This window comes from Dendronephthya gigantea, unplaced genomic scaffold (genome assembly GCF_004324835.1).
Source record: "Dendronephthya gigantea isolate DGI-Jeju-01 unplaced genomic scaffold, DenGig_1.0 000042F, whole genome shotgun sequence".
Classification (NCBI taxonomy): domain Eukaryota; kingdom Metazoa; phylum Cnidaria; class Anthozoa; order Malacalcyonacea; family Nephtheidae; genus Dendronephthya; species Dendronephthya gigantea.
Genome location: NW_021163052.1, coordinates 658,552 through 764,372, shown reverse-complemented (window position 1 = coordinate 764,372; position 105,821 = coordinate 658,552). Strand labels below are relative to the sequence as shown.

At 37.5% G+C, this 105,821-nt stretch overlaps 10 protein-coding genes across 10 annotated transcripts; 6 read left to right on the top strand and 4 right to left on the bottom strand.

The window, feature by feature from the left end:
• Nucleotides 1–25,063: 25,063 nt before the first annotated feature.
• LOC114527025 (smoothened homolog) lies at nt 25,064–39,054 on the bottom strand. The gene is made up of 10 exons (XM_028548594.1): nt 38,519–39,054; nt 29,701–29,895; nt 29,200–29,372; nt 28,499–28,718; nt 27,852–27,975; nt 27,399–27,491; nt 27,174–27,282; nt 26,546–26,719; nt 26,196–26,273; nt 25,064–26,099 (listed from the first exon to the last, which is right to left on the bottom strand). The coding sequence occupies exons 1-10, from the start codon at nt 38,948–38,950 to the stop codon at nt 25,886–25,888; spliced, it is 1,812 nt and encodes a 603-aa protein (XP_028404395.1). The 5' UTR covers nt 38,951–39,054; the 3' UTR covers nt 25,064–25,885.
• LOC114527026 lies at nt 31,895–33,688 on the top strand. Its single transcript, XM_028548595.1, has 3 exons — nt 31,895–32,319; nt 32,409–32,882; nt 32,971–33,688. Exons 1-3 carry the CDS (start codon nt 32,191–32,193, stop codon nt 33,520–33,522), a joined length of 1,155 nt encoding a protein of 384 aa, XP_028404396.1. The 5' UTR covers nt 31,895–32,190; the 3' UTR covers nt 33,523–33,688.
• LOC114527024 lies at nt 33,717–37,723 on the bottom strand. The gene is made up of 3 exons (XM_028548593.1): nt 37,430–37,723; nt 35,947–36,892; nt 33,717–35,501 (listed from the first exon to the last, which is right to left on the bottom strand). The coding sequence occupies exons 1-3, from the start codon at nt 37,659–37,661 to the stop codon at nt 33,995–33,997; spliced, it is 2,685 nt and encodes an 894-aa protein (XP_028404394.1). The 5' UTR covers nt 37,662–37,723; the 3' UTR covers nt 33,717–33,994.
• Nucleotides 39,055–39,171: 117 nt separating the features above from the next.
• On the top strand, nt 39,172–59,130 carry LOC114527022 (structural maintenance of chromosomes flexible hinge domain-containing protein 1-like). Its single transcript, XM_028548592.1, has 55 exons — nt 39,172–39,408; nt 39,541–39,619; nt 40,886–41,047; nt 41,137–41,219; nt 41,438–41,568; nt 41,709–41,823; nt 41,912–42,031; nt 42,502–42,665; nt 42,865–42,955; nt 43,685–43,892; nt 44,116–44,233; nt 44,313–44,372; nt 44,783–44,906; nt 45,074–45,145; nt 45,530–45,655; nt 46,046–46,159; nt 46,525–46,631; nt 46,834–46,916; nt 46,999–47,103; nt 47,385–47,465; nt 47,571–47,687; nt 47,860–47,927; nt 48,019–48,095; nt 48,174–48,273; nt 48,633–48,702; nt 48,934–49,073; nt 49,401–49,535; nt 49,706–49,871; nt 50,028–50,095; nt 50,222–50,284; nt 50,659–50,741; nt 51,029–51,155; nt 51,252–51,329; nt 51,733–51,837; nt 51,931–51,984; nt 52,130–52,255; nt 52,462–52,541; nt 52,772–52,843; nt 53,165–53,253; nt 53,331–53,449; nt 53,728–53,789; nt 53,871–53,958; nt 54,222–54,353; nt 54,447–54,723; nt 54,975–55,094; nt 55,557–55,642; nt 55,805–55,927; nt 56,011–56,112; nt 56,459–56,547; nt 56,627–56,733; nt 56,815–56,885; nt 57,000–57,063; nt 57,439–57,546; nt 57,652–57,713; nt 57,925–59,130. Exons 1-55 carry the CDS (start codon nt 39,292–39,294, stop codon nt 58,312–58,314), a joined length of 6,078 nt encoding a protein of 2,025 aa, XP_028404393.1. The 5' UTR covers nt 39,172–39,291; the 3' UTR covers nt 58,315–59,130.
• Nucleotides 59,131–59,888: 758 nt separating this feature from the next.
• LOC114527027 (splicing factor 3B subunit 6-like) lies at nt 59,889–61,267 on the bottom strand. Its single transcript, XM_028548597.1, has 5 exons — nt 61,224–61,267; nt 60,952–60,992; nt 60,780–60,857; nt 60,504–60,642; nt 59,889–60,308 (listed from the first exon to the last, which is right to left on the bottom strand). The coding sequence occupies exons 1-5, from the start codon at nt 61,251–61,253 to the stop codon at nt 60,225–60,227; spliced, it is 372 nt and encodes a 123-aa protein (XP_028404398.1). The 5' UTR covers nt 61,254–61,267; the 3' UTR covers nt 59,889–60,224.
• A 512-nt stretch (nt 61,268–61,779) lies between these two features.
• Nucleotides 61,780–66,244, top strand: LOC114526910 (tumor protein D54-like). Its single transcript, XM_028548452.1, has 6 exons — nt 61,780–61,990; nt 63,874–64,022; nt 64,247–64,306; nt 64,696–64,797; nt 65,209–65,269; nt 65,376–66,244. Exons 1-6 carry the CDS (start codon nt 61,826–61,828, stop codon nt 65,469–65,471), a joined length of 633 nt encoding a protein of 210 aa, XP_028404253.1. The 5' UTR covers nt 61,780–61,825; the 3' UTR covers nt 65,472–66,244.
• Nucleotides 66,245–66,387: 143 nt separating this feature from the next.
• Nucleotides 66,388–73,357, top strand: LOC114526897 (dolichyl-diphosphooligosaccharide--protein glycosyltransferase subunit 2-like). Its single transcript, XM_028548431.1, has 24 exons — nt 66,388–66,459; nt 67,375–67,571; nt 67,811–67,906; nt 67,985–68,093; nt 68,253–68,322; nt 68,551–68,620; nt 68,723–68,767; nt 68,848–68,937; nt 69,833–69,940; nt 70,118–70,186; nt 70,378–70,499; nt 70,636–70,695; nt 70,788–70,839; nt 70,931–71,022; nt 71,138–71,252; nt 71,353–71,442; nt 71,557–71,613; nt 71,684–71,734; nt 72,116–72,199; nt 72,461–72,556; nt 72,648–72,723; nt 72,878–72,915; nt 73,000–73,091; nt 73,188–73,357. The coding sequence occupies exons 1-24, from the start codon at nt 66,447–66,449 to the stop codon at nt 73,198–73,200; spliced, it is 1,905 nt and encodes a 634-aa protein (XP_028404232.1). The 5' UTR covers nt 66,388–66,446; the 3' UTR covers nt 73,201–73,357.
• A 313-nt stretch (nt 73,358–73,670) lies between these two features.
• On the top strand, nt 73,671–81,703 carry LOC114526945 (phosducin-like protein 3). The gene is made up of 4 exons (XM_028548492.1): nt 73,671–74,013; nt 74,391–74,534; nt 75,011–75,219; nt 81,533–81,703. The coding sequence occupies exons 1-4, from the start codon at nt 73,781–73,783 to the stop codon at nt 81,682–81,684; spliced, it is 738 nt and encodes a 245-aa protein (XP_028404293.1). The 5' UTR covers nt 73,671–73,780; the 3' UTR covers nt 81,685–81,703.
• LOC114526943 lies at nt 75,510–79,519 on the top strand. Its single transcript, XM_028548490.1, has 3 exons — nt 75,510–75,803; nt 76,344–77,289; nt 77,735–79,519. The coding sequence occupies exons 1-3, from the start codon at nt 75,572–75,574 to the stop codon at nt 79,239–79,241; spliced, it is 2,685 nt and encodes an 894-aa protein (XP_028404291.1). The 5' UTR covers nt 75,510–75,571; the 3' UTR covers nt 79,242–79,519.
• On the bottom strand, nt 79,548–81,346 carry LOC114526944. The gene is made up of 3 exons (XM_028548491.1): nt 80,917–81,346; nt 80,354–80,827; nt 79,548–80,265 (listed from the first exon to the last, which is right to left on the bottom strand). Exons 1-3 carry the CDS (start codon nt 81,043–81,045, stop codon nt 79,714–79,716), a joined length of 1,155 nt encoding a protein of 384 aa, XP_028404292.1. The 5' UTR covers nt 81,046–81,346; the 3' UTR covers nt 79,548–79,713.
• Nucleotides 81,704–105,821: the final 24,118 nt, after the last annotated feature.

Here is a 105,821-nt window from a genome sequence, read left to right as displayed (position 1 = left end):
ACGCACGTATCTAATTGCTTTAATTAAAATATTTTTTATGTGAAATTGTATCAGAAGAGCACAATTCATTCAAAATATTAGCTAAACTGTTTGTGAACCACAACAAACGAAAGCAAGGCATTGTAGAGTAAGCGTCGGCCTACATTGCCCACTAACTACTTATCGTATTCTACAAATCGCGACTTGTCCCCTCCGAATTTTATGAAATTTAGATTTCTATACGACCGTTACTGTAATAATGCATGTCAAATAGACGGCAATGATTATAAAACAGGCGATAAAAATGACATGAGCGGACAAAATTTGCCAACGAAACTTGAAGTTATTACTCGAAGTTGTCTAGTTCCGTAATATATAAATATTTCGTTCGCTTACGTTATTCCCGTTTGTCCCTCGTAAAATATATTTAAACGCACACAAAGCGCTCACAAATCCTCCGCTAATCCTCCGACATGATAATTTGCATGTATACTAATTTGCATTTAACTTTCAGCATAATGGCCTTCAACTTTTACTATAAAATACATAGAGTAAATATACAAAACTTAAAAATGCCGTTGCCTTAGACCTTGCCTACTGTTTGCCGACCTCTAGATCGGTAGAGCAGCTGTTTAGAATCGTTTCGGTGACCAAATTTTTTAGCTTGGGCATTTCTGCAATCTGCCAAATTTAAAAATATATTGCTCAAAGTTTTATCCGTGTTCTGTCAACGAACTTATAAAATCGCTCACATTGATTGGAATATCTCGATTCAGGTAGTTGATAAATTATTGACGTGTAATATACCAAAAAAAATTGTTAAAGATATTGTCTTTTTCTGTACGGCTCGGATTTTCACTGCAATCACTTGAACAAGGAACTTGAACAATACGAAGGCTATATACACATTTGTTCACAATCAGTTGGCCGAACGTAGAAATACCTAAGGTAAGTAATTCGATCATTAAAACTTTGGGAAACGGCTGTTCTATTGACCCAGAGGTCGGCAAACAGTAGGCACGGTCTAGGGCAACGGCATTTTTAGGTTTTGTATATTTACTATATGTATTTTACAGTAAAAGTTGAAGGCCATTATGCTGAAAGTTAAATGCAAATTAGTATAAATGCAAATTATCATGTCGCAAATTTCTGGTAATGAAACTTATTTTCCTCTCCAATTGCCCGTTGTTCTGCCGCTGACTATATTGGCCATGTTATCTCTAATACTCCACTTGTTTTGCTAACGGAATATCTCATTTCAAGACAGGTGTTGACAGTCATTTTACTGCGTTATATCCGTGCGTCTTTATTTCGGTTGAGACTTTCCCCGACACAGGGAGAATCTCGTATAGGGAAAACCCCGAATCATCCTGCTATGAACGCAATAAGTTACTACACTTCAGATCCAGATACACCCTTATTATCGAAAGAATTCCTCAGAAAAACACATCGCGTGGTAAGTACTCACATCGATAATATATAACTGTTTTTGTTGCATTAGTAAAGTAAATCCAGGCAAAATTCTGAGTGTATGCGTATACTTACTGAATAATTTGGAGTCCAAGAGTGTTTAAAAAAAAGGCTTCAAAACAATCAGCATTTGAAAAATATAGTATAATATCGTGTTGTCCCGACCCAACGCCAAGACATTTTCCGACCAATTGGAATTACCTGTAGAATTTGAAATTATATTTCAAATACATCTATTTTGCATGTAATGCTGTCTGTCTGGAAATGTCTCGGTTATGAAATTGTTCGAATGGCTTTTTACAGCCATAACTCATAAGACAACGTTCTGCTCTTGTGTTTAAAATATCAATACGGTTTTCGCCCGGGACGCGCGTCTGCCTCTGAAAAAAATATTGTATACACATATTTGCCTAGAATGTATGAAGTGTATTAATGTATCAACGCGAATTCTACTGTCAGTACTGAAGCCGCGAAGATACGTTATATAAAAGCCGGTCAGTAATTAGCAGCTATCTATCTACAGCGAACGTTTAAAAAACAATATGATATTGCAAGACACCTGCACAGGACGAAGGCGAAGGTTTTACAAAACTGTGAATCCGCTGGCAAAGATAACGATAGTCAACGATAAAAATTTTATTAAGTAAATTAGTTTGTAAGTACACCAGGTAAGTATTTAATACTGTAAAACGTTCGGACCGTTGACCCGGGCCTTCATCAGTGCAATAATGAAGGCCTGGGCGGGTTAACATACCGAAAGTTTTGCAGTATTAAATACTTACGTGGTGTACGGTGTACCTACAAACTAATTTACTTATTGATGTCACCATGCAAACTTAAAGAATATTAAAAATTTCATTATTTACGATTCACTGTTTGTTTTTATTATTCAGATTTTTCTGCCATCTTTCAAAGAGTATTGCCAGCAGGGTGTATCATCACAAGAATTTGATAAAAATACATGCAAATAAATTACTCCCTTTTTGAAGGCAGAAAGTTGATCACAATTAATATTATATAGATAAATAAAAAACGTCGAAGAGAAGAGTTGGCTGACGAGATGGCGACAGTAATGCAAGGTAATCTCGAAGACTTTATTCATATAATATTTTCGGTGGAAAAAAAATCGGATGAAAAGTACAAAAAGCAAAAGAAAGAGGAAATTGTTAATGCAATCTGTGCCTTGTTGAATAGCAATGGCGGAACAGTGGAAATACGTGGTGAAGAAACGGAAGGTAACTTGGTTTCCACCACGAAACTCAACTCCTTGATTCGAACGCTTGAACAGTCATTAATAAATATTTTTGGACCTGAGGAAACCGTGTGGAATATAGATTTTGAGGACAATGACGAAAAAATACTGATTACCGTCAGGAGATCTAGCTTCCTCCACATGATTAATTGCAATTTATACTTACCCACTCAAACACAAGTTGTGTGCATTTCCAAAAATCCATTAAAAATATTGAACAGGGTATTTGTTGATCAACCCGTCGAACTTGACACACACTACAAAACCTTTCTTAAAGATCAAAAATGTTGCTTAAGAGAAAATAAGGTCATTCAACTCAAGCATCTTAAATCAGATTCATCAAAGCGCGTCACACTCGCAGATCGTATGATTGGTAAAAGTAACAAATTCAGTTGTTACGTATCAGCGTTCGCTAACCACAGGGGTGGTCACATTTACTATGGTATTGATGATGATGGCGTTGTCCATGGAGAGAAGACAGAAAACATTTCGGAAGTTGAGAAGAAAGTTGAAAACGCCATCCAGAATTTGATCTGGCCTGACGTGATTGGTCGACCAAAACGAGGAGAACACTGGAAAATGTTCTTTGAACCAGTGCTGGACGAGAAGTCCAACCCTATCCCATCAACGTTTGTGATCGTGATCTTTATCGCTCCTTGTTTTGGTGGAGTGTTCACAGAAGAGCCAGAAAGCTATGAAATGGTGGAGGGAAAAGTTGAAAGAATGTCCTTCAAAACTTCGAACGAGAAACCACCGCCTGTTGCTCTGAACAAGAGAGAAAATTTTGAAGTTCCTTCCACAATCCAACGTGTTTCATTAAGTCCTGCGACAAAAAAACGGTGCCGTGAGGTTCACGAAATTTTAACCAAACTCATTAATAATGGGGAATGGGAATTATTTAAAAGTTATGCGAAACAATTTTTAAAGTATAAATATCCCAACGATCTTGATATAGAGTTAGTAGTGTTGTCCAGGAAAGTGGTGGCAAATTATCGGCTAGGCAAAGTTCGCAAAGCGTCAACCTTGCTTACTAAATTCCAAAAACGTCTTCCCAAAGCAAAGGAGTACTTGGTTTTTGAAGTGCTTTTTCTTTTTTTGAAGGCAGCCGTAGCGCGTGTGTCTGGCAAAACTGTTGAATTCAGTGATCGCTTAAGTCAAGCTTTAAACTTGGCAGACGGAATAGATCCAGGAATTTGTACTGTTTCTCTCTATTTAGTATTTGCATCAATTTGTGATAGCCTACACGACGTAATAGTATCGCCGGACATACTTTGTATCAATGCATTGGAACACCTGGAGTATGTTGAAGATGCTCCAGTGGCACGGGCTGACAAAGCCCATAATGCGCACATCACGTTGGCAACATATTATCTGGGATATAATTTGACAGGAAAGATGATAAAAAATGAAATTGATAAAGAAAGTCTTCAAAAAGCCCAGGCAAGTATAACGGCAGTAAAACAATCAGTATATCCACTAACGGAATACAGAGAAATTTGGTTCACATTGGTTCAATCATTTCTTTACATCAGACAGTCGCAACACAAACCTGAAAAGCAAACGAAATTCCTCGACGATGCATTTCAGTCCGCAAAGAAAGCTGAGAATCTCGCCAAAGATTCTGGTCTCGTGGAAATGGTTTGCTGGGCTCAGACTGCAATTGCTTCTTGTACTGAGGCATTATTGCTTGCGACGTTGCGGAAAATGAAAAACGTAAGAGTATTTAAAGTAAAGCAAAAAGTGCAGGGACAACAGGAAACAGGATATATCGCTACAGTCTAGATTACACCAGACTAGTGATACCTGGTGAATGAGTTAAACGAGTAAATTGATAATAACTACAGTATAGTTGATGCACTCAAGGGAGATAGCTAAATGTTTAGCCTAAAGCCCCTTTTACAATACGCTCAATTTATCGGCACAGCACGGCTAAAATTGGCACCCGAGCCCAATTTTTTTAACAAAGGCCGGGCACAGATGAAATGGGCACGGGTACCGATTTTAGCCGTGCTGTGCCAATAAATCGAGTGTTGTGTCGACGAGGCTTAAGAAAACAGAAATTAAAGGATAATGTTATGGGAATGATATAGGGTATATTATACTTCAAGGCCGATCCGCACCATGCGAATTCTAATTTGATTCTAATTGTATTCTTATTTCACTGATTTTAAGGGGCTTTTTACATGAGCCCGGTTACCCGAGATTCAACGAAGCGTGAGAGGACTTTGGGGTATTAAAATAAGTCTTTATGACACCAAACAAGCACATGCTATTGTTGTGGTGCCGGATTATACGACTGCGAGGATCATGTTATCTGCTCATTTTGATACCTCAAAATCATCTCACGCTTCGTTGAATCTCGTGTAACCGGGCTCATGTAAACAGCCCCTTATGAATTCGGCAAGTAAGTCACATTAACAAATGATAAAAAGAAAAAGTGGCGTCAGCAATCTTTTTCATACGTCAGGATAAGAATCGTATACAACTAATCGCATCGTGTAGATCGGCCTTTAAGGTATAAGGATAACGTATATATTTACTTTTTACATTATGTACTATTTAAAACACGAGAAGGAGTGTTCGTTTATCATACTTAAAACCTATTCTCCATTACGTCTGCGCATTTGTTTTTTAGGCCCGTCACGGTCGCATGAGCAGAATTTCAAAGGCCGCTTCACCTGCGCGGTGGAGGGACGGTATTGCAGAATCGCCTTAAAACGCGAGGGAAGCATTTGAGTTTTTTTGGTCCTCCTGTAACTTATCATCCCCCACGCTAAAGGTTCAGTCTATCGCTGAATATTTCATTTGTGATCTCCAATACTCCACATGTTTCGCTAAAAGGAAAATCCATTTCGAGACAGAGGTTAATTGTAACTTTATTGTGGAGGATTCGCCTCGTTTATTTTCCCTGCAGCGTCTTTATACAAAGTGTATCAGAAAAGTGCAAATGCTATAATTTGCATAAGTGAATACTGAAAATAGCCTTTTAATGCTAGAATGCTAGTGCAACAAAATGCTTCCGGGAAGTGAAAATATTTTTATTCCTTGTTATTCGAATGGTCGAAGAACTTCGACAACGTATTGTGTTTTGCGCATGCTTGGTATCATTTAATGGTAATATTATTATATGTAAATATCTAATTTTAAATTTGTGGTTTTTATACACAATATATGTTGGAACGGCGTTGCGTGGGTTGAGAGTCCTTATCCCGAGAACCTGGGATGAATATCGTATAGGGAAAATCCCTTTTTTTTATCACTGGTCAGTTTTATGTCGCAGTAAGTACAGCAAACACATATACCTCATATTGATGTGACACCGGACTCTGTCAAAAATCGTAAAATACATCGCGTGGTAAGTACGCACATCGAAAAATTTTAGGAGTGTGTATTCGTATTATTGACGAAGGCCTTATTTTTTAAATAGGTTTAGGAAAAATATACCGGACCAAGTTTTAGTCATTTATGTCTAAGATATCTTCTGACAAAGTGGGTGCATGGTAACACGTAAATCTTAAAAATGTATTTCGATACTGTAAAAGGTATAATAATGTTAAAATGTAATATTGTGCACTCAGATCAGCTTTTATTATAAGCTTTGTAAACAGACGTTACTTTGCAAAAACTTTTTAATGTTAATTCATTGTTTGAAGCGGTGCTTTTGGTAAAGAACTGACGCGTTCAGCTCTCGTGAATAAAATAAGGATAAATTCCGTTCTCCACAGGTGTCTGTTTCAAGCAAATATGTTTTACGCATATTTACCTATAAAGTATAATTATATAAAATGTATTATTGCAGCAAAGGGTACTTGTTTATCCATTGAGGTCAAAGACACGGTGTATGGAAGCTACATCTAGTTACTCTAGTACGAACTTTTCAAAAACAAGATATATTGCAAAGCCTCTAAGCGATTAAACCTGATGGCAAAGTCAACTGACATCAAAATTCTATATATCACTTTAGTTAATTGTCTTGTTATTTAACTATTCCTTTATTGTTTTAAAAAAAACACTCAGCAGGTGAATGAAGAAATTTATAAGTTAAACAATACTGGGGCCGGTTGTTCGAAAGGCGTTTAGCTTAAACGGTGGATAAGTCAAAGTTTAAAAATACTCTCATAGATCTTGTGAATGACTGAACCTGCATCTTATGCATTTAATATGTACTTCCATTGACAATTAAACTATTTAAATCGGAATATTTCGGCTCAGTTGTTCAATAAATAGATAATTTGGTTTTTGATCGCGTCGCGTAGCGACAGCGATCTATAGTTTCGGCTTGTTTTTTTTTTTTTGATCGCGACAGCGATATAGTTTCGGCTTGGTTTTTTTTTTTTGATCGCGACAGCGATATAGTTTCGGCTTGGTTTTTTTTTGATCGCGTCGCGTAGCGACAGCGATCTATAGTTTCGGCTTGGTTTTTTTTTTTTTATTTTCCTCTCGGGTCGACCCCCAGCGTCGCTAGCTGCAGGCCGTATCACCCTAATCGGGAACCTGCGCACAGGTAGGTTGATAGTTATATCACGTGTTGTATTCACTTTGGGCATATTTCGTTTCACCTTCGAAGCCGTAAAGTAGAATCAATAAAGCGATCAAAATGCTAGCAAGTGCTATCCTTATCTTTAAGGCTGCTTTCCACTTATGCGTTTTTTATACGCACGTACACGTACGGAAAATTTTAAACGCTTTTAAATTTTTATTATTTAACATCTAGGTCAACTAATGCATACTAAAATATGCAGAAAACTAAGTTCCTTCGACTTATTCACTTAGTTTTTTCAATGGTAACATGTATAAGGATTCAGACTTTTACGTGCGTGTACGTGCGTATGAAAAACGCGTAAGTGGAATGCAGCCTTTACGCTCATTACACATACAACTGCACACGCCGAGCAGAGTAAGCCTGCCTATAGTTCGGTATATTGTTCATTTTTATTATTAAGAACATTTATGACACAAAATTTGCATAGCTGGGCTGGCTACGCCGCTGTGAACGACGCGATCATAACGCCTAGTAGGCGTCTTGTTTTATTATTTTTTTCCTCTCGGGTCGACCCCCAGCGTCGCTAGCTGCAGGCCATATCACCCTAATCGGGAACCCGCGCACAGGTAGTTGCTAGTTATATCACGTGCTGTATTCACTTTGGGCATATTTCGTTTCACCTTCGAACTTCGAAGCAGTAAAGTAGAATCAATAAAGCGATCAAAATGCTAGCAAGTGCTATCTTTATCTTTACACTCATTACACATACAACTAACTGCACACGCCGAGCAGAGTAAGCCTGCACTAAAGGATTTCAAGCAGTTTCGAAATGGGCTGTTGTGTGTTTCTCCTGCTTTCAACATGCGACTATAGTTCGGTATATTGTTCATTTGTATTATTAACAACATTTACGACACAAAATTTGCATAGCTGGGCTGGCTACGCCGCTGTGAACGACGCGATCATATAACGCCTAGTAGGCGTCTTGTCTATTTTTAACTTATCCACCGTTTAAGCTAAACGCCTTTCGAACAACCGGCCCCTAAACATAAACAATATACAGTTCATAATCATTTAATTTAGATGCCTTGCGAACCTAAATGTTGTTCGATCGCGAAATTCAGAAGCACATCGTACTTTAAAAAGTAAAGAAGATCAATTGTTCAAAAATGTAAATAAAACCGCATGATATATTCGCTTTGTCTTACACTTTGCCTTTGGAATTCGCGCTTGTATATAGTTATATTAAATCTTCAACCCTGTGCAAACTACGACGTGTCAACGCGCCCATACACGACCACATCTTGTTAAACCACGAAATAGCAGCGATATTATTAAAATAGGACTAGAATCTACATGTATTAAATAATTTCTGACCCCAATTCAATCTAAACCTAATCAAACAGCATCAAAAGAACGGCTTATTTGTTCCTCTTGGAGGATTCGCCGTATCATGCGAGCGGAGCGAAATCAAATCGCGCATCGGAAAATTAGCCAAAGCTGTGCACCACAACTCTTGGGAGAAAAAACTGTGACGTAGACAAATACGGTCATATACACATTTCAAACACTAGTATATTTCGCGCCAAAACACACTTGCGACGACGAAAAAGAATGGGGAAAAAAAACAAAAAAACCGAGGTGAATTTTCAACTCCGTCGCTGACGCCGGAGTAATAATCCTTTCTGAATTCTCGTCTTAGGTCGCAACGATGAAGATAGCAATGCTAACGAGACGTTCTGATGATGACGATATTCACATAATATTCTCTGTGGAAAAAATATCAAAGGATAAAAAATACAGAAAGCAGAAGAAACAGGAAATTGTTAATACAATCTGTGCCTTGTTGAACAGCAATGGCGGAAAAGTGGAAATACGTGGAGAAGAAACGGAAGGTAACTTGGTTTCCACCACGATACTCGACTCCTTGACTCGAACGCTAGAACAATCATTAACATCCCGGTTTGAAGATCAAATAATCAAAATTTCAGACGACAAAAATGAGAAAATAATTGCAATTACAGTCGGTAAATCTCGTTTCCTTGTGACAATTAAATACAACATTCACCGTCCTACTCAAAAACAAGTTGAGATTATTTGCAAAGTCCATGATGCGTTAAGGGTTGTGAATAGAAGACGTGTTGATCAACCGATCCAGCTTGGCTCACACCAGAATATTTTTCTTAAAAATCAAAACTGTTTTCTCAAAGAAAATGAGGTCACTCAATTTAAGCTCCTGAAATCAGATTCATCAAAGCGCGTCACACTCGCAGATCGTATGATTGGTAAAAGTAACAAATTCAGTTGTTACGTATCAGCGTTCGCTAACCACAGGGGTGGTCACATTTACTATGGTATCGATGATGATGGCATTGTCCATGGAGAGGAAACAAAAAACATTTCCGAAATTGAGAAAAAAATTGAAAAAGTAATCCAGAAGATGATCTGGCCTGATATGATTGGTCAACCAAAACGAGGAGAACACTGGGAAATTTTCTTTGAACCAGTGCTGGACGAGAAGTCAAACCGTATCCCATCAACGTTTGTGATCGTGATCTTTATCGCTCCTTGTTGTGGTGGAGTGTTCACAGAGGAACCAGAAAGCTATGAAATGGTGGAGGGAAAAGTTGAAAGAATGTCGTTCACAACTTGGAAGGAGAAACTTCAGCCTGTTGGTCTGAACAAGAGAAAACGGCGAGAAGTTCCTTCTGCAATCAAACGAATTTCACTAAGTCCTGCGGCAAAAAAACGTTGCCGTGAGACTTATGAAGTCTTAACCGAGGCCATTAATAACGGAAAATGGGAATCATTCGCGAGTCGCGCCAGTGAACTTGAACTGAAATATCCCAACAATCATGAGGTAAAATCAGTTGTGTTGTCGAGAGGAGTGATGGTAAATTATCGACAAGGAAATTTTCCAAATGCGTCAACCTTGCTTAAAGAATTCCAAAAATTAATTCCATTGACAGAGCAACCCTTGGTTTTTGAAGCGCTTTTGTATTATTTAAAAATTGCAGTGGCGCGTGTGTCCGGGAAAATTGCAGATGAATCTCGAGATATCTCAACTGGCGCTTTAACAAAAGCGGAAAAAATTGAACCAGGAATTTGTACTGCTGCTCTCTATTTAGTCCTTGCATCAATTTATGATAATAGTCAAAACGACGCAAGATTATCGCCGGACATACTTTGTAGCAAGGCACTGGAACATCTGGAGCATGTTGAAGATGCTCCAGTGGCACGGGCAGACCTGTATCATAATGCTCATATCACGTTAGCAGCATATCATCTGGGATATAATTTGTCAGGAAAGATGATCAAAGAAGACATCGATGAAGAGAGCCTTCAAAAAGCCAAAACAAGTATAATGGCAGTAAATGAATCAGTTTGTGACGGTAATCGACTAACGGAATATAGAGAGATTTGGTTAACGTTGACCCAATCATTTCTTTACATTAGACACTCACAACTCGATCCTGGAGAGCAAACGAAATTCCTCGACAATGCATGTACTTACGCAAAAAAAGCTGAGAATCTCGCCAAAAGCTCTGGTTTCGTAGAAATGGTTAGCTGGGCTCAGAATCTCATTCGCCAAGTGGCTGTTGTACCAAAGGGAGACTGAAAAAAATATATTAAGCACTGAAACTGAAACTGTAAGAACAAAAAGAAACCAGAATATTGCATCACTGAAATAAACACTAAACTGGAGTACATTTATAACATTTTCAATCAATAGATGTGGGGTGAGACTCTCCTATTATTTTGCCATTCAGTCCTGGTTTAGCGTGATCACGTGGTTTTAGATGATTATATACATTACCGCCTTTTTTATCACTAAAATGATTAATAACTAACAGTTTCCAAAAGTTAAAAAAGGGAAAGATTTAGGGCATGTTTAGATGGAGCGAGTTATCCTAGCTAGGCGAGATAAAAACTGCATATATAATGAAAGACTAATCAGGTTAACGCCTGTATTCTAAAAGCTCACTCACACTCAAACTCATTGAGTGGGAGATTCTAATCTTCTCATCACGTTTCAATGGCGGTATTTTCAGCCGAAAAGGGGCTTGATTTTCACTGATTTACCTTATATCTTTCCATCTATTGAAAGAAAACTTTCTCATTTGCCAGAATTAACAAAATTCATATGCCACACTCGATGAGTGTGAGTGTGAGTGAGCTTTTTGAATACAGGCGTAAGCCTTTGATGATTTTGATGTGATGCGCTTTTTACCTCGCCTAATTGGGATAACTCGCTCCGTGTAAACAGGCCCATAAGTGGTGTATAGCATGGAAAAAAATAGGGAAATAGGATTTTAGCAATAATAGCCTAAACTAGATTGGGATTTTTGTATCGTTGAAGTTTCAACATAAGTTTTAAATGTCTGTATGGAAAGAGGGAATAAGGCCTGGAATAATTAAATGAAGTAACAGATTTACAGTCTTATATTTTATGATTTTTTTTGCATCCTCAAGACCTCAACAAAATACTCACTTGAATCTTTAATAGAATCAGTAGGTCAACTAAAGCCGGTTGTATCAAGCCTGTTTACCTTAAACGGTTAATAAGTCAAAATTAAATAACACTCTTAGATCCCTGTAGTTGTAAACAGTATCTTTGTATTAAGGTTAAAAACATTTAGTTCGCTTGTTGAAAAAAAAGATAGATTCGCTTTGTATTTTGAACTTATCCACCGTTTAAGCTAAACGGGCTTGATACAACCGGCCCCTAAGGTCATTCATTCGTCCGCTGAAAGATAGGAAAACGGTGTCAATTAATAAAAAAGAGTTAAGTGCGGACGCATGCGCTCCTAGAGAAATTCTGAAAATTTGCCGCATTTTAAACTGAAATTTTTCCATGAGGTGGCTGACTTAGAAGAAGTCCCCCAAATATCTGGGTCCCTGCCTCATAGATCCGTGTTTACCTGGACGAGAAGCGTCTAAGAGGCTGAGCTGGTTTATAAGCCCTTCTCACTTACGAAATACGACATAGCTAAATGATACTTCGAACTCGAAAATCGCTAAAATTTCAATCAATATTGTTGATCCTTCTATAACTTATTCTCCTCCATGCTAACGGATCAGGCTATCGCTGAATATTTGATGATCTCTAACACTCCACATGTTTCGCTAAAAGCAATATCTCAATCATTTCGAGACAGAGCCAGGTTAAATGCCACTTTATCAGTGTTGAAGCCGCCTCATTTATTTTCCACGTAGCGTATTTCTACAAGGTGTACCAGAAAAGTGCAAACACTATAATGTGCATAAGTAATTACTGGAAATAGCATTTCAATGCCAGGGCAACTGAAAATAAATTCCTTGTTACTCGAATGAGCCGACGAACTTCAACATCGCGAAGCATGAGAAATTGTGTTTTGCGCATGCTTGGGGTCATTCAGTTCTATTTGTACATAAATATCTAATTTTGAAAGAGTTTGTAGTCAATTTTTACAATGTATGTTAGAGCGTTGCCTGGGTTGAGAGTCCTTACCGAACACCTGTGAAGAATCTCGTTTAGGGAAAATCCCTATTTCATCAGTTTTATGTCGCAGTTGAATATGGCCACAACAAACATATTCTTATACAGAAGTGCCAAATTCTGTCAAAAATCGTAAAATACATCGTGTGGTAAGTACACACATCGATAAATAAATTCTCTGCTTTATAAATCCAGTAAATTCGGGGAAGTTTTGGGCCTTAATTCATTTGCACAGGTTTAAGAAAAATAGATCAATAGAATACCAAGGTTTAGTCATTTATTTAAGATATCTTTTGACCAAGTGGAATAACATGTAAAACTAAAAAATGTATTTCGATTGCAATAATTTTCGATGTAATATCGATAACTCATATCGATAACTCATATCAGCTTTAAAAGCGTTGTGAACAGTAAAACAGATGTCTTTAGTTAAGACGAAACGCCATACCTAATTTTAGTGTGCAGTGATAGATAATGGTGATTCATTGCACTGAGTGGAGTGCAGTTTGGTGTGAAATCAAACGCGTGATTACAAAATCGCACGACCGCGAAGCGGGAGTGTGATTTGTAATCAAAAGTTTGATTTCACACCAAAATTGCACGACACAAAGTGCAATTTCCACTTTATTATATTCATTTTGAAATCATACAAAAGATTAAACAAATTCAAAACGATTTATTGGCTGAAAGAACCGTAAACGGTGTAAAATGTGAGTAATTTTCATTTATTTTTGTCAATAAATTTTGTGTGGTATTTAAAATTTAAAATAATAAAATTTTGTTTCATTTTCCCCTGTAATTTGATTGGATAGTTACACTGAAATACTAAATTTGATTGGTTATTGTGGTGCAGAGCTTCAATCTTATTGGCTTATAAATTATGTGATTAATGCTCAAAAATAGTGCGATCACACTATCTTTAACCAATCAGATTGCAAGAAACACCATTTATTTCAAAATAAAAATAGTAAAATGAGAAATGTGCAGTTATAAATGGTGTTTTCTCAACAGACCACTAAGTGATTGTCCCCCCAAATGCTGGAAATGAAGTCATAGGGACTCAAAAATACTGAAAATTTTCTGCACGAGGTCCTGCAGACCCCCCTGCAATTTCCCCATCTTCAAATCATCAATTTCCAGTTAGGACCGTTTTTATCATGCCCCCCCCCCCTCTCCACTATACTATTGTGATTATGTGTGCAGTGATAAAAAATTCTTAAAATTAGCTATGCGAAACGCAACCTCGCAAGACTTTCGTTAATTTTGCTGCAGCGTGGGCCGTAGAGCGTTGACAGAAAAGCCTGGCTTGCGAGATAGAATGAAACGTTATTTTGTAATTTTTTTAACGTTAATTCATTGTTTCAAGCAATGCTTTTGGGAAAGAAACGCGTCCAGCTCTTGTGAATAAAATAAGAATAAAGTTTTCCGCCCTTCACAGGTCTCTGTTTCTAACGAAAATATTTTATGCATATTTACCTATAAAGCATAATTATATAAAATGTATTACTACCGCAATGGCTTGTTTATTCATTGAGGTCGAAGGCACGGTGTACAGCAGCTATTCAAAACCAAGATACATTGTAAGGCACCTTAGTTAATTGTTTTGTTATTTGAATATTCCTTGATTGTTTTAATAAAGATTATTGTCAGCAGGTGGTGTACGTCACAAGTATGTTATGAAGGTATTTGCGCATAAGTTATAATAATCCTTTCTGAATTTTCATCGTAGATCGCAACGATAAAACGTCATCTAAAACAGATGGCGACAGTGATGCCAGCGAATCCTTCTCTCAATGACGTAATTCGTATAATATTCTCGGTAGAAAAAATATCGGCTAAAAAATACAGAGAGCAGAAGAAACAGGAAGTTGTTATTGCAGTCTGTGCCTTGTTGAACAGCAATGGCGGAACAGTGGAAATACGCAGTGAAGAAACGGAAGGTAACTTGGTTTCTAACACGATACTCGACTCCTTGACTCGAACACTAGAACAGTCATTAATATCCCGACTTGGAGCTCAGATGATCAAAATTTCACAGCACGGAAATGAGAAAATAATAGCAATTACAGTCAGTAAAGCTCGTTTCCTTGTGACAATTAAATACAATATTCATCGTCCTACTCAAAAACAAGTGGAGGTGATTAACAAAATCCATGATGCGTTACAAATCGTTAATAGAAGATTTGTTGATCAACCGATCCAGCTTGGCTCACACCACAAAACATTTCTTAAAAATCAAAACTTCAGCCTCAAAGAAAATGAGGTCATTCAATTCAAGCTCCTGAAATCAGATTCATCAAAGCGCGTCACACTCGCAGATCGTATGATTGGTAAAAGTAACAAATTCAGTTGTTACGTATCAGCGTTCGCTAACCACAGAGGTGGTCACATTTACTATGGTATTGATGATGATGGCGTTGTTCAGGGAGAGAACACAGAAAAAATAAACATTTTCGAAATTCTGAACAAAGTTGAAAAAGCCATCCAGAAAATGATCTGGCCTGACGTGATTGGTCAACCAAAACGAGGAGAACACTGGGAAATTTTCTTTCAACCAGTGCTGGACGAGAAGTCCAACCCTATCCCATCAACGTTTGTGATCGTGATCTTTATCGCTCCTTGTTTTGGTGGAGTGTTCACAGAGGAACCAGAAAGCTATGAAATGGTGGTAGGAAAAGTCGAAAGAATGTCGTTTACAACTTGGAAGGAGAAACTACAGCCAGTTGGTCTGAACAAGAGAAAACGAGAAGTTCCTTCCTCAATGAAACGTATTTCATTAAGTCCTGCAGTAAAAAAACGTTGCCGTGAGACTTATGAAGTCTTAACCGAGGCCATTAATAACGGTGAGTGGGAATTATTCACAAGCCGCGCCCGTGAACTTGAACAGAAATATCCTGACAATCTTGAGATCTCGTTAGTAGTGTTGTCGAGGAAAATGATGGCAAATTGTCGACAAGGCAACATTCGAAGTGCGCTAACCTTGCTTAATGAATTCCAAGAATGCTTTCCCAAAGCAGAGCAACCCTTGGTTTTTGAAGTGCATTTTTATTATTTAAAAACAGCAATGGCGCGTGTATCTGGCAAAACTGATGAATCTCGAGATATCTCAACTGACGCTTTAACCAAAGCGGAAGGCGTGGGACCTGGACTCTTTACAGCTTCTCTCTATTTAGTCCTTGCATCAATTTATGATGATAGTCAAAACGACGCAAGATTATCGCCAGACATACTCTGTACCAAGGCACTGGAACACTTGAAGTATGTTGAAGATGCTCCAGTGGCACGGGCAGACCTGTATCATAATGCACACATCACGTTAGCAGCATATCATCTGGGATATAATTTGTCAGGAAAGATGATCAAAAAAGACATCGATAAAGAAAGCTTTCAAAAAGCCCAGGCAAGTATAATGGTAGTAAATCAGTCAGTGTGTGAAGGAAATCCGCTAACGGGATACGCAGAAATTTGGTTCACGTTTGCTCAATCATTTCTTTACATTAGACACTCGCAACTCGAACCAGAAAAGCAAACGAAATTCCTCAACGTAGCATTTCAGTTCGCAAAGAAAGCTGAGAATCTCGCCAAAGATTCTGGTCTCGTGGAAATGGTTTGCTGGGCTCAGACTACAATTGCTTCTTGTACTGAGGCGCTTATAGCTTGCAAAGTCTCGAAAAATGAAAAACATAAAGGTATTTAGGGCACAGCAAAAAGCGCAGTAAAGAGATACATCGCTGCAGTCTACATTTTACCAGAGTAGTGATACCTGGTGAATGAGATAAATGAGTAAATAATAATTACAGTAGTTGCACTCAAGGGAGAAAACTAAATGTATACCTTAGAAAACAGAAAATAGGGGATAATGTTATGGGAATGATAAGGTATTATACTTTAGGCCCTTTTACACTACACTCGATTTATCGGCACGGCACGGCTAAAATGAGTACCCGTGCCCATTTCATCCGTGCCCGGCCTTTGTTTTGGGAGCTTGAGCACTAATAAAATTGAGCACGGGTACCCATTTTAGCCGCGCCTATAAATTGAGTGTAGTGTAAACCGGGCTTCTAATAAATTCGTATAAAGATGTCACATTATAAAAAACTTCGTTATAAACTGATGAACTGAAAGGTTGACGTCAGCAATCTTTTTCATACGTCAAGATAAGAATCGTATACGACTAATCGCACTTTAAGCCATAAGGATAACGTATTTAGAATTCACATATTTTACTTTTTCAAGTGTTTTAAATTACTTCTAATACGCCGCATTGTGGTTTAGCAATAAACTTGCCACATGTAAACAAATGCTAATTAGGATGAAACATTATATAAAGAATACTAATGAACATGACAAAATATATAATGTGCCATCTTAATTAGCATTCACAATACTTTACCATGTATAAAGAAAGGCCACCACACGTGACTTCCTATGGTTGATTTCATAGGCTAAAATGCTTATGAATGAATTATTTTTAAAATAATAAATTATATACATCCTTATTCACATTTCTCGCTGCAGTATCCATCAGCAACTGAAGGGAGTTTTATCCAATTACGAGTTGTTTATCAAGTGTTTGTGTGGGGTTATAAAGGTTTAATTAGAGAGAGGCGTTAATACATCTTTTACAGATGTAAGTTAATTTACCCAAAAAATTGCGTGGCTACGTTTATGGCACTGGATGGGTGTATCAAAGAGAGGCATGTATTCGAGTTCAGCTTTATTAGAGAGAGCAGCATAGGAGAGATATAGGCTTAGAAGACCGGTTAGAAAGAGGGAACCATATCGTCTAGAGCAGGCGTTTTAGAAATGGCAATTTATCGAAAGAGATGGACCAATAGGGAAGGGTTTGTTGGAGAAAGTGGCTTGGAAAAAGCGTGAGTGGGGTGGTTTTTAGAGGGAAGTATTGGGATTGCGCGGAAATGGCTTCCACAGGAGGATCCGCATCGTTTATTTCCCATGTAGCGTCTTTATAAAAGGTGTACCAGAATATTGCATAATTAAATTATATTATAAAAAATATTATAAGTGATTTGCATAAGTAAATATTGGAAATAGCATTTCAATGCCAGTGCAACTAAAAATACTTCCGGGAAGTGAAAATACTTTTATTTAAAATACTTCTTGTTTTTCGAATAGCCGCAGGAATTCTAAGAGTAGGAACATCGACCTCCCCGCAGGGCCGTAACTAGAACGATAATTGGGGGGGTGTTTATTCATATATTCAGTTCTGCCCGACGTGTTTCTTTTGTAAGTGCAATAGCTTACAATAGAAATCCGTCGGGCAAAACTGAATATATGAATAAACACCCCCCCAATTATCGTTCTAGTTACGGCCCTGCCTCCCCGAGCATGAGGAATTGTGTTTTGCGCCTATACTTGGGATCATTAAGTGCTAATTACATATAAATACTTCATTTTAAAAGTGTTTTGTAGTTTTTTTATACTCAATGTATGTTAGAACGTTATACATGGGTTGGGAGTCCTTATCCCGACTCCCGAGTACCTGGGAGAAATCTCGTATAGGGAAAATCCCTTTTGAGCAGCTGTTTTAGCTATGTCGCAGTGAGTAGCTACAGCAAACACATCCTTATACAGAAGTGACAGATTCTGTCAAAAGTCGTATATACATTGTGTGGCTTGAGTGGTAAGTGCACGAATCGATAAATTAATTCTCTGCTTTATAAATCCAGAAATTCAGGGAAAAATTAGGTGTACATATTAATATTCGTATTATTAATGACTCCATGCAGGTTTAAGAAAAACAGTATTCCAAGGTTGAATAACTTATTTCTAAGACACCTTCTGACCAAGTGGATGGAATAACATGTAAAACTTAAAAATGTATTTCGATTGCAATTATTTTCAATGTAATAGCGATAACTCATACCAGCTGTATAAGTTTTGCAAACAGATGTCTTAGGTTAGAACAAAACGTTGCTTTGTTAAATTTTTAGCGTTAATTCATTGTTTGAATGCGTGGCCTTTGGTAAAGAAACGCGTTCAGCTCACGTGAATAAAATGATATATAGAGTTTTCCGCCCTTGTTTCTAGAAAAAATATTGTACGCATATTTATTTACCTACAATACATTGCACAATATTACATAAAATGTATTATTGCAGCAACGCGTACTTGTTTATCCACTGAGGTCAAAGACACAGTGTATAGCAGTTATATCTAGTTACTCTCAGTACGAACTTTTCGAAAACTAGATATATTGCAGGGCCTCTAAGCGATTAAATACGATAACAAAATCAACTTTAGATTATTGTTTTTACCGATTATTGTCAGCAGGTGCTGTTTCAGTATGTTATGAAGGTATTTGCGCATATATTATAATAATCCTTTTTGAATTTTCATCGTAGGTTGCAAAAGACAAAATGCTAACAAATCGTTCTGATGATGAAGTTATTTCCATGATATTTTCGGTGGAAAAAATATCGAAGGATAAGAAGTACAGAGAACAGAAGAAACGGGAGGTTGTTGTTGCAGTCTGTGCTTTGTTGAACAGCAATGGCGGAAAAGTTGAATTACGTGGTGAGGATAACTTGGTCTCTACCACGATACTCGACTCCCTCATTCGATCGTTTGAACAATCATTGACATCCCGATTTGGAACTCAAATGACCAAAATTTCAGGGGATGGAAAAGGTATAACAATTGGAGTCAATAAAGCTCGCTTACTCGTCACAACAAAATGCAATCTTTACCATCCAACTCAAAAACAAGTTGAGATTATTAGCAAAATCCCCGATGCGTTACAAATTATGAACAGAAGATTTGTTGATCAACCGATCCAGGTTGGTTCACACCACAAAACATTTCTTAAAGATCAAAACTGTTCCTTAAGAGAAAACGAGGTCACTCAATTCAAGCTCCTGAAATCAGATTCATCAAAGCGCGTCACACTCGCAGATCGTATGATTGGTAAAAGTAACAAATTCAGTTGTTACGTATCAGCCTTCGCTAACCACAGGGGTGGTCACATTTACTATGGTATTGATGATGATGGCATCGTCCAGGGAGAGGAAACAGGAAACATTTCAGAAATTGAAAAGAAAGTTGAAAAAGCCATCCAGAAAATGATCTGGCCTGACGTGATCGGTCAACTAAAACGAGGAGAACACTGGGAAATTTTCTTTAAACCAGTGCTGGACGAGAAGTCCAACCCTATCCCATCAACGTTTGTGATCGTCATCTTTATCGCTCCTTGTTTTGGTGGAGTGTTCACAGAGGAACCAGAAAGCTATGAAATGGTGGGGGGAAAAGTTGAAAGAATGTCGTTCACAACTTGGAAGAAGAAACTACAGCCTGTTGGTCTGAACAAGAGAAAACGAGAAATTCCTTCAACAATGAAACGTATTTCATTAAGTCCTGCGGCAAAGAAACGTTGCAGTGTGATTTATGAAGTTTTAACAAAGGCCATTAATAACGGTCAGTGGAAAGATTTCGCCAGATGCGCCACGTGCTTTGAACGGATATATCCTGACAATCTTGAGGTAAAATTAGTAGTCTCGTCGAGAAGAGTGATAGTAAATTATCGACAAGGAAATTTTTCAAATGCGTTAAACTTGCTTAATGAATTCAAAGAAAGCTTTCCACGGACAGAGCAACCCTTGGTTCTTGAAGTGCTTTTTTATTATTTAAAAACAGCAATGGCGCGTGTGTCTGGCAAAACTGATGAATCTCGAGAAATCTCAACTGACGCTTTAATGATAGCGGAAAACATTGAACCTGGACTTTTTACTGCTGCTCTCTATTTAGTCCTTGCATCAATTTACGGTATTAGTCAAAACGACGAGGGATTATCGCCGGAAATACTTTGTAACGAGGCACTGGAACACCTGGAGTATGTTGAAGATGCTCCAGTGGCACGCGCAGACTTGTATCATAATGCGCACATCACGTTAGCAGCATATCATCTTGGATATAATTTGACAGGAAAGATGATCAAAAAAGACATTGATAAAGAGAGCCTTGAAAAAGCCAAAACAAGTATAATGGCAATAACTCAATCAGTTTGTGACGGAAATCGACTAACAGGATACAGGGAGATTTCGTTCATATTGATTCAATCCATGCTTTACATTAGACATTCACAACTCGAACCTGGAAAGGAAACGGAATTCCTCAACGATGCACTTCAGTTCGCAAAGAAAGCTAAGAAAATCGCCAAACGTTCTAAACTCGTGGAAATGGTTTGCTGGGCTGAGACTGCAATTACTTCTTGTACTGAGTCATTAAAACGCGTTATTGCTTGCGATTTTTCGGAAAATGAAAAATATAAAGGTATAATTTAAAGTAAAGCAAAAAGTGCAACGACAACAGGAAACAGGATATATCACTACTGTCTAGATTATACCAGAGTTGTGGTTCCTCGCTAAAAGGAACATCTCATTTCGAGACAGAGGTTAATTACCACTTTATTGTGGAGGATTCGCCTCGTTCATTTTCTCTGTAGCGTCATTATACAAAGTGTACCAGAAAAGTGCAAACACTGTAATTTGCATAAGTAAATACTGGTAATTGTATAAGTAAATAGCATTTCATTGCCAGTGCAACTAAAAATACTTTAATGTGTTTTACGTGTGCATGGTATCATTACGTGTGCATGGTATCATTTAGTTATATAAAAATATCTAATTGTAAAAGAATTTGTATTTTTTATACATGATGTAACCTATGTTAGAACGTTCGTGGAATGAGAGTCCTTATCCCGAGACTAGGGAAAAACTTCGTATAGGGAAAACCCCTTTTTTAACTTTTGTCGCAGTCCAATTTCGCAGTCCACTGATCAGGTCGCTGTAAGTAGCTATATAATACATATATCCAATTGTGCATGTTAAAGTGGCAGATTCTGTAAAAAAATTTATATACATTACATCGTGTGGTAAGTACACACATCGATAAATAAATTTTCGCCATAAATCCAGTAGATTCAGGAAAAATTTGGGTTTATGTATATTCGTATTATTGCATGACGTGTGCCGTAATTTTTTATTTAGGTTTAAGAGAGATATATAGGGTACCAACGATTTGTCATTTATATAAGACATCTTATGACCATGCGGGTGGAATAACCTCAGTGTAAAACCTAAAAATGTATTTCGATTGCAATTGTTTTCAATTGTTTTACACAGCTGGATATTGGTATATGAAATTTATTTTTTTGTAATGTGATTTATTTTCGCATAGATATATCATATATTGCCAGCCATAAATTTTGCATACCTCTTCTGCAGCTCAGTTTTCTGAACATCAATAATGACACATTAAATTTTACGAAGTTTATTTGACACAAACAACTTCACATTTGCTGTGAATCAACGTGCACCAACATGCACAATTCGATCTGAATCAACGTGCAGAAACGTGATGTTAATTAAGTGTTTATCACAACTTTCGATGTATTAACTATCACTCATATCAGCTTTACCTAATTAAGCTTTTGCGTCTTAACGTTTATTTGTAAAAATTTTTGAACGTTAAAAATTTTTGTTAATTCATTGTTTAAATGCATGGCTTTTTTTTAAAGAAACGCGTTCAGTTCTCGTGAATAAAATAAGAGTTTTCCGCCCTCATGCACGGATCTCTATTTCTAATATTGAAATATTGTAGTATGATATATTGTACGCATATTTTACCTACATAGCATGGTTATATAAAATGTATTATTACAGCAACGCGTACTTGTTTATCCAATGAGGTCGAAGACACGGTGTATAGCAGGTATATCTAGTTACCCTATAGTACGAACTTTTGAAAAATAAAATATATTGCAAGGCCTCAAAGCAATTAAATCCGATGGCAATGTCAATAAAAATTAATTAAATCACTTAAGCTTATTGTTTCAACCGTTTAATAAAAAAGTATTGTCAGCAGGTGGTGTCTCAGTATGTTATCAAAGTATTTGCGCACAAGTTATAACAATCCTTTCTGAATTTTCATCTTAGGTCACCACGGTAAAACGTTTCAAAGACAAAATGCTAACAAATCGTTCTGATGATGAAGTTATTTCCATGATATTTTCGGCGGAAAAAATATCGAACGATAAGAAGTACAGAGAACAGAAGAAACAGGAGGTTGTTGTTGCAGTCTGTGCCTTGTTAAACAGCAATGTCGGAAGAGTTGAATTACGTGGTGAAGGAAACTTGGTCTCTACCACGTCACTCGACTCCCTCATTCGCCCGCTTGAACAATCCTTGACATCCCGCTTTGGAGCTCAGAAAACCAAAATTTCAGCGGAGGAAAAAGGGAAAATGATAGCAATTAGAGTCAAAAAAGCTCGCTTGCTCGTCACAATAAAATGCAATCTTTACCGTCCCACTCAAAAACAAGTTGAGATTATTAGCAAAGTCCCCGATGCGTTAGAAATTATAAACAGAAGATTTGTTGATCAACCGATCCAGCTTGGCTCACACCACAAAACATTTCTTAAAGATCAAAACTATTCCTTCAAAGAAAACGAGATGACTCAATTCAAGCTCCTAAAATCAGATTCATCAAAGCACGTCACACTCGCAGATCGTATGATTTGTAAAAGTAACAAATTCAGTTGTTACGTATCAGCGTTCGCTAACCACAGGGGTGGTCACATTTACTATGGTATTGATGACGATGGCGTTGTTCAGGGAGAGAAAACAGAAGACATTTCTGAAATTGAGAAGAAAGTTGAAAAAGCCATCCAGAAGATGATCTGGCCTGATGTGATTGGTCAACCAAAACGAGGAGAACACTGGGAAATTTTCTTTGAACCAGTGCTGGACGAGAAGTCCAACCTCATCCCATCAACGTTTGTGATCGTGATCTTTATCGCTCCTTGTTTTGGTGGAGTGTTCACAGAGGAACCAGAAAGCTATGAAATGGTGGAGGGAAAAGTTGAAAGAATGTCGTTCACAACTTGGAAGGAGAAACTACAACCTATTGGTCTAAACGAGAAAAAACAAGAAATTCCTTCCACCATGAATACGGCATTAATTCCTGCATTAAAAAAAAGTTGCCGTCAGACTTATGAAGTCTTAACAGAAGCCGTTAATAATAACAAAAATTGGAATTTTTTCGTTAAATGCAGCAAGGAGATTTTAAACAAATATCCCAACAATCTTGAGGTAGAATTAATAGTGTTGTCGAGAGAAGTGATGGTAAAGTATCGACAAGGCCATTTTTCAAAAGCGTTAACCTTGTTTACTAAATTTCAAGAATGCTTTCAATGGAAAAAGCAACCCTTGGTTTTTAAAGTGGTTTTTTATTATTTGAAAATAGCAATGGCGCGTGTATCCGGGAAAATTGCAGAAGAATCTCGAGATATCTCAATTGAAGCTTTACAGATAGCTGAAAACATTAAACCAGGACTTTGTACTGCTGCTCTTTATTTAGTCATTGCATCAATTTATGATGAAAGTCAAAACGACGCAAGTTTATTGCCGGACGTACTTTGTAGCAAGGCACTGGAACACTTGAAGTATGTTGAAGATGCTCCAGTGGCACGGGCAGACCTGTATCATAATGCACACATCACGTTAGCAACATATCATCTAGGGTATAATTTGTCAGGAAAGATGATCAAAAAAGTCATCGATAAAGAAAGTCTTCAAAAAGCCCAAGCAAGTATAATGGTAGTAAATCAATCACTAGTTGAAGGAAATCCACTAACGAAATACAGAGAAATTTCGTTCAAATTGGTTCAATCAATTCTTTACATTAGACACTCCCAACTTGAACGTGAAAAACAAACGAAACACCTCGAAACAGCATTTAATTTCGCCAAAGAAGCTGAGGATCTCGTCAAAGATTCTGGTCTCAAGGAAATGGTTTGCTGGGCTCAGACTGCAATTGGTTCTTGCACTGAGGCATTATTGCTTGCGAAGTTGACGAGAATGAAAAACATAAAGGTTTTTAAAGTAAAGCAAAAAGTGCAGCGACAACAGGATACATCGCTACAGTCTAGATTATACCAGAGTAGTGATACCTTACCGGTGATGAGATAAATGAGTGAATAATGCTTACAGTAATTCCACTCAGGAAAGATATAGCTAAGCGTTTAGCCTAAGAAAAAAGAAATTAGAGGATAATGGGAATAATAAGGTATTATATTTTAAGGCCGATCTACACGATATATGGCGTATGTATTCTACTAAATTCGTGTAAATATGTCACATTTTAAACTTCGTTATAAACTGATAAACAGAAAGAGTGGCGTCAGCAATCCTTTTCATACGTCAGAACATAGACTATCGAAGGGCACTGAAGAATATGATATGAAATAAGATATGGTATAAGAATATGAACCATATTTCCTAAAATACGATTCGCGCTAGCCCATATCACGTTTGCATTTGTCAGACACAGCGCTTTAAATGAGCGTTTCCAGTCCATTCCCTTCGATAGTCTATGGTCAGGATAAGAATCGTATATACGACTATATAATCGAACTTTAAGGCATAAGGATAACATATTTAGTATTCACATATTTTACTATCTTTGTCACAAGCACAAAAGCCTTTCCGCTCCTGGGAGTTTGACATAACTTTTAAAAGCAAAATTCTGCACAATAATGCATGGCAAAGAAAGTTTTTATCGACTTATATCCAGATGTAAAAAATACGTACGTACATGCAAAACACGTGTTGAAATAATAATTTGTATACATCCTTATTCACATTTCCCACTGCAGTCTCCATTATCAACTGAGGGGTTTTTTGTCCAATACAAGTTACGGATTGTTTATTAAGACAACTTGTGTTTCTGTTGGGTTACATAGGTTTAATTAGAGAGAGGCTAGGGGTATGACACTGGAGGGACGCGTTGAAGAGAGGCGTTTTTTAGAGTTCAGCTTTATTAGGGAGAGCAGCATAAGTTAAGGAAATGGGTAAGAGAGGCTCTAAAAGGGATGTAGGCTTAGACGACCGGTTAGAAAGAGAGAATCACGACATCTAAAGAGGGTAGATTTCTTAGAAATGGCAATTTATCGAAAGAGCGGGACCAATAGGGAGGGGTTTGTTAGAGAAAGTGGCTGGGAGAATTAAAAGAGAGGGGATGGTTTTTCATGAGACAAGGATTTCTCTGCGCGGTAATGGCTGTCTTTCAAACACGTCTTGTCATTAAGAAAGACATGTCACGTGGGGAGCAAAATAGTATTTCAAGAGGGGAAGGACACGGTCACTCTTGTGAGGGGCTCAACGTTGCCTTTATATTCTGGTTTCCTTTTTGCAATCTTTCATCATCAGCTTTCTGCATCATCAGTTTCTTTGGTTTGAATTCTCACAGTTTTAAGGTTTGTTTTTGGTGGTATCAACAGTCTGGGATCAGATATCACACTGATGTCGCTAATTATACTGTGAAGTTGCAACGTTTCCTCGTTCACCGGGAGGGGAGTTGTGACCTTGTTCTCGGTGATTTTTTCCGGAGTCGGTTCGACGGATGGGTGAACAGCTGCCCTAAATTGAGGAATTCCGAAAAGATTGTTATCAAAGTGTATGATATCAACGTGTTCATGAAAATGATATTGAAAAAACACTGGTCGTGCAACTCACTGCAATTTTCTCATCTCCCTCATTCTTCGAACTAAATTGTAGTGGCTCAATTCCGGATATCTTTTCTTGCCTGTTAATCTGCAAAAAAATAATTGAAAAACATTAATGAGCGGACCATATGAACAGCCACAAATAATACTCTGTTTATGCTGGATATCTCGACAGAAAAACCACCCTCTGCTAACCCAATGTTTCTTCAAAAAGAATATGCGATTCTTTTAGAATACTAGTGGGCAAATTCTTTGTCTTTCGAGAAATGATACAATGGATCTACGATTAAAGAGAGCTGTTGTTGTAAGCCAGGCCTAAAAGCTTTTTGAGAACCAAAGCGCGGAATATCTCGTATGTACCTATCCCAAGCAGTCTTCCAGCTGGACAGAATACTCGACGTCCAGGTCCATGCGCTCATTGTGATTCCTGCACCAAACAGCGAGAAAAGATGCAGTTCAATAATTCCGAGGTCTGGTCGACTGTCCGCCTCGCATTCTTGCGGTCCATTCTTGATCGTAGCGTCTGCGATGCATCTAAAGAATCATGACGCATGTTGTGAGCTATTTGGGAGTTTAGAGGTTAAATCAGGAGCCGAGGTGAAGTTAGGGGCAGGGGTGTAGCCTCCCCGAAATCAGTGGGGAATAACCGTCATAATGCAGGTGGAGGGAACCACCATACACAAACGCTATCTATGACAAGTGCAGCATGTTGCAGCTCTCAGAAGCTTTCGTCCAATTGGATAATGCTTTTCTATGCTTTCTAAAGAACGAAGCTATGCTATTGCTTGAAACAGAAATGTATTGTAAAGTTCAGCCAATGAAAATCATTCTTGCGAGGAGCTGCGACACTACCCTGACAAGTAGGGTGTGGGGGAGACGGGGGGAGGGGTGATTACATATATCTTAGACTGGGGGCGGCCCACTTAGAGGAGACCTCGCTTGTCTGTCGGTGAAGTAAGTTTATTAAATTGTGCAACAAACATCTTACTTCATGTATTCCCTGTAACCTTGTTCCCAGATTTTCTGATTTTGATAATCGTAGAGATGACACGCGAAGGTTGTGCCAACAAAAATGAAAGCAAGGAAGGCGAATATACCTGAAACATGGACACCATATTAAGACAAGCGTGCTGGAGTACTTTATAATGAAACATGCATGATTTCCTAGTACACATACAATTTTGAAAACAGTTGAGAATTGTAGGATTCATACCGATTCTAACAATAGTCTCCTTAATTCTGCTGGCGGATCTCAGACTTAGAAAATGAGGATTAGTTTTTCTTAGTTTCCATAGGATAAACAGCCCTGCAAGAAGAATGTTCAGTTTTTGTAATAATCTTAACAACAGGAGCCGGTTGTATCAAGCCCATTTAGCTTAAACGGTGGATAAGTCAAAATTAAATAACACTCTTACATCTCTTTTGCATGAGTGAACTTGAATATTATGCACTGAATATGTAGTTGTAAACAGTATCTTTGTATTAAGGTTAAAAACATTTAGTTTGCTTGTTGAGTAAAACGATAGACTTGCTTTCTATTTTGAACTTAACCATTAAGCTAAACGGGCTTGATACAACTGGCCCCAGATGAAGAAGAAACATTGCATTAATCACCACATGCAATAATCTGCCAAAGGAGATGATTCTCATAAGTCATGACACATACCTCTAGATAGAAATGTACCGCTGACCGCTAGGTTAATCCCAAGCGGAGCCAAGAGGAAATATATTCTCATTTGAATGTTTCTGTATCCGACAAAACAGATTCCACTGAGCGAATTACCATCGACCTGCAAAAGGGATTTCCTATTAAGTTCATCTCGCTGGGCGATGACTGTTTAGATCATGCAGACTACGTAGTATTTAATGCACAGTCAACTCTCATAACCCTCGTAAGAGATCAGGTCATTAAACGCCATCAAAAATTAATGGTGAAGAGATTCGAAAGTCTTTAAAAAAACAATGTAAATATTTTTCCTAATTTGGCCATCGCTTTTACAGTTTTAAAATCATCCGAAAACTCGGTTATGCCATAAATTTCGAGCAATATTGTTGAAACAACTGCTAGAAACATTGTAAAGTAACATGTTGGTGGGAACAATGTTAAATCGTGTTGAAATGCTAGCTCTTATGTATAGCTCTGCCTGACGATGCAAAATCATTATAGCTTTGTCGTTTGCACTCGTCTGATCAAGCAAAGCTTTTGTTGTCTCGTATAAGATAAGATTATTTTGATACAGATCGTGATAAGACTATATTTTGAACCAAAAATATTGCTAGTCTTTTTTGCAAGAGTTAAGCATCCGTTCATACCTGTGAAAGTGACATGACGATACAAGACAGGATAAGTGGTGGTATCCAGGACACGAGGTGAAAGTACAAGGCTTTGCTTGATAGATCATCTCTGGTTGTGCCCAGACTTTGGAAGCAGATATACCAGGCGTAAGACAGAACAGCGAACCATATCACTCCAGCCGTTGAGAAATAATAGACCAGAAAAAACGTGAAGATGCATGACACCGAATCTGCACCGCTGGAAAGAGAAGAAATGATGCTCTAGATTGTATGTGTTCATTCGTGAAAGATCGATCAGTTCTGAATGCAGTTTGTTTCTAAACTGTTCTTCATAGAGGTCCAGTAAGAATAATCTCTTATTGATCCAGTCATTCCAGTGTTACTACAGGAGGAAACCTAAACTAAACTAACTTTATTTATACTGGATAGCCCTATCAGCTCTAAACTGTTCTTCCTAGAGATCCAGTAAGGATCATCTCTTATTGATCCAGTGTTACTACAGGAGGAAACCTAAACTAAACTAACTTTATTTATACTGGATAGCTCTATCAGTTCTAAACTGTTCTTCCTAGAGGTCCAGTAAGGATCATCTCTTACTGATCGAGTTTTACTACAGGAGGAAACCTCAACTAAACTAACTTTATTTATACTGGATGGTTCTATCCGTTCTAAAGTATTCTCAACAGACAGACTCTTAGAGAGCATTAACAAATACGTACACTGGTTCCCCCAGACGCATCGTGTTGTCACCTCTGCAAAGAATCTTGCTCCTAGTTTCTCCGAAAAACTGAATCAGAAATCCCAAGTACGTGAGACAGAAACAGGCGTTCATGTAGAACAAAATAACTGAAGGATACTTGTTCTGCGCTTTCCAACCAACCAGAAACGTAAGCTAAGAAAATACAGCAAAGATAGTTAACTAGAAACTAGTTTGTTTCAACGGCTTGAATTGTTAAATGTTTGGAATAAAGGATGTCTGAAAAATAAACGCTAGCAGCGCCTTTTGTAACATCAAGATGTGTTTGCAATGTTTTTTTTTTGAAAAGGCATATCTTATATCATCATTGGTGGTCAACAACTAACTTGTTGGAGTAAATCCTGGCATGAACGATTCAGGCCGAAAATGTACAGATTCATCCCAGTGTGCATGCCCCGTATTCATCACTGAATAATCCATACCCCATGAGTAATGCACGTGCGCTTCACGAGGATCAACTCACCACAGTAAAAGCTGTACAGAGAACGGACAGCGAACCAAACGCGCCAATGAAACGATGAATTCGATCATGTTCCTCGTCTGTAAATATCGGATTATTACATTGGATACCACAGCCGTGAACACCCTCGTACCAGCTCTCCTCGTCGTCCGTGTTTACAAGAGGTGTTGGACAATTCGTCTTGTTGATTTTCAACGCCTAGAGTTATGAGCAAAATCTTAGTCTCATTTACGGTATACGCTGTCCAATTTTCTGTATTCACAATTACCATTCACAAATCCCAAGTTTTAAATATTTTGCAGAGAGTATTACGATAAAGTAACACAGTGTTTACCACTGTTTTAGTTCCTTTGAATATTTCTACCAAATACTTTAAAACTCATTCAGGATGATCTGAATTCTGGAATTCTGAGAAACGTTTTTGAAAATCGCCGCGGATTTCAGAGAAAATTTGCACTTACAGAACCGTGCAAACCCTGTGTACTTTTTAAGTTGTTAATCGATCTGTCTAGATTGTGGCTGACCTTTTATAAATCAAGATATGGTAGTTTCAACGAGGTTCAAGAACAGCACATTTTTCAGGCGCAAAACCTCCAGACACCGAAATAATCCAACTTAGATTTCACACGATCAGACGAAGTGTAACCGGCAATGTTTTGTAAATAATCTCGAGTAGGCGTCAATACACAAAATAATACAAAAAAACTTTGAACTGTCGATGCGAACATTCTTTTTTTAAAAGAGACATTTGTGTTGCAAAACTCAAGCTCAATTTCAACACATACTGTACGACACAGGAAAGGGTCTTCAAAAACTGCCTGGCTCGGAAGTAAAACGGATATGAAAGACCGACAGGTCATTTTAGGATTGTTTTTGTGTCTGTTTTATATCACGGCTTGTAATCTTCTGTATAAATGGATATTATTCTCGCTTGACAGCGGAACGGAAAGAGGTCATGAATATCCTTTAAGAAAATTGTCTCAATTCTCAAACAAATCTCTCGATGCGTGTGGTCCGTCTTGTGATTTTCCAGAATTCCTAACTGTAATGTCTGTCATGGCTGCCCGTTGTTTGGAAAGAGAGATGTTGTGTGACATTCGATAACAAATTCTTGTGAACTATTTCTAGAGGAAGCTGTTGTTTTAGCATGGATTGCCGATTGCAGTTAATTTGATGTGAATATGGCTGCTCCATAAGTTGGGGAAGGCTGCGATTGTACCCTATAACGAATCATAGTTATTGTAGTCAGTGCTTCCACAATTGATTTACCAAATTTCCTTTTGAGATGCTAAAAAATCCTTTTTTCCAAAAATATTTCCTTGCCAAAATTTCCAAATTTCCTTGCAAATTCCTTGCAAATAGCGGCCTTAATGGAACAAATTTTTCTCAGTGACAAAATAAACAATATTTTTTTAAGTGATACAGCTGAAATATATTCCATATACAAAAATACTTCCAAAATTCATCCAAAAATTTGGTCACTTTTTATTAAATTAACCACAGAAACTTTGATAGAAGTGTAAAATAGGCGTAGAGTATTTGGGGGGGGGGGGGGCTGAGGGCTAGAACCCCCCGAGAAATTTTAGGGTAAAAAATTTACTAGGTAATAATTGCATCATATAGCAATGTTGAATCTTTAAAAAGACATCCTTATATACACATGAAACAGTTTTATTAGTGAATATAATAACATATAATAATATATCAAACAACTTAGAAAAGCAATTCTGAAATACGAAGTTTAGATCCGCAGCCACTACTTTCTGTATTCCTCATTTTATACAGGGAGACTTTTAGCTGGGCTTACATGAAGTCTATACCTTGGTTAGCCAAGCTTTAAGCCCCCCTCCCGGAAGAAAACAAAACCCTACACCTATGAGTGAGGAAAATGGTTATATACTTGAAGAACCAAATCTTTGCAAACTTATTATTTTTTATTCAATTTTAAGTCTAATATAAACAATTTTCAAGATTTCCTTGCAATTTCCTTGCCCAGGCTAAAATTTCCTGTCCATTTCCTCCTCAATTTTATTTCCTTGCCTTTTTCCTTGAAAAAGCCAAAATTTCCTTTTGCAGGGAAATTTCCTTGCAAGTGGAAGCCCTGATTGTAGTGGGAGGGTTTGGAAGACCGGCAAACTTCAAAGTGACACGTGACTATTCGATACTTGAACTCGAAGAAAGACATCACGTGACAGTCAAGGTGCATACATTTTAATTTTGTAGTATAATTTTATGTTGCCGATCAGAAAATTTGGATTTTTTCGATAGTTTTACAACGATTTCATAAATATTGCATTTTTGTCGTACTTTACTTATGCGAAAGGCAACGTTTGAGACCTTTTTATGTGCTATTGGTCCAGCTGCTTCCGCTGTATATAGTATCGACGGGGTGCCAGCTATCATATTTCAAGTCACAAGTATATTTAGTGAACCTTCAGACAGCGATACTCTTCGAATAGACACAATAAAACTCAGCTTTTACGTATTGGAAACATGGATATAGATGATGAGTACGAATCCGAGTTTCCTGTTAGCCTTTGCTCCGACTTCGAGCAAACTATGGCACTTCTCGAGATGGATATTGAGGAGGTTCAGTCCGAAGTTGAACACTCGCTTGAAGAGGTAATAGAAATGGTATAGTCATACGGTAGTTACACTTCATACCGTTAGTATTACTAAAACCTTAATTGTTATTACACCTTTCCCTCCAGGTAGAAGGAAAGAAGCAGTTTCCTTGCAACTTCTGCGAGAAAGTTTGCAAATCGAAAGGTGGCTTAACGAAGCACCAGCGGAGTAAACACGTCGAACAAGTGGGTGAGAGTTCATCTTCATCTAAAATTGAGAAAAATGTGTTATCAGTGGAAAACGTGTGCTCTATTATCCGCGACATCGGTCGACATTTGGTTGACGAAAAACTTTATAAAGAGGAACAAACAGCAGAAATATTCAAGCTTTCTCCAACTGATTTATTTGTCAGCTTTGTCAATCAACTCTTACTGAAATTTAAAAGGAAGAGAAATCAAGACAAATTTCTTACAGAGTTTTATGGAAATTCATATGCCAACTGGAAAAAATTCTTTCATCCTTATGGAGAACAGAAAATAGTTTTTCTTATGTTAATCCATCTTCCCCAACGCCTGATTGGATTCCTAGAGAAAGGTCAAGATGACCAAGGAATATCAAAGGTATAGTTCTTATTTTAGATTGTTAAAATCACAAGTATTTTGCCAGTCCTGATAACCTTTTTTGATTTACTTGTTGACTAAATTTTAGGAGGAGATGTCCCTATTACCTCATGAATATGGACCATTATCTTACCTTACTGGTTATGTGATACGATCATTTTACCAAAAGAGCAAAAATTGTTCCAGAAGCAACTCCGCCCGCAACAAAGAAATTCAAGCTTTAATGTCATCAATGAGACAGGAAACAGAGAGGAATGAATATATTTCATCTTTATCAAGAGGTGGACTTTGGGCACCCCATGAATGGATTGTTAGGATTGCAGAGGTTGCTGAGTTGGCATTCAGAAAGAGTACAAATAAAGACAAGGTTACTTTTCTTCCAGTAGACATTATAGTTAATGAAGTATTAACTTCCCCTCTTGTTAAAAGCTTATGGAACAATATCATTCAAAACTGTTCTGTACAAATTTCAAAAGAATGTCAATGTTTATGTTTGGAAAATGTAGTGAAACTATATGTTACTGTCAGATCTTTTTCATTGGCTAAAGATATTGTAAATAAGTATAAACTGAGTCAACATACTCAGAAAACTAAAGCTCTACGAAAGGACCTGAAGAAAGCCAGTGAAGTATGCTTGTAATTATGTCATAAGTAATCTAGCACATTTGAGGTTAAAGGTTGAATAAATGGTGATTTGATACTCTATATAATTATTAAGTTTACAAGGTTTCTCGAAGATCATTATTGTACATTATTAGTTCATAAAAATTGCTTTCAGTACAGCTACAGTATGCAATATTTAAAAGAGGCTGTGACATCACATTACAAAAAATAGTGAACTCAATGAAGTTACTCATGAAAATAAAAGCTTCCCATATGTATTCTTATGTATATTAAAGATGCAATTTGAAAAAAACAACACTCTTTATTAGGCAGTCAGCACATTTTGCTAGTCTGTGACAGATAGTATTATTATTCTAAACCCACAGATGCCTAAAATTGAAAGTAAGACCTTAATTTGTGTTACTCATGCACTTAAATTTCAACAAAGCTCTATTTCAATAGGGAGGGGGGTGATGCAGCCTGTATATGTATTGTCTGAAATATTAGTGTCAATCAGTTAATGGTTTCTTCTTTTTTACTATTCTCTTGGGCAGCTGCTCATCGCTCACATTGCACCACTTACTTTTCTTTCCGGAATGCCGTCCTGATACATTCCCCTCAATTGATTTGGGTGCAACATCTCGCAAGGTGGCAATTCTTAGGTCATTATAGCCAAATTCTGCAGCTGATGGGTTGTCACTTCTTCGTCCTTGGGCACGCTGGTAGCCAAAGTACTCTTCAACGTCATCTTGACAAAAACGTTCAGTCAAAACAAAGTCAAACCCCTCACTCAACAAGAACTTGGTTGTTGCTATAACTGATTTGATTGACATCTTTAATCCACTGAAGGTTTGGGTACTCAAGAACATACGTCCTCTGTCATCATCAGTGAATGCTCCTTCTCTCAATTCTGTCGACAATTTCCAATTGTTTAGGTATTCCAGAAAGACATTTTGCAGCCAATTGAATCTCTCGTCATCCATACTTCTGTATGGAGCTAATAAAGCGTTGCGCTTCTTCTGGTGCTCGGTGGTGGATCGAACATTCATGCAGTCAAAAAAATCGTTCATCATCTTGCACAGTTTGGCGGTTTCCTCTGCTTCTCCCGATGAGAAATGGCGCTGTAGAGCTTGTGCAACTGTATTGCTCAACACTTGCACTGCCATGCTGACTTTCATCTTTGAATAGGACTTTAGGGCAATGTGATCTACGGTCAACTTAGGTAGCTGGTGGAGACCCGAATCAAGATCCGAGTAATATAGTTTGGCAATGTGTTCCCAGAGCAGGTACTTCTTGTTGTTCCACATGTAGCGTGTGCGCTTACCACTTCCAGAATTAAATAGGCAGTTTCTGGTAGTCTTAAGCAAATGTGGTGCATCAGAGAAGAAGTAGATTTTTCGACTTGAAGCAAAAAGATTTGGTGTGTAGTTTACCACTTCTGTACCTGGTTCGACCAAATCGGAATGCAGTTGGTAGAAGAGGCGATTAGGTGATGCTCCATCAGATACAGTGGCACAAACCCAGAGATTACACGTAAGCTCAAGTACAGATACAGCTTTCCAAAACAAAGGCATTATCTGATATGAAGTGACATCTTTAGTAAGAAAGTACGCAAGGGCATATTTAAGAACACTTGCAGCACCACGTACAAAAAATACCAGGGCATGGGTCGCAAGGTCAGACGATCCACTGCTAAGATTCAGTTCCTCTTCTCCAAGATCAACAAAGCCAATTAGTTCATTGGAGTGTTTATCAAAGACCAGCTTTGATTGGATTTTCATTTCATCAAATGAAAGGACAACATACCTCTGTATGTCAAAATACTGGCTTGTTTGATTCTTTAATCTTTCAATATTATCAGGATGAAAACCAGCCCTTGGCTTGAAGAAATTTCGGTAATCCCTGAGAGTTCTCTCACTTGGTAGTACCAAAACACCAGACTCTCGCAATTCTTTGTATGCTGCTGGAGACTTGGCATGAAGAGACAGGCAGAAACGGATGATATGAGGATGGTACCTGGCAATAATAAAAACATATTAATGACTGTATATAATAATCCATCAGGAGACTCTAATTGCCTAATGTAAAATAAAATAAGTAATATTTTTCCCAGTCTAAGGGCCAAAGGCACAAAAATGTTTTCTCACACAATCCAGGATAATAAATCTAGGGTGAACTGTTAAGAGTATTGTACAGGTTGACTATACAAAGCCACTTCTAGTTCTAGTTATTGAATTAAAGATTGGGTGCCATATACAGTCTACTTTTTCATATCTTTTCATTCAATCTTTTTTAAATGGCCTTCAGCACCCTGTCTACAATAACTTTCCTTCTGTTGTATGTCTTTTCCTATTTCAAACAACAATATTAAGGCCTACAATCATGGTGCAGTATACCTCCCAGCAGTGTGTGAAAAGTATGAATAGATAAACTATGTCATGCAAAAAACATGCTTCACTACCTTCTTCCAAATTTTGGCATAGCTAGTAGTTTCCTTTGCTGCTCCCAGAAAACTTTCATGTGGGGGGTTACATCATCACTTCTGTCAGCAAGAATTGCCAAGATATCTTTTTCCATTGTTTCGTCGATAGGGATGCTGTTGCTCTCAATTTCTTTCTCCAGTTCAGCAATTCGACCCTCAAGTTCTTTACAAACCAGCCTTTGCTGTTGAACAGTGGCAATTAACCTCTCCTTACTTGAGCCAGACAGGGGTGCATTACTTTTCAGAGGCTCTGTTCCTTTCTTGACAGCACTCTCTTTCATTTTTGTAAGGGATTTTTCCTTTTTGATACAATCAGAACAGGAGACGTTGCTGCAAAGCAACTCACAATGCTCTGACCTGATAAACACATGAGCCTGAAATGGTGGACCATCTTCTTCATAGCACTTTCGCTCAATTGGGATTGTATGTCTCATGACACTGCTGGCACCACAAGTCGGACTGGGATCTTCACATAAAGAGACAATGTGTTTCTCTTTACTTAGACCTTGACAAACTTGAGCACTTTCCAAAGTGGCCATTAGGGTAGAGATGGATGTATGCTTTAAAGATCTTTTGTGACTAACATAAATATAATGGTCATCTGGTAAAAACCAGTTGTACACAGCAACAGAAAAGGTGAGTTCAGAAACAACTGACAAGGAAAGCTTTGGTAGGGTATAAGGTGGCTGGAAAAACTCAAAAACTATACTGTCCTCTTCCCCTTTTTTGCACCATCTGTTCATCTTCAATGGTAATATCTTTTGTTGAAAGTGTTTAAAGTTTCGATAAACCACTAGGACAGGATCATCAATTTGCTGTCGCACTAGATCACGCCTTGGTGTAGCAGGAGGTGGAGGTGGTATACTCTTCACTGGCAAGTTTAAGGATGGAATTGCTCCACGAGCTAATATCTTACGAGTAGAAACTGAAAAAAAAAAGACCTACTGTTAAATATATATAATCACCCTAGCATAGCTTTTACGAGTTTCAATATGAAACACGATAGACATTGCAAAAATTACTGATAATCTTTAAAGATCAGAGGAATCATACTTTTAGAAGATATCTATTGCAAACTTTACAGCATGAGTGACTATAATCAACAAATGAACTACCTATCACAGTAACTGCATATAGACATCGTCGTAAGGACAAATTATTTACTATGAAATTTCATATGGAAATAACCCCTAAAAACGTTTGACAATTGAAATACAGTAGGCGAAATATCACCTTAAATTTGTCTTTTTTTAACAACTCCTATCTTGAGTTTTTTGGTTTACACATAGTACATTATCCACTGGGATTTTCTGACGCAAACTTGTGCCAAACAACTAATTATATGCATACAGGGGACTATTGTTTTCGACTCTGAAGGGTCGTGATCTTAAGGGCTTAAAAACCGCACCGATATGTAAATTTAGGAATAATATTATCAAATCAAAAATAAGAATATACTTACAAGTCTCATATTCTTCTTTCCTAAAATGCTTCTCACACACATACAGGTTTCCGCTATTGATTTGTCGACGCAAACCTTCGTCTACAACACGGTCCTTGGTGATAACACTTATCCAAGCTTCGCGAGTTTTCTTCGATAACTCATCTGTTTCCGAAGGGATTTTAAAAATTCCTACCCCGACGTGCTTTCGACTTGTCGCGCAACCAAATATGGAGCAATTCGCTCCTGGCATCGCGAAAAAGACGCCAAAATACAATGTTTTTGTGTCGCGCTTCCTTTAATCTATATGATTTTACGATGAAAACAACTCTGTTCGATGCACCTTGGTTCCCACGTGATTAAAGACAATAAGTTTTTTAGTCACGTGACCCGGTCTTCCAAACCCTCCCACTACAATAACTATGAACGAATGCAATTTGCGTTTTCTTGAATTTTACGCGACCCATTATTCTTCATAAGAGCATGGTAATAGTCTTCTAACTACCATGATTAGAAAGACGCACGATCTCAAATTCCTATCAATCTATCGCTCAGGTAAACGGGAAAACCGTTGTTTCAAGTGGGATTTGAAATTCGATGTTCATGTTCTGTGGTCTAGAACGCTGGTATATGTTTACAATAAATCGTCACAAAAATATTGAGTAGGTTTTCTGGGCGATTAGATTGGCTACCAAGCCTCCAAGCCCATTTGGTTCTACAGCTCAATTGGTAAAACAACAGTGTGTAGACTACCCGAGTCTGAGAGCCCTACAACGATTTATTTCCATTGTTCTTTGTGTGTGAGATTAACGTGAATTTAATATATCAAAATAGTAAACGATTATCGTCGAGTTTCTGAACAGTAAAAACCCACGTTATTTTCTGCGAAAGATTTGATAAACTCTCAGCAAAAGTCTGGTTTTAATTGGCTGCGCGATGCTGTGTATTCTTTTGGTGTTTTGTTGCTTACAAATGAGTGAAACGACTATAAATTTTGACACTTTTTATCGCTAATTAAATTACAGACACTTGTAAATGCTTGTTAAGTATTAGTTCCTCACAAATTGTGTCAAACCGACTTAACCGAGGAATAGTTTTGAAATAACCTACCGTAAGGTTGTCACAATCTTTTAAAGGGAATTTCTCGCACTCTAAAAACTCAGGCCACCCACCATATGTATGGTATTTCTCGACGACGCGACATGGCGCTCTCGTGAGCAAGCAAGCAGAACGACATGGCAACCGGGCAACCTTATCGGAATCTTTGTGGCATTCTGGCATGTAAACTCGACACAGCAAAGGTTTGAGGACCTCCCAGCAACGTGGCAAAAAACTCAGGGCTTTCCAACGTTTAAGATTTTTCTCGATTTCTTTTTGATCTTTTGAGTCGGTAGCAATGCTTGTCGTCGTGAAGTTGAACGGCAATTCAATGTCGAAACAAGTTTGCATTTCCAATTTCTCGCATTTTAACGTCTTGTTTAAAGAATTCACCTTCGCGATAAGCAAAACAAGCGTCCAGAGCATACAAGACTTCGCGTCCATCGATTCCGCACATGACAAAGCGAATTCGGTGGACTTTACGCGAATTTGCGCAAAATATTCTGTTTGGAATTTTTACTAATCCAAGAGTGGATAAACAATACGGAATGCGCAGGGATAATGTTGAACATCTCCGATGATATCTCGGTGTATCCCACCACATACCTCTTATTTCCAACTCTATCCCATGCAACCCTTCACACCTGCCATTTAAAATACAACATGGACTCCGGATTGTTCTTTTAAGGCCACAAAAGCCTCGAAACTTTCGCTTTATTTTATCACTTTTAAACCATCTATACACAAGTTTAAACCGGGATCGTGCAACGCGATAATAGAATAACATGGAGAAACTTGAAATATTCGTCTACGACAGACGGAAAGGCGATAAGCCGGAGGTCAGACTTCAACTTCCTCGAGGGCATCTAAACATCGCATCTTTCAGAGAAACGCTCCGCAAGGTATGTTTTTACGCTTCCAGTTGCCGATCTGACGATGCCGTTTATGAAATTCACTTCAGGCGATGCTATCATCGTGAATTATGCCCGTGCATCTCGTTTTTTTTTCACGAAAGCTTTTTTGTTTTGACACAGGAGTTTGACATACCCAAAGATGAGAGTTTTGTTGTTGTCAACACAAATCGAGGTGTCATTGAGTCGGATACGGCGTTGGGTGAGTCTTTGCAAGATGAATCGAAATGGATTCGTCACGTTTAGATCGTATCTCGAGTTACAGGCTTAGGAATTTAAATGACTCGTACAAAATTTAGCTGTTTAATCGACTAAATTGTTATCGCTTCGAGAGAAACAGGGCTATAAAGATGCTATAAATTACATGCACCTGTTCGACAGATGCAGCGCTTACGAATCTAACCTAAGCAAATGAAAGATAAACTCTGCTGTGAAACGGATTGAATAGAAACAAGTTAAAGCGTTGGTTTTTTCGCAATAAGATTTTGCAATCAACAAGTTTCGATCTTCTCTGAGATTGCATGAGTACAATAGACCACAGCAGGAACCAAAATCCAAAGAATTCAGCATCAATTTCAAAAGAATTCATGATTTTCTAAAAAATTATCAGTATTCATCCAGATTTTGGCAATCGAAAAGGCATTTTTTATTGTGACTCGGAAGGCTTTGTTGTCTAGAAACTAGATTTTGAGAATATATATGATATATCACTTCTGCATATGTTCTGTTGATGATGATTTAATAGTGCTTATTCATCGCTTTGTTGGGTGCTGGGGAAATGCATATATTATATGCATCCAGATCACTGACTGCAGAGTTTGTCAATGGTACACCTTAGATTGTCAAAGAACCCTGAGAATGGTCCCAATAACAATATTGGCACCTCAGTCACTTGAATTTTAGTGCATTTGTGTTGAGCTTGATACATGACAATCTCCACTTCTGCCCTCAAAACTCATCTTTTACTGCAAGTACCACTCCTTTCTTACTATTAATTAAACCTGAAGAGAAATTTCACTTGTACCTTGAGTTTACATCCTCATACTTGAAACTCATTGAAAACTTATCTCCTCAGTAGTCTAGACAAAGATCAGAAATAATACTTGAAGTGTGACAGATATAACTGTTTTTGCATTCCAAATTTTTCACATTTGCTGGAAAGATGGAAGCCATTTGTTCTTGTTTTTTGATTAAAATTGGAAGACAAACAATTTTTCATTCACAGACAAGGGACTTAGTTTGATCACTAGGCAAAAGACATGAAAGCTATAATGTAATAAAAAAGAAAGATTTTTCAGAAAGACAGCTGTCTTTAGACACCTTTCATACAAGAGATGGACATCTATCCATTCTTCATCTGTGGTCTAAACATGCATGCATCTTATCATGAAGAATTGAATTGTCTGGCATTTAAAACAGGATGACGATAGCAGTATGAACTAACGAATGATGTTATATTTATGTTCAGACAAAATTCTTCAAGAAAACAACACGCTGTACATTCTGAACTCAGTGGACCAGCAATTGAGTGCACCAACTTATGAAAGGGTTGAATACATTCCACATTACGATACCTTGGTGAAAAGTGGCATTTATGAATACTATGCGAGTGAGGGACAAAATCCACTTCGTAAGTCAACCATTTGATAATATTTTATCATTACAAAGCTCTGTTGAAAAGCATGAGTTAAACCAGTCTGTTGTCCCATTGGTGTTTAGCATTTGCCTTTGCTGAGTTAGTTGACAATGCGTTGGCTGCTACTGCTGGAAACAAAGGACTTCGAAAGATAGAGATTCAACTGGTAGGTTGAAAGATTTAGTTTATATATGTCACTCTATGTCTAAATACAAACTACTGAGTGCAATAGAAGTGAATATATCTTTATACAGATGAAATTTCTTTTGTGGTACCAGCTAGTATTCACATGAGTCACAAAACAGTCCTATGACTATGAACTATCTAATCCCCATAAACAATAATTTTGGGATATTTTTGCATAAATCAATGATATTCCCACAGATGTTTGATGATGCACTTGGCAAACCTGCGATCTCTGTCTGGGATAATGGTCAAGGAATGACATCAAGAGAGTTGAACAATTGGGCCATTTATAGACTGTCTAAGTTCAACAGGGATGAACCTTTCCGAAAGTGAGTGTCACTGCAAATATGAGTTGAAATATACCCAATATACCCAATATTTAATGTCAAAAAGATGTGTAGGGAATTTCCTTTCTGCATACAAGGGAATCCAACCTAATTTTTAATGTAATTATGACTTGCATTCTCAGGTCGCAACACTCAACTCCAGTGCAGGGAGATGTATTGAGATTTTTGAACAGTGATATCTCATGGTTTGGCGTTGGAGGGAAGCAAGCTATCTTTTTCATTGGTAGTGCAACTCGGGTAAGACTGTTTGACGTATTAATATTAGTCTTAAACAAGGTTATGTTAGAATAGACAATTAATGGGGCTCATTGTTTTATTTCACCAGATGATAACTAAGACAACTAACTGCGCTGATGTACATGAACTGTGTATCTCAAAAGAAGAGTTTGAAAGAAAAGAACAACGCAGAGAGTCAATCTACAGCGGTCAGATCTACAACAGAAGGGTAGGTTTATTTGTATCTGAGTTTGAGCAGCAGGAGGGGAATTTATATACATAATGCCTTGCCCAAATACTTTATGAGGGTCACCCTAGTACATCTCAGCTAACCCAAACATACCTGGCTCACTACACCCCACCTCACCAATTATACTTCACCCCACTATACCTCACTTGACCACACCCTGCTACACTTCATCAACCACACCTTACCCCATGACACCTTCCTCAGCCCCACCTTACCCCACTACACTTTATCAACCACACCTTACCCCAAGACACCTCACCCAGCCCCACCTTATCCCAAGACACCTCACCCAGCCCCACCTTATCCCAAGACACCTCACCCAGCCCCACCTTACCCACTTACCTCTACCCTACTGCACCTCATCCAGCAACACCTTACCCTATAATACCTCAACCACCCCCTCCCCACAATACTTCACCCCACTACACCTCTCTATATTTATCTTGTAGCCAGGGGATTGTGTTCATATATCAGAGGAAGATGAGAATGTTCGAGAGTTGATCAGATCAGAAGAAAAACACTCAAGTTTTACATCTGTTGTTGTGACTGGCATCAATTCCACTAAAGTTCTTTATCTCAGATATCACTTTGATTACTGGTGTCAACAGCTTGCGTGAGTATTGCTTTATTGACCTCAAAACTTTGCTCAAATGAACAAAAATTACGTGAAACTTGGCAAGCGAGAGTTGACTTTCATGAGCTGTTGTTGAACGAGAACAAGAGTTGCACGAGAGTTAACTAGCGAGAGTTTGTATAGAGCAGTTTTATCAACTCTTATTACGAGAAATATGACGAATGTATTTTTTTATCAGGCACATTTATCATTATTATCTTCATGGTCCACGGGGAAACGGGAAACGACAAGGAAAACCCAGCACTCCGTTCAGAAACATCGACATTCAGGTTTGTTTACGCGCCTTTTTTAGTTGAAGATTAAACAACTTTGCAGCAAATACAATAGTTGAATTGCGCGGTTTACATATATACTTAAGGTATATTTACAAGAAATACTAAACTAAATATTTACAAGAAATACTAAACTAAATATTTACCAGAAATACTAAATATACTAAATATTTACCAGAAATTCTAAATATACTAAATATTTACCAGAAATACTAAATATACGAAATATTTACCAGAAATACTAAATATACGAAATATTTACCAGAAATTCTAAATATACTAAATATTTACCAGAAATACTAAATATACGAAATATTTACCAGAAATACTAAATATTATGACAAGAAATACTAAATTTACAATTACTTTAAAAAAGGCGTGCATGCATATTATGAAAGTTTTAATCCTCAAGACTGCTTTACGAGAAAGTTGATCGCCTCTATTCCTAAATACAGTAAGCGCTTCTCTCCCATACAAAATCTGTTTAAACCTGGTTTCCAATCATCAGTCGTAAAATGTCGTGAACATGTCAAGGTGGCGGATGTGATAGAATATTTCTATGTGTGTGCGGTTAACAATGACTAATTTGAATACAGAAATAAAGACAAGCGGACTATTTCTCATCCGTCAAAATGAGTTGTTCACGACAATACAACTAAATGGAAACCTGGTTTTACAGCTTTCATATCGTGCGTGGTTTGTTTACCTTTTCTTACTTCTCTTCAGGTTGTTTTATACGAGAAAGGAAAGCAGCCTAAACGAAAAGCTTTGCGAGATATCGATGATGATTTGCAGTCGCAGTACATCAGAACCACGGCATCTGCGTTCGAGTTTCGAGCTCATTGCGAGGGAGGTGCCGTTGTTGAAGGAATGCTGAGATATCATCCTTTCCTTTACGACAGCGAGAGCTACCCACAGTTGTCGCCTAACACGAGTATGTTAAGTTATTATTACCAGGATTCGCCAAACAAGACTTATCCGGGCCACAGTCCTTTACCCACGCGTGTAGCGTGAATATGAAGTACTATCAAATATATTTTTACTATTGTTAAATGGTTTAAATTGTCTTTAATGGCTTTACTGAAAGCACTATGTTGGGCTTTAATATTTATATTTCGAATACATTTGAATAACTATGCTAATTATATTCCGATTAGAAAACACTGATGAAGATGATTTGGAGGCGTTAGTTGACAGTCGTGCTCCCAGGGGAAACAGACCAATATTTGAATGTTACTGGAATGGTAGACTTATTCCATACACATCTATCGACTGGTAATGATCTTAGGATGTATACTGAGTTTTGTGCCTCGTGAGTGTAAGGTTCTTAGGTGGTTGTCTGTTTGTTTTATAGTCTGGAGTGGTGCGCCCCGCCAAAGAAACGAACTAATATCCCAGCTGAGTGTTACAACAGGTAGATGATGTTTTATTCAGTGTTTCTCTTTCAACCTTCCTCAATGTCAGTTGATCATTGCAGTACTGCTAGTCTGACTGAGTGCTGACTGTTGCTACTAATACTAGCCTGACTAGTCTAGTACTTACTGCTTTGCAATGTTTTATTTAGTGTTTCTCTTTCAACCTTCCTCAATGTCAGTTGATCATTGCAGTACTGCTAGTCTGACTGAGTGCTGACTGTTGCTACTAATACTAGCCTGACTATAGTCTAGTACTAACTGCTTTGCAATGTTTTATTCAGTGTTTCTCTTTCAACCTTCCTCAATGTCATTTGATCATTGTAGTACTTCTAGTCTGACTGAGTGTTGACTGTTGATACTTATACCAGCCTAGTACTTACTGCTTTGCATTTTTTTTATGTCTGTTCAGATTTTCTGGAGCATTGTGGACGAATGATGCGTTTCAAGTCAGCACAAACAAACTCACGTTTCTCGACTTGGAAGTAAAACTAAAAGACAAGGCAACGTTGTTCAACAGAGTTATTCTAGGGCAGGTGCGAAAATGCTCAATTAATATACGGATAATCATTAAGCCACTGATCTTAAATCTGGCATGAAATTCGAAATCTAGATCGATTTAGCCTGATCTATCAGTAGGATGAGGGGGGTAGTCTTGAGAAGAAAATACTCAAAATAGTAAAGATATCGATTATTTTTCTAGGAGCAAAGAGCTCAGATACCCCGCGCTTTCACCGAATGGATAAAGGAATGTCACGAAGCCCACGACAAGCAAGTATGTGTTGGGGGGGGGGGTACATCGTAATCTTAATCCAAAAATTATACCATGTGGATTAAGATTGAAACTAGGATCGGGTTGAGATTAGAGTCGGGTTTAAAGTTAGTATTAGCTAGGAAGGGTTATTTTCCTGGTATTACATCAGAGGATTAGCGTTAGAAATAAGTTTAGGATCGGGTGGGGATAGAGACGGGTAAGTACTGGGATAAGAGTGGTTTTTCTTTTAATCCCCTGGGGTACATCAGAGGATTAGCGTTGGGGATTAGTTCAGGATTTGGTTTAAGATGAAGGTTTAGTGTAAAATTCAAGGTAGGTTTTTTTTCAAGATTTGGAATGTGAAATTTTCTTGTCGTCTTTGAAATCATTTCATTGTAATTGTAGGTGAAATTTTCAAACTTCAAAGGCAGTGTAAAACGAACAGAGTTAAGTCAGAAACAGCGCCAAACACCGTGGGGTGTCTTTCATAGCATCGAGTGGGATGGGAAGGTTTACAAAACCGGAATGTTGGTACGATTGCAAGCCTCTTGAATACTTCCTACATGACTGATCACAATGTTTTATTCACTGTTTCCCTTTCAACCTTCCTCAATGTCAGTTGATCATTGCAGTACTTCTAGTCTGACTGTCAGTGACTGAGTGTTGACTGTTGCTACTAATACTAGCCTGACTAGTCTAGTGCCTACTCCTTTGCAATATTGTATTCACTGTTTCTCTTTCAACCATCCTCAATGTCAGTTGATCATTGCAGTACTTCTAGTCTGACTGTCAGTGACTGAGTGTTGACTGTTGCTACTAACACTAGCCTGACTAGTCTAGTGCCTACTCCTTTGCAATATTTTATTCAGCGTTTCTCTTTCAACCATCCTCAATGTCATTCATTGTTATTTCTACATGTAGATAAAAACACAGCGGAGTATCTCCACCGTATGCGGAACAATTCAAAGGTTTTTACTGTTTGGCGATTACGAAGGCGATGTGTTTGCCACAGGAGGAGAAATGGAAATTATTCAGGTATGGTTAGTTGTGCATATAGTCTAGGGCAGGCCCCTACATTGTGGGGTGAGAAAACTGCCCCCCACCTCTCCTTGAGATACTTAAGTTTACGATGCGTGGATCAATTATCCATGACATCTTTTGTTTGATAACCTTCGCTTGTATGGCCTGTTTGTTTACACTTCCACTTTCTACAGAGATTTTCTACTGGTGATAGATGGGAACGGGGAGATAGTTATGGATGCTGTCATGCATTGTTGCCCGAACATTAATATTCCTAACTTATTCACTCGATAACATCTATCAAAAGAAGAAAATGCTACAACAAATTCCAAGTGAAGTAAAAGCCTGTACAGTAACCTTCATATACGCTTCCACTTTAGGAACCAAAGTCTCTTTACGGTGAAAAAAGAGTGTTTCCACTTGCCAAGTTGGATCGAAGTACGACCCCTGATGGGCTGAAGAAGTTTATTGCCGAAGAAGAAGCGAAGTATGTGACACGTTGTTAGTGGACGAGTTTTGATATTTTATAGGCTTGTAGGTACACCACGTTAGTATTTAATACTGCAAAGCTTTCGGTCCGTTAACCCGGGCCTTCATCAGTGAAATTGAAAGCTTTTCAGTATTAAATACTTACGTGGTGTACCTACAAACTAATTTACTTACTAACTTAGGATTGTTGTGTTTTGAAGGCTTCCAAGTAAATTGATGATCGAATGGCCGAACGGAGATGAGATAATACAGAATTCTAAAGTTCCTGCTGGTTCAACTATTGGTAAGAATCTGTCTGGCAAAATTTGCCGAATGCTGTTGTCTGTTAAGAGGGATGTTGGTAAATCGTCCAAATTTCATTTAAGGTGACATCAAGGTGGATATTTTGAATGGAAAGGGAGAGTCGATCAGTAAACTGCCTGGTGATCGAGGAAAACGACTTCTCGTTGAAATGAAATGTGTCTCGCATGGTGAGGGTTGATTGCAATTGGATGCACCATATTGCATTATGCTTTATTCTGCACCATCTTCACACCATATACTGTAACATACCATTACCATATCTTACCAGATAACATACCATTACATACCTTACCATGTAACAAACCATCACCATATCTTACCATGTAACATACCATTACCATATCTTACCAGATAACATACCATTACCTTACAAGAGCATTGGCACCATATCGCACCTCTCCTTAACCATATCCTGATTATGCTAACGTTTACTAATCTTTTCTCCCAGGTAAAGATGGAGACAAAACTATCGCAGAACATGTGTGCCAACATGGAGGGAAAAGCTGGCCGTACTGGTTCAGAAAATTTGGTAAACTCCTATAATTCCTTTATTTAAACTCTGATAACTTTCCCCATTCCCGAATTTTGTATCTTCCTTATCATAATAATATTCTATTCTCTTATTGATTCACAGCAAACATCACATACCTCGGCGTCCATTCTCTCACACTACGAGTTTTTGCCAGCGACAGCATGAACAACCTTCCTCAAACAAGCTTCCCAAAACACAAAATCAAGTTCACCGTGACAGGTACAGTATTCCATTCATAGTAATGGAAATAAATAATTATCCAAATACAGAAAGAACCTTCAACAATACTGCTGGACAAAATCAACAAAACCCTTTAAAGATAGCATGGAAAAGAGTATTCTCTGAAAAGTCCTTGTAAATTGTCCTCAAGAACACTTTATGTTGTTTGCAGAGGGTGACCCGGAAAAGTTTACTTTTGGTGTGCTTGAAAATCCTTTGCGAATTGCATCAGCTTTCCAGGTAAATAGCACCTCTGGTATATGAGGCTGGATTTACATACCGACTGTAATGCTTACGTTGAAAGATTTTAAAATGATTTCCTTTTATATAGATTCCGTTAAGTCTGGAGGATAACTATGGTAACCCTACGAAACCAGCGTGCAAATATGAAGCGGTTTTGACATGCAGGTATAGAAATATACGACGTATTTGAGTAACGTTAGTTTGGTCGACTATAGTCCGAGGTAACTCTGTATTGATTTCCAGTGGTTTAGAAATTGAGCACGAAGGAACGCAGGTTAAAGGAAACAGTTTGGTCATCAAAGGGGTCACTGTCCTCGGAAATGTTCCTTCCCATACAGGAAAGGTATTGTATAAAGTGTTTTGTAAACCTGGATATTTCAAGATTATTTTGATTATTTAAAGACGTAGGACTACAATCTGACTAAAAAAGTCTTCAATTTAGGATTACAATCCAGCTAAAAAAGTCTTCAACTAGGACTAGACCTAAAACTACAATCTAACTATAAAAAAGTCTTCAACTAGGACTAGACCTAAGACTACAATCTAACTATAAAAAAGTCTTCAACTAGGACTAGACCTAAGACTACAATCTAACTATGAAAAAGTCTTCAACTAGGACTAGATCTAAGACTGCAATCTAACTATAAAAAAGTCTTCAACTCTTAAGATTATAGTCTAACTAAAAAAATCTTCAACTTTCAGGATTTCAACTTGAAAGTGAGTCTTACTGGTTTGAATGATCAACAGAGCGTGAAAATACGAGTTTTGCCAGGTTTGTGATGTGATATAATGAAATTATTGAAATAGTTTTTTTACTGTTGTAAATTTGCGAAGAATTACTTTTATTATAAGATCGACATACGGCCATATTCAAATTGCAAATTAAAGACGTTGTTTGGATTCTTTTTATCGCAAAACAGAACGATTTTCAAGCTAGTTTAGTTGTGTTTATTTTTTTTTAAGTATAATTATGATAGCATTGGCTAATAGTATTCTGCCCTAGGTCCACCAAACTCGATTGCGACGGAACCATCTGATGAACAAATCGAGATAGAAAATGGAAACCCGCTATCGCTGTCAGTACAAGTCAGAGACAAGGCGGGAAATTTGACCGTGCAGCCAAGGCTGAATGTTGTTTGCAAGGTAAAGGCCATGTTACACGGTGCAATTTTACTTGCAACTCGCAATGCTATTCTACTTTTAAGAGATGTAAATTAGTGAAGAGTCTTCAAAATGTAAGTATAAGAAACGCTATGGAGTGTAATAAAGACAAGGTAGTTGCCAAATTTACATCTCTCAAAAGAAGAATTACATTCATTTGCAAGTTGCAAGAAAAATTGCACAGTGTAACAGGGCCTTAACACTTTGACATTATAATGTAGAAGAAAATTTCTGCATGCAAATATCAAATATCATAATATCCCCTATTGCCGCCTCCCCGAATATTCATGTTATTTCTTCTTATAATAGTTATCAGGCTCGTCTGGATTACCCACATACCTTTGCGACTGCAGTACCTCCGGTAAAGCCTCGCTCACAGGGGGTAACATCGTTATCAACAATCTCGTTAAAACCACCAAAGTAAAAGCAAAAATTGAGTTGCAGGTAAATATCTTGTAAATTCCATTGTGTTTCAATCTATGACATCATGTTTCCCAAATGACGTCATCAGTCATCATATACCTCAACAACGCCATCTTTTTATGCATGACGTAATTAGATGAAATTTTCATCCCTCTCCTTGCTTCTATAAGACTTCTTGTTTTACCTTTTAGCACTTCAAAGACATACCTGCGATCGAAAAACTCATTCTGGTCAACCCCAGTACCAGAGCGTCCGTTGTCGAGGTGCATTACACGGGACCTGGGCTGGACAGCAGTGTCAAGTTACAAAATGAGGAGGAACTCGTGTGTGTCGCTGGTGGAACCGTCAGCGGGCTTAGTAAGATAAATACGTTGAAATAATAAAGCACATTGTTGCTCCTATGATCTAACAATAACTCAACAAGCCGTCAAGTCATATGCCAAATATGTTCCAATGCGTACACCAGCATCCGTTGTATTTCTTCTAAAACTCTTCTCATTTCGTTTTTTGTAGGTTTCAAAATATTTGACGAAGGAAAAAGACAGCTGATGATTGACAATTCTTTGGCCGCTAAAGTCAAGGTTATAATTGTTAAATGGATGTACAATAGATAGCGCTTCGTGACCCCCCTGCCATTAAGCTAAAGTTAATATTGAAATTTAGCAAACCATATTCCTTATCTCTTCCGTATTCCTTATCCCTTATAGGTCAACTGGATTAATAAAGTTAGCCGTGATCTAATCAAACAAGGATTGTTACCTGATATCAAGGTAATGCTTTTAAAACGAGTCAATTTATAGAATGCCTCGATCTATGAGCCTCTTTTCCTTCCTAGGGGCTGTATACATAAGCCCGGTTACCCGAGATTCAACGAAACGTGAGATGATTTTGAGGTATTGAGATGAGCAGATAACATGATCCTGGCAGTCGTACAATCACCGGCAACAGTAGCATGTGCTTGTTTGGTGTCATAAAGACTTATTTCAATACCTCAAAATCATCTCACGCTTCGTTGAATCTCGGGTAACCGGGCTCATGTAAACAGCCCCTTAACGAGGATTCGTGATGTCTGGAGTGATGATGATGCTCCCCGGGCTAGTGTGTCGCTATCTAGTTCCTTAGTTTATACGTATTTTTTTCGCAGGCGCCCAATACTGTTAACGATACGAAATTTTGTCAAGTTTCACTCGGCGCTGCCTTGGGGGTGGAGTTTTCATTCACACTTGTGTAAGTAACGCTGATCGGCTGATCCGTCTCGTCTTGTATACTAACTAAGTAAAACACTCGATTGACAATCAAACCTTATGTCAAATTATTGGATTCCTTGTTTTTTCATATAATCTTTAAAACTAAACTTGCAACGGATTGCCTTCTGCCAGATCCGAGCTTCACAATTAATTAACACTGTCCGTATGAACGCTATTTATTGTAGTAAATAGTTCCCCAAGCTAGGGAGGTATTTTGCTGTTCAACAAATAAATTGCTGCTATACTTAATAATTCTTTTAATACCAGGCCCCAACCAGATGAACCAGCTACCATCACGTGCACTTGTCGTGACAACGTGATTCAGTTGGGGGATACTCTGAAGCATGACATCATCGCCAGCTTTAGTGATAAATTTGGCAATCATATAACGAAGGCAAGACATACACTCAAAGCGATTGCGATTACGATTCCTTCTTACTGAACTATATCGACACTGAATGAATGATTTAATGATTTTGTACTTGTTTAGCTCCCAGACAATGCTGCTCTACCAACTATCAGTGGACCAGGACTGCGTCAAGCGACAGTCAAAGTAGTTATGAATAAGGTAAACTATCAATCGCAAAAAGGAACCTTAACTAGACTGACTTTATTTATACTGGATAACTCTATCAGTTCTAAACTTTTCTTCGTAGCTAGAGGTCCAGTAAGGATCATCTCTTATTGATCTAGTGTTACTACAGGAAAAAACCTAAACTAAGCTAACTTTATTTATACTGCATAGTTCTATCAGTTCTAAACTGTTCTTCCTAGAGGTCCAGTAAGGATCATCTCTTATTGATCCAGTGTTACTACAGGAGGAAACCTAAACTAAACTAACTTTATTTATACTGGATAGCTCTATCAGTTCTAAACTGTTCTTCCTAAAGGTTCAGTAAGGGAGAACTCTCACTCACCTAATGTTACTAAAAGAGGAAACCTAAACTAAGAAATCACTTTGTGTAATTTAGGATGGAACAGTGTCAATTAAAAATATCCATTTTGATGACCGGCTTGTTGGTGTTAAAGAATTGACGATCAAGTGGCAAAATTTAACTTCTTATCAACGAATCGAGGTAAATGCTAATTATATGCTAATTATACGCTAATCATATAGTAATTTTATGCTAATCATGCTAATTATATTTAAAACAAACCTATTTTTTCAGGTCAGGAGTGGTCCACCGGCTAAACTCAGGATTTTGGGTCTCAACGTTTCCCAGGTATTTTTGTGGTTTGGTATTTATCGCAAGTGTATCGGTCACTCGTCGCAAGCTACTCAAATGCTCAACTACGTTTTGTGTTTTCGGTCTTTGTTACAAGTTATGCGTTTGTTCCCTTGTTGTAATAATCGTTTGTCTATTTCAGCCCATTGGTGTCTTCAGCAACGCGAAGTTCCCTAAACCGATAATGCTTCAATTGTGCGATTCTTTTGGCAATCCGTGCCTCGAGAGTAATATCAAAGTGGCTTTGAATAAGGACACCGGGTTGAAGGCAGGTTAAGGTTTCTTTCTAAAACCATCATTTAAAAAATACCATTCTCGGACTGTTTCTAGATTGCTTCATACGAAACAATTATTTTATATTTTCTAACCGTTTTAGGATACTCATCCAGTTCGATATTTTAGCGCAGTGGCGCCTACGTGCGCGCGCATCGCGCTCTCATTAATCGTGGTGTCATCCCGTTATTTCTCTTGCAGTTAAATCCAACACCATCCCCTCAGAAAACAGACGCGAAAGGACAAGTGTCGTTTGGTGCGTTTGAAGTCTCGGGGCAAAGGTGGGGGCGCTTAATTAAGACATTTCTTGAATACAGTATGCAACTGATCTGATAATAAACTGAATATGGCGTTATACATGCAAAAATCGAAGCCAGATTAATAAACAAATTATTTAATTCTGGTCTCGTTTTCGATGGTATACTTGCTTTATTCAGGTTGTTTTTAGATTAGTGCTGTATGCTTGTTGAAGTCAGACGTGTCATGTTTATTTTTTGCTTCATTGTTAAAGGGGTACTTACGAAATTCGAATAAAAGCTTTGATTGGACGATCATCGATTGACACGGATCCTATATCAGTCAGGTAGGACTACCTCTCGATGGCAGCTGTTACATGCATGCATGAATCCATCTGGAGCGCTTTTGTTTAAGACCCTCCTCTTGCAGATCAGCTGCCGGGCATGGATTGGAGTGCAAGCACCAACTGTATAAATATTAAAATTATGAGACGATAAGGTGCTATCGAAATTGCCAGAGCCTCAGAAGTGACTCTTCAAACATTCAAATACACCAAAACGGATTCTTATACTTTTACCATATTACCATTGAGGATAGTTCAGACACAAACTATAACAGCTTATTATAAAATCAAAAAGGGTCTTCATTTTAACGATTTGTTTTGCAGAATTGATGCTAATCCCAACAAACCAGTCAAAATGATTGTGGATCAATCAAACTTTCAAAATAACTACGTTGTTGGGAGCACATTAAAAGGTTCGGTTTTTAGAACTTCAAAATATTATACACATATTTTCTTCCCTCTACTATAATAATTTCTATCGTTTCTTTAGAATTCGCTGTCCACGTGCTTGCCGAAGATAATCACGTGATGAAGTGTAATGCAAAGGATTTTGTCCTAAAGCTTTGGTCAGCGGGAAACCACAGCTCTTCCTCGGAACCTCCCGCTACGGTATGTTTGTGTTTTTTGACACATGATCAGATCGTGGTCAGGGCATGGTCAGAGCATGGACAGATCATGGACAGATCATGGTGAGGACGTGGTCAGATTATGATCAGAGCATGGACAGATCATGATCAGGACGTGGTCAGATCATGGTCAGGACGTGATCAGATCATGATCACAGCATGGACAGATCATGATCAGAGCATGACTGATCATGGTTAGAGTATGATAGATTGTGGACTTATGATAACTATATATAGAATTTTGTCCATTTTCAATTACAGGCAATTTCATTCCAACCTGACAAAAAAACCGCGTCAGACAAAGAACATCATTACTACTTCAGGTTGGTTCAAAAGCTAGAAACATGGAAAGGAAATGTCTTGTTGAATTACTCTAATTATGAATTTGATCTTCCCCTTCTTAGAGATGTCACTCTTCCAGAACAGACTGGGTCATACTATTTGCTATTGTTCTACTGTCCTGGTGGACATGTTAAATTAAAAAACGATGTTGTAAGTTTTATACTGGCTTGAATTTATCTTGAACTGTTCTTCCTAGAGGTCTAGTAAGGATCATCTCTTATTGATCCAGTGTTACTACAGGAGGAAACCTAAACTCAACTAACTTTATTCATACCGGATATAGCTCCTATCCTATCGCTATACCGGACCTAGGTCTATCAGTCCTATTACTCTTTGACTGGGCTTGTATAAAACCGTTCTCACATGAGGCATTCTTAACTAATGCGGATTGTTTATTCTTCTCTCCGGTATAGATTCGGATCTCTCTACAGCCTGGACCACCTGTCAAACTAGTTCCAGTCGGCGCTCTGGCTACACCCACCGTGTCTAACACTCAGAGAGCCACGAGTCGCTATCTTTTAAAAAATACGAAGTTTTTACTCAAGGTAAAAGTCGAACGAGATAGCTACCTTTAAAATTTCTTCATTTTCTTGTACGACGTACATCACAACACATTGTCACGCCGTTGTGCATTTCAGGATCAATTCGACAACACTGCGGGCACAGATCTAAACGGAAAGATAGAGATCTGCATTAATAAGTCGCCACATTCAGACGAAGTGCCAATGTTGCAAGGAAATACCGACAGAACAGAAGTTCCCCTGGTCAACGGCGCCGCCACGGTTCACATTCTCTCGATAGAGCAAAACACTCCCGGACAGGACAGCCATGAATACGTTCTGAGTTTCACCGTTCGCCTCAGCGGACGACGCCAGACTATTCCTGTTTTTAACCTACCATTCTTGTTTTACAACGGTAAGATGAACTACGATCTCTATATGTAGACTGGAACGACAAATCGGGGGGGAGAGATTATTTTTTTCAGTTCTTTTTTGGAACAGATAACCGAAACTACTAAAATATACTACCCATAAAAAATGGCGATCTTTGCTTTGTTGTTTCAAAATAGTACTTTAAAAGTATTTTCATGTTCTTTGCCTTTGCTTATTCTTGAAATGTGTAATGGCATTTTTCACAATCGTCGTTTCTTTTCGTTGTAATTTTAGACGTGAGGAAACAACAGCAAAGCGCTCAGTTGACGAAGGAACGTGATCATCTGTTTGAAACGATCAAAGCGTACAAATCACTGTTTGATACGACCAGGCAACTCATGAACGAAATGAAAGGTTTGTATCTCGACTAAATTAGTTGAAACATCGATGCTTTTAGTTGTGGAATACATTTTGAACGAACATCCAACACCTCAACAGAAAAAGACATATCAGAATGAATAAAATTTATAAATTACGTTAAAAATGTTGTAAAGTTAGTCAATTAATATCTCCAAGCCCACAAATTTCATGTTTTTTAAGTATCCTACATAGAAAAAATTATAGCATATAGCATTTTTCGGACGGTAAAATGTTGCCTTTTTAATGCTGAATACAAATCCAGACAATATGTACGAACTTTGCAGCAGCATATTTTCTAAATTTTATCTTAATATCCGAATCAAACTTCTGAGTTTGCTCATTCTGATATGATATTTTTATTTGTGGCGTTTTCCCAGATTAAAAATCAGTCAACAGCTTTAATAATTCATTATCAGCTCTCAAAAAGCTTTCATATTTTTGTTTTCAACCATTCAGTTGCTGTCCAAGAGGCGTCGTTGGCAGAGGTCAAACTGCGTTCAGAACTAACAAGACAAAGCGTTCCAGCACAAAATCTTCAAACTGTAAGAATCTTATTGTGCGTTTTGATATTTCCAGAAATGTTTGTCTGGAAAGACGAGCTTAATGAAATAAACTTTAACTCGCTTATAAATGATTAATTTACCATATAGAAACATTACACAGTTGTCCAAAGTTCATTTGTAAAATTTTTTGGTTGATTTCAGATCGCCTCTGTTGATCAGTTTATTGGAGAGCTAGCAACGAAACGAAATACGTTGCAAAACACTCCCAGGCGGCAGTGTACGTTGAACCCAGGCCCGCGTGGTGAAGCTGGAGTGCTCGGAAAGGTGCGGTGAATGACGCCATGTTTCGCTTGCCATGCTCCATGATTTCGTACTCCAGGTATTTTAGAGCTCACTGTTTTCCATAGGTCGCCCATCTTGCTGAGGTGATGGACAATGATATTGCGAGAGTGTTGTCATGGCATCTATCAGGAGATATGGACTGCGTCATCACGCTAACTACAGAAAAGGTCTGGTATTTTTGTACAGATGGAAAACTCTCCTTGCTATAAAGATTTCTAGGTTTTAGTTGAAAGGAAATTTTTTCAAAACTAAATTAAATAATACCGATAATTTTCATCATTTTTCCTAAACGCCAGTTATTGATGCCTAATTTATCCCTTTAAATCTCTTCGCTTAAGCCTTGAAATTTCAATACCAAATAGTCTTTCAACAGCTGTAGTCGTTGGCATAAAGTCCAATTGAAATACGCCACTTGTTTATCTACAGTTATCACTCCGGTTGTTGTCTTGTTGATAGAGTTCAACGTTCTAAATGACATTCCTCTTACTCCCCCCCCCCCCTGTCTCGTTTTAGGCTAAGAAAGTGTACCGTGAATCAAAGGGAACGCAACAAGTCCTGCCATTAGATTCCATTTATAAACGAAGCTTACCAGAATGGAACAAGTAGGAACCATTTTGATTGTAATGTTCCTGTATAAGAAATGGTCTTATGTTAACCCACATTTTATTACCTCGCGTCTAGACTGCTGCCTCATGAACGATCCAGGTCGAATTCTCAACCAGCTGGGCATCCGATTTATGCAAGGTCTGCCCTCATCTTTCCTACGGAACAAGAAAACTGTAAAATAGGTAAGTACATTTGAAGTCAGCTTTGAAAGTACTCGCTGTAACGAGCACGTGTTAACCTTGAAATCTGCATAATTTGTTTAGTGTTTGGGATGTTACTGGGCGATACGATTATTCTGGATAATCTGGACTGCGCGAACAGCTATCGTCAAGAGGTTTGTGAATTGTTATATTTTGTGCGCCCGCAGTTTTGCTGGGCTTTGCTGTGATGTACTGCGCATGTGCTGTGCTGACCTGTATATCAAGATTTATTTTATCTGACTTGTCAGGTGGTCAAGTACACGCACTGTCCAACTATCTTGACAAGAACTGGTGATCGTATCAGAAGCAATGGTAAATCTGTTTTCCATGTCTCTGAGGTCTAAACTTGCAACTTAGATTAAGAGAAAGCCAGAAGCCCCACTTCGATCGGGACCTCTGATGTTCGTGTCCACACGCTTGTCCCATCGTTACTCGGGTTGTCTTCTTAGCCAGTCGATAACATTTCTAGCCAAAAAACCGATGTACGGGTTTGGCTGCCTTCTGGCCAGTATCTTTCATAACATTGGCATAGAAAACGAGAACACATTGCATGACTGGGCGGTCTTTCTGGTTTACTCTTCATTCAACCTATGCCAACAAGGCATAAACAAATGCTACCGACCTTTTTAGTGGTAAACGGGTGTATAAGGTTACCCTACGATTTTTGACTACTTTTTCTATTAACAGGTAAATTTGGTGGGCTACAGAACAAGGCTCCAGCAATCGAGAGACTGCGAGGCGTGGTCTTCGCCGCACCTCTACCTCTGTCATACCATACCATATGCTCTCAACTTGGTAAACAAGATTTTCGATTCAACAAAGTTTTCTTTGGGACTTTTTCACAGAAAACTCTTTTCCTCTCCACTGTATGTAACTGCGTTGTCTTCCCATCTTTCCTAGAACAATTCAAAGCGTACAAGCAAGCTATGATAAAACATACCCAGGCACAGGAGGACTACAAGGTTTGTATCTTAATGTGTGCCGTTTTAGTTTTTGACGATTTTCGAAAATTTTCTGAAAATGTGTTATCATGCTGAAAATGGCTTCAATTATTTACTAAGACTTGTTTTTGAACGTATTTGGTTGGTTTTTCAAACATTGAAAAATTTTGGCCAAATGAAGCCAATGAACCAATGATTCTCTCGTAAACAAAATGTCGTATTGTCCAATCAGGTCCAAAGAGAGCAAATGCAAACTCCCGAGATGCAAAGCAAGCATAAAGAATGTCGCGAGGCCGAGGTTCAGTTGCGTCGCATCGAAGAACGCCTAGGCATGACACCAGCCGAATACGAGATGCCCGCCAGTCCAGCTTCCATGTTGCAGTCAGCGTTGGGAAGTACCACGTCGGGCAAGTCACGTGTCCCGAAGTCGTCCCCAGCAACGAGATCAACGCCGCTCGGGAGACCTTCATCCTCAGACCCAAGATCAACCACCAGAGGAGGCACCGCTGCTCAGCAACCTGTTGTCAATGGCTCAAGTGCTACTACTCCAAGTCGAACGCGACGAAATACGACAGCTCCCGATTCGTATGCTTCGCCAAGTAAACGACCCAGGCGCACCTAAGGTAGGCGAACTATTGGCTAATGGCTAATCACCTGTCATTCTAAACTGGCATCCCTGTTGGCTTTCTTGCTTTCAAACAGCCGTCGATTTTACTGCTGGTTTTTTATCGAGAGCATGTCAACTTCATTTACGCCGAAAATTGCAACATAAAAACAACGTGCGTCTCGAAAAGTTGCAATTACGTTATTTTCAATTTGAGAAAACTCCCACTGCTTCGTATGCATGTCTTTTTATTCGTCTTTTAAAACTGGAAAAGGTCGTTGACGTTTTTCGAACGCTCGACTCAAATATCACATTTCAAAAGTTTTTTCAAACCAACATAATCGCTTTCGGGAACAGATAATTCGTTAACTTTTCATGTACACTGACTAGCAGTTACCCCTAACACATACACAGTGCTAGCTCTTTTACGCATTCTTTGAAAAACAGCTTTTGCCACGCTGCAGTTTCAATCCCACTACCTTCATTTTGAATGCGGAGTGGGGGCAGAAAAGCCGGTGGTAACAGTCGCGCTCTCTACAATGTCCAAACTCCAAAGACGAATCCCGCTCTCCGCTGTTTTAAAATATGCTAAAAAATCTCCCACAGATTTGTAATTTTTTCAGGTGGAATGTCACCTCCATTAGGTTTCCCCCTTATAGACATTTACTCCTAAGAAACACACCCTTACTCTCCCCCTACATGTTTCCATACCTGTTGCCTTTAATAGACAAAAGTCCCTTCATATAAACTCTTGTTTAATTTGAAGCATTTACTAAGGGGAGCTGGTTTGTCTTTGGGCGCGAAAGGGGATAGTTTTTGCTTCATAAGGGAGGGCTAAATATAAATTGTATTTATTCTCGAAAATAGTTGAACATTTTAACACCATAGTATTATTATTTAATGCATTGTACAGTATCATTGTATTGCTATAGTCTTCACTAATATAACAGCAACATACTTCATATTTTTATCAGTCTCCAGTGAATTTGCATAAAGAATGAACAGTCACTGATAAAAAAATTTGCATTGACAAGATCTACAGAGTGTTTGTACCTAGTTGTTCTAAAGTTGCAAAACTGGGGGACTTTACATGACCAGATTTTTGTACCTAAAAGTTCCTTCGAGTAAAAACCCTAAATTTTATATGCTGCGATTTTTTATCTTTGGCTGTTGCATACTTTTACAAATAATTACGTTGCGAGGTTTAAACAATTTGTAATCTCAAACCTTTTTTGATCAAAGTACCATTTGGTATATCTGAGCCTTAATGATTAAAGACCTTGACAGATGTCAAGTTTCACTTACTTCGATCACAAAAGGTTTGAGAAAATGTAACCAAGGTTCTTACTATTGATATTATAAAAAGTTATGTTCATATTTTGTTGAAAATAGCATTATTCTATTTAAAGCACTGCTGGTTGTTTGCTTTGGTCTTGAAATAATTTAACAAGCCGTACTTTACAATACTTTGAGATATGAAACAGCTCCATTGCTTGAAAATATTACGTAAAAATGCCTCTTTTATCTCCTAGTACCTTAAACTCTGTGGCAATCTACTCAAATATAATACAAAAAGTCTAAAATGCTGTGAAAAATAGACCTTTCCCCTTTTAGCTTTCAAGCATGCAATGCGTCATGGTAGTTGATTATCAAGTAACTTTGAGTTGTGTTATCGCCTGCCTTTGAAGCAATTTTGTTTGTAAGAAAACCTTGCTGATTTAATTTGCTTCTTTGTTAACTAAATCACTCCTGACCATGGTGAAATCACAACTTAAAATGACTTTGATAATCAACTATCGTCATGCATTGTATGCTTGAAAGCTAAAAGGGAAAAGGTCTATTGGTCCAAAGTTTTTGTTCTGATTGTCTATGACTACATCTTTTGTACACTTGTAATGTTATCTAATGCATACAATGTATAATCATGTTTAGGTATCCTTGTTCAGCCCATACTTTTCTCTCATCTTCTGTAATTCTTGTTTCTTCTTTTCTTTGTCTAACTGTTTATGCATCTGCAAAATCATTTAAAAGTGGAATTGTTACTAGATTACATATCAACTGACTTTCCCATTCTCAATTACCCTTCCACTCACAAAAAAACATCTGTCATCAGATGGAGAGAATACTAAAGTCAGTGGTGAATTTTTGTGTCCAGCGGAGTAATTCCAACCAGCATGCTGGTTAATACATCTGGTTAACATTCGTACCTTGGTAGGTTGATAATAGAGGACAACCAGATATCGGTTACAAACATTGAAACCAGACAAATGATCGCAAGCGTTCTTCGCATCAAAGATGTCTTCATAGGCAACATAAGCTGTTCCTCTAGTATCATTGGCATTACCACTGATGAAAAATAGATAAAATTAGGTAAATACACAGTTTTTGCTGGATAGAATGACAGCAATGGTGATGAGACTATTTTTTTCTTAATAATCTTTTCTGATCTGATATATTTGCCACTGTGTGGCAACATTACTTACATTCTGATCTGTCGTATAGCACCGTACTTTCCAAATATATCGTACATTTCTTCAGCCGTTATTTTGTAAGGAAGATTTCTGTTCAAAAAAACAACACAAACGTTGTCTAAATTCGAGAATATTTGCCTTAAATACAGTTGATTTCACTTGCCATGGACGTATTTAAACATACCTCACGTATAGAATTCTATTTACTTCGGGTGGCAAACGGACCTTTGGGGGAAAACGATAAAAGTTAAATCACTGGCTAGAATTTTTAGTAATATTTGAAGTTTGTATTTAATACAATTTTTCACAGCTTTTCAACACAAAATTCGACTATAAATCCTGGTCCGATTTTCCTAGAATTTTATACAGACAAATATAAACATTTAGCAGAGATATATTTCTATCGAAATACGAAATTTTTTGTTAAGATATTGGGATATTACTCAAAATACTTACGTTTGTTTTACGAAGATTTGCTAACGCCATGTTGTCGTTCTCAAATAAAAGATTAAAGACTCCCGGGATATTTACATCCGGTAACTGAATGCCGCACGGGGGTTAGATCCCACTCGGGTTTCTTTATCTGGAACCATAGCCGGGTGCCTCACCGAATTCAGTGACTCAGACTGGGTGAATCGTTCGGTCTTCTGGGTTAAATTGTCAGTGCGCGGCAGTGCCGGATATCAGAAAGAATAAAGTTTGTTATCAAGCGGTCTTCTCAATCGCCTTGGTAATTTGTTAACGCATCTTTGTTTGAGAGCGGTTTTAAGATTTCAACTGTTGTTTAGACTTGCATTTCAATGTCATTCAAAGTCAATGAGTATGCAACCATTTCAGAATTGTGAAACAAGTTTTATGAAAAAACTTGTACCAATGTAAGCATATATTTCTGCCCCGTGAAAATGAACTAATTAGAATATTTCGCGCGCGTTCTATTATTGTTCGTGAACTCTGACCTTCACGCACCGGAAGTCATGTGAGGAAAGTGAAAGGAAAACGTCACGACCGGAAACAAAACAAAACATTCGAGTTGGCAATTTCCAGAGAACGTTTACAATATGATGGAGTCTACTGCTAATGGCGATGAAAATATCGCTCCTGTTGAGGATGAAAGCCCTTTTGGGGACGGAGAAAAGGTTTTGGAAGCTGTTGATATGCAAACGGATGAAGATGCGGCCGCTGAGGAAGCAAGGAAGGAAGAAATCCGCAAGCAAATGGCTAAGGTTTGTGCGTGCTGTCTGACCATTGGTTTTGCTGTTGACCTAGCTATATTATATTCGTTTTACTCATCGGAAATGAATACAAAACCTTGAGGTAATAACCTAATTAATAAAATAAAACAACACAACATGATTTTAGCAGATTTGTTTAAGCTCTGTTGCTCCGGTTTTTCGTCTCCAACAGATTTCACAGCTTTAGGGTGTTATTGACTTATTGCTCCTCCGTTTTTTCACTGACAAAGTTTGCTTTATTTTATTGCCACTTAGAAATTTATTAGGAAAATTAATTTTCATTGCAAGTGATAGAGACAAGGTGGGGAGAGGGAGGGGGTAGACAAGGTGGGGAGAGGAAGGAGGAGGGTTCTCTTCACATATCCCTCCAAACGTTGCTGTATAGAAACCTTGCCTAATTTTACTTCTCTTAATGGGATTACAGGGTTCAATGATTTAAGCTTAACAAGTTTAAAACTGTGGAGTGCTTCAGAATCCCATAGCTGTTAGTTTGATTCACTCTTGACCTTGCACTTTTCGTACCACTTGTAGACTTGTAAAATCATATTCTAATCTTGTGATCTCATAACTCGCATCTAGATGCATTAAATATGCATAACTGACAATAAATTAGAATTCAAATCTTTTTCCTAAAGTTACTTCTGTTTAATTAATAAATTTGCTAATCAATTTATGAGCATTGTACACAGGAGACTTAGATTGAATGTGACATTTAGGTAGTGTCTCTATTTGATCATGAAAAAACATGTAAAAACTACGCTAATTCAATTACAGATGGAAAAACAAAACAAGTAGAAGAGATAAGAACATGTTTTTAATATTTTTAAATTCAGCTCACAACAAGATTAATATCATTGCATGACCTTGCACAATATTGAGTATTAATGACATATTTTCCTGTGGCTTTATTGATATCAAAAGACATGTCAATTTAGGAATTTTATATTCAAACCATAACCAAAGTGTGTACTAATATGTTGTAACTCGTGAATAACTCAATAAAACTTGTGCATTATGTGCAAATATTTCATATTATCTGCAAGACAATATGGAACTAAAACAATTATTATACTTCTGTTTTAACATTGGACAGTCGTTAATTCATAATTGACAACTAAGAGTGGGTCTGCCATTTTACAATTGAGGTCAAGTTAAAAAAATCTAAAAAAATTGCCTGATTAAATTGCATGTCTTCTTTCATAAATTGCACTCATTAAACTTTAATATTGCAGCTTTGCAATACTTAGGCTAATTGTTTACACTATATCCTAGGTCTACATTTAAATCAAATTCTCACAGTGAAAATGCACTTTGACAAGGTCTTTGAATAGATATGCTTGAAAATTCCTGCCTGAATACATTTATCTAGCTTAATGTGTAAAAACAGCTTCTTAACATAGTGGAAGTTTAATTTAATACTTTTATATCAGGCATTTTTTTAATGTTTTTCCAATTTATTTTTTTTACAATGTTATCTTTAAGTTTGATATCTCTAGATGTAATGCCAGATGGGACTTTTGAATTTTTAATAGCAACACTAAAGAATCATTACTTGAATGGTGGATAAGTTCAACTCTACCAATGGCTTGATCCATGTCCTACATGTAAATTTCAAAATAAAGAAATTGTTCTTCAATGTAGTTGATTCGTTGAAACAAACCACTAGCTGTTTTCAGACTTACATTTACACCAAACAAATTTAAAGCTTGTAGTTGAAAACGAGAAGGTAGAAGCTGTCTTTATCAAAATGCTTTGTACTATAATAGTTAAAACAGCGGGGAAGGTTCCCACTTTGAAAACGAACTACATCGATCAATAACTGCCATCGTTACAGGCCAACAATTTTCTCTTCTGAGCGACAAGTTTATTTTTAGTTAGAAGAGGAGATGACGAGTCTACGCAATGCCCTGGAGAGAAAAGAAAAGCAGTATGCTGATTTAAAAAAAGAACTTGGTATAACAAGATGGAGTCAGCTACGTGAGGGAATTGGGACGCAGATCAACTACATACAAAATAGTGAAGTGTAAGCGTTGCCATTGTATAAAATCCTTTAAACTTGTTTTTGCTATAGACATTGTTCATAAGGACAGCAAGACAGGGAAAGGGAAACAACGTTTTTGCAACAAAAATCATACTTATTTCAACTTTCTATGAACCACATTTTGTTTTCTCAGCTAGATGCGACAAAATTTGGAGATTCGTGGCGTTGACCATTTCAGGTTTTTTCTGTTTTCTCCCTTTTTCTAGTATGAAGAAAACATCTGAGACGATCAAAGGCTGGAACGATAAAATTGTTCAATCCGGAGCGTGAGTTTTGGAAATTATACTTTAATTTATATTCTTCATCTAAAGCTACGGAGTGGTTTCATGCAGTCAAGTTGGGCAAGAAGAACAAAATCCAACACCACAATGAAAATATATACGCCTGCATGTGAAGTTCTGTTTGACTCATTTTAAGATTCGCTCCTTAGTTGTGACACTGTATTTTGCTAGATAAAAATTTAGTCTATTGCCAACATCGTCCATTCCTACTGAATACACCTGTGTGGTTAAACACGATAGAAATATTGGTTATGACGTGATGTCTTCGTCAAAAAGACCTCCTGAACAAACTAAAAAAGAAAATAGATTGACTAATTTTTCCTGTTGGTTCGTGTATATCGGGAATGAAGATGGGTTTAATTGTGTTTTTACAGGTACAACAAGACGTGTAAAACTCTTTCTGGAGCAAGCGAAGCGACGACCAACGCTTTAAAGAGTGCTGGTGCTGTGACGGCTAAAAAGATTGGAGAATTACGGTGAGTGAGAAGTTGAGAACTGTAGATTTTCATTTTCTTACTGTATGGCGCTGGCAGGCCTCAGTCCTCGGGATATGTCTCGGGATAAAATATTTCTGGTAAATCTTCACCAAATGCTAGGATTTTTCAATGAAAAACAATGAAAAATTTCAACTGTGATGGTATGATGAACCGGGGAATGTATACGTTTTGAATAAGTTTGGAAATCAGGTTTGGGAATTGGGAAGATTTAATTGGCGCTTTGGTATCGATTATCGTATTTTTTTGCCCCGTTTTCCTAAAAGAACCATCAACGTTTAATTTTTTTTAAAATACGACGTAAGAAGTACAATCCCCAACCATTCATTAGTGATGCAAATTGTTCCCAAGATGACATGCGAGTCGATGGATTTCTTGCTTTTTTTCCTACAGGGACTCAGACACCTTTAAGTCAATTGAAAACAAAGTTTCGTCAGCAACGAGTTCGATAAAGGTATATAAGAAAGCCTCGTACCCGGGCGCTCTCTGCTTTGTTGTCTAAGCTATGCTCGATCTCGAGAGACATAATTGTTACATTACCTGTTCACTCTTTCGTCTAGGGGAAAGTGGTCGGCCAGAAACCGTATGAACCTGGGGAAGAAGGCATCGATGAAGTCGATCCAAACATGGAACACGAACCAGTGGCCAGCAGCTAAAAAATTAACTGTGTTTTTTCAAAGAATATTTTAACGCAAATATCTTCGAGCCAGGATTTGCTGCTTCGTAGGGGGAAGGTTATCATTAAGGACGGTATATCTTTGCATTACGGTTGAACCGCGTTCAACAAAGCTAGTGTTTATTCGGTATTTGCAACCGAACCGTCTGATATAGGCAAATTTAGCTTTATTTTTCATACGCAATGTTTTAGAATGTATAGATCGCAGTCGGATTTGTTTTTGTAAGAGTGGTTTAAACTATCAAAGCTGCTGTGATCCCATTGATTTGGAGTTTTACATGCATAACTCCAAAGTTCTGAAGAATTTGGAAGATATTTTAGTTTTAAAAACTCGGATTAGCACTGTCCCTTCATCATTTGCGAGATTTTCAAATCTACTAAAAGGAATAGAAATGAACTTTGATAGTTTAAGCCAGCTTTTAAGCTACACACAGCGGACTAGACAAGCAACTTTTCTCGACAACTTTATTGTGGTTTTTCAAGAAAAGATTGCTCGTAGTTGGTTTTGAAGAAAAGATAGGTTTTTGTTACTGAAGCCATGCTTACAAACGGGGTGCGTTTTAGTTGTAGCAAAAATTAAGAATGGTTGAAACACTTCTTGATTTACAAACCGTGAATACGGTGAAAATCGATTTGTCGTAACTCAGATAATCAAAATTTGTGGCTAACAATGACTAAATAATAACTCAATAATTATCTGGTCTGGGGAGACTATTTATATGAATAAATCATAAACATATTCTCAAGCATATCTTTTGTCTTTTCCTGGTAAAAAAAGGCCATTACATAGCAGTAATTCCCTGTTAACATCTCTAAAAACGTGAAAGTTTAAGAATATCTTTGCTGCGAGTGTTCATGGTGTGCAAAACGACGGTAGTTAAAAGGATTTTTCTCGGGTTTGCTGTGCGCGCCGTCACGTGACGTTCTTCCGACCTGACACGTTCTCTTTACAAAGATGGCCACACGAGGTAAAGAAAGGATCAATGTTGTTGTTTTAACTCCCATATTTCTCCCTGTTCTGTGTGTGAAATAGTGTTTATAACTATTGAATCGTTTCAAATAATACATCGGCTTTTAATAGCATGTAAAAACCTGGCAATCGCGTAAAATAGACTGGATATTTTAGCCGTTGAAACATTGAATATTGCAAAAGTACATTTCATATTGAACACGGTGCAAGGTGTTCTTAGACGCTGCTGCCGGAAGAGTCTAAGCAATGCGGGATTTGTTGTGTGAATGAAAAAAGCGGTCATCGTTGCTTTGAATATTTGTTTCACACCAGCTACATCCACGATTTTGTTTGAAAATTATACCACAATGAGGGAGAGTTCTCTACTTGGTTCTATAGGCTATAAAAATTTGTCAAATGAATTGAAATTTGGGGAACATCTTCAATTCTAAATTTTTCAAAAAACTGCAATGGGTCAATATTTGGCTTGATTGCAGGCATTTCATAATACCACCTGGTACTTAGTTGTACTTTACCATTAGGTCTGCACTGTCACTGTGGAACCACAAGAAATGCAATTTTAATGAAATATGAGATTAAATCGATCAATCCCTTGTTTAAGACCCATTATTTGGCATTTTTAATTAATGTATGTAGGTTTCATTCCTCAATGATAAGATTTGCCATTTGATGAGTAAAAAACATGCCAAAGAAGCTAGCCTTCCCCTAGCTGTGACACTGTTTTCACTTCAGTTTTTGCAATACCAAAGCACTTGTTGATGGTCGCAAAAAATATATATTACAATGTTGTATCTGTCCTAATATCCTGCTTAGCCACTGATCTATATCCACTGTGGTGTACCTAGTTTTAGTTTAATGCTTTGGAGCCATACTGCCCATTTGGTTAAAATGAGAACCAATATTCATTTTGTAGTCACAGCCAGCGTGTTGGTGTTACTTTGTGTGTTAACCGTTGGGTTGTGTGCAGCACCTACCACCGTGCTAACTCTTGAAGAACAGGGTAGAATTAAAGCGCAGTTGTCTGCGGATCTTCCTGGAAAAGACTTGGAAACAACCTTCTATAATGTAGCCTCTCTCACTCTGCTGAATTCCAAAGTACCAAAATCTGAGGTAGGGCAAAAAGAAGTCACCTTGGAACATATTGATAGTCACCTGCCGCCATTGATAGTCAGCACTTGCAAAAATCCCTGAAATGCAGTTCCCCATTTGGTTGAATTTCTTTATTGAATGAAATTTACTGCTTTCTTTCGATTGTTACTGGTCAAGGGAATTCTCTATAATCCAATTATCACAATTGAAAAAACATTGTTTTGTTTGAAATTCATTGTGTAAAATATTTTCAATTATAGGAGATCTGTAAATTTGTAAACAAGAACATTGATCCAAAAGACATTGCCTTAATTTTTTTTGGATCATCAATTGGAAAACTTCTTGGAAACTGTCAGGTAGTCGACTAGAGATTGATAAAAGTCACTTGAAATGCTGACAAGTTACAAATGTAAGAGGGATACCATTTGTTGTAGGTGAAAGTCGATGGTGCACAAGCAACATTAACAGCAGCTTTGAATGACAAATCAGACACAGAATTAATCCGTTTCGCTGTTGAGTCCCTAGTCAACCTTGGTCTGAAAGGTATGTCAATACTATTACATATCGAAAATACAATTGTTTTCAGGAGTACAATAAGCCTAGGTATTCCTGTATTTGTATTATTGTCTTATCCCCTAATGTCAGACTATGTTACTCAGTGGAAGACTTTTGTCAGTTTTGGGTTTAATACAATTTGTTTAGTTGATGAAAAAGCCACATCAGATGCTTTGAAAAGCATTCTAAAAGAAGAAAAAGAAGAATTTGTCCCAAGGTGAAATAAACAAGAATTTGGCATGCTTTCCTTATGTTAAAAGGGTGTCTTAAAATGCCATTAAGAAAAGCTCTTGTGTTCACAGCTTTTTTTCAGCCTTGTTAATCTGTTATCTAGGTCAGCTACAGTTTGAAATTAAAAATTTGCCAGTAAAGTACATAGTATACAAGGCTGAAATTTCTGGCCGTTGTCAGCAGCTTATTCATATTTAAATGTGTCTTTTGTTAGTGTTACCAATACGTTGTTCGCTGCATCTCATTTAGCTGGTGATGTCTCGTTTGCATTTGATGCTATAGAGGTAATAATAGACTGTGTAAATGTACAACTTTTAAGTTAGATTTCTTTGTTTTTTTTATTTGCCCATTATTTATTTTTAATTAAATTATGATTCTCCTTTCAGGATGCTGTTGCACAGGCTGATGAAATTGCAGACACTTTTCTTCAGGTACAGCAAACTGAAATTTGTATTTGTTTCCTTACTTTTACATTGTTAGAAATGGCTTCAATTTGTGGTTATTTTATTAGTTTGAGGGTGGATTAATGGTGACTGCAGACTTCATTACTGGAGTGTACAAATTAGCAGCACATGTGAAAAAAGCTCCAACAATTACTGAAGTGAGTTCATACTTATTTAATTATATCACAGGCAGCCCGGTCACTGCTGTTACGTCATGCTATTATATATGTATATAATTACAATAAGGCTGGCAACTCTCTCGCAAAAAATATAATACATACATTAATACCATCGCTTAATACAAAAATACTACGCTAGTTTCTTAAAAAAAAACTACATACAAAACACCTTGGATATATTGACTATATTTATCTGTCATTTTTAGACTTGAAAAAAACTCTAAAATGCTCAAATTTTACGAATTAAAAGTGTGTTTTCGTTGAAATTTTGCGAAACAGAGGCGGGATGCAATTTACTCGACAAACGTCATCATCGGAGAATTCGTCGGCAAACTTCTGATTGGCTGTGGCAAGTTCGGAAAATTACGAAGATCTTTTTTCTTGATTGAGTTGACCTTCGTAATTTTCCGAACTTGCCACAGCCAATCAGGAGTTTGCCGACGAATTCTCCGATGATGACGTTTGTCGAGTAAATTGCATCCCGCCTCTGTTTCGCAAAATTTTAACGAAAATACACTTTTAATTCGTAAAATTTGAGCATTTTAGAGTTTTTTTCAAGTCTAAAAACGACAGATAAATATAATCAATATATCCAAGGTGTTTTGTATGTAGTTTTTTTTTAAGAAACTAGCGTAATATTTTTGTTTTAAGCGATGGTATTAATGTATGTATTATATTTTTTGCGAGAGAGTTGCCAGCCTTATTGTAATTATATACATATATAATAGCATGACGTAACAGCAGTGACCGGGCTGCCTGTGATTATATTCACTTATTATATATTTTAGAACTAAAACTAAACATGATTTTCCAAAAATCAGTTATCAGGGGAAAATAGTCTCAAGAAAAAAATATTCTCATTTCCATTTTTTAGGACCAAGCTCAAAAGTTCACCAACTATCTGCTCTCAAGAAAATATGTCCAAAGTTCTTATGAAACATTTTATCTGCTCAGTTCTCTAAGAACATACGCTGATAACCAGGTGACTAATGAAGATCCATATTTACTTAAATAGGAAAACATAATTAGCTGTAAAACCCTCTTAAAAGGTCATATTTTGATTCCATACCATGGAACTTCTTTGGGAATTGCAAAATGCTTTGGTTATAAGGACATTGGCTTTGACAATAGCACTTATATGTGAATTTATCTTTATTAGTTTCAAATTCCAGTCATTGCACGGATGTATAGCACTGCAGCTATTTCAGATGAAAACAAACTTCTCAAGGTAATGAAATTTATATCCTCTAAAGCTACAACATTTACTAAGCTTAAAAGGGCACATATAGGTTGTAATCCATTTGTATTAGCTTGGATTTCAAACCTGTTTGGAAGTACATGAGCTTTAAAGTAACATTTAGTGAAGCATTGTCATTATTTAGGCTTTGTCATAAACAATGCAACTTACCTTCAATTTAGGTGCGTGTTACAAACACGCTTGACAACCCTTTCACCAAAATGTCTGTGACTGCAGACAGTATTCTCGACAAAAATGATGAAGAATTGATTTCCAAGAAACCTTTCTCAGAACAGAAAGACTAGTAAGTGTGTTGTTCTTAGAACCTAAATAAGTCAGTGGTATAAATGCTCATGTATGGTACTGTATTTTAGCTATAATAATTACTTGGGTTCATCCTTTAAGCCTTAACTTATAAAGTGTTATATCTCTTTCTGTAGTTACCAAATTGATGTAGTGAACTTCAAGCTTCCTGCTGGGTTTTACAAAATTGTCTTGAGGTAAGCAAGCAGTTGAAAAAATCTCACATATCACACCTGTGAAAGTCGGAGCATTCTAAGCTAAAAATTCTACATGTTTCTTTTATCCGTAGTTTAAAACCAGGCCAACCAGACAAAAGACTTCTTGGACTGACTGATATTGAGGTAGTTATCTTTAATTTATATAGAAACTACAAGATAAGATTGCTGGTTGCCTCGTGAAAATAAGAAATCACTTTATAAACTTCAATTTTAGCTTCCATTCAAAGTGGTCACAACAGTTGCTGTTGAAGCCATTTCAATTTCAATTCTCGATAAAGAACATGCATCACTAGTCAGCTCTGTAAGGTGAGTTTTGTTTTAAAATAGACGTGGTAAAAACTGCATGTCTGAACTTTATTTCAGACCAATAGGTAATGCTATTGAGTTCAATCACTGCATAAGCTTTTCTACCTAATTTCAGTGTGAGTTATCCACGAGGTCTTGATAAAACTTTAGAGGCAGATCATCACCAAAAGGTTACAATGACATTCTCACTTAAAGATATTTCTGCACAAAAAGTAATGACTGCCCACCAGGTAAGGTATCATTTCCTTCTATTTTAAACTTTCAATTTTGAGCACATCATCCCTCTCCTGTTCCATTCTTATAATAATATTTTTGTTGTTCATTTTTCAGACTTTTGTACGACTCACGAACGCCAAAACTAATCAGGAAATCTTCTTTGTTGCTGAGCCAGAGGGAGGCAAAGTTTACAAATTCGATTTGGTATGTTTAGTTTACTAGTAGAATGGCAATCTTGTTTATGTTACTTTGGGATAGTAAAACTTAGGCACTATGACTAGCTTAGCTTATAACATGTATAAAATCCTCTTGTGTTAGGATGTCAGCGCTGCTTCAAAGGATTCATTTGGCTCCCTGTCTGGAGAATATCAGATTGTAAGTTTGATAAAGACATTAGCTGCCATTCACCTGCATTTGCCTTTATTTAAGTTCTGATATCTGTTAGGATCTCATCATTGGCGATGCTGCAATTGAAAATTCTCTTCTATGGACCATCGTAAGTTTTGTGACTTTCAAATCACATATAATATTTGCTTATTGTAGAATCTTTCAACTTCGTTTATATCAGATAGTCTTTTAGTAGTGGTTTCAATATTTATTTGAAATGTAACATATTGCACAGCCTTTGAGATTTTCATTGTTGTTAAAGTTGAGTGGGCATCTTAAAACATGAGCTCGTGTTAAATAACTCTGTGTATTTAACATTCAAAAGATGCCAGATTGATAAATCTCTCCTCCACCAAGATTTCTCAATATAGAAATGACTTGACTAATGAGAGATGACATACATTAGTATATAATGAAAGCAATGTTTTGTAAAACAACAAACAAGTTTTGGTCAGTATAAGGTAGATTTAAATTCATTGTATTTTGCTAGGGAAAAATTCAACTAACATTTGCTAGTAGCCCAGAGACACCACAGCAAAAGGGCAGTCAATTTAAACCAAAACCGGAAATTCAGGTGGGTAAAATGGGAAGAAATGTTACTGTTTTTATACAGTAATAGTCTTTTCGTCTGGGTGCATCTGAAAACATGAGCTCGTGTTGAGTAACTTTCAGTGTATTTAACATTCAAAAGATGCCAGATTAACTATCTCTCCTCCACCAAGATTTCTCAATATAGAAAAGACTTGACTAATGAGAGATTACAATAGCTCTAAATCTGTTCTGTCTCGATGTAAAGAGATGATCTCGTATTTATTCAATGTTACTATTTTTCTAGCACTCCTTCCGTCAACCAGAAAAGCGTCCTCCAAAGACGGTCTCAACTGCGTTCACTATTCTTGTGTTGTTGCCACTCCTTGTCCTTTTTGTTGCCGTAAGTTGGAAGCTGTTTAAAAACTTTAGCTGAAAGAAATCTCTTGCAGACATGGATCTCAGCTTCTAACGTGTTTATCTTGTAAATTTAGTGGATGAAACTTGGTGTAAATTTATCAAATTTCCAATTCTCCATTCCTGCTATTGTGTTCCACCTGGGTCTAGGAGGTAAGCTCTTGAAATTCTTGTTTTTTCCCCTGGATATTCAATTCAAGCTAAGATTTGAGTCCATAAAATTAAGTGTATACTCTTCTGCACTTGATACAATTCCGTCTCTTGTGTAAAGCTTGGCTATTTGTTTATCAATCTTTTTCTTTTGTAGCCATATTTCTTCTGATGTACGCTTTCTGGACGTCTTTGGTAAGACTTGGCAATTTATGAGTATACTGTCACTATAGCTGTGATGATATTGTTTCCTAAAACTATTATATATTTCTCTTTTAGAATATGTTTAGTACTTTGAAATTATTAGCTTTGATAGGATCGATAACTTTCCTTGCTGGAAACTCTCTTTTGGCAAATCTAGCTGCTCAAAGGTAAAGTTTCATTGGATTTTTTAATTCCAAACACTGACTACTGAGGTAATGTTTTCACCCTAATTAATTTCTGGGTTTTTTTCTTTTTTTTTTTAGAACACAAAAGTAGGCATTTGTACACTTATTTGGAGAGAAGAAAGACGTCTAATGATATTTGATGTAATAGCACAACCCTAAAGCTAAAATCTGCTGTTTTTATGAAGAGATACTCTGCCTTATGAACAATATTAGTAATTTAAATTGAAATAAAACACCTTTGTAGTTCCTGAAAATGCAGTTTTCGTTGTTTGAATGGGAAGGGGTGTTTTTAGATGGTGGGGACTTCAGACTATTTTGAACTGTTTATTTAGCTTTATTTTCGAAATCTGGCTTTCTAGCAGTAAAAAAACTTTCTTTATTCGATACTGTATCACCGTATAAGACCAGTCAAATTTTCATGGCAAAGGCTAAAATCGGTAAAATGTAACTAAAACTGTACCAGCAGATAGTGGTGGTTGTTATTTGTTATTCCAGTGTAAAGGTGATGTATTGCGTTCAGCGTGGTTTTCGATACTTGGTGTAAGAATCGTTATAGCAATATCAACAAATCGTAAGGTGTGGAGGGTGAAAAGTCGAACTTTTCTAGTTTTCAAATCAAATTTTTTTAATACTTTTCTCGTCTTTTTTAAAACTTTATCTCGTTTCAAACGATGCAAGACCCAAACGAAGACACAGAGTGGAACGATGTACTTAGAGCGAAAGGAATCTTGCCGCCTAAACAAAAAGAAGTTGAGATTTCTGAAGACCAAATTGTGAACTTGGTTGAGGACACGATAAGTAAGAGAACAGGAGAGAATGTCGTAAAGAACTATGAAGATATGACTTTAGATGAGCTAGATGAGTTTGAAGACGAGGAAGATGAGAGAGTACTAGAGGAATATCGGTAAGTTATACATAACATGCTGTTCATTGAATGGCGATTGTCAGTAAAACTTCACATGTAAAGGAAGTATAATATGATTCATTGTACATGATATCTCAGGTTCTCTGTAGTTAAGGGTATATCTTTGTGGGTATTACTATGTAAATGGTATTACTATTGAGTATGTCTTTTGATTGCTCATTACTTTTTTAAATGACTAGTTTCCTCCAAACAGAGTTTCAGATTAAAGCCTAGGGCACTAAGGTGACTAAGACAGCACTTTATTTAAATACATCCAAGGTTTTAAAATTTGGAAATGAAGTAGCAGCTGTTGGGCTTATTTAAACCCTACTTAATGCTGCTGTATTTAACTTACTCTGGCATTCCTATTTCACCAGAAAACAGCGTCTAGCGGAGATGAGGAAACACCAACAGGCAGCAAGATTTGGAGAAATGATGGAGATCACAGCTGTTGATTATGTCCAGGAAGTGAACAAGGCTGGGGACGGAATATGGGTTGTTTTACATCTTTATAAGACTGGGTGAGTATGATGATGGCTAGAGTGGAGTAAAATGGGATAGGTTGGGATGGAATAGAACAGAGTGGGTAAATTAAGATTGATAAATGGGTTGAATTATAATAAGTTGAAATGAGATTAGAGTGGATAGGGGGAAATGAGCATAATGGGATAGAAAGAGATGGGAAGGAATGGAGAAGAGTAGAATGGGATAGAATGGATTGGTTTTTGGATGGACAGATGGGGTGAGATAGAATAGAATGGAATGGAATGGAAAGTAATAGTATGGGATGAAGTGAATTGGAGTGAAATGGAATGGAGTGAAATGGAATGGCTTGTTGTAGGAATATGGAATGGAATATAAACGAATAGTGGAAAAGGTTTGAATGGAGTGAAGTAAAGTGGGATAGGATTGCATAACTACAGGTGAAAGCCTCTGAAACTGCTGAAAAGTTTTTATTGCCCAATTCACTAAAAACTATTTGCACTTTTTTTTCTAGGATTCCATTATGTGCATTGCTTAATCGTCACCTTCAACAATTAGCCCAAAAATTTCCAACGACTAAATTTCTAAAAAGCATATCAACCACATGCATCCCAAACTATCCCGATAAGAACCTACCAACGATATTTGTGTACCGTAATGGTGATATGGTAAAACAATACATAGGACCAATAGCTTTCGATGGAATGAATTGCTCTCTTGAAGGTAAGAATTGAATCCTTCTAAAATCTGTTCCCGTCTTAAACATTGCATAATAGCGAGGTTCAGATTTGGTTCCACTACCACTTCCGCTACCTCTCGCTAATCTATCAAGCTCGTGATTGGTTAGTCTGATCGACCTATTGCATTTGATTGGTTTATATTCCCTCAAAGGTTGTGGTAGTCCATAGTTATTGTAGTGGGAGGGTTTGGAAGACCGGGTCACGTGACTAAAAAACTTATTGTCTTTAATCACGTGGGAACCAAGGTGCATCGAACAGAGTTGTTTTCATCGTAAAATCATATAGATTAAAGGAAGCGCGACACAAAAACATTGTATTTTGGCGTCTTTTTCGCGATGCCAGGAGCGAATTGCTCCATATTTGGTTGCGCGACAAGTCGAAAGCACGTCGGGGTAGGAATTTTTAAAATCCCTTCGGAAACAGATGAGTTATCGAAGAAAACTCGCGAAGCTTGGATAAGTGTTATCACCAAGGACCGTGTTGTAGACGAAGGTTTGCGTCGACAAATCAATAGCGGAAACCTGTATGTGTGTGAGAAGCATTTTAGGAAAGAAGAATATGAGACTTGTAAGTATATTCTTATTTTTGATTTGATAATATTATTCCTAAATTTACATATCGGTGCGGTTTTTAAGCCCTTACGATCACGACCCTTCAGAGTCGAAAACAATAGTCCCCTGTATGCATATAATTAGTTGTTTGGCACAAGTTTGCGTCAGAAAATCCCAGTGGATAATGTACTATGTGTAAACCAAAAAACTCAAGATAGGAGTTGTTAAAAAAAGACAAATTTAAGGTGATATTTCGCCTACTGTATTTCAATTGTCAAACGTTTTTAGGGGTTGTATTTCCATATGAAATTTCATAGTAAATAATTTGTCCTTACGACGATGTCTATATGCAGTTACTGTGATAGGTAGTTCATTTGTTGATTATAGTCACTCATGCTGTAAAGTTTGCAATAGATATCTTCTAAAAGTATGATTCCTCTGATCTTTAAAGATTATCAGTAATTTTTGCAATGTCTATCGTGTTTCATATTGAAACTCGTAAAAGCTATGCTAGGGTGATTATATATATTTAACAGTAGGTCTTTTTCTTTTTCAGTTTCTACTCGTAAGATATTAGCTCGTGGAGCAATTCCATCCTTAAACTTGCCAGTGAAGAGTATACCACCTCCACCTCCTGCTACACCAAGGCGTGATCTAGTGCGACAGCAAATTGATGATCCTGTCCTAGTGGTTTATCGAAACTTTAAACACTTTCAACAAAAGATATTACCATTGAAGATGAACAGATGGTGCAAAAAAGGGGAAGAGGACAGTATAGTTTTTGAGTTTTTCCAGCCACCTTATACCCTACCAAAGCTTTCCTTGTCAGTTGTTTCTGAACTCACCTTTTCTGTTGCTGTGTACAACTGGTTTTTACCAGATGACCATTATATTTATGTTAGTCACAAAAGATCTTTAAAGCATACATCCATCTCTACCCTAATGGCCACTTTGGAAAGTGCTCAAGTTTGTCAAGGTCTAAGTAAAGAGAAACACATTGTCTCTTTATGTGAAGATCCCAGTCCGACTTGTGGTGCCAGCAGTGTCATGAGACATACAATCCCAATTGAGCGAAAGTGCTATGAAGAAGATGGTCCACCATTTCAGGCTCATGTGTTTATCAGGTCAGAGCATTGTGAGTTGCTTTGCAGCAACGTCTCCTGTTCTGATTGTATCAAAAAGGAAAAATCCCTTACAAAAATGAAAGAGAGTGCTGTCAAGAAAGGAACAGAGCCTCTGAAAAGTAATGCACCCCTGTCTGGCTCAAGTAAGGAGAGGTTAATTGCCACTGTTCAACAGCAAAGGCTGGTTTGTAAAGAACTTGAGGGTCGAATTGCTGAACTGGAGAAAGAAATTGAGAGCAACAGCATCCCTATCGACGAAACAATGGAAAAAGATATCTTGGCAATTCTTGCTGACAGAAGTGATGATGTAACCCCCCACATGAAAGTTTTCTGGGAGCAGCAAAGGAAACTACTAGCTATGCCAAAATTTGGAAGAAGGTAGTGAAGCATGTTTTTTGCATGACATAGTTTATCTATTCATACTTTTCACACACTGCTGGGAGGTATACTGCACCATGATTGTAGGCCTTAATATTGTTGTTTGAAATAGGAAAAGACATACAACAGAAGGAAAGTTATTGTAGACAGGGTGCTGAAGGCCATTTAAAAAAGATTGAATGAAAAGATATGAAAAAGTAGACTGTATATGGCACCCAATCTTTAATTCAATAACTAGAACTAGAAGTGGCTTTGTATAGTCAACCTGTACAATACTCTTAACAGTTCACCCTAGATTTATTATCCTGGATTGTGTGAGAAAACATTTTTGTGCCTTTGGCCCTTAGACTGGGAAAAATATTACTTATTTTATTTTACATTAGGCAATTAGAGTCTCCTGATGGATTATTATATACAGTCATTAATATGTTTTTATTATTGCCAGGTACCATCCTCATATCATCCGTTTCTGCCTGTCTCTTCATGCCAAGTCTCCAGCAGCATACAAAGAATTGCGAGAGTCTGGTGTTTTGGTACTACCAAGTGAGAGAACTCTCAGGGATTACCGAAATTTCTTCAAGCCAAGGGCTGGTTTTCATCCTGATAATATTGAAAGATTAAAGAATCAAACAAGCCAGTATTTTGACATACAGAGGTATGTTGTCCTTTCATTTGATGAAATGAAAATCCAATCAAAGCTGGTCTTTGATAAACACTCCAATGAACTAATTGGCTTTGTTGATCTTGGAGAAGAGGAACTGAATCTTAGCAGTGGATCGTCTGACCTTGCGACCCATGCCCTGGTATTTTTTGTACGTGGTGCTGCAAGTGTTCTTAAATATGCCCTTGCGTACTTTCTTACTAAAGATGTCACTTCATATCAGATAATGCCTTTGTTTTGGAAAGCTGTATCTGTACTTGAGCTTACGTGTAATCTCTGGGTTTGTGCCACTGTATCTGATGGAGCATCACCTAATCGCCTCTTCTACCAACTGCATTCCGATTTGGTCGAACCAGGTACAGAAGTGGTAAACTACACACCAAATCTTTTTGCTTCAAGTCGAAAAATCTACTTCTTCTCTGATGCACCACATTTGCTTAAGACTACCAGAAACTGCCTATTTAATTCTGGAAGTGGTAAGCGCACACGCTACATGTGGAACAACAAGAAGTACCTGCTCTGGGAACACATTGCCAAACTATATTACTCGGATCTTGATTCGGGTCTCCACCAGCTACCTAAGTTGACCGTAGATCACATTGCCCTAAAGTCCTATTCAAAGATGAAAGTCAGCATGGCAGTGCAAGTGTTGAGCAATACAGTTGCACAAGCTCTACAGCGCCATTTCTCATCGGGAGAAGCAGAGGAAACCGCCAAACTGTGCAAGATGATGAACGATTTTTTTGACTGCATGAATGTTCGATCCACCACCGAGCACCAGAAGAAGCGCAACGCTTTATTAGCTCCATACAGAAGTATGGATGACGAGAGATTCAATTGGCTGCAAAATGTCTTTCTGGAATACCTAAACAATTGGAAATTGTCGACAGAATTGAGAGAAGGAGCATTCACTGATGATGACAGAGGACGTATGTTCTTGAGTACCCAAACCTTCAGTGGATTAAAGATGTCAATCAAATCAGTTATAGCAACAACCAAGTTCTTGTTGAGTGAGGGGTTTGACTTTGTTTTGACTGAACGTTTTTGTCAAGATGACGTTGAAGAGTACTTTGGCTACCAGCGTGCCCAAGGACGAAGAAGTGACAACCCATCAGCTGCAGAATTTGGCTATAATGACCTAAGAATTGCCACCTTGCGAGATGTTGCACCCAAATCAATTGAGGGGAATGTATCAGGACGGCATTCCGGAAAGAAAAGTAAGTGGTGCAATGTGAGCGATGAGCAGCTGCCCAAGAGAATAGTAAAAAAGAAGAAACCATTAACTGATTGACACTAATATTTCAGACAATACATATACAGGCTGCATCACCCCCCTCCCTATTGAAATAGAGCTTTGTTGAAATTTAAGTGCATGAGTAACACAAATTAAGGTCTTACTTTCAATTTTAGGCATCTGTGGGTTTAGAATAATAATACTATCTGTCACAGACTAGCAAAATGTGCTGACTGCCTAATAAAGAGTGTTGTTTTTTTCAAATTGCATCTTTAATATACATAAGAATACATATGGGAAGCTTTTATTTTCATGAGTAACTTCATTGAGTTCACTATTTTTTGTAATGTGATGTCACAGCCTCTTTTAAATATTGCATACTGTAGCTGTACTGAAAGCAATTTTTATGAACTAATAATGTACAATAATGATCTTCGAGAAACCTTGTAAACTTAATAATTATATAGAGTATCAAATCACCATTTATTCAACCTTTAACCTCAAATGTGCTAGATTACTTATGACATAATTACAAGCATACTTCACTGGCTTTCTTCAGGTCCTTTCGTAGAGCTTTAGTTTTCTGAGTATGTTGACTCAGTTTATACTTATTTACAATATCTTTAGCCAATGAAAAAGATCTGACAGTAACATATAGTTTCACTACATTTTCCAAACATAAACATTGACATTCTTTTGAAATTTGTACAGAACAGTTTTGAATGATATTGTTCCATAAGCTTTTAACAAGAGGGGAAGTTAATACTTCATTAACTATAATGTCTACTGGAAGAAAAGTAACCTTGTCTTTATTTGTACTCTTTCTGAATGCCAACTCAGCAACCTCTGCAATCCTAACAATCCATTCATGGGGTGCCCAAAGTCCACCTCTTGATAAAGATGAAATATATTCATTCCTCTCTGTTTCCTGTCTCATTGATGACATTAAAGCTTGAATTTCTTTGTTGCGGGCGGAGTTGCTTCTGGAACAATTTTTGCTCTTTTGGTAAAATGATCGTATCACATAACCAGTAAGGTAAGATAATGGTCCATATTCATGAGGTAATAGGGACATCTCCTCCTAAAATTTAGTCAACAAGTAAATCAAAAAAGGTTATCAGGACTGGCAAAATACTTGTGATTTTAACAATCTAAAATAAGAACTATACCTTTGATATTCCTTGGTCATCTTGACCTTTCTCTAGGAATCCAATCAGGCGTTGGGGAAGATGGATTAACATAAGAAAAACTATTTTCTGTTCTCCATAAGGATGAAAGAATTTTTTCCAGTTGGCATATGAATTTCCATAAAACTCTGTAAGAAATTTGTCTTGATTTCTCTTCCTTTTAAATTTCAGTAAGAGTTGATTGACAAAGCTGACAAATAAATCAGTTGGAGAAAGCTTGAATATTTCTGCTGTTTGTTCCTCTTTATAAAGTTTTTCGTCAACCAAATGTCGACCGATGTCGCGGATAATAGAGCACACGTTTTCCACTGATAACACATTTTTCTCAATTTTAGATGAAGATGAACTCTCACCCACTTGTTCGACGTGTTTACTCCGCTGGTGCTTCGTTAAGCCACCTTTCGATTTGCAAACTTTCTCGCAGAAGTTGCAAGGAAACTGCTTCTTTCCTTCTACCTGGAGGGAAAGGTGTAATAACAATTAAGGTTTTAGTAATACTAACGGTATGAAGTGTAACTACCGTATGACTATACCATTTCTATTACCTCTTCAAGCGAGTGTTCAACTTCGGACTGAACCTCCTCAATATCCATCTCGAGAAGTGCCATAGTTTGCTCGAAGTCGGAGCAAAGGCTAACAGGAAACTCGGATTCGTACTCATCATCTATATCCATGTTTCCAATACGTAAAAGCTGAGTTTTATTGTGTCTATTCGAAGAGTATCGCTGTCTGAAGGTTCACTAAATATACTTGTGACTTGAAATATGATAGCTGGCACCCCGTCGATACTATATACAGCGGAAGCAGCTGGACCAATAGCACATAAAAAGGTCTCAAACGTTGCCTTTCGCATAAGTAAAGTACGACAAAAATGCAATATTTATGAAATCGTTGTAAAACTATCGAAAAAATCCAAATTTTCTGATCGGCAACATAAAATTATACTACAAAATTAAAATGTATGCACCTTGACTGTCACGTGATGTCTTTCTTCGAGTTCAAGTATCGAATAGTCACGTGTCACTTTGAAGTTTGCCGGTCTTCCAAACCCTCCCACTACAATAACTATGGGTAGTCGTAGTGGTAGTCAAATCTGAACCTCGCTAATATATATACCAAGTCTCTTTATCATGAATCGTTTCTGTTATGTTTTTCTTGCAGACTTGGAATGGATGTTATCTGAAAGTGGTGCAGTAAAAACAGAGCTTGAGGAAGATCCCAGGAGAAAGCGACAAATCAGAGACGTTATGACATCATCTTTACGTTCGGGTGGCCAACAATATGACGACGATGATGATGATGACGATGACTGATAAATATTTCAAAAATGTAGCGAATAAAAAATATATTTATAAAAACTTGTCTCCGTTGATGGTGTTTTTGTCTACATGAGCTTTGGTTACAGCATGGGTTTCAACCTGAGATGATTTTGAGGTATTGAAATGAGCCTTCGTGACACAAAACAAGCACATGCTATTCCTGGAATGACTACACCACTTCCAGGATCGTGTTATACGCTCATTTTAATACATCAAAGTTATTTATTCAGCATAAAGTCAGAAGTGAGAGAAAGGCACAAACTTTACCAGACCATCTTCATTAAGACCTTTGACAATCTGGAATTGGATAAAGTAAATTAAATAACCATAGTCGTTTAGGGAAAAATCTCGTGGTTTCGTGGTTAAGACAGTGGGCTACCTGGCTTATAAGGTAAGTCGATCGTTCGAATCCAAGCATAACTGTTTTTCATAATGACCTTCGAGAAAAGGATAATTGAAATTAAATAACCATAGCCATACATCACAAGGTCTCCAATAGTCTAGTGGAGAACACAATTGACTCGCAAGTGGTAAGTCGATGGTTCGGATCCGAGCACAACTTTTTTTTTTCATTATGAAGTTGGTGAAAAGGATTAAATCAACATAAATAACCTTAGCCGTTCAGCAGAAGGTATCGTGGTTTAGTGGCAAAGACAATGGTTCCCCAAGTGGTAAGTTGATGGTTCGAATCCCACCATAATCGTTTTTCATTATGAACTTCGCGAAAAGGATAAAGTAAATTAAATAACCACAACCCTTCAGCGCAATATCCCGTGGTCTAATGGTGAAGACAGTGGTTTCCCAAGTGGTAAAGTAATGGTTCAAATCCCACCATAATCATTTTTCATTATGTCCTTCACGAAAAGGATAAAGTAAATCAAATAACCACAACCATTCAACGCAATACCTCGTGGTCTAATGGTAAAGACAGTGGTCTCCGAAGTGGCAAATCGGTGGTTCGAATCCCACCTGTTCCCACCATAGACGTTTTTATTATGAACTTTGCGAAAAGGTAAGTTAAGGGAATAACCAGTGGTGAAGACAATGCTCTCGCAACTTTTAAGTTGACGGTTTGAATCTTGGCGAAGAATGTTTTTCATTTTGACCTTAAAAAGATTTAAGTGAAATAATTAAACATAGCCCCCTCAACATCAAGTGTTGGTCTAATGGTAAACAAAATGGTCGCCCAAACTGAGAGACTGTGATTTCAATCAACTTTCTTTTATCATGCTAATTGGAAATTGTCAAAAATGCAACGTGCACGTACATGTACTATATTTAATTATCTGCGCGTGTGATTTAATTGTGCTTGTGGTCATTCCCGCACTATGTGCACTATTCCATGAAGTCAACAAAATTTTAAATATTGTTAATTCACTTCATTTCTTAACTAAATCAACTGGTTTTAGCTTATAGTAAAATCAGTGAGTTAAAAAGGACACTTGGAACATACTTAAAGGCTATTGCAAAACGATAAAGAGCCAAATTTAATATTAAAAACATTGCGCAGTCGCAGTAAACGAATAATAATCCCACAATCATGAGTTTGAGCAATGTAATATATACTAAGCCCTCGGCTTTTGGACTTTTTGGTGTTGAATCCACTGCGTGTCACGAACTTTTTATCTTTTTCATTATGAACTGAAAAAAAGGTTTAGGTAAAAAAACGTCCTCAATGATCTCCGGCGTGATAAGTCGAGGGTTCGAATCCGAGTATCGTTGTTTTTCATTATGTCCTTCGCGAAAAGGATGAAGTAAATTAAATAACCACAACCGTTTAGCGCAATATCTCGTGGTCTAATGGTGAAGACAGTTGTCTCCGAAGTGGTAAATCGTTGGTTCGGATCCCACCATAACAGTTTTTAATTATGAACTTCGTGAAAAGGATAAAGTAAATTAAATACCCCTAACCGTTCAGCACAGGATCTCCCAGTCTAGTGGAGAAGACAATGCTCTCCCAAGTGGTAAAGCGATGGTTCGAATCCTACCATAATCGTTTTTAATTATGACTTTCGTTAAAAGGATCGATAAACTAAATGAAATAACCATAGCTGTTGAGCACAACATCCCGTAGTCTAGTGGCGAAAGCAATGGTCTCCCAAGTGGTAATCAATGGTTCGAATCCTACCATAACCGTTTTTGATTATGAACTTCCGGTGAAAAGGATAAAGTAAATTAAATAACTTTAGCTGTTCAGCACAAGATCTTGTAGTGTTGTGGTCAAGACGTTAGTCTCACGTGTCGACAGTCAAGGGCTCGAATCTCGTTTTAGATGAAAATTTTCGTTATTAATCAAACATTGTAAGGTTATTATGAATAAGTTGGTGTAGGTTTCCAACAATCACCAGTTAGCCTTGTGGTAAAGTCGTGGACTATCAAGTACAAGATCGTGGTATCAAGAACAGTACGGTACGTTTCTCATGGCGGTGGAAAGCAAAAGAAAAAAAAGAAAAAATGGTGGGTATGCTGCTCGAAGGAGGTATGGCTCCGTTAATCTTTACCAATCAAAGTTAATCTTTAGGGAAATCAGGGGATATGTAGGGTGAATGAGGGGCATATGAGTACAAAAAGACTTAGTAATAAAAAAAAAAGTAGTTGGGCGGCCTCGGCTGCCGGGGCAAGGAAAAGGGTATAGGTGAGGAGGCACCATATAAAATGTTTAAGTCTTTTTGTACTCATTTAAACCTCTTTACCCCTATTTATCCCCCTATTTACTCCTATCTATCCCTGCTTTTACCTATCCTCATATATCCCTGATTATCCCCTAACACGATTAAATGTTTGAAGAAAGCTTGCTTTGAAAGTCAGGAAAGCCGGGGGAAAGAGAACCCCCCTCAGTCTACTCCTCGCCCAAGGCGAGGGCATATTCGCCCTCTCGCACTACTCCTCTCACACTCACAAATTCTCACTTTATTACCTTGTTCTTTTTCGGTTAATCCAGGGCTTGAACCATCGACTGTATACTTGGCAGATCATCGTCCTCACCATTACACCACCAGTTCTTGTGGTGTAAGCCTAGAGTTTTTTATTTTACTTAAACTCGGAGAGCACTGCTTTTACCAGTAGACCGCACGATCTTGCGGTGAAATGCTACACTTTTTGGGTAGGATCTTAAATGAAACTAATAATTTAAATGAGTTCCGTTTCATGTTCATGATTTTTTCTCGTCTAAAACGCACACAATTGTATCTTTTCGTAGCTTGTAAGTTGTCACCTAATATTAGCCACTTACAGTTCTTAAATCACTATCTTTCCATAAGTTAGTTATATGCGGCCCAAGTGAGGCTAATGGTTACGGTGCGATTGTTTTGTATTTTTAATGAAGTGAAATCAAAGTAAAGTACGAGAATTAATAATGTATTTTAAAATAGGTTTAAAAGAAAAAAACTACAAGAATTAAGAATAGCCGAATTCTTATTAGGGCGGATTCGTATTAGAAACTCATCTTAGACGGGAGAGTTGATCGTAAAAACCCGTCTGAATATGAATTGGACTATGGATGAATTTATACGTATGATGGTTCGGGTAATGAGTAATCACCACGGTAATAATTTTGTTTAGTTTCCCTTAGCCTTGTTCCGTCCTTGACGGTGCTTATATCAAAAACTCGTCTGATTTATCCGTCTAAATGCGAATTTAAGCGAGTTTCTCTTCCCGACGGGTTCCCGTCCAACCTACCCGTCTGTTTAGACGGGAAAATTCGGAAGAGAAACGCGTCTGTGATTCACATCTGACGAGTTTCCCGTCTTCGACGAGTCTCCCCTCTAAGACGAGTTTTCTGTCTCTAATATGAATTCCGGCGGCAAAAATGTATGTATAACGCGTATAGTCATGAGGCAACAAGCATGCGCCTCGTGAATCGTTGCCGTAATATTGTTGAGCTGCTGTTTGTTTGTTTGTTACCCAGTTATAACTGCGTAAATTGTGCTTTTGAACTGATCTTTTTCTTAGCGTATTTTATGTTGGACGAATCGGCTAGATCAGCTAATGTTTCGACTCTTAAAATAGTCTTAAAATAAATAGTCAATGTCTGTTTAACTGGATATTTTGCTTCATTTATTTGTGATTTCAGATGTAATCTTCGAGAGTACGAATTGGAGGTATCGGGAATCCCGTCTGGAAGAGAAAAATGAGACGAGTTTCTGATGTATAAGCACGGTCAAGGAGGGTCAAGGCTAAGAGAAACTAAACCAAAATTATTACCGTAATGATTACTCATTACCATCATACGTATAATTTATCCACAGCCCAATTCATATTCAGACAGGTTTTTACTATCAACTTTCCCGTCTAAGATGAGTTTCTAATATGAATCCGCCCTAACATGAATTCGGCTATTCTTAATTCTTGTAGTTTTTTTCTTTTAAACCTATTTTGAAATGCATATGCATTATTAATTCTCGTACTTTACTTTGATTTCACTTCATTAAAAATACAAAACAATCGCACCGTAACCATTAGCTTTACTTGAGCCGCATATAACTAACTATGGAAAGATAGTGCTTAAAGGAACTGTATGTGATATTTTAGCGACAACACAAGTAGCTAATATTAGGTTACAACTTACAAACTACGAATAAGATACAGTTGTGTGCGTTTGAGACGAGAAAAAATTATGAACATGAAACGGAACTCATATAAATTGTTATTTCATTTGAGATCCTACCCATAACGTATTCAGTAATATAAAAAAGTGTAGCATTTCAGCGCAAGATCGTGCGGTCTACTGGTAAAGGCAGTGCTCTCCGAGTTTAATGGCGGAGGTTCCAGTCCCCGATGGGAATTTTTTTTTCTTCTATTTCATCAAAGATCCTTCCAAAAAGGATTAAGTAAAATAAAAAACTCTAAGCTTACACCACAAGAACTGGTGGTGTAATGGTGAAGACGATGAGCTACCAAGTATACAGTCGATGGTTCAAGCCCTGGATAAACCGAAAAAGAACAAGGTAATAAAGTGAGAATTTGTGAGTGTGAGAGGAGTAGTGCGAGAGGGCGATTATGCCCTCGCCTTGGGCGAGGAGTAGACTGAGGGGGGTTCTCTTTCCCCCGGCTTTCCTGACTTTCAAAGCAAGCTTTCTTCAAACATTTAATCGTGTTAGGGGATAATCAGGGATATATGAGGATAGGTAAAAGCAGGGATAGATAGGAGTAAATAGGGGGATAAATAGGGGTAAAGAGGTTTAAATGAGTACAAAAAGACTTAAACATTTTATATGGTGCCTCCTCACCTATACCCTTTTCCTTGCCCCGGCAGCCGAGGCCGCCCAACTACTTTTTTTTTTTATTACTAAGTCTTTTTGTACTCATATACCCCTCATTCACCCTACATATCCCCTGATTTCTCTAAAGATTAACTTTGATTGGTAAAGATTAACCGAGTGCAAACCTTCCCCGAGCAACATTTCTGCCATTTTTTGCTTCTTTTTTCCTTTACTTTCCACCGCCATGAGATACGTACCATGCTGTTCTTGATACCACGATCTTGTACTTGATAGTCCACGACTTTACCACAAGGCTAACTGGTGATTGTTGGAAGCCTACACCAATTTATTCACCATAACCTTACCATGTTTCATTAATAACGAAAATTTTCATCTAAAACGAGATTCGAACCCTTGACTGTCGACACATGAGGATAACATCTTGACCACAACACTACGAGAATTTGTACTGAACAGCTGTGGTTATTTAATTTACTTCATTCTTTTCACGAAGTTCATAATGAAAAACGGTTCTGGTAGGATTCGAACCATCGACTTACCACTTGGGAGACCATTGCCTTCGCCACTAGACTACAAGAGGTTGTGCTCAACACCTATGGTTATTTCTATTACTTCATCGATCCTTTTAACGAAAGTCATAATCAAAAACGATTATGGTAGGATTCGAACCATCGCTTTACCACATGGGAGACCATTGTCTTCTTCACTAGACAACTAGATCTTGTGCTGAACGGCTATGGTTATTAAATTGACTTTATCCTTTTCACGAAGTTCATAATGAAAAACAGCGATACTTGGATTCGAACCAACGACTTACCACATGGGAAACCATGGTCTTCACCACTAGACTACAAAGTCTTCTGCTGAACGGGTGTGGTTATTTAATTTACTTGATCCTTTTCGCAAAGGACATAATAAAAACGGACATACTTGGGCTCGAACCTCCAGTTTGTAACCCGCGAGAGCATTGCCTTTACCACTAGACTAGCCAAACTTGTGGCGAATTTTTACGCTATTATTTCAATCACTTTTTTTTCGAAGGATTGTACATAAATTAATTCTTTTATGCGTTTATTTGATGATGATGATTTATTTTTGTCTAAAACGCACATAACTTACTGTCCCTTATTCGCAGCTTTAACCTAATATCAACCATTTGTGTTGACGCTAAAATATCATGCACTGGTATGGAATCCCTTGAACAATGGAGCATTATCTCATTATAAGCTAGTTATATACAGTATAGTCCAGGTGAAGCTAATGGTTACGGTGCAATTGTTTTGTATTTTCAATGCTGTCAAGTCTGATTTCACAGGTCACAAATTTCGTAGTTGCATCAAAATGTTTCAACATTTACAACTAATTTCGCAGCTGAAATTTTACTTTAGCATAAGGCAACAGATATTAAGTAACTCTGCTTCTCTTAAACTGTGTTTACCGCGGTATCATCCGCTTGTTACAACATCTTCGTTTTCCGTTATAAAGCAAGGATTATTAGTAATTGCTTATTAATTTGATAGATTTGGTATATTTATTCAGGGCTCAGAAATTATAAAACTGCACTGTCTTTCATAGGTTCTTTAATTGATTCTTAGGTTCTTTCTTAAGTCGGGGGCCCCTTCAGGTTTGGGGCCTAAGGCAAAATGCCCCCCTGCCCCAGGGGGCTATAATTATTTACTATCGAATTATTACCTAATTCCTATCTTGCTTAAATATTCTCCTTTGGGTCATAATAAAACATGCCAATAATGCAGGATTCGAGCGATCAACTTTCCAGTTGCGAGACCATTGTCGTTACCCCTAGACTATTTGCTCTCGGGATTGTTGACGAGGTTTTTTACCTAAATTTTTTTCAAGTTCATAATGAAAAAGATAAAAAAGTACGTGTCACACAGTGGATACAACTCCAAAAACCAAAGGCTTAGTATATATTACATTGCTCAATCTGATCATTGCGGGAATATCAGAGCGACTGCGCAGCGTTTTTACACTGAATATGGCTCTTTGTCGTTTTCCAATAGCGTTTGAGTATGTTTCATAAATATAAAGTGTGCTTTTTCGCTCACAGAATTTACAATATTTATTTTACCTAAATCCTATCTTATATACCTAAATCTTCTTATTTGGGTCACATCAACTCTTCTTGCTCTTGGGATAACTGACAGTATTTTATTTCACTTTAACCCTTTTTCAAGTTCATAATGAAAAACATTCCTTTCAGACTTCTATCCTTACGCTGGGAGAAGACAAAAACCGAAAGCGCTATTGACAAACTTGCAAGAGGAGAACCTTTCCTCGAAATCCGACAAGAGAGAGAACCGATAAATTGAGTTGTCACCTTTTACGCGCAGGGATACGACTCCAAGAGCTGAGGGCTTTGTATAAAAGACATTGCTCAATGTGGTAATTGTGGGTTTATTATTCGTTCACTACGACTGCGCAGCGTTTCTATATACTAATTTTGACTTTTTATCGTTTTCTAATGGCGTTTGACTATGTTTCATAAACGTAAAGTGTGCTTTTTCTCACTGTATTTACTATAAGCTAAAACAGGTTGAAACAGTTAGGAAATGAAGCGAATAAAGAGAATTTAGAATTTTATTGATTTCATGCAATTGTGCACCTAATGCATGGTCGAATGACCGCGTGCACAGGACACAACGTAGATAATTAAAGACAGTAGACGTACGTGCAGGACTGCATGTCTGCAAATTTCTAATTGACATGAAAAAATAATGTTTTCCAAGGATTTAAACCACAGTATCTCAAGTCAATTGCGAGTCATTAGCGATACATTGACGTCAAAGGCTATACATTTATTTATTTTACCTAAATCTTTTTTCAATATCATTCTTCCCACTTTCGAACCAACCAACTTAAAAGTTGCAAGACCATTATATCTTCACCAACAGACCAACAGACCTTGAGATTCACGGCGATGTTTTTCAATCTGCTTACCTAAATATTTTCCTTGGGGTCACGATGAAAACATTTTCCCATGGCAGGATTCGAACCGAAATCCTGATCATTACCTAAATCTTCTCTATTGGGTCATAATAAAGCATTTCCCCATGCAGGATTTTCGCGAACCATTGTCGTCACCCATAGACTTTATTGTCACTTCGGATGATGGACGGTGTTTTCATTTTACTTAAATCTTTTTTTAAAGGTCCTAGTGAAAAACATCTCTCCCAGTATTCTAGCCACCAGCTAAACTAATGCGACGAGACAAAACCCTACAGCACATAACCCGAGGTGCAACTGTAGCAAAACGAGATCACCCAAGAAAGATCTTGTCTTGAAACCCAACAAGATACGGGGTACTGGTAATGGACTAAAGGTTATGACTCCAAGAGTAGTCCGCTAAGAATATATGACATTGCTCAATGTGGTTATTGTCGGATTATTACTCGTTCACTACGACTGCACAGCGTTTCTTAGTACTTAATTTCACTTACATCATTTTCCAATAGCGTTTAATGTATTAATAGCATTTTCCAATAGCGTTCCAACTTCCAACAGACGTAAAGTGTCCTTCATTTTCTAACACTGCATTTACTATGAGGTAAAACATTGAAATGAAGTTATTTAAATAAAAAAATATATACGCAAGTTGTAAATTTGTCATATATTTCACCCTGCATATGGAAATCTCTCGTCTACTGTTCAAGTTATCGCATGTACTAATTTTAGCTCGGACAAGGTCGAGGCCTCAATAGAACAAGGTAGTCTTTACCAGCCATGTTAATAGTTATAAAGTCCAAAATCTGACCGAGCTCTGGCATCTTAGCATGTGAACAACGTATGCAAACTTGTTTTACGGCTAATTGAATCTTCCCTGACGGTCTTTCCCTTCACGTGGACTAGAACAATGCCCCCTTTTTCTGCAAGGATTTTGCCTGCTCCCTATTGCATGCATTGGTCATTCGCAAGACCTTTAAAGATCATATTTATCGAAAGGCAGCAATACATATTATGTATGTATTTTTTTTATGTATAATTAAAATACCACTATTGCAGTGAAGGCTAAATTACATTGGTTTACATGAATATAGTTAAAAGTCTAAAAATACTAACTATTTACAAGCCATAGGCATAGCTATTAAAACTAAGTGATAATATACACGTAAATAATATCTATTTAAGACTAGAGTTGTAGGCCCTACTACCGGCCATGATAAGACTATTAGCAAACCTACTTGTCCTAAGTTTTGGGATTGAAAGACAATTATCATTCCGTAGAGAGTAACGCGTGTTTTGTGTCTCGGTGGAACAAAAAGAATGGAGTTTATGGGTTGTTTCGTGACACATTTGAACGAAAAAAAAGTTTGTCGCATATGGTCTTTCTCCGTAGGGACAGCATGCACCACCACCCCAGCGCGTACTAACGCATCTTCATAGTTGAGGTCTGGGAAGATTATACGAAGGGCTCTGCGTTGGATGCTTTCAATCTCGTCGCACAAGTATTGAGTCAAACTATAATGCAATACCTCGCACATATCTGCGTTTCAAAAATAATTATAACCAAAAAACTACAAAAATAAACCCCACCCACCTCCCCACAGCGAAGGACCGGCCCGCTGTGGCATCCGCATGTAAATATACTGATATGTTCTGTTCATTCATATGTTATCTCTAGATATTCTATCGATATTCTTTTTGTAACTTGTAATGAATTGCAATGATTAAACAATGGCAGGGGGTTCTGTCTTTCTGGACAACACCTCACCACGTGAAGTGCATTTATATACAGGTCATTTTGGTCGAAAACGCGACCTGATGACCTGACCTAGAGACTCGATAGGTCGATTCAGTCAGAAAATAGTTGAGTACCCTACACCGATAGTTTGTCATCAGTCCAACTAGGACTCAATTTCGAGCTGACTGACCTGAACAGGGGTCCGCCTGTTCCGCTGTTATCTATAGAGGTCCACCTGTTCCTCTATAGAAAAACCTATAGTTTTTGCATGCTCTGTCGGGTTTTGAATGCCATTACTATCTCAGTATAACAAATGGTGGTCCCTAGATCACCAGGTCTCAACTCACTGAACAACATGCAGAGCTGGCTCACAGCTTGGAGGTCCTCCTGTTCATCTGGGAAAAACTTAGGTTAGAGCCTTCTAGACCTTTTTTTCGAGCGCTTCCTGTCCAATTTATATGCCACAAAATGTCTCATTGTGTTGCTGTTTTTCTAAGTTTCCAGACGTTCAAAATCCTTTATAACGGATCTCAAATTCTCAATTCTGGCCTATGTAAAATTTCCAGCATGTTTGGCGCTCATATACAAACATTAAACAATATAACCATGCTTTGGTTATGATGTCAAATATTTTGATATGGATAACCACGCACGTTAAATGGTCTAATTCTTGCCTATGTAAAGTTTCCAGCATGTTTGGGCTCAAATACAAACAGTAAACAATATAACCATGCTTTGCTTATGAAGTCCAATATTTTGATATGGATAACTACAATGGTTAAATGGTCTAATTCTGGTGCTAAAAAAAGTTTCTAGCATGTTTGGCGCTCATATACAAACATTAAACAATATAACCATGCTTTGGTTATGATGTCAAATATTTTGATATGGATAACCACGCTAGTTAGCTAAATGGTCTAATTCTAGCCTATGTAAAGTTTCAAGCATGTTTCGTGCTCATATATACAAACATTAAACAATATAACCATGCTTTGGCTAAGATGTCAAATATTTTGAAATGGATAACCACGCAGGTTAAATGGTCTAATTCTGGTCCTATGTAAAGTTTCCAGCATGTTTTGTTCTCATATACAAACATTAAACAATATAACCATGCTTTGGTTATGATGTCAAATATTTTGATATGGATAACCACGCTAGTTAAATGGTCTAATTCTTGCCTATGTAAAGTTTCCAGCATGTTTGGCGCTCATATATACAAACATTAAACAATATAACCATGCTTTGGCTATGATGTCAAATATTTTGATATGGATAACCACGCTGGTTAAGTGGTCTAATTCAGGTCCTAATGTAAAGTTGCAAGCATGTTTGGCGCTCATATACGAATACTAAACAATCTAACCATTATGATGTCAAATATTTTGATATGGATAACCACGCAGGTTAAATGGTCTAATTCTGGTGCTATACGTAATTTTTTGCAGCATGTTTGGCGCTCATATACAAACATTAAACAATATCACCATGCTTTGGTTATGATGTCAAATATTTTGACTTGGATAACCACGCTGTTTCAATGGTGGAATGCTTGTCCTATACTGATGTAAAGTTGCAGGCATGTTTTGTGCTCATATACAAATTATAAACAATATAACCATGCATGCTTTGGTTATGTTGTCAAATATTTTGACATCGATAACCACGCTGGTTTAAATGGTCAAATGCTTTTCTTATCGCCCAGGAATGTCAATAATTGTATATTCATTATAGCTGTGTTCATCACAACATAACATTAAATATCACACGTCTTCTTTATCAGGAAATTCTCATCAACTGAACAATACTCGACGCGACCACTTTTGTCGTTGAACTGCATTGCACCAAAATTCTGCGGTCTCCAAAATTCTACTTTTCTTGCAGCTTGAAATTGGACGAAATCTTTACTTTAGCTTGTCAAGTAAATTAGGTTAAATTGGCTAATAATATATATTATAAATCTAGGCTTTGTTGCCTGGAGAAGACCAGTTTTCCCGAAGTAAATCTAGACAGTGCACCGGGAATTGAACCCAGTAACCGTGTGTACAGTCAGATTCCATCAATTTCAGTTCACTTGAAGTCTTAGGGCGTTTAACCCACAAAATGCCTGTTGGGTTGCAAACATTCGTATAATTTTGTATCGAAGATAGATCAATTAACGTGAAATGAGACTTATACCAAGTGATATCGGTGTAAAACACGACATTTTATTTCTTTTAGAAAATCAATCTGGGGAGAAGTGAAATTTTAAATGGAAAACCAACCATAAACGCGGTTCCGAACGCACGGGACACTGTTTTTATTACGAGGGAAACCAGAGTTCCTGGAGGAAAACCCTCACCGAAAGCCGAATTGAACACAAAGTACACAGGATTAACACAAGTTTTTTTTTATTTAATTAAAGCATTGGCATGTGTTACAAAGCGTGTGTGTATATTTAGCTATTGAAATCAAGAGACATGGAGACGGATAATTTCTCTACTTTTATTTTACTCTTATACATATATATCAGTTATGTACAAATATATTAATTGGAATACAAAATATTTACATATGAAGAAGGTGTAAGATGTGCATTTTACCTTTGTCATGTTTTATTGAAAGTGTGAAAGTATTTTGCACTATGTTGTTTTATGTTTCTTAATGCTCAAGACAAACTATTGACCAATGAAACATGCATGTTTATAATAATATCTATGTGTATAGCTGTATTTAAGTGATCGTGTATATTTTATTCTACAAAATCTTATACAACCCAATCCAGTTTGAGAACCTTACTATGGCAGAGTATAGAACTTAGTTCATTTCAGGGCAATTTGATTCAAGGTATTTCAAAGCCCTCGTCAAAAAACAAAAACTATTCTTCTGACAAATCATAGGCAGTGTTCTCTTAACAGTTTTTAGTTTTTAAACTTTGCAGCTTTATTATTTCAAGGATTTATTAGGTTAAGATATTTCATGAACTTTTTGAAAACTTCGGCGTATAGCTGAAGCAAGCTTCTCGTATATGGAAACAGCATAAAGTAAACATTTTCCTTGAAAAATTGACTGCACATTTTTTTAGCTAAGGCATAAAGCCGGAGCACTCCGCTCTTATAGAAACAGGATTTGAAAAAAACATTTTAATTGAGAAATTGACTACGTTTTTGAAGTTTAGGCATACAGCTAAGAAGGCTGCCAAAGTTAAAGGCAGTACTGAGTACAAATCTTTTTATTTCGCCTCAAAAAATTTCGTAATTTTTAGGAGTGACACATATAACCAAACTAAGACTTAGCCAAAGCAAGCTGCCCTTTAAAGAAACAGCACTGAGTAGAAATTTTTTGTCTGAAAAACTGATTAAACACTTTTAGAGCCAAGGCATATAGCCAAAAGCAAGCTGCCCTTTAAAGAAACAGCACTGAGTAGAATTTTTTTGTATGAAAAACTGATTAAACACTTTTAGAGCTAAGGCATATAGCCAAAAGCAAGCTGCCCGTATAGGAACAGCGATGAAAATAACACTGCAACGTTATTAGATATTCCAAGATACCTGCTAACACTTCGAACCAGATAGCAAGGTCAAACAGTACAAACGAAAAGTGGCGCCTTTCTTTTCATAAGCACTGCTCGACGAAGCTAAATGATTGGAAATCTCACAGAGACCTTGGAAAAATAATAAAGTTACAATGCCACTGCCCATGTTGTCTCGTTATCTGTTTTAACTAGAGTAAAAATGACGCTCCCTCCCCTTTCCAAGTATAACTTCACATTCATTAAGAGCATGTTTTATTTTTCATGTGTATAAATTTTTTTAGTAAGTGTGTGCATTAACCTAATATTGTTTGATGTATTTTAAATTTATAGGAAGACAGTATGTGCTTAAATATTTCTGAAATAACTAGCCTTGTTGATAAACAAGAGACAAGAGGGAGAACCTAAAAGAAGCCTATTGGATTATGTCTGCCATTAGAGGCTGTTGTTTGCATAGTTTTTGCATAACTGTTTGTTCATGTGTGTCAAATTATCATGTGTAACCAACTAGGTATGGTAATATTGTTTCATCAACTATATACATTCATACTATATACATGCAGTATTTATCAATTACAAAATATGGTAAGACATATTAAATAATAGTATATTTACAATTCATAATTTTTACAATGTATATTTCCGAAAGCCGCATTTGGCCGGATAAGACTATTTCAACAGGACAAGAGCCGAAAGAGGGAGAAAGAGTGGGAGATGGAAGCAAGAAAGAACCTATGGGATTATGTTTGCCATTCGAGGCTATAACTTGTATGCGTGTACTGTACAAAATAGTGTTTCTCTTAAAGTACAATTTACATTCCTAGCTGTAAATCACCCAAGAATAGCGTTCCGAGAGATGGGACAAGGTAAGAACCTATGGGATTATGTTTGCCATTCGAGGCTATAACTTGTATGCGTGTACTGTACAAAATAGTGTTTCTCTTAAAGTACAATTTACATTCCTAGCCGTAAATCACCCAAGAATAGCGTTCCGAGAGATGGAACAAGGTAAGAACCTATGGGATTATGTTTGCCATTTGAGGCTATAATTTGTATGCGTGTACTGTACAAAATAGTGTTTCTCTTAAAGTACAATTTACATTCCTAGCCGTAAATCATCCAAGAATAGCGTTCCGAGAGATGGAACAAGGTAAGAACCTATGGGATTATATGTTTGCCATTTGAGGCTGTGATTAATGTTCGTGTGTCTGGCTTTTTAAGCCATTTCGTGTATGAAAGTTCATGTTTAAAATTATCAACCTAAACCTTAGCGCGTTGCCCTAAGCGCAGCGAGCAGCCCTAAAGCGCAAAGCCGGATCCTATAACCGAATTTTTAAATTTATTTACACACATGCAAATCATTTCCATGCACATGCATTAGCTATGTTCCTGGTGGCCAGAACCTATTTAATTCTGAATAACTTTACGGTTTAAAACATCGCGAATTTTATAAGACGAACAATGAACTTCTGCTTTGCAGAAGAAATTGCTCGTAAACAATTTTTCATACGAAATCACGTCCTAACCCTAGCATGCACATTTTTTGACCACCAGGCTACTCTAACCTTTAACGATGTCAGGGCATCGTCAACTTTCGCTGCTGCTCGACGTCGTATCGTATTGTGTCGTTTTGGCGTCGTATTGGCGTCGTATTGGCATCGTATTGGCTCGTTGGTTATATCTCCACCGAGGTTTGTGATATATATTTCATATATTTATAATTCATCAACCTGAAATAGAAAATAAGATAAATAAGAAACTATTTTTTGATATATAGAGATTGGAGAATAAAAACTGAATATAATGTAATGCTGAACTACGCTCAAACATTACTTAGCTATCCAGGTACCCCTAAGATTGAGGAGGGAAGCTTGACGAAAAGGCCAAACAACTTCATTTGAAAATTGTGAAAAACGTCTGAAGTTTATACCGCTATATATAGTCTTATTAAAACATTTTGATTAAAGTCCTGACAAATACATAGGTGTGGCAGTGTTCTTAAAAACAGAATTTCTTGGCATTTATGACATTTTTGAAACTTATATAGGCGTATAGCCGAAGCAAGTAGTCTTTCTAATAGAAACAGCATTAACATGCAAAAAACATTTTCCTCAGCCAAAAATTAACTGTATATTTCTTGAGCTGAAGCATACAGCCAGTGGAAGAGCCAACTGCCCTTATAGAGACAGCATTTGGAAATTTCATAATGCGTGTTTTTGGGTTCAAGGCACATAGACGAAGCTTTTTTTCTTAAAAATTCGCTAGGGACATGCAGTTATCAAAACATCAAAACAAGCTTCTTTATAGAAACACGGCAATGAATATACTGGCAAATCTTTCTGTTTCAAAACCATGCACTGAACTGAAAAAAATCATTGCACATTTGAACCGAATGTTCATTTAATTTGTTATCATGAAAAGTTCAGTCTATTTCATTATCAGCCGTCGTCGTTCCCTCCAAAATCTTAAGCTCCTAAGCTAATCCTAAGCTTGTTCGGTTTATCTAAAAATGCTCAATTGCTTAATACTTACATTTTAATTTGAACAGGTTAATCGTCGTTTCAAATGGCTTTGATAGTTTGACTCGCTTAATCTCGGCAATACCTGAAATAAAACAAAGATAATGCTTGTTATGGACGGTGATATCAGCACGTTGTTCAATAAAAACAAGCTTAAAATATTAGAAATCTCGCGTCGCAGTGCCGAACAGTCAGTTCACGGCTAAAATAGCATAGAATGACGAACACGTCGACTGCCGGATCAAGCGTTTGAACCTCTCCTATCCTCGTGCCATGTGAATCAAATAGACACAAAATAGATATTTACCTGTTCATTTTAGCAATTTTTGTAGACGAGCAGCTTTGGACTTGCTGCCTCTTCAAACGCGAGTCATCTCGGGCAAATTTCAGCCGTTATATCGATGGCGAATTTCTTGCCCACGGTATTTATTTAGCTTGAATCCAGCTCAAAAACTCTGCCTGGAAAGAATCAAAGGCAATGTTAGTGTCCTGCAAAGTCATATAGTTTGCTTGAAATTGAAGCGAGTGTTGGCTATAGGATAGGCAAAACTCCTGTAAATTCGCATAGATTTTAGTACGTATATTACCTTTTTCATTTCACAAGTAAGCTCCGAGAAAAAGCCTAGACGTGCTTTTCTCTTCAAAAGCGAGTTATTTTGAGCCATTTCACGACCACAATTCATCGGTCATCAATCTCAAGTGTTCACGAATTTCGGGCATCGTCAAACTTTGCTTTAGGTCGTCAGAATCCTGTCTGAAATGAATAAAAAGCAACGTTAGTCTTATAAGAACAATTTCGAATCAAAAACGAAGCCGGAATACACTTGTATCTTGGGGCGTTACATGCGAGGTAAATGTGGACCACGTGGCAGAAATATTCGCCCAAATATTGAGATATTAAAGCAAGCAGATTATCGGCAAAGAAAAGGCGTATTACCTGTTATTACATGCTCCAACGACAGGGCGACACAGATGCTAAACTCAGTCTCTTCTGTACTCAGAAAGGCGTTACCGTTGATAACAATTTCGGACGAAATTTTGAGCATTAAAAGTGATATGTCTTGATGCTGTGAAGACCAGTGTTCGAATGACGCCTCGAACAGGGTTGGCAGATGACTAACTGAATAAGTTAAGCTGGTTTTCCACTAGCGATATATTTCTTTTGTGTCAGAGCTTTCAATTGAAACCACCCGGAACAAATTGCTCAAATACAAAAGAATAAATTCGCTTCGCACGAAAAATATCGCTAGTGGAAAACCGGCTTAGCATTGTTGTAGGCGGGCTTTTGTTCGCTTTGAACAGAAAAAACAAAGATTAAGGTAATATATGATAATTTCTTCTTCTGAGCCAGGAATGATTGACATAAAAATCACAGCTTTTGTTATTTGAAGTCCTATTACAATAAGATCAATCAAATCTTTTGTTAGTTGTCTGCATGCTGTACCAATTAAAATCAGCATTTTCTTAAATAATCTACAGGGTGTCTCAAAAAAAACGCAACCACTTAAATATGCAGAGCATTAATACAGCTCTAAAGCGCAATAGATAAGCACCTTTGGGAATTGAAAATGGCTCTTAATCCTTCATTTACAATGCTAAAAGTCATTTTAGCTGGTGCAAACCCGAACAATATTAATATTCTTTCATATTGCGTTTTTTTTGCCGAGACACCCTGCAGAATTGTTGGGTAACGTCGTAACGAAGTACCCATCGGCTATTAATATTTTGAGGCGCCCTATAGGCTGGTTTTCATATAACATTTTTCGTCACGGTCGTAATTCACATTTCAAAATACGTTGTAATTCGTTTTAATGCGAACGAATCGAACTACAACAAATTAAGACGAATTATATTGTGTAGAAAAAAGCTAACCTCGCAAGCCAGGCTTTTCTACCTACGTATCATTTTCCTCCACATGTTATCGTGGTTTCCGAGGTATACACTATTCAAATGAACGAAGATTTTTTATTTTTTTTCCTGCAAAGGCGATAAATTAATACGACTGCAGTCGAAGGTTTTAAGCCGTTTTTCCACTAGCGATATTTTTCGCGCGAATCGACATTTTACTTTTGTTCCAGAGCTCTCAACTGCAACCATCCGGAACAAATTGCTCAAATATAAAGGAATAAAGTCGCTTCGCGCGAAAAATATCGCTAGTGGAAAACCGGCTTTAGCCAAGATAGCATTTTTTTAGACATTTTCGGTCCTGTCTGAATTGTTTTTCAGCTATAGGATAAAATAAACTCGCCCCCACAATTATATTGCAGAATGCTGTGTGGTCAAAGCTTTGCCTGCGCGACAATGTCGTGACGCGTTTCCCGGGAGCAATTTTTGCATGCTTGTCAAATTTGGGGAAATTATTTTTCAAGCGAAAATGCATTCCATCTCTTCTCGTGACACGCGACGTATTCGTCAACTGACGTACCCAAACCACTTTTAATTACGGTAAACTGCGTGAAAGCGTCGTGTGTGAATCTCTACGCATGGTGATGCGGACCAAAGGATATCCTACGACCACCCGGTCAGTTGGCAAGGTAAGCCGTAGACGCGCAAAATGTTGATGAGATTTATAGCGCATGAAATGTGAATGTGAAACGCGCGCAACGATGACAAGCGGCGAACGAGGAGGATTTCACATGGCAACCGACTTGAATTTGCGCAAATAAAGCGCGTATATCGAGCTGATAATGCAATTCGTAATCCCCATTATCATATTGCGCGTGGATTGCGAGCCGCATATTATGATAGCTAAATTCTGACATGGTTTACAAAGGTTATCTCTAACATAGTCTCGCAGAGGTTGCTCATTAATTCCGTACGCAAGCAACGGGCTTCCACTGCGTCTAGACAGGCTAAGCATCTTAACTTTGAGACTTTTAAGCATAAGGGTCTCTTAGGGGTGACGCTGTTGTCAGGGAAATGGACATTTTAGGAGAACATACTTTGGTGCAAGTGGAACGCTTATCTGATCTTCTGATGGAGATTATTACCGCATACTTGCGAGATTCCGCAAACAGAAATACTATTTAAACGAGGATATTGATTTACGTAGCATCTTATAGACGCAATTATACCCCGCCTAAACTAGCTGTTACGAGGCACGGTTATTATATATTGTTGAAATTTTCAACACAACTTGTACATCTGGTCATTCTGTGAGGTCACGAGAGAGATGCGAGTACATTCCCCCGAGCCCAAAACATGTCACGATTAAGAATGAATAATGATCGCAAATCATAAAATACATGCCGCGAATTGTTAAGAAGTAACGTCGGTCAATAATGATGAGTTATACGCGCGTACTTTATACGCGCGTCAAGCCAAAGAAAAGATTGCAATAATGTATCTGATTTGCATACCTCGCGCGTCTCCTAATGTAGGCTTTTGTTATGCAGATACTATCTTTGCCTACGTAGGCGATTTTGAGCTCGAACAAGATCGAGCACGGACAAGCTTTACTTCCTCATACCTTACAGTCAATTTTATGTCTATCTGTCTATGCACAATGCACATAAGAACATATTTTAAAGCTATCCCGTAGACAGCCCTAAATGGACTGGTACCCACCCTTTTGTATAAGCCTATGCACCTATATAGACCATGTAAGTGCCTTGCCTTGAATTGTGTGTAAATAACTTTTTATTCGTACGCGCAGTTGAGTTAAAGAGATCTTAAGCGCGGTTTAAGTGCGCCTTTATCTACGATTATCAAAATACATCTGAGGTGATGACAAATGCGAACTCTGAGGTCATGACTATGGCATGGGATTACCCGAAGAGGCAGCTTTTTTTAAGTTTTGCTTTCATGTTGGTCTAATAACTGACGTGCAAACTGGCACGTTTGAAGATGGCTGTTATGGCCCCTGTTACACAAAGCACTTTTATTTCTGTAACTTGCAACTCAATTCGCGCAAAGCGCCGTAAAATGCAGACCGTTGCCCACAGCCGGAAAAGCAGTTAACGTAATTCACTCGAATCGTATCATTTCGATAATCTCATCCGTTTCTGTGATATCTTTTGGGCATGTTCGCACTTTGAGAGCATGGGAAATTCATTGAATTCGGTAAAAAAGATTGGGGTTAAACCCCACGGAGATGAAATTCAGTCGTACACGCAACAATTATCATTCTTTGCACGCTGTGGAAAAGACATAGACACATTCTAAATGATGTCGGATCCAACTGGTTTTGCCTAAAGCTACAAGTTGCATGAGTGACGATGCATTCATTCTATCGGGCAGACACAGACGTTCCAACTGTTCAAAGCATTGTAAACATGCAATCTCTTGGGGTGATAAAATTAAACTAGTAAATAACTTCCTTCGTAGACCATTATTCACTAAAATAAGCACTGGGAGAGTTTGCAGTAAATAGCATTCGCCAAACATGCGTAGTTTGTGGTAAGATGATATATAATGAAACGGATGTACACGCACAGAGATAAGAATACCCCATGGTTTGAACATGTTTAAATATTTGGTCTTTGGTAAATTTTACTAATTACGTCTACAGTAGGCGTGAACTGTTGGTTAACTATAATGAGATAAACGTCAGTTAAAGTCCAAGTAAGACAGCTCGTTCACGTGATCCTGGCTGATAATCGTTTGTGCGTTTTGCAATCTTTTTGCACTATTACCACTAAACCACTATATGTTAGCAGTCGAAGTTTATTTCGTTATCCAGTATTACAGGTCAGTGCTATGACGTAACCCACATCGTGGGAGATGAATTTTACTCCCCATTGTGCATACGGACGGTATTATCCAATATTGATTTGAAAACATCCCGGGTCGTTACATAAGACACAGTAACAATTAGTTCCCCATGTAGGCGTCATTCAAAAATTAGTTTGCAGTCTATCGAGTCCAATCGTTCATTAGCTATGCCGAGATCATAATTAACTGTTTCGTTTAAAATAATCCTCGCTCTATGGGGGTAACATGTTTGCTAAACCTGAGCCAAGCTGGGGGGAATTCACTTTGAGAACACCCAGCAGGTAAACATGTTTACTAGTGCATCAACGGTGAAGGCATGCATGTGATATTTTTTCATGCTATGAACAACCATAGCAAATGGGCTGGGTGCTGTCTTCAAACAAGAATGGTAATTTTCAATGTTCTTGCTGCGTCAACTCTTAACTCTTTTCGGTCGAAATTCGCACGGTATGCTAATTCATAATCGATGACGATTTAAAGATGTTTTCAGTTACATCATACCTTTTCATAACCATGGGTCTGTGTCTTAAATTTGTTCCTCCGTTTTTAGAAATATCTATTTTATATCAATTATATAACGATTGTTATCGAAAGTATTTATTTCAAGAATGAGTTTGCGTCATCAACTGCAAAACTGAGACAAACGTTTAAAAGAATTTTGGTCATACTTCACTCGGCGCCCTCTAATGCGGTAATCCGTCGATTGTGTGTTGAAACAGCCGACTTAAAGCGGCTCTCAGCAATTATGAATATCTTTCTACTGCATTCAACAGCAAATATACAATTCGGAAACAAAAGTTAACTCCCAGCTAAAGTGCTTTATTTCAGTTTTATTGCGAGTTAATTGCGACCTGCACGTACAAAATTTATACCGGAATAACCGCACGTGCTTTCATAATCGTTGTCCGTTTTCAAAACAGAAATTAATACACTTGTTTATGGCTTGCAAAATATGAAACCGCAGTCGTTTCTCTTGTATACTACATTGCAATACGTTCTGCCCAAATTCGTCGTGGGTGGCCACATGAGTTACGAGTCAATATATTGATTCATTAATGCTCTTTCAACCACTACCCAGCAATGACAGGTCAATTTTTTTTCGCGTTGAAAAATAGGAAGGGCGTGAATCTATGCGAATGGGCGTTTACAATATCAATAAGGATGTTGAAAAATATCTCAGAACTTGCAATTTTCTTTCAGGCTTTTTGTAGCAGGATAAAGTGGGTGCTTCATTTGATTACGGTAAAAACCATCAGAAGTATATTGATCAAGCATATGAAGATTCTTACAATCACATTATACGTTGACACAACCAATTTCATATGAGTATATTATATCTTGAGAAACATTCCATCTCCGATTTCGAAAGACGGAAGTACATATTTGATATCACGCATGAGTTTGTGAACGCTTCAATGATCCACCCACTTCATTGGTTTTGTATTTATCGATTTATATCGCACTATAGACGGTAATGCTTTAAAATAAATAAGGAATTATGCGACAGGCATTTATTCTAAGGGGATTAAAGCTGAAACCCCTCGGACAAAGTATTTAAAAAATCGTACGCAAAATTGCTATAGCTTTGCGCAAAAATGTCGGTTTTTAAACGAGAGAAAATAGGTTTTTAAAAAGCTTCCGCGCGCCCTTACCGGCATCCTTAATCACGCCCAAAAGATGAAAGAAATTATGTCACATCATTTGTCAGGAACGTGCCACGATACAGCTGCCAATTTCATGCACAATTTCACTTGCTGAAACTTACTGGTTCCGCACGCGCGATAGAAAATCCACTCCAGCTCATAAAAGCTTACTATAGGAATATAGGTCGATGAAGGAAAAGAGATTGAAGAGCCAGAAAACTTTGCATTGCATGCGATTCGTTTGTCATTATTGCAATTTTTGAAATGGGCTCTACTTCTGCGGGCGCCCGTACGACTGTTTGGAAAAAGCACACAGTCTCTGGAAGATACTTTAAGCTCTGATTGGTCTCGAGTGCTTCCAAATTTTTGCCAGCAAATTAACAAAGCGTGTCCGCCACCAGGTTTATAAATATCACAAAAACTGAAAAAAATAGCAATTTAATCTTTCATCAAAGACTTGAATGGTAACAAACTTAAACTCGGTACAAAAGTACAAAAGTACAGAAATCAATTTTCACGTGAAGCGCTCAATGATGTTCAAAGGAAAGAGAGTGATGGTATGCAATACTGTTATAGATCATAAATTTCACATTTATCATCAATTATTGCGGATTATTCAGTTTTAGATTTTGTTGTAACTTAGTCTTAGGCTTTGCGGTTTGTCGCCGTTTCGACTTTCGAGCAAGCAGGATGCTAGCAATCTTTGTAAACACGAAATGATTCTCTAGAACAACAACAAAAATACCCATCCTATAAGCTCCGAAAATGGCGAAATGCCTTTCAAACTGCACTCGACACTTGTTGTGTTTATACCTCTCGTTATATACTAGAATGATCTTCGGTTAGCAACGCAGTAGCTTTTGAGAAGCGTCGCTTCTTGTATATAAGAGAGCAGTACTTGAGCGGGCCACTTACGACAGAGGGAGTTAAATTGGATAAACGTTTATTTACTTGTTGCGAATCACAGTAATTCTTTGATGCCTGTAAGACTTATGAAGTGAATTGTTGCACATGCAATTTACGGTATAGATGGGCATAATTTGATCGGCGTGGGCCCCGTTATGTGATTGCGTCTATTTTCTGAAGTGTATATATAACGTCGCCATGGAAAATGATTCTCTGTCATACTCGCGGTCATTTTCTAAAGTGATTTAAAATGACAATTAAAAAATATTCACTTGACCTCTCAACTTCACAAGCTTCGCAATGCCACAAAAATAACGGTTCTAAATCGTACTGAAAATGCGTCTATATTATATGGTCGAATATGACCGAACAGATTGACGGAAAACAATGGTGGTATAAAATATGCAAATTTCCGAATCGAAAGTTTTTAAAGTTAAAAGCTCTACTCAAAAATTTCACGTAACACGAATTTGGCTGTAAGCTTAGCAAAATTTCCTTTAAAGTTTTGCTATCATGCGATCTTTCGGAATCGTTTCAACGGCCTTGCCTTTATTTTTGCGGATGGTGCGTCATAAGTGATACTTATATTGGTATGCGGTATTTATATTTATACGCGGTTGATTTTCGCGGTTTTGTATAAATCACTATGATGGCACTTTGTCGCGCGCGTGCGTATTTCGTTGGCCCGATGAGAGACCAGAGATGCAGGTTACATATTACATATTACATGGGATGATTTGTGACGTTTATAGTTTGATTTGATATGTGAAGGAAGTATATTAGAAATGGTTCAGAAAAAGATCCTGTGCGCCAGGGCTTCTACAATCCTGGAAAAAAATTAGTAGACTTTTTTAATTTCTTCATGTGTCCCCCTTCCCCCCTACACAATGTTGCTATTTATGCATTGTATGTTGGGAA

Bases quoted from the DNA above. Each gene is read 5' to 3' on its own strand.
- LOC114527026 (XM_028548595.1), top strand. From the start codon at position 32,191: ATGGATATAGATGATGAGTACGAATCCGAGTTTCCTGTTAGCCTTTGC. The intron at 32,320-32,408 runs GTAATAGAAATG...CTTTCCCTCCAG, and splicing joins TTGAACACTCGCTTGAAGAG to GTAGAAGGAAAGAAGCAGTT. The intron at 32,883-32,970 runs GTATAGTTCTTA...ACTAAATTTTAG, and splicing joins ATGACCAAGGAATATCAAAG to GAGGAGATGTCCCTATTACC.
- LOC114527024 (XM_028548593.1), bottom strand. From the start codon at position 37,661: ATGCCAGGAGCGAATTGCTCCATATTTGGTTGCGCGACAAGTCGAAAG. The intron at 36,893-37,429 runs GTAAGTATATTC...TTTTTTTTTCAG, and splicing joins GAAAGAAGAATATGAGACTT to TTTCTACTCGTAAGATATTA. The intron at 35,502-35,946 runs GTAGTGAAGCAT...TATTATTGCCAG, and splicing joins ATGCCAAAATTTGGAAGAAG to GTACCATCCTCATATCATCC.
- LOC114527025 (XM_028548594.1), bottom strand. From the start codon at position 38,950: ATGGACGCGAAGTCTTGTATGCTCTGGACGCTTGTTTTGCTTATCGCG. The intron at 27,976-28,498 runs GTATGAACGGAT...TCCCTTTTGCAG, and splicing joins TCGTCATGTCACTTTCACAG to GTCGATGGTAATTCGCTCAG. The intron at 26,100-26,195 runs GTGAGTTGCACG...TCCTCAATTTAG, and splicing joins AGGGAGATGAGAAAATTGCA to GGCAGCTGTTCACCCATCCG.
- LOC114527022 (XM_028548592.1), top strand. From the start codon at position 39,292: ATGGAGAAACTTGAAATATTCGTCTACGACAGACGGAAAGGCGATAAG. The intron at 51,985-52,129 runs GTATTTTTGTGG...TGTCTATTTCAG, and splicing joins TGGGTCTCAACGTTTCCCAG to CCCATTGGTGTCTTCAGCAA. The intron at 55,095-55,556 runs GTTTGTATCTCG...TCAACCATTCAG, and splicing joins ACTCATGAACGAAATGAAAG to TTGCTGTCCAAGAGGCGTCG.
- LOC114527027 (XM_028548597.1), bottom strand. From the start codon at position 61,253: ATGGCGTTAGCAAATCTTCGTAAAACAAAC. The intron at 60,858-60,951 runs GTATGTTTAAAT...TTTTTTGAACAG, and splicing joins AATAGAATTCTATACGTGAG to AAATCTTCCTTACAAAATAA. The intron at 60,643-60,779 runs GTAAGTAATGTT...ATTTTTCATCAG, and splicing joins GCTATACGACAGATCAGAAT to TGGTAATGCCAATGATACTA.
- LOC114526910 (XM_028548452.1), top strand. From the start codon at position 61,826: ATGATGGAGTCTACTGCTAATGGCGATGAAAATATCGCTCCTGTTGAG. The intron at 64,798-65,208 runs GTGAGTGAGAAG...TTTTTCCTACAG, and splicing joins AAAAAGATTGGAGAATTACG to GGACTCAGACACCTTTAAGT. The intron at 65,270-65,375 runs GTATATAAGAAA...TCTTTCGTCTAG, and splicing joins CAGCAACGAGTTCGATAAAG to GGGAAAGTGGTCGGCCAGAA.
- LOC114526897 (XM_028548431.1), top strand. The intron at 67,572-67,810 runs GTAGGGCAAAAA...TTTCAATTATAG, and splicing joins CCAAAGTACCAAAATCTGAG to GAGATCTGTAAATTTGTAAA. The intron at 69,941-70,117 runs GTGACTAATGAA...TATCTTTATTAG, and splicing joins GAACATACGCTGATAACCAG to TTTCAAATTCCAGTCATTGC.
- LOC114526945 (XM_028548492.1), top strand. From the start codon at position 73,781: ATGCAAGACCCAAACGAAGACACAGAGTGGAACGATGTACTTAGAGCG. The intron at 74,535-75,010 runs GTGAGTATGATG...TTTTTTTTCTAG, and splicing joins TTACATCTTTATAAGACTGG to GATTCCATTATGTGCATTGC. The intron at 75,220-81,532 runs GTAAGAATTGAA...TTTTTCTTGCAG, and splicing joins AATGAATTGCTCTCTTGAAG to ACTTGGAATGGATGTTATCT.
- LOC114526943 (XM_028548490.1), top strand. From the start codon at position 75,572: ATGCCAGGAGCGAATTGCTCCATATTTGGTTGCGCGACAAGTCGAAAG. The intron at 75,804-76,343 runs GTAAGTATATTC...TTTCTTTTTCAG, and splicing joins GAAAGAAGAATATGAGACTT to TTTCTACTCGTAAGATATTA. The intron at 77,290-77,734 runs GTAGTGAAGCAT...TATTATTGCCAG, and splicing joins ATGCCAAAATTTGGAAGAAG to GTACCATCCTCATATCATCC.
- LOC114526944 (XM_028548491.1), bottom strand. From the start codon at position 81,045: ATGGATATAGATGATGAGTACGAATCCGAGTTTCCTGTTAGCCTTTGC. The intron at 80,828-80,916 runs GTAATAGAAATG...CTTTCCCTCCAG, and splicing joins TTGAACACTCGCTTGAAGAG to GTAGAAGGAAAGAAGCAGTT. The intron at 80,266-80,353 runs GTATAGTTCTTA...ACTAAATTTTAG, and splicing joins ATGACCAAGGAATATCAAAG to GAGGAGATGTCCCTATTACC.